This window comes from Coregonus lavaretus (genome assembly GCF_964263955.1).
Source record: "Coregonus lavaretus genome assembly, chromosome: 10".
NCBI lineage: Eukaryota > Metazoa > Chordata > Actinopteri > Salmoniformes > Salmonidae > Coregonus > Coregonus lavaretus.
This window is the reverse complement of record NC_139997.1, coordinates 29,765,380-29,904,450: the sequence shown is the minus strand read 5'-3', so window position 1 is coordinate 29,904,450 and position 139,071 is coordinate 29,765,380. Positions and strand designations below refer to the sequence as shown.

The following is a 139,071-nucleotide window of genomic DNA, read 5'->3' as shown; positions in this document are numbered from 1 at the left end:
TCCCAGCTGCCATGAGATCATTGACAAGATCCTCCCGTGTCATTCTGGGCTGATTCCTCACCGTTCTCATGATCATTGCAACTCCACGAGGTGAGATCTTCCATGGAGCCCCAGGCCGAGGTAGATTGACAGTTATTTTGTGTTTCTTCCATTTGCGAATAATCGCACCAACTGTTGTCACCTTCTCACCAAGCTGCTTGGCGATGGTCTTGTAGCCCATTCCAGCCTTGTGTAGGTCTACAATCTTGTCCCTGACATCCTTGGAGAGCTCTTTGGTCTTGGCCATGGTGGAGAGTTTGGAATCTGATTGATTGATTGCTTCTGTGGACAGGTGTCTTTTATACAGGTAACAAGCTAAGATTAGAAGCACTCCCTTTAAGAGTGTGCTCCTAATCTCAGCTCGTTACCTGTATAAAAGACACCTGGGAGCCAGAAATCTTTCTGATTGAGAGGGGGTCAAATACTTATTTCCCTCATTAAAATGCAAATCAATTAATAACATTTTTGACATGCGTTTTTCTGGATTTTGTCGTTGTTATTCTGTCTCTCACTGTTCAAATAAACCTACCATTAAAATTATAGACTGATCATTTCTTTGTCAGTGGGCAAACGTACAAAATCAGCAGGGGATCAAATACTTTTTTCCCTCACTGTATTTCAGTTTTTTATTTGTAATAGATTAGCAAACATTTCTAAAAACCTGTTTTTGCTTTGTCATTATAGGGTATTGTGTGTAAATTGATGAGGGGCAAAAACGTTTAAATCAATTTTAGAATAAGGCTGTAACGTAACTAAATGTGGAAAAAAATCAAGGGGTCTGAATACTTTCCGAATGCACTGTATTTGAGCAATTACATTAACTTTTGATAATTAAGTCTATTTAAAACCAAATACTTTTAGACTTTTACTGAAGTAGTATTTTACTGGGTGACTTTCACTTTTACTTGTATCTTGACAATTGGGTACTTTTTCCACCACTGGCCCTCATTGCAGCATTTATCAGCAATAAATACATTTATGTTCACTGAGTTTATTGGTTATGAGATGTTCTCTAGGCTATTTCATTAATTTCTTTCCAAATTATTTACTTCTGACAATAGTAATGTACCGGTAGGCCATTTCTAAGCAATAATCAAATCCTATCTCAAGTTATGATAATAAGAAACTCAAGGACAATGCAGATTTAGGAAATTATATATGTTCTATTAGTCTAATTTAATAATACTGTAATAAATTCACAATTTATTGGCCATGGTTGGTTAGTTGGAACCACAAAGAAAACAATCGCAACAACAAACAAAACAAATTCAACAACGTGCAAAAGTTTAGTTGAGATTTGTCGTCTTAAATTGAGACGAGTCCCTGTCCTCACTGGACCTTCCGTCTCTTAAGACTCTCTTCGGACTCTGAATTTCCCAGGCCACTAGCTGATTATGGCAACTGCTTGGCCTCTGACCGCAAGGCACTACAGAGGGTAGTGCGTACGGCCCAGTACATCACTGGGGCAAAGCTCCCTGCCATCCAGGACCTCTATACCAGGCGGTGTCAGAGGAAGGCCCTCAAAATTGTCAAAGACTCCAGCCACCCTAGTCATAGACTGTTCTCTCTGCTACCGCACGGCAAGCGGTACCGGAGTGCCAAGTCTAGGTCCAAAAGACTTCTCAACAGCTTCTACCCCCAAGCCATAAGACTCCTGAACAGCTAATCATGGCTACCCGGACTATTTGCACTGCCCCCCCACCCCATCCTTTTTACGCTGCTGCTACTCTGTTAAGTAAGTATTTATGCATAGTCACTTTAACTCTACCCACATGTACAGTGGGGAAAAAAAGTATTTAGTCAGCCACCAATTGTGCAATTTCTCCCACTTAAAAAGATGAGAGAGGCCTGTAATTTTCATCATAGGTACACGTCAACTATGACAGACAAAATGAGAAAAAAAAATCCAGAAAATCACATTGTAGGATTTTTTATTAATTTATTGGCATATGATGGTGGAAAATAAGTATTTGGTCAATAACAAAAGTTTCTCAATACTTTGTTATATACCCTTTGTTGGCAATGACACAGGTCAAACGTTTTCTGTAAGTCTTCACAAGGTTTTCACACACTGTTGCTGGTATTTTGGCCCATTCCTCCATGCAGATCTCCTCTAGAGCAGTGATGTTTTGGGGCTGTCGCTGGGCAACACAGACTTTCAACTCCCTCCAAAGATTTTCTATGGGGTTGAGATCTGGAGACTGGCTAGGCCACTCCAGGACCTTGAAATGCTTCTTACGAAGCCACTCCTTCGTTGCCCGGGCGGTGTGTTTGGGATCATTGTCATGCTGAAAGACCCAGCCACGTTTCATCTTCAATGCCCTTGCTGATGGAAGGAGGGTTTCACTCAAAATCTCACGATACATGGCCCCATTCATTCTTTCCTTTACACGGATCAGTCGTCCTGGTCCCTTTGCAGAAAAACAGCCCCAAAGCATGATGTTTCCAACCCCATGCTTCACAGTAGGTATGGTGTTCTTTGGATGCAACTCAGCATTCTTTGTCCTCCAAACATGACGAGTTGAGTTTTTACCAAAAAGTTATATTTTGGTTTCATCTGACCATATGACATTCTCCCAATCCTCTTCTGGATCATCCAAATGCACTTCAGACGGGCCTGGACATGTACTGGCTTAAGCAGGGGGACACGTCTCGCACTGCAGGATTTGAGTCCCTGGCGGCGTAGTGTGTTACTGATGGTTGGCTTTGTTACTTTGGTCCCAGCTCTCTGCAGGTCATTCACTAGGTCCCCCCGTGTGGTTCTGGGATTTTTGCTCACCGTTCTTGTGATCATTTTGACCCCACGGGGTGAGATCTTGCGTGGAGCCCCAGATCGAGGGAGATTATCAGTGGTCTTGTATGTCTTCCATTTCCTAATAATTGCTCCCACAGTTGATTTCTTCAAACCAAGCTGCTTACCTATTGCAGATTCAGTCTTCCCAGCCTGGTGCAGGTCTACAATTTTGTTTTTGGTGTCCTTTGACAGCTCTTTGGTCTTGGCCATTGTGAAGTTTGGAGTGTGACTGTTTGAGGTTGTGGACAGGTGTATTTTATACTGATAACAAGTTCAAACAGGTGCCATTAATACAGGTAACGAGTGGAGGACAGAGGAGCCTCTGAAAGAAGAAGTTACAGGTCTGTGAGAGCCAGAAATCTTGCTTGTTTGTAGGTGACCAAATACTTATTTTCCACCATAATTTGCAAATAAATTCATTAAAAATCCTACAATGGGATTTTCTGGATTTTTTTTCCTCAATTTGTCTGTCATAGTTGACGTGTACCTATGATGAAAATTACAGGCCTCTCTCATCTTTTTAAGTGGGAGAACTTGCACAATTGGTGGCTGACTAAATACTTTTTTTCCCCACTGTACATATTACCTCAACTACCTCAACTAGCCGGTGCCCCCGCACATTGACTCTGCAACGGTACCCCCCTGTATATATAGCCTCCCTACTGTCACTTTATTTTACTGTATATATAGCCTCCCTACTGTCACTTTATTTTACTTCTGCTGTTTTTTTCTCAACACTTTTTTTGTTGTTGTTTTATTCTTACTTTTTTTGTTTAAAATAAATGCACTGTTGGTTAAGGGCTGTAAGTAAGCATTTCACTGTAATGTCTGCACCTGTTGTATTCGGCGCATGTGACCAATACAATTTGATTTGATTTGATTTGATTTGATTCCCATCCCAAGTCTTCTTAAGGGAGACCGAAAGTACACTTGGGACTAGCACACTGGGGATGCCACTGTCCTCCTCATACTTCATATTTTTCTTCAGAGGGTTGCCCTCTAGCTGGCAGCAGCTTGAGCTCATTGAAGGGCTGGACTCCCTGTTCCTCTTAGGCACTGCATCGCAGTGCTAGCTGTGCCACTAGAGATCCTGGTTCGAATCCAGGCTCTGTCGTAGCTGGCCGCGACCGGGAGACCCATGGGGCGGCGCACAATTGGCCCAGCGTCGTACAGGGTAGGGGAGGGAATGGTCGGCAGGGATGTAGAGCATGGCGTTTGAAACAGCAGGGTTGTGGGTTAGATTCCCACGGGGGGTATGAAAAATAAAAAAATTATGTATGCACTCACTAACTGTAAGTCGCTCTGGATAAGAGCGTCTGCTAAATGACTAAAAAAATAAAAAAAATTAAAAAATTAAAAAAAGGAAAATGGCAGAGTCCTTTGATGCTCTCTTCCTCTTTGAGGGTGTGTCCTCTAGCTGAACGCCTCCCGGGCTAGAAGTGTCAGATCTGTGGCTGTCCTATGGCAGCCCCTTGGCACTACAGAGACATAAAATAGAACAGTACTTTATTGTCCATCTTACGAAGCACATTTAAATGTAGTTAAATACATCAATAGAAAACGTATTTTAACGGCTACCTTCACTGGTTTAGCTACTGAGATCGTCCTCTGATCTCTTTCTCTTAGAGGATGTGCCCTTGCCGGGACTCTCGCTGGTCAGGGACCTGCCTGTGTGAGACCCTGCTTGCCATGATTCCATGCTCATCCTCTCACAGATGACCTTTGGTGGCACAACCACAGGGGAGAGCTGGATATAGTCAGGCCCACTGGTGTTCTTAGGAATGGAGCTCTGGAGGATAGCATGATGCTCGCCCGCCATGACCTCCCACAGGGGCCCTAGTGAGCCTGTTCCAGCTCAGCCCTCTGGGTAAGGGAATCGTTCCTGGCCACCTTGGCTCCATGGTCTTGCCCACCATGAGGAGTAGTGGTGGCTATTCAGCATGATAAATGTCCATTGGGGTGGGGGCAGGGTACAGTGCCTTCAGAAAGTATTCATACCCCTTGACTTATTCCACATTTTGTGTTACAGCCTGAATTCAAAATTGTAAAACCAACCATCTACACACAATAGCCCATAATGACAAAGTGAAGACATGTTTTAGATATTTTTGCAAATGTATTGAAAATGAAATAAAGAAATATCTCATTTACATAAGTATTCACACCCCTGAGTCAATACTTTGTAGAAGCATCTTTGGTAGCGAGTAGAGCTGTGAGTCTTTAAGGGTAAGGCACTAAGAGCTTTCCACACCGGGATTGTGCAATATTTGCATATTATTATTGTCAAAATTCTTCAAGCTCTGTCAAATTGGTTGTTGATCATTGGTAGACAACCATTTTCAGGTCTTGCCATTGTCACGGATTTAGCCGAGGCTGCTCCTCCTCCTTGCTCGGGCAGGCTTCGACGTTCGTCGTCCCCGGAGTACTAGCTGCCACCGATCTAGGTTTCAGCAATCATCTAGATTGGTGTGCTTTGTGTACACCTGTTTCCCATTAGTGTTGATGGTTTCCCTTTAATACCCCTGTCTGTCATTCGTTTGTTGTGTGTGATTGTTCTCCGTTTGTTTTCGGCAGGACTGTGTATTGCGATATTTGTTCCTCCCTGTTTTGGAGGTTTTGTTGTTTTGTACTTTTCATTACGTTTATTAGTAAAGTACATCTGCCAGTCTCTCGGTGTCCTGCGCTTGACTTCGTTCACCGCATACACGTTTATCCTGACAGAATCACACACCTCACATGGAGTCAGCAGGAGCGGCGGTGCCAGCTGGATCAGTGGAGGAACGCGTTGAACAACAAGCGGCCATGATCCAGGCCCTCGGCACCGCCATGGAACGGGTGGTGAGCACTATGGAGCGATGGGAAAGAGGGGGTCTGCCTACACCTCCTCCTACGATACCACCACCATCGGCAGTTTGCGCTGGACTTCCGGACGCTGGCTGCCAACGCGGGATGGAATGAGAGGGCCCTCATCGACCACTACCAATGTAGCCTGAGGGAGGACGTGCGTCGGGAATTGGCCTGCAGGGACACCAACATCAGCTTCGACCAACTGGTGGACATGTCTATTCGCCTGGATACCCTGTTGGCTACCCGCGGACGTCCGGATTCAGGGCCGTCCATTCCATCCCCCAGCACTTCCGAGCCGACCCCTATGGAGCTCGGAGGTGCTGGTGTTAGGGAGACCAGGAGAGTGGCCAGGAGGGAGGCCGTCCCCTGCACCAACTGTGGCCGCAGAGGACACACTGCTGGTCGGTGCTGGGGAGGGTCTCCTGGGATTCGAGGCGGTAGGCAGCGCACTGATGAGTCATTCCAGGTGAGTAGGCACCCAACTCACCCAGAGCTCTCTGGTGCGCATATGTGTATTACTGTTATGTTTTTCGAGGTCTCTTCCCAGCATAAGGCGCTAGTAGATTCAGGCGCAGCTGGGAATTTTATAGATCGCCAGTTCACCTATAAGTTAGGGATTCCTATTGTACCCGTTGATGTGCCCTTCCCCATCCATGCCTTAGATAGCTGTCCTTTGGGGTCAGGATTGATTAGGGAAGTCACAGCACCTCTCAAGATGAAAACGCAGGAGGGCCATGAGGAGTTAATTAGTCTGTATTTGATGGATTCTCCTGCGTTTCCCGTGGTGTTGGGACTCCCCTGGTTAATGTCACATGACCCCAACATTTCATGGCAGCAGAGGGCTCTCAAGGGATGGTCTGATCAGTGTTTCGGGCAGTGTGTAGGTGTTTCCGTAGGGGCAACGACGGTGGAAAGTCCGAACCAAATTCCCCCCATGCACATTCCACCTGAATATGCCGATTTGGCGCTCGCCTTCAGTAAAAAGAAGGCGACTCAATTACCACCTCATCGACAGGGGGATTGTGCGATAGACCTCCAAGTAGGCGCTGCGCTTCCTCGTAGTCATGTGTATCCTCTGTCTCAGGAGGAGACGGCGGCTATGGAGACATATGTCGCCGAATCTCTGGGACAGGGATACATACGGCCATCCACTTCCCCTGTGTCATCGAGTTTCTTTTTTGTGAAGAAGAAGGATGGGGGTTTATGCCCGTGTATTGATTACCGTGGTCTCAATCAGATCACAATCAAGTACAGCTATCCTCTCCCTGTCACACCCTGGCTCTGGGACTCATTATGTTGAGCCAGGGTGTGTTCATTTCTATGTGTGTATTTCTATGTTGGTGTTCATTCTAGTTTGTTGTATTCTATGTTTGCCTGAGTGACTCCCAATCAGAGGCAACGAGTGTCAGCTGGTGGTTGGTTGTCTCTGATTGGGAGCCATATTTAAACTGTATGTTTTTCCCTTTTGGGTTTGTGGGTTTTTGTTCCGTGTTCGGTCATTGATACCGTTGGACGTCACGAGTCGTTTCTTGTTTTGTGTTTAAACTTTAACTAATTAAAGTATGTTTGTTCATCTCGACCTTGACAGAAAAACCCACCCGCCAATGACCAAGCAGCGTGTCCAGGGGCAGCTCTTGGGCTGGACATGGGAGGAAGCGCCGGGAGAAGAGACGGTGGAGGCGCGCCGTTGAGAGGAGCTACGGCGTGATCAGGGTCGTCGTCGGACGGTCGTGAGGCAAGCCCAGAAAATTTTTAGGGGGGGGCACACGGCATGGACGACGGGGCTGACGGAGGAGAAAAGGGGGCGGATCCAGAAGGCCACCAGGCCAGGGGTACACCGCCCTGTACGTCCTGTGCGGATGCCTCACACAGAGTGTGTGAGGGTAGGCATTCAGCCAGGACGGGTGGTGGCCGCTCTTCACTCCAGGCCTTCTATCCGTCTCCACAGCCCGGTTCGGCCTGTCCCTGCTCCACGCACCAAGCCTACGGTGTGCGTCGCCAGCCCAGTCCGGCCTGTCCCTGCTCCACGCACCAAGCCTACGGTGTGCGTCGACAGCCCAGCCCGGCCTGTCCCTGCTCCACGCACCAAGCCTACGGTGTGCGTCGCCAGCCCAGTCCGGCCTGTCCCTGCTCCACGCACCAAGCCTACGGTGTGCGTCGACAGCCCAGCCCGGCCTGTCCCTGCTCCACGCACCAAGCCTACGGTGTGCGTCGACAGCCCAGCCCGGCCTGTCCCTGCTCCACGCACCAAGCCTACGGTGTGCGTCGCCAGCCCAGTCCGGCCTGTCCCTGCTCCACGCACCAAGCCTACGGTGTGCGTCGACAGCCCAGCCCGGCCTGTCCCTGCTCCACGCACCAAGCCTACGGTGTGCGTCGACAGCCCAGCCCGGCCTGTCCCTGCTCCACGCACCAAGCCTACGGTGTGCGTCGACAGCCCAGCCCGGCCTGTCCCTGCTCCACGCACTAAACCTACGGTGCGCGTCGCCAGCCCGGTCCGGCCTGTTCCTGCCACCCGCACCAAGTCTACGGTGCGCGTCGCCAGCCCGACCCGGCCTGTTCCTGCCACTCGCACCAAACCTACGGTGCGCGTCGCCAGCCCGGTCCGGCCTGTTCCTGCCACCCGCACCAAGTCTACGGTGCGCGTCGCCAGCCCGACCCGGCCTGTTCCTGCCACTCGCACCAAACCTACGGTGCGCGTCGCCAGCCCGGTCCGGCCTGTTCCTGCCACTCACACTAAGCCAGGGGTGCGAGAAGTCAACCTGGTAAGGCCCGTCCCTCTTCCACGCACCAAGCCAGGGGTGCGAGTCGTCAGCCTGGTAAGGCCCGTTCCTCCTCCACGCACAAAGCCAGGGGTGCGCGTTGTCAGCCTGGTAAGGCCCGTCCCTCCTCCACGCACCAAGCCAGGGGTGCGAGTCGTCAGCCTGGTAAGGCCCGTTCCTCCTCCATGCACCAAGCCAGGGGTGCGAGTCGACAGCCTGGTAAGGATCGCTCCTGTTAAGTCCAGTCCTGCTCCAGCCGGCGGGGCCAGACTGGACCAGGGGCACTATGGGGGGTGTATTGGAGGGTGGTGGTCAAGGCCGGAGCCAGAACCGCCGCCGAGGAGGTATGCCCGCCCAGCCCTCCCCTGGTTTGTTTAGTTGAGGCGCGGTCGCAGTCCGCGCCTTTAGGGGGGGGTACTGTCACACCCTGGCTCTGGGACTCATTATGTTGAGCCAGGGTGTGTTCATTTCTATGTGTGTATTTCTATGTTGGTGTTCATTCTAGTTTGTTGTATTCTATGTTTGCCTGAGTGACTCCCAATCAGAGGCAACGAGTGTCAGCTGTTGGCTGGTTGTCTCTGATTGGGAGCCATATTTAAACTGTATGTTTTTCCCTTTTGGGTTTGTGGGTTTTTGTTCCGTGTTCGGTCATTGATACCGTTGGACGTCACGAGTCGTTTCTTGTTTTGTGTTTAAACTTTAACTAATTAAAGTATGTTTGTTCATCACGCTGCGCCTTGGTCTGTTCCATATGACGATCGTGACACTCCCTCTGATTGCTAGTATGACGGAGTCATTACACGGGGCGCGATTCTTCACAAAATTGGTCCTCAGGAGCGCGTACAACCTGGTGCGCATTAGGGAGGGAGATGAGTGTAAGACAGCATTTAGTACAACCTCGGGTCACTATGAGTACCTTGTCATGCGATACGGTTTAATGAATGCTCCTTCAGTATTCCAATCGTTTGTGGACGAGATTTTCCGGGACTTGCATGGACAGGGTGTAGTGGTGTATATTGATGACATTCTAATATACTCCGCTACACGCGCCGAGCATGTGTCCCTGGTGCGTCGGGTGCTTGGTAGACTGTTGGAGCATGACCTGTATGTGAAGGCTGAGAAGTGTCTGTTCTTCCAGGAGTCCATTTCCTTCCTGGGGCATCGGTTGTCCGCGTCAGGGGTGGAGATGGAGATTGACCGCGTTTCAGCCGTGCGTAATTGGCAGACTCCCACCACGGTGAAGGAAGTGCAGCGGTTTTTGGGTTTTGCCAATTACTACCGGTGGTTTATCCGGGGCTTTGGACAGGTAGCAGCTCCCATCACCTCCCTGATAAAGGGGGGTCCGGCGCGTCTGCAGTGGTCGGCTGAGGCGGACAGGGCGTTTAGACATCTGAAGGACCTGTTTACCTCGGCTCCGGTGCTGGCACATCCGGATCCCTCTTTGGCGTTCCATGTCGAGGTGGATGCGTCCGAGGCTGGGATTGGTGCTGTACTATCTCAGCGCTCGGGTACGCCACCAAAACTCTGCCCCTGTGCCTTCTTCTCTAAGAAGCTCAGTCCGGCGGAGCGTAATTATGACGTGGGGGACAGGGAGCTGTTGGCTGTAGTCCAAGCCCTGAAGGTGTGGAGACATTGGCTTGAGGGGGTGTTACGCACGCCTCTCGGAAGAGGGAACGCAACGCCCTGCTACAACTCAACTCTCTGTGGTTTGAAAGAGGTATGGGACTGTAGCTATGAGTAAGGATGACAAAAGGCAGAGAATACCGTTAACAGGGAATTTATTCCTTCGCACGGTAAGTTTGGGGAAAAGGGGCTGGACGGAACCAAAGCAAAGAAAGTAAATATCAAAGCCCCCTCTCCTACCTTACCTGCCTACCCACTACTTACTGAACTAGCACCACCTGGTGCACTAATCAAAATACAAGGGATGGTCCGCCCAGGTCTTTCCTAGTGTGCATAGACAGTCAACTTCTACGGGTAATGTATGCCCGCGGGCCTCTTGCCTAAGCACTCCCTAGGTGCCTTCCCCTTCCCCCCTTGGGAACAAATGAAACAAAAATAGCATAAACTGGTTCACAACAAAAACCTGAGAAAAAACTAACTCAGGACATTATAGAAAACTCTGAGCCACAAACTAACACAAAACATTATAATTGGTTCTCAGAGCAACAACAACACAGTACATACCAACTCTTAGCATATAACCAACATGCTGTAACACTCAGCAATTCTGGTTCCCCTTTTTCCCTCTGAGCAACAGAACTGGGGCTTATATAGCTTCAGAAGGAGTTGGTAATTGGAGACAGCTGCGTCCTGACGAGGGCGCAGTGTCAGCTCTCCAATCATCAATGTTTTGACCAATCAGCTGCTTGTTGGGGAATTTCAGGAACCCATTTCCTGAAATACATACATGAAAATACACAACCTACAACACAGAAACTGGGGAACGTAACAGGGGGCTAACCACCCTTTTCTCATTTTGACTGACCATCGTAACCTGGAGTACATCCGGGCAGCGAGGAGGCTAAACCCTCGCCAGGCAAGGTGGGCCATGTTCTTTACCAGATTTGTATTTAAACTCACCTATAGACCAGGGTCACAGAACACTAAGGCGGACGCCCTGTCCCGACTGTATGACACAGAGGAGAGGTCCATTGAGCCCACTCCCATACTTCCGGAGTCTTGTCTGGTGGCACCGGTGGTGTGGGAGGTTGATGCGGACATCGAGCGGGCGTTACGTACCGATCCTACTCCCCCACAATGTCCAGAGGATCGGAAGTACGTGCCGCTCGAGGTTCGTGTTTACACACGTCTTCCGGCACTACGGGGTGCCTGAGGATATAGTGTCTAATCGGGGTCCCCAGTTCACCTCCAGAGTCTGGAAGGCGTTTATGGAACGTCTGGGGGTCTCGATTAGCCTTACCTCAGGTTTACACCCCGAGAGTAATGGGCAGGTGGAAAGAGTTAACCAGGATGTGGGTAGGTTTCTGAGGTCCTATTGCCAGGACCGGCAGGGGGAGTGGTCGGTATATATCCCCTGGGCGGAGATAGCTCAAAACTCACTCTGTCACTCCTCCACTAACCTTACGCCTTTTCAGTGTGTGCTGGGTTATCAGCCGGTTCTGGCACCTTGGCATCAGAGCCAGATCGAAGCCCCTGCGGTGGACGAGTGGTTTCGGCGCTCGGAGGAGACATGGAACGCTGCGCATGTCCATCTGCAATGGGCCATCAGGCGGCAGAAGGCGAGCGCCGATCGCCACCGTAGTGAGGCTCCGGTGTATGCACCGGGAGATCGGGTCTGGCTCTCGACCCGAAACCTGCCCCTTCGCCTGCCCTGCCGGAAGCTGGGTCGGCGGTTTGTGGGGCCATTTAAAGTCCTGAGGAGACTGAACGAGGTATGCTATAGATTACAACTGCCAATTAATTACCGCATTAACCCCTCGTTCCATGTGTCTCTCCTCAGGCCGGTGGTAGCTGGTCCACTCCAGGAGAGTGAGGTACGAGAGGTTCCTCCGCCCCCATTGGACATCGAGGGGGCTCCGGCGTACTCAGTCCGTTCCACCTTGGATTCGAGGCGTCGGATGGGGGGCCTGCAGTATCTCGTGGAGTGGGAGGGGTACGGTCCGGAGGAACGGTACTGGGTCCCTAGGAGGGACATCCTAGACCCCTCCATGCTGAGGGATTTCCACCGGAGTCATCCGACTCGCCCTGCTCCGCGTCCTCCTGGCCGTCCCCGAGGCCGGGGTCGGCGCACGGCTGGAGCCGCGAGTCAAAGGGGGGGTACCGTCACGGATTTAGCCAAGGCTGCTCCTCCTCCTTGCTCGGGCAGGCTTCGGTGTTCGTCGTCCCCGGAGTACTAGCTGCCACCGATCTAGGTTTCAGCAATCATCTAGATTGGTCTGCTTTGTGTACACCTGTTTCCCATTAATACCCCTGTCTGTCATTCGTTTGTTGTGTGTGATTGTTCTCCGTTTGTTTTCGGCAGGACTGTGTATTGCGATATTTGTTCCTTCCTGTTTTGGAGGTTTTGTTGTTTTGTACTTTTCATTACGTTTATTAGTTAAGTACATCTGCCAGTCTCTCGGTGTCCTGCGCTTGACTTCGTTCACCGCATACACGTTTATCCTGACAGCCATAGATTTTCATGTAGATTTAAGTCAAAACTGTAACTCAGCCATTCAGGAACATTCACTGTCTTCTTGGCAAGCAACTCCAGTATATATTTGGCCTTGTGTTTTAGGTTGTTGTTCTGCTGAAAGGTGAATTAATCTCCCTGTTTCTGGTGGAAAGCAGAATGAAGCAGGTTTTCCTCTAGGATTTTGCCTGTGCTTAGCTCCATTCCATGAATTGTTAATCCTGAAAAACTCCCCAGTCCTTAACAATTACAAGTACACCCATAACATGATGCAGAGAACACTATGCTTGAAAATATGGAGAGTGGTACTCAGTAATGTGTTGTATTGGATTTGCTCCAAACATAACACTTTGTATTCAGGACAAAAAGTGAATTGCTTTGCCACATAAAAAAAAAAAATAATACTTTAGTGCCTTGCTGCAATCAGGATGCATGTTCTAGAATATTTTTATTCTATACAGGCTTCCTTCTTTTCACTCTGTCAATTAGGTTAATATTGTGGAGTAATTACAATATTGTTGATCCATCCTCAATTTTCTCCTATCACAGCCATTCAACTCTGTAACTGTTTTAAAGTCACCATTGGCCTCATGGTGAAATCTCTGAGCTCCTTTCTCTCCGGCAACTGAGTTAGGAAGGACACCTGTATCTTTGTAGTGACTGGGTGTATTGATACACCATCCAAAGTGTAATTAACAACTTCACCATGCTCAAAGGGATATTCAATATCTGCTTTTTTATTTTTTTACCCATCTACTAATAGGTGCCCTTCTTTGCGAGGCATTGGAAAACCTTTCTGGTCTTTGTGGTTGAATCTGTGTTTGAAATTCACTGCTCGACTGAGGGACCTTACAGATAATTCTATGTGTGGGGTACAGAGATGAGGTAGTCATTCAGTCATGTTAAACACTATTCTTGCACACAGAGTGAGTCCATGCAACTTATTATGTGACTTGTTAAGCACATTTTTACTCCTGAAATTATTTAGGATTGCCATAACAAAGGGGTTGAATACTTATTGACTCAAGACATTTCAGCTTTTCATTTTTTATTCATTTGTAAAACAATTCTAAAAACATAATTCCACTTTGACATTATGGGGTATGGTGTATAGGTTGGCCAGTGACACAAAATCTCAATTTAATCAATTTTAAATTCAGGCTGTAACACAACAAAATGTGGAAAAAGTCAAGGGGTGTGAATACTTTCTGAAAGCACTGTAAATCCCCAGCATGTTCCTGATTATCTTCTTGGCCTTCCTGCAACACCTGGTGTTGTAGTTGTCCTGGAGGGCAGGCAGTGTGCACCCAATGGTGTGTTCGGCTGAGCGTACCATCCTCTGTAGTGCCTTGCAGTCAGCGGCGGTGGAGTTGCTGTACCAGGCTGTGATGCAGCCCGACAGTATGCTCTCGATGGTGCTCCTGTAGAACACTGTGAGGGCCCTCGGGGACAGGCCAAAGTTTTTCCGCCTCCTGAGGTTAAAGTCTCTGTCGTGCCTTCTTCACCATGGTGTCCGTGTGGTTTGACCATTTCAGCTCCTCTGAGATGTGTACGCCAAGGAACGTTTTTGACCGTCTTCACGGCGGCCTCGTTGATGAGGATGGGGGCGTGCCCAGCCTGGTTCCTTCTGAAGTCCACAATCAGCTCCTTTGTTTTGCTGACATTGAGGGGGAGGTTGTTTACCTGGCACCACACCGTTGTTGGTAATCAGGCCTACTACTGTTGTGTCGTCAGCGAACTTGATGATGGAGTTGGAACTGCATTCCTCTTGTCCAGGTGGGTGAGGGCAGTCTGCAGTGCCATGGCGATTGAGTCGTCCGTGGATCTGTCGGGGCGGTGTGTCGGGGAGGGAGGAGGTGATGTGGTCTTTGACTAGCCTCTCAAAGCACTTCATGATGATGGAAATGAGTGCTATGGGTCGGTAGTCGTTCAGTTCAGTTACTTTCCCTTTCTTGGGCACAGGGATGATAGTGGACATCTTGAAGCAGGTGGGGATAACGGCCTGAGCTAGAGAGAGATTGAAAATGTCAGAAAACACAACAGCTAGCTGGTCTGCACATGCTCTGAGGGTGCGGCTAGGGAGCCGTCTGGGCCGGCAGCCTTGTGAGGGTTAACTGTTCAGAAATGGCACTTAGCAGATTAAAAAAGTTACCTGAATTTGAAGATTTTAAAATAAATCTTGCTCTCTGCTGTCGCTCTCTAGTTTTGTGTGCATGTGTATGTGTGGCTTTATGTACAGTTGAAGTCGGAAGTTTGCATACACTTAGGTTGGAGTCATTAAAACTCGTTTTTCAACCTCTTCACAAATTTCTTGTTAACAAACTATTGTTTTGGCAAGTTGGTTAGGACATCTACTTTGTGCATGACACAAGTCATTTTTCCAACAATTGTTTACAGACAGATTATTTCACTTATAATTCACTGTATCACAATTCCAGTGGGTCAGAAGTTTACATACACTAAGTTGACTGTGCCTTTAAACAGCTTGGAAAATTCCAGAAAATGATGTCATGCTTTAGAAGCTTTTGATAGGCTAATTGACATCATTTGAGTCAATTGGAGGTGTACCTGTGGGTGTATTTCAAGGCCTACCTTCAAACTCAGTGCCTCTTTGCTTGACATCATGGGAAAATCAAAAGAAATCAGCCAAGACCTCAGAAAAAGAATTGTAGACCTCCACAAGTCTGGTTCATCCTTGGGAGCAATTTCCAAACGCCTGAAGGTACCACGTTCATTTGTATAAACAATAGTACGCAAGTATAAACACCATGGGACCACGCAGCCGTCATACCACTCAGGAAGGAGACGCGTTCTGTCTCCTAGAGATGAACGTACTTTGGTGCGAAAAGTGCAAATCAATCCCAGAACAACAGCAAAGGACCTTGTGAAGATGCTGGAGGAAACAGGTACAAAAGTATCTATATCCACAGTAAAATGAGTCCTATATCGACATAACCTGAAAGGCCGCTCAGCAAGGAAGAAGCCACTGCTCCAAAACCACCATAAAAAAGCCAGACTACGGTTTGCAACTGCACATGGGGACAAAGATCATACTTTTTTGAGAAATGTCCTCTGGTCTGATGAAACAAAAATAGAACTGTTTGGCCATAATGAGCATCGATATGTTTGGAGGAAAAAGTGGGATGCTTGCAAGCCGAAGAACACCATCCCAACCGTGAAGCACGGGGGGTGGCAGCATCATGCTGTGGGGGTGCTTTGCTGCAGGAGGGACTGGTGCACTTCACAAAATATATGGCATAATGAGGAAGGAAAATTATGTGGATATATTGAAGCAACATCTCAAGACATCAGTCAGGAAGTTAAAGCTTGGTCGCAAAAGGGTCTTCCAAATGGACAATGACCCCAAGCATACTTCCAAAGTTGTGGCAAAATGGCTTAAGCCCTGACCTCAATCCTATTGAACATTTGTGGGCAGAACTGAAAAAGCGTGTGCGAGCAAGGAGGCCTACAAACCTGACTCAGTTACACCAGCTCTGTCAGGAGGAATGGGCCAAAATTCACCCAACATATTGTGGAAAGCTTGTGGAAGGCTACCCGAAACGTTTGACCCAAGTTAAACAATTTAAAGGCAATGCGACCAAATACTAATTGAGTAAATGTAAACTTCTGACCCCACTGGGAATGTGATGAAAGAAATAAAAGCTGAAAGAAATCATTCTCTCTACTATTATTCTGACATTTCACATTCTTAAAATAAAGTGGTGATCCTAACTGACCTAAGACAGGGAATTTGTACTAGGATTAAATGTCAGGGATTGTGAAAAACTGAGTTTAAATGTATTTGGCTAAGGCCTATGTAAACTTCCGACTTACATTTACATTTACGTCATTTAGCAGACGCTCTTATCCAGAGCGACTTACAAATTGGTGCATTCACCTTATAGCCAGTGGGATAACCACTTTACAATATGTTTTTATTTTTTTACTTTTTTTAATCAACACAACTCTGAGTATCTCCAAACGTTAATGCAAATATTGTCATGTTTTTCACTTGTATTTTAACTTGAATGTTTTGTCTATTTATCAATGCAATATCCATGTATTTCAGTTTCTATGACTGCCATATGAATATGATAAACAACTTTAACGTGTCTGTCTGTCTTTGTCTGTTTTAGGGGAACTGAATGATTTACTAGATACTTTCTCTCCATATTCCTCCTTTGCTGAATGAAATATTAGCCATGTTTACATGCACAGGAATAATTCGATATTAAACTGATTATGGCAGTAGGCAGATTATGCAATAGTCATGTAAACACTTTACTCTTTTAATCTTAATCAATGTAAGGTCAAAATGTAGGTAAACACGCCGATTAAAACACCTGGTTTTCTGAGCAATCTTTCGAATTATGTGTATTTGACCGGTAGCGCGAGCCTCCTTCTTTAACGCGAGTAGGGAACAATTTAACATTGCTTTTTACTTGATATGTCTGAACTCAGAATCAAATATAGTTCCCAAAAATAACATGGTCGCTGTAACGTTTATTTTAATTGGCGATTTTCTGCATTTATCAGAGTGCCATAGGTAGCCTGATTTCAGATGTGTCCATGTAAACTAAATTATTAGGGAAATCTTTCTTCTTGCAAAGCATGTAAACGTTTTAATATAACTATTATATTAATCGGACTATCTACAATAATCGCATTATTGTGTGCGTGTAACCGTACTGATTCACTTATGAAACTTTGGCTCCCCTCGGTGGCAAAATAATGCTACATCCAAGTTGTGTGACGAGGGTTTACTGTTTTGCTATAGTTACTTTGTGAGGACGTCACTACCTAGGCTTCCAGTTGGTGACATATTTTCATGCGAATATTCTAAAATCCACATGAATAAAATATGCACATTTTCCCAACAGAGATGTATTTCCGTCAAATTAACTTGTTGCGGATACAAGTCTGTGCGTGATGACATTGTGCACATAAAAATTTATTTTGGGTTTAAATTCCCATGTACCCAATAAAAAAAGAGTTAAATGGGTTTCCATTGCATTTTCAACTCTACTGATGGTTTTGTCACAAAAAATGTTACGTTATATAGTGAATGTGCCTACTCTGGTATTGGCAGGTGTGCTCTAGCAAACAGCTCGCAGATACATTGCGGGTAGACATGAGCGAATATTTAAATTTGTCAAACAGCAGCCAAGTATCGATCATCATGTCACCAGAATAAGTCCATTGATATTTATTGGAAAGGAGCGTCAAGCTCATCACCTTGCACTTTCACCATCCTGTGAAGTTTATTGTATTTATTTAATCTGTTTCCACTTCACAATGACAGCACTTACAGTTGAGCAGGCAGCTCTAGCAGGGCAGAAATTTGACAAACTGACATGTTGGAAAGGTGGCATCCTATGATGGTGCCATGTTGAAAGTCACTGAGCTCTTCAATAAGGCCATTCTACTGCCAATGTTTGTCTATGGAGATTGCATGGCTGTGTGCTCGATTTTATGCACCTGTCAGCAACGGGTGTGGCTGAAATAGCCGAATCCACTAATTTGAAGGGGTGTCCACATACTTTTGTATATATAGTGTATTTAACTTTCATTCAAATGAGATGGACAATAAAGTACTAATCTATTTTATGCTGAACATAAATATAAACGCAACATGCAACAATTTCAATGATTTTACTAAGTTACAGTTCATATAAGGAAATCAGTCAACTGAAATACATTAATTACGCTCTAATCTATGGATTTCACATGACTGGGAATACAGATATGCATCTGTTGGTCAGATACCTTTAAAAAAAAGGTAGGGGCGTGGATCAGAAAACCAGTCGGTATCTGGTGTGACCACCATTTGCCTCATGCAGCGCGGCATTTCCTTCGCATAGAGTTGATCAGGCTGTTGATTGTTGCCTGTGGAATGTTGTCTCACTCCTCTTCAATGGCTGTGCGAAGTTGCTGGATATTGGCGGGAACTGGAACAGGCTGTCTGTCGTACACGTCGATCCAGAGCATCCCAAACATGCTTAATGGGTGACATGTCTGGTGAGTATGCAGGCCATGGAAGAGCTGGGACATTTTCAGCTTCCAGGAATCGTGTACTGATCCTTGCTGAAACATGAGGTGATGGCGGCAGATGAATCTCACGACAATGGGCCTTAGGATCTCGTCACGGTATCTCTGTGCATTCAAATTGCCATCGATAAAATGTAATTGTGTTCATTGTCTGTAGCTTATACCTGCCCATACCATAACCTCAGCAAACCGCTCGCCCACACGATGCCATACATGTGGTCTGCGGTTGAGAGGCCGGTTGGACGTACTGCCAAATTCTTTTAAATGATGTTGAAGGCGGCTTATGGTAGAGAATTGAACATTACATTTTCTGGCAACAGCTCTAGTGGACAGCATGCCAATTGCACTCACCCTCAAAACGTGAGACATCTGTGGCATTGTGTTGTGTAACCAACTGCACATTTTAGAGTGGCCTTTTATTTTCCCCAGCACAAGGTGCACCTGTGTAATGATCATGCTGTTCAATCAGCTTCTTGATATGCCACACCTGTCAGGTGGATGGATGATCTTGGCAAAGGAGAAATGCTCACTAACAGGGATGTAAACAAATGTGTGCCCAAAATTTGAGCGAAATAAGCTTTTTGTGTGTATGGATCATTTCTGGGATCTTTTATTTCAGCTCATGAAACATGGGACCAACACTTTACATGTTGTGTTTATATTTTTGCATTGTGAACAGTAGTGCCAAGGGGCTGCCATAGGACAGCCACAGAATTGGCCACTTCTCAATTGGCCAGTAGTCACACCCTCAAAGAGGAAGAGAGCATCAGATGAGTCTGCCAGTTTCCTCACCTCTATGGTCACCTGTAAGAGGAGCAGGGAGTCCAGCCCTTCAAGAAGCCCAGGCTGCTGCCAGCTAGAGGGCGACCCTCTGAAGAAAAATATAAATTATGAGGACAGTGGCATTCCCAATGTGCTAGTCCCAAGTGTACTTTCGGTCTCTCGGAAGAGGTCCTGGGATGGAAATCAGCCAGTGGCCCAGGAAACTCAAGAGTCCGAATAAAAATTGACAGAGGGTCCAGTGAGGACAGTGACTCAAATATAGTCGACCAATCTCTACTAAACTTGTGCATTTGTTTTGTTTGTAGTTACAATTATGTTTTGTGTGGTTCCAAATGCAACCAACCCTGGCCCACATATGGTGAATTTATTAACGTATTATGAAATTACTTAATGAAATTGGAAATATTATTTCCATTATCTGCATGTGCTTGTTTCTTCTAATTTGAGATGGGATTTGATTATTGCTACATAAAACTGTAAGTCGCTCTGGATAAGAGCATCTGCTAAATGACTCAAATGTAAAATGTTTATCCCCCAAAACTATAGAACAAATAATTCAAATATAGAAACATTTATTTTACAATTTCAGCAAAAAATATTATACAATTCCAATTTATTTGTACACAGTGTGTTAAAACACCTAAATACATTTTTACAGTCATTATGTCAGTAGAAAAAAAATATTGGATATTCATGATACAAAATGTATACTTCCCTACAAATAGAAATTGCACACACGTACATAGCATTGTGTGAATGACCAACAATGGTCTAACACCTTACAAACTTTTATTTAAAAAAAGAAGTATTGTCTTCACATTTTAGCTGAATATTTAATTCTAACACAAGATCATGAAAAAATTGCACTGTATAAAATGTAGTTTAAAACCACAATTACATTTTTTTAAACCACTTCCAACCCAAGTTATAAATCATGACATAATCAAAATAAAATGCCATTTACATGTGCAATGGACAGGGTCAATGTACTGCAAATATCCTTGTTCCACAAACTGAACAGTCTGCTAAGTATTCAATTAACTGCCATGGATTTGGGGGAGTCTTACCACATTTGCAAGATTATTATTCGTCCAAAGGTACAACAACCCTGTTTATTCCCTCAGACACAAACATAGCATTACTATATAAACGTCAATTCTTTAAAGTAAACATGTTTCAACCCATCATTCTGGCATTGGCAGTGCAGTCCTGGACTGACTGGTGGAGCATTTTAAGAGAACATAGATCAATGCATCACAAGAGAAAAAGCATAAATCAAAATGGGTTTTTTAAAGTTTCCCTCAATGGACATGGTCTCATTTTTTTTATAACCTCAGTGCTGGTTTGATTGAATTCCAACCTTAGTTCTATTATGGTAATTTAAACCATGTCAAGTTATTTTGCTACTTACACTAATAATATTAGTGTAAAAGAAGGGACAATTCATCAACTTAATTTATAATTCTAGTACAGATCTAATTCTTCTGTTATCATAATTGTGAAATCTATTTAGCTGGAATAGCCAGAAATTCAATATTTTGGATTGCAAAAATAACACGCAAAACTAAAAGGATAAATAACCAAAAACATAAACAAGAAAACAGTTTTTTAAAGGACATTGAACAAGTTTACTTAGATTTGTCCATTTTGTAAAGCTTTGGTCTTCCATACATGCTGCTTACTTGCCTGGGTAAAACTATGAACATTTCTAGAAAGTGAAATCAAAGAAAGTGAGCAATTTTGGATTCCCCAGCCAGTCCTACATTTCAGTTTAATAAGAAGGAACACATTCAACATTATTACATTACTTTGCAATAAAGATGCTTCATAAGTAAAGTTGCCCAAAGCCTGATCGTGCAGCATCTCATACCAATGTGCCACGTGGATCTTCCCTTATGGAACTTCTCCAACTTTTCTCCACAACACATGGAAGGAACACTGTTATTTTAGTTTAAACTCTGCTGGCCAACAGTTAAAATCTACAACACATACTAGTGTACTCAAATTCCATCAGATAAAATAGTTAACAAAATAGTATTTATGCCAATTTGATTGATATCGATTTCCGAAAAGGCTAGGAAGATGGTTAGATTAAGGAAAGGTGTGATCTTTGCATCATGCATATTACATGCACCCTGCTTTGGTATTATTTCAGAGGAGAAGAGGGAAACAAAAACTAAACTACACAGCAGGCAATGTAAGCAGTCTTTCTGAACAACATCCAAGTCAAATCATTGCATTAGATATAGGAAATATATTCATTGGCTAAACTAAGACGAAAAACGTATAAAGAAAACATGAAACGCTGAGAAAGTAATAACGCGACAAAACCTAAACAAAAACAACAAGAACAGGAAATCAATATTAATGAATGCTTGCATGTCCTATTGGGTTTTGATAACAACATGGCATGATGGTGACATATCATAAACATAAAGAGGGTCTTTGCAGGGAAGCTGTTCACTTTTAAAGGCAGGAGAACACATAGTTGTTTGATAGTCTCTTCAGCTATTCACTATCATTACAAATACATTAGTGTTGTAGAAACCCATCCATGGTTAAGAGCCAGTGTCACCTCAGATGGCCTCTCTCTCCACCATCTCAGTCAGTCTGAGACAGTGTAGGAGTTGGAGGACTTGAATAGGGCACCAGGCCAGGCCAAGTCAGACCGTATACTTCTGCTCTCATCCAGCAAGGCACTAAGATTTTCATTCAAGTTTATCATTGCAAGTGCTTAATGCATTTAAAACACCTATAATACCCATCACCAACCCCTCCCCCTGGGCAAACCAGTCTAGAGACACTCCTGATGAGTTTGGGAAGCCACCATGGCCTGTCTACGGTCTCGGTGCTGCTGACCTCAGTGTGTTTTTCTGCCACACGGTTCAGTGTTTTCGTAATGAGGTCGTTCCAGAGACTGCCTGGGTTCATCCCAGAGGGCAGATGGAGCCTCTGTTCAGCGGATGGGACAGAAAGAAACTGCCGACAGTAGTTAGAGCCCTTACAGTTCCCTCTCTGGACAAATCACATGGAAGAGATCCATCATTGGCATCAAATCACAGCCCTTTGAATAGATAGAGTGCTGAGACAAAGTGCTGCTACTATAGTATTATTCATTCAGATCTAAAAATTAACTTCTAAAATATGCAGGGTTTTTCTTTCCCCTCTACATTTGGACAGAGTTTGCCCAACTCCACTTTTGATCAAAGCAATAGAGAGGAAACCAAGAATGAGAAACTGCTAGCCAAGTGAGCATAGCAAGAAAACAAAACCAAGAATCAACACGGTGCTTTGCAAGGTGCTTTGCAGAGTGGTTGGTTCTGGCTGGCTTTACCCAAGTGTCAGTCTGGGTTTGGTTCAGTGGGAGTCTCAGGGGGGGCTGTCAGAGCAGGGGCTCCAAATGAAGAGAATGGAAAGAGAGTGACTGAGTAAGAGGCTCACTCAAGAAGGGTGATGGAGATGGACGTATGGGCAGAGACACCTGGGAGATGCACGGAGAAGTAGAGCGGAGCGTGAATAAGGAAGTGAGATGGGCCACCGCCAGAATGGCCATGCCGTGACAGACCTAATCCCCCTGACGCAGGAAGTCCCCGTCACCACAGAGAGAGCCTCTCAGGCGCCATCCTTTCTCCATCTCCCAATAACTGATGTGTCTAGACTGGCTTGCCAATGCTAAACCCCCCCTTTCACTTCTTTTCCCCCCAGACCCCTTTAGAGAAACAACAGCACACTTCTGTCTTAGTAAAACAACACAGTCCCTGGGTGAGTGGTATTCAGGTTCAGTCTCAGTGCTGACCCCTACTGGTCTCAGTTGTTACTGCGGTTGAACGTCTCCAGCACCGTGGTGTTGGTCTTCTCAAACACCCACTGCTGGCTGGGGACGCTGGGGTCACACGTGTTCATAAACACCTTTCTCTCTGTGGGGTTGCTGTCGATACAGCTGTTACTGATGTGGTGATATAAACTTTTATCCTACAGAGATGGAGGGAGAGAAAAGAGGCGAGAGAGATGGTAATGATTATTTAATTACAGTGCATTTAACTGAAAATATTTTCAAAAATAGGTAATTTTATAAATACATACTTATTAGCCTGCATGGAAAACTAGGAGTCATTTTGTTCTAACAGGGTACACCAAGCTTAAACAGGTGAAAGTCGTTTTCTATCTAGGCGAATACTGCATTATCAATGTGTAGCAGCCTGTGGCATTTTATCAAAAGGAGAAGGAAATACAAAGGATCAAAAATACATCTTGAAGCTTGTTCGGCTTTAACAAAAAAGTGCACCACAAGCAACTCACAAACTTGTCTTTTTACTTGGAAAAAGAGGGTGTGTGTGGGTGAATGAGAAAGAGAGATCTTACCTTCCTGTAGCGCCACAGCTGGTTGCCCTTCATGCCGTGGCAGTCGTACAGGGTGACGGGGCTGTTGTGGGAGATGGCATCAAAACACACCTTCTTAGTGTGCATGGGGTCCCCCACGCGGATGTCCTCCCTCCAGCCAAACGTGAACACCTGGAGGGGGCAGAGACAACTTGGATCAGAAAACCTCAGGAGAGGGGCCCCCACTTCTAGCTCTCCTCTTGGAGCAAGTGTCACTCCTGATCCTGGGAGACCCACAGGGCAGGCATTTGTTCTAGCCCAGTACTAACATCTGATTTAACTCATCATGCCTTTGAGGTGTGTTAATAATAAGCTGGAACAAAAGCCTGCACACCGTGTGAGTCTTCAGAACTAGGGTTGAAGAGAACCGCCCTGGGAGTTCCAACATCGGTCAAAATAGTTGTTTGGAAGGGGCTCCTCTGCTGTAATATTCAAAAGGCCCCGGCTTGGACTGTAGCCAGACAGAGTTCTTTGATTTGCACTGATGCAGTTTGTCGTCCCAGCATTGAATACAAATTGCAACCATGACAGAGATTAAACTACAACAGCTCTTTAAATTACTGTAATTAAACTGTCAAAGCACAGAGTCAGAGCAGGCAACTTAGAAAATAAAGAGAAAACATGGCCATCCATCAACATTCGGTTATGAGCTCTTCTAAAAATTATTTTGGATGACAAGGGGAACAAATGGGACTACATTAGAACAGAAGAGATAATGAAGTGTGCATGTGTGTGTGTGTGTGAGAGAATGGCACCAGTGTGTGTGTGTGGGGGTTGGTTCTTCTATCCTTGTGGGGACCTAAAATCCACAAAAGTCCCCACAAGGATAGTAAAATAAGGAAAATTCTCCCTCGTGGGGACATTTCCCACGTCCCTATGAGGACGAAAGCTACATTAAGCTTAGGGGTTAGGTTTAGGGTTTGGGTTACGGTTAGGGAAAGTAGGATTTTGAATGGAAATGTTTACTTCCCCACGAGAAAAGAAAAACATAACGCGTGTGTGTGTGTGTTGGTAGTACTTATGAAGGCAGAAAGCTGTCTGTACACAGTACAAAATGAAGTTAAGTGTATGCAAAACTAGAGGAAAACTAGTACGTGTCACAGCAGACAGGTGTCTGAATTTAGTGGTGTGTACTAAGCTCCTCACCTGTCCATGGCTCCACCCGGCCTCGCCCCGCCCCTTAAGACATGTCTCCAGGCGGATGGGAGACCCAGACGAAAAGTGTTTGTTCTCCATGCACATGTCACTGCCTAAGTTGCGCAGCTAAAACACACAGAAGCAGACAAACCGGTTAACAGAGAAAGACAGAAATGCCCAGTCATCATTCAATACTAGTCAGTGTATTAACCACTGACTAGGGCTCTGTCTGGATCTCTCAGCTCTAACTGTCAGCTCTCCTCTTTAGTGAAAAAGTGTGATGATGATGATGATGAGTAATGATGAAGAGGAGGCTGTGACAGGAGCTTGGCCCTCTGACGGCTGATGTGACGAAGTGACACAGTGACACCGGGCTGTCACAGGCCAGACACTGTCTCTCCCTTTCTCTTCTAACTTTCTCTCCATCTACCGTCTCGCTTGCGCTTCTCTCCATCTCCTAACTTTTTATCTTTCTAGCTGTCGGTCTCTCGCTCTAAAGAAACTAGTAAATGAATGTGTACCTCTCCCCAGGCGGCAGCAGGGGGCTCCACAGGTGGGTAGTGCTTGGGCAGGTCCCAGGCCACCTCTGTCATGAACCACTTGAAGCTCTTACAGTTGAGGCTACTCCTCAGGTCCTTCTGCACAGTCATGTCTCCTGCTGACAGGTGCCTGTACTCTGGCCTCCGCTGGTAGATATACTCTGCATACTCATCCATCCACACCTCCGCCACTCGCTTTAGGTTCTGTACAGGGACCAAGGGAGAAGAGAATGGGTTAAAACACTGTTGCTCCACCATGACTGTAGGAGAGGGATGGATGCCAACAGTCCTCTGGGGTCTCGTTGACTGCTGGATGGCTGAACAAAAATATACTGAACAAAAATATAAGCGCAACATGCAACAATTTCAACGATTTTACTGTTACAGTTCATATAAGGAAATCATTCAATTGAAATAAATTCATTATGCCCTAATCTATGGATTTCACGACTGGACAGGGGTGCAGCCATGGATGGGCCTGGGAGGGCATAGGCCCACCCACTTGGGAGCCAGGTCCAACCATTGGGGAGTCAGGCCCAGCCAATCAGAATGAGTTGTTCCCCACAAAATGGCTTTATTAGACAGAAATACTCCTCTGTTTCATCAGCTGTCCAGGTGGCTGGTCTCAGACGATCCTGTAGGTGAAGAAGCCGGATGTGGAGGTCCTGGGCTGGCATGGTTACACATGGTCTGCCGTTGTGGGGCCGGTTGGAAGTACTGCCAAATTCTCTAAAATGATGTTGGAGTTGGCTTATGGTAGAGAAATGAACATTAGATTCTCTGGCAACAGCTCTGGTGGACGTTCCTGCAGTCAGCATGCCAATTGCACGCTCCATCAAAACGTGAGACATCTGTGGCATTGTGTTGTGTGACAAAACTGCACATGTTAGAGAGGCCTTTTATTGTCCCCAGCACAAGGTGCACCTGTGTAATGATCATGCTGTTTATTCAGCTTCTTGATATGCCACACCTGTCAGGTGGATGGATTATCTTGGCAAAGGAGAAATGCTCACTAACATGGATGTAAACAAATTTGTGCACAACATTTGAGGGAATACAGCATTTTGTGCGTATGGAACATTTCTGAGATCTTTTATTTCAGCTCATGAAACATGGGACCAACACTTTACATGTTGCGTTTTATATTTTTGTTCAGTATAATACCTCATTAATTTCAGTCAAGGACAGGTTGAGGAGGGGTTTGGGGGATGTGCCTGTGGGGTAGAGTTGGGCGATATGGAAAATAATAAATTGCCTGAATTGATGAGATAACAATAAATAGAATGATACGTTTCTAGCATTAATGTGCACCACAGTTTAAAATGATCATTTAAACTACTACTTCTAGTTTGATCGTTGTAGCCATCAATTGTCCCATTAACAATCACCAATATTGCGTAAAGTGATGGGTGTCGATCATTTTCGGTTTATAGTCCCAACTCTACTGTGGGGTGGTGCTAATGATTGGGGGGGGGGGGGGGGGGGGGTCTAGGAAAGGCAGCTGCAGTCAAGTTTTGTGGGAGCAAAAAAAAAGAAACAGCGCCGCAGGCCAGCAATTAATGCCTCCTCTGTGACTCTGAATTCCACCCTTTCTCGGAGCTCCACTTCAAAAAGGAACAAGGGAAACCAGGATGATGCTGAACACAAAGTTGTGCTTAATAGGCACTTTCTATTTTAGGTCCAATATTCACCCCACGATCATTCACAGTTTTCATTCTTTCGGCATCATGTTATTGAAAATCAATCAATATGAATGTACGTATTATGTATGCATTTTAACTATTGCAGAGGCGGCCTTGTCTAACTGGAGGCCTTTTCTAAGGTGCTTGTGTCTTTGTTGGTGCATCTCCTTTCTGAAGAAATACATGTTTAACTATTGACCCCAATCCAGTCATTAACATTCCTCCCTCAGACAAAACAGGCCTTCTTCATCTGAGAACACAAGCCAAAAAGTAACCCCAAAAAACAGGCCAATAGTTTTCAATTACACATCCGACCAAGCCAAACATGGTTTGGGCAGGGATCAGCATACATAATGGATGGTTTCAGTTGCATTCCAAAGGTTTCGAAAGAATGTGGAAATACACTATATATACATACACAAAAGTATATGGACACCCCTTCCAATGAGTGTTTTTGGCCATTTCAGCCATACCCATTGCTGACAGGTGTATAAAATCAAGCACACAGCCATGCAATCTCCATAGACAAACATTGGCAGTAAAATGGCCATTCAACGTGGCACCGTCATAGGATTCCACCTTTCCAACAAGTCAGTTTGTCAAATTTCTTCCCTGCTAGAGCTGCCCCGGTCAACTGTAAGGGCTGTTTAGTGGAGGAGGAATAATGGTCTGGGGCTGTTTTTCATGGTTTGGGCTAGGCCCCTTAGTTCCAGTAAAGGGAAATCTGAACACTACAGCGTACAACATTCTAGACGATTCTGTGCTTCCAACTTTGTGGCAACAGTTGGGGAAGGCCCTTTCCTGTTTCAGCATGACAATTCCCCCGTGCACAAAGCGAGCTCCATACAGAAATGGTTTGTCGAGATCGATGTGGAAGAACTTGACTGGCCTGCACAGAGCCCTGACCTTAACCCCATCGAACACCTCTGGGATGAATTGGAACGCCGACTACGAGCCAGGCCTAATCGCCCAAAATCAGTGTCCGACTTCACTAATGCTATTGTGGCTGAATGGAAGCACGTCCCAGCAGCAATGTTCTAACATCTAGTGGAAAGCCTTCCCAGAAGAGTGGAGGCTGTTATAGGCGCAAAGGGGGGACCAACTCAATATTAATGCCTATGATTTTGGAATGAGATGTTCGACGAGCAGGTGTCCACATACCTTTGGTCATGTAGTGTATAACAAAGCATAGAAGGTATCTAAAAATTCCGTACCTGCAAACCTGTTTAAAGCGTCTTTACAGCGTATTCCTCATCAAGGTCAGTTATCTAACTTAGTGCACAAAATGCATTTGTTAAGAGTCTCTGTTATTTCCGAATGCTCAAGTTGTTAAAACACAGCGCGAGGCGGGTGCGTGATGAGTTTAAATCAATTCACCACCAGAAAGAAAGAGGAATTTCTCACTCGTTCATTCCCACTCCGGGCCTGACTGTGGAACAAAGTCAACATTCACTTCAAACACTCCACAGCATTCCTGATGTGTGTGACGAGAGTGGGTGGGTTTGTGGCTGCAATATAAAGGTGTGTGTTGCTGAGGATACAACTATTGCAGAGAAACTCAGCAGAGGAGATGAATGCTCTCTTTACTAGACACTTAAAATAACAAATTCTGCAATATAGGTTCCACATACTGTGGCATTTTTATCTTTGTAGATCCCTTCTAAAGAGGAGAATAGAGAGGGAAAGGTGGGTCTAGGAACCAATCCAACACAACACTCACCCTGGCCAGGCTGACACCGCCGGGGACCTTGTAGGGAACATACTTCCTGTAGATGTGACCCACCCTGGAGCATGGGATGTCCTCCATTCGCCCGCCACACATCCACACCTGAGGGGGAAGAGAAAGACCGACAGAGAGAGCAAGCAGAGGGTAGAAAGAGAGAAAGAGGTTTAACACAGACAGCTGTGTGGGGGTCAGGGCATCACTGCTGTGTTAGTTTGTGTCTCCCCTGTGTCTGCGTGTACCCATAGCATGCAGCTGTGAATCTGTGAACAGTGCGAGGACATGAGAGGCTGACAGGTACTAGGCGAGCAGGGAGGGATAAAAGAGAGAGTGGTTCCAGAGGGAGGGATTGGAGGGAAGATAGATAAAGGTAGCAGGAAAGGAGGGAGGCAGGAGGTACGATTAGCGATACAGTGATGTCATCACCATACTGACAGAGAGTGAGACTATTACAAATGCCTCCTGGGGCTCTTTGGACCAACACATCAATTATGAGCAGGCCTGGCTAAGATTGAAGGAAACTCTGACAAGCCAGAAAATGTGTATAGAAACATGTATAGTTGAAGTATAAGACTGCATGATGCTGAACGCAGGACTGAAATGTCACTGTGTGAATGTGACATACTTCAGGTTGATACTTCTGAGTTAGGTGAAAGCTTTGAGCCACAGGCCAAAACAAGTCTACTGTAAACGTTGTGTGCTGCAGGCCTGAAGGGGACGAGAGGCTGTCGGAGGCACCATCACGTGGTAGCTCCTCATACTGATTTGTAATCCTCCATGTGTGTGTGCTTCAAAAGCATGCTCACTAAACTGAGAAAGAAAGACAAAAATGAGGAGCATTTCTGTCTGTAATAAAGCCCTTTTGTGGGGAATAACTCATTCTGATTAGCTAGGCCTGGCTGGGGGTCGGCCTGGCTCCCTGGTGGGTGGGCCTATGCCCTGCCAGACCCACCCATGGCTGCACCCCTGCCCAATCATGTGAAATCCGTAAATTAGGGCCTAATGACTATTTCTATTGACTGATTTCCTTCTATGAACTGTAACTCAATAAAATCTTTGAAATTGTTGCAGGTTACATTTATATTTTTGTTCAATATAAATATTTGAAAGAAAGTAACATTTCCATTAGTTTATGTAAGGTATATGTAAAAACATGAAACAAACTATGACACAAAAAGCATGTGCGTTGAAACACAGCAAAAGCACAGTGGAAAAATATATGGCAGCTAGAAATCAAAACTGGATGGTCTTCAGAGATAGATGGGAGGGGTTGAGGGTAGCTGAAGGCTGTGACTAAAAACAAACTAAGATAACTAATGTAAAATTGACTGTCAGTGAAATGTATGTAGTATGTATAAGCTGGAATGGAAGCATAAGTATTGTTGTACATTAGTTTATTCCAATTAGGGGAGGGGTGGTAGGGTTAGGGGAAAATAATAAAGGAAAATAAATATATATACAGTGGCATGCGAAAGTATTCACCCCCCTTGGCATTTGTCCTATTTTGTTGCCTTACAACCTGGAATTAAAATAGATTTTTGGGGGGTTTGTATCATTTGATTTACACAACATGCCTACCACTTTGAAGATGCAAAATATTTTTTATTGTGAAACAAAAAATAAATAAGACAAAAAATAAATAAAACTTGAGCGTGCATAACTATTCATCCCCCCAAAGTCAATACTTTGTAGAGCCACCTTTTGCAGCAATTACAGCTGCAAGTCTGTTGGGGTATGTGTCTATAAACTTGGCAAATCTAGCCACTGGGATTTTTGCCCATTCTTTAAGGCAAAACTGCTCCAGTTCCTTCAAGTTGGATGGGTTCCGCTGGTGTACAGCAATCTTTAAGTCATGCCACAGATTCTCAATTGGATTGAGGTCTGGGCTTTGACTAGGCTATTCCAAGACTTTTAAATGTTTCCCCTTAAACCACTCGAGTGTTGCTTTAGCAGTATGCTTAGGGTCATTGTCCTGCTGGAAGGTGAACCTCCGTCCCAGTCTCAAATCTATGGAAGACTGAAACAGGTTTCCCTCAAGAATTTCCCTGTATTTAGCGCCATCATTCCTTCAATTCTGACCAGTTTCCCAGTCCCTGCAGATGAAAGACATCCCCACAGCATGATGCTGCCACCACCATCCTTCACTGTGGGGATGGTGTTCTCTTCTCGGGGTGATGAGATGTCATGGCTTTAGAAGCTTCTGATAAGCTAATTGACATCATTTGAGTCAATTGGAGGTGTACCAGTGGATGTATCTCAAGGCCTACCTTCAAACTCAGTGTCTCTTTGCATGACATCATGGGAAAATCAAAAGAAATCAGCCAAGACCTCAGGAAAAAATTGTAGACCTCCACAAGTCTGGTCCATTCTTGTGAGCAATTTCCAAACGCCTGAAGGTACCACGTTCATCTGTACAAACAATAGTACGCAAGTATAAACACCATGGGACCACGCAGCCGTCATAACGCTCAGGAAGGAGACGCGTTCTGTCTCCTAGAGATGAACGTACTTTGGTTGCGAAAAGTGCAAATCAATCCCGGAACAACAGCAAAGGACCTTGTGAAGATGCTGGAGGAAACAGGTACAAAAGTATCTATATCCACAGTAAAACGAGTCCTATATCGACATAACCTGAAAGGCCACTCAGCAAGGAAGAAGCCACTGCTCCAAAACCACCATAAAAAAGCCGGACTACGGTTTGCAACTGCACATGGGGACAAAGATCGTACTTTTTGGGGAAATGTCCTCTGGTCTGATGAAACAAAAATATAACTGTTTGGCCAAAATGACCATTGTTATGATTGGAGGAAAAAGGGGATGTCTTGCAAGCCGAAGAACACCATCCCAACCGTGAAGCACGGGGGTGGCAGCATCATGCTGTGGGGGTGCTTTGCTGCAGGAGGGACTGGTGCACTTCACAAAATAGATGGCATCATGAGGAAGGAAAATTATGTGGATATATTGAAGCAACATCTGAAGACATCAGTCAGGATGTTAAAGCTTGGTCGCAAATGGGTGTTCCAAATGGACAATGACCCCTAGTATATTTCCAAAGTTGTGGCAAAATGGCTTAAGGACAACAAAGTCAAGGTATTGGGAGTGGCCATCACAAAGCCCTGGCATCAGTCCTATAGAAAATTTGTGGGCAGAACTGAAAAGGCGTGTGCGAGCAAGGAGGCCTACAAACCTGACTCAGTTACACCAGCTTTGTCAGGAGGAATGGGCCAAAATTCACCCAACTTATTGTGGGAAGCTTGTGGAAGGCTACCCGAAACGTTTGAATCTAGTTTAAATTGTTTAAGGCAATGATACCAAACACTTATTGAGTGTATGTCAACTTCTGACCCATTGGGAATGTGATGAAAGAAATAAAAGCTTAAATAAATCATTCTCTCTACTATTATTCTGACATTTCACATTCTCAAAATAAAGTGGTGATCCTAACTGACCTAAAACGGAATATTTACTAGGATTAAATGTCATGAACTGTGAAAAACATATTTGGCTAAGGTGTATGTAAACTTCCGACTTCAACTGTATGTTAGCACAGCTGAAAACTGTTGTGCTGATTAAAGAAGCAATAAAACGGACCTTCCTGAGACTAGTTGAGTATCTGGAGCATCAGCAATTGTGGGTTTCTCTACAGGCTCAAAATGGCCAGAAACAAATAACTTTCTTCTGAAGCTCGTCAATCTATTCTTGTTCTGAGAAATGAAGGCTATTCCATGCGAGAAATTGCCAAGAAACTGAAGATCTCGTACAACGCTGTGTACTACTCCCTTCACAGAACAGCGCAAACTGGCTCTAACCAGAATAGAAAGAGGAGTGGGAGGCCCCAGTGCACAACTGAGCAAGAGGACAAATACATTAGTGTCTAGTTTGAGAAACAAGATGCCTCACAGGTCCTCAACTGGCAGCTTCGTTAAATAGTACCCGCAAAACACCAGTCTCAACGTCAACAGTGAAGAGGCGACTCCGGGATGCTGACCTTCTAGGCAGAGTTGCAAAGAAAAAGCCATATCTCAGACTGCCCATCTTCATCTTTTCTTTTTATTGGCCAGTCTGAGATTTGGCTTTTTCTTTGCAACTCTGCCTAGAAATCTGTTTCCAGCTACAATAGCCATTTACAACATTAATAATGTCTACACTGTATTTCTGATCAATTTGATGTTATTATAATGGACAAATTTTTTTGCTTTTCTTTCGAAAACAAGGACATTTCTAAGTGACCCCAAACTTTTGAACGGTAGTGTATACATATATATATATATATATATATATATATACATACAAAAGCTATATGAGGTATTGGAAATGATACAGACAATTACATTGATAGAAGCCACAATCTATCTGCAATATTAAAGCTGATCTACCTCCTAAAAAAACAAAACAGCAAAAGCTTATTTTTATAACGACCAAATAAATAAAAATAAACAAACCGTGAAGTGAGCGGGTACTGGAGCAGGCGAGAAGGCCTACGCTCCAGCCTTTGGGAAACTCGCTCTGCGCTCCAGTCAAATTGGGCACACTCCGCTCCTCGCTCCACTCGCATAGTCAGGTCTGTACTCCCGAAGTTGTTGACTGTTTTTGTGCTTACCAGTTAAGCTAGCAGTTCTTAGATGTTTGCAGCCAATGGCTAGCAGTTTCTTACTGCCGATAAAAACAGATGATTGCCATAATTTTTTCGAGTCATTACTGAATAACTTAATGTAACAAATCAAACATTAAACCTCGTAAACAATTCATGGTAATGCATGGTAACCTCAACAATTCATTTAGACCCGGCGTCTATTTGAAACAGGCACTTTTTTGCTGAAATGTGTGCCATTGCCCGGCTATTAAAAAGGGACAGCCGGCTATTTGAGACTGTGTTTAATTGAAGTTTTAGGGTATATGTGATTGTATACAAATGTAAGAAAGGTTTGAAGTGATTATGTTTTAGTCAAATGTTATATCTGTTTGGGCTTCTTGCGGTCAATTTGCAGGTCTACAAATTATTTATAATTATGTTTCGGCCTCCTGACCATCAGCTGAATCTAGTTGATGATCCCTGCATTAGGGGAATACAACATATCTGACCCTATAACAGAGGTTAGGGGTAACTTCATCCTACTCCTATCGCATTAGCATCCATGGCAGGGTCACTCTGTCTGACCTCTGAACCCTGTGCCCTCCCTGACCACCGCGCTCCACTTGGAATGTTATGTCTTCTCTAAAAACATGTATATTTAATGAGAAAGTGGGATCAAAAGTTCTAGCAAAGTGCTGTCAGTGGATTAGTGTGCAGCGCTGCTAATCCCTCTACCTCTACTGACGACCTCTAAAACCACTGAAGTACGGAGCAGGGTGGGCAGTCTACAATAGAGAAGACACTACAGCCAATGACAGTTACCAAAGCAGCACTCCACAATCACTTTCTCTCTGCCCACAGTGGGGCCTAACATTTGCATTTGTCAACTGAGGGGTGGATCTTGGCAAATGTGAAGTGCTATTTAGAGTTATTTAAAGTTTGTGGTTACATTTACATTAAAATAATAATAATAATTTAGCAGACACTCTTATCCAGAGACTTACATTTCTGCATTCACCTTAAGATAGCTAAGTGAGACAACATATCATAATCGTAGCAAGTACATTTTCCCTCAACAAAGTGTTTATCAGCAAAATCAGTGCTAGTAGGCCAGGACAAGTGCATGGCACTCCAGCTCCACTGTAGAACCCACAACCCTGGCGTTGCAAGCGCATGCTCTACCAACTGAGCCACACGGGACCAACTTATTATGAAGCCCCTTATTATGAAGTGTTACAGTAGTACTAGGGTTGGAACAAAAGCCTGCACACCCTGTGTATCTCCAGGACTAGAAATCCAAGAACACAACAGTAAGTCAATAAGGTAATCTTCCCAAAATCAACAAAGCAGTCTTTGCGTCCAGTGTCATTTACCAAGAAAGAGATCTCGTACTGCTCTCCTCCCCAGATCTCCAGTCCCGTGTCATATCCTTCACTGGCTGTATTACCAAAGTATCATCTGGCAGCAATGAAGAGAATATTCTCTTGTCTCTGCCATGGTTTTATTATCCTTTTATATCAGTTTATCTCTGCATTCCAACAGTGGAGTCACAGCATTACATTTGTAAAAGGTTACAGAATGATCTGAGTGAATTTTGGGCCGCTTTGAACATTTTGGTCTCCGTCCTATTCCCAGACCAGGCCTGAGATCTGTCAAGAGTCTAGACGGCGAATCAACCTCTTTAATTTGACAAGAGGAAGGATGAGAGGATGGGTTTTGCTGCACCCTCTCCAAACTTTCTCCCAGGGTTTCATGTTCTAATGCAGTCTTTAGCCAAGTAGAGGAGTGCCACTTCGACTTTCTGCAGACTTTATGTACACCGGCAGTACCAGTGAGCTGAATATAAGTGAGTCTGCAAGAACCTTGTTGTTTTAAAACCACAATTCAATTTTTTTAAACACTTTAGCTCCAAAAGGGGAAGAGGAGGGCTGGGGTTTGGAGACAATGGGGAGACTCGTGCTTTACATGCGTGCGAGTCCACATAATAAATGGCTATCCTATAGAATAATTCACAGTGAAGCAGAACTCTAAAGCATAATCTAATATGGTTTCTGAGTTTGATGGATGTAGGAGCTCTTGGAGAAGCAGAGCAGATTTGGACCAAAATGATTGAAATATGAGGTGAAATCTAAATGCCAACTTCCATCGTTGCCTTAGAGCTCATTAGTTAATGGGCTTCTGATTAAACTAGGCAGCGGTGGCTTCAGCTTGTTGGTGGTGAGATTTGGTGTTCTTCAACCCTGGTCCTGGAGAACTACGGGGTGAGTAAGCCTTTGTTCCAGTCCAGTACACCTGACTCAACTTATACATTTGTCATTTAGCAGACACTCTTATCCAGAGCAACTTACAGTAGTGAGTGCATACATTTTTGTACTTGTCCCTGGTGGTACTCGAACCCACAACCCTGGCGTTGCAAGCGCATGCTCTACCAACTGAGCCACACGGGACCAACTTATTATGAAGCCCCTTATTATGAAGTGTTACAGTAGTACTAGGGTTGGAACAAAAGCCTGCACACCCTGTGTATCTCCAGGACTAAAAATCCAAGAACACAACTGTAAGTCAATAAGGTAATCTTCCCAAAATCAACAAAGCTGTCTTTGCGTCCAGTGTCATTTTACCTTGAAAGAGATCTCGTACTGCTCTCCTCCCCAGATCTCCAGTCCTGTGTCATATCCTCCCAACTCCCAGAACCACTTCCTGTCCACGGCGAAGAGTCCACCAGCCATCACAGGAGACCTCAAGGACAGAAGGGGAGTATACAATGCCAATACCTGTCACACTCATACCCCAACATGATGACACTGTCCTTTAAATCAATCACTGGCTTCAAACCAACCAAAAGGACAGGAAGATATTCATACCAATCAAAAGTGTGTAAATCAGTTAGGAAAGGTGACGCAATGGCAGGCCCGCGGTTTACAACAGTCTTTATAGACCGTTTGTGCCAGACGAAGGCTTTATAACGCAACTAGACTCATCAATTTGAGAGTTAAGTGCAGGCGGCTCAGCTCAGGGGTTCTCTGAACAACACAGAAACAATGAAACCATCAACGCCACGGCATAATAGGCGTCATACTCAACGCATAATTACATTTACATTTTAGTCATTTAGCAGACGCTCTTATCCAGAGCGACTTACAGTTAGTGAGTGCATACATTATTTTTTATACCCCCGTGGGAATCGAACCCACAACCCTGGCGTTGCAAACGCCATGCTCTACCAACTGAGCTACATCCCTGCCGGCCATTCCCTCCCCTACCCTGGACAACACTGGGCCAATTGTGCGCCGCCCCATGGGTCTCCCGGTCGCGGCCGGCATCGACAGAGCCTGGATTCGAACCAGGATCTCTAGTGGCACAGCTAGCACTGCAATGCAGTGCCTTAGACCACTGCGCCACTCGGGAGGCGCAGTGGTCTATGGCAAACACACAATGGCAAACACATAATGGCACTCCAGCTCCACTGTAGGATCACTTCCCTCAAGTGGCTCTGAATTAAAATAAAGGCCTAAGTCTTGTTGTGAATCCCAAGGATGTAAATTGAGTGCACAAAACAGACTGACCAGGTGAATCCTGGTGAAAGCTATGATCCCTTATTGATGTCACAATCCACTTCAATCAGTGCAGATGAAGGGGAGGAGACAGGTTAAATAAGGATTTTTAAGCCTTGAGACAATTGAGACACGGATTATGTATGTGTGCCATTCAGAGGGTGAATGGGCAAGACAAAATATTGAAGTGCCTTTGAACGGGGTATGGTAGTAGGTGCCAGGCGCACCGGTTTGAGTGTGTCAAGAACGGCAATGCTGCAGGGCTTTTCACGCTCAACCGTAGTCATTTGTTCCTCTGTGATTTGATGAGTCTTCACTCTCAGGCCATTCAAACTTATCTGACAGGTTCTAATAAATCAGAGTTGCAGACGGGTAATGATGAATGTAGTGTTTATCGACGGCCCGTAAAGGCAGACAGGATTTGGACCGGATTTGGGGGGGACCCTGAATGACATCCTTATTACTGGAGAGGTGTCCCTGACCGGAAGGGCTGTCAGAGGGAGACAATGAGACAATTAAATAGGCAGGGTGTCCGAATGAGACACACTACAGTCTCCACTACGCTCGCTGCCGTCTCACATTACAGGCCCTCCCAACAGAACAGGCCCTGGCAACACACACACTTCCCGCATGAACGCCACGGGCTGTCATGGAAGTCAGTGGCCCCCTTCAACTCTAAATTGGAGGCAGAGATGAACCCTCTCTGGATTGATATTGGAGGGTGGAGAAAAGTTTGACATTTCACTCTGACTCATGAGAGAGAGCCGGACAGGCAGGAAGACAGGCAGGCACACATCTGGTTCCTAAGCCTCTCCGTTAGGATGATCAATTAAGGAAACAGGGCAGACAGTGGGAGGCTGGGAGCTCAGAGCACTCCGGGGCTTCCCAAGCATTAGGAAAAATCCTGAAGTAGCTAGAATGGTAACAGCCAAGTTCTGTTTGTTTTTTTATCTTCCAAGGGCAAATGGTTTGAGTCTGGCATGCTGAAGTACTTCTGTTTTGGGGCATTCAAAAGGCAGAAGTCTTTGGCAGTCAACAGCCATGAACCCACAGGCTGCACCGCACAGATAAGGAAGGAAGGTAACAGCGGAGACCATGTAAAGCACTTATCAAAAGAGGACTGCTCTTCTGACGTTACTCCCTCACTGGCACCACGTCGTTCGTATTCCACCCCTCCCTCCATCCCTCAGATTTTCATCATGCTATCCTGTGTCGCTCCATAAGAATTAGAATCGCATTTAATCGCCCATGAATATTCAGTCACAATTTAGTTTGAATTAGAATTGCAAAGCTGATATTCCCAATTTCAGTCTACTGACCTCTAAGGGAGCACTCACATACGCATGGAGCCCAGGGAAGCCTTGCCTCATCTTGCAATGAAAGAGGAGGGGAGCATATTGTCTACCAGGCCAGTAGCCATGGAGCATAGAGCTCGGAGGGATTTAGAGGCCTTCACACCAGCATGGACTTTTGCCCTCCAAAATGTTCCCTGTCACTGCATCTAACACACGTCTCACTTCTGCACTGGCAATCACACAGAAAATGAATGGACACAAACTGGAATATGATCATTGTACATGTGCTGATTTGCTGGGCCCTGATGTGTTGTCTGGTCCAGTAATACTCACTCGAAGGGTTCGCTAGAGTCCTCTTTTGCCAGCTCAGAGGGGATGGGGATGCGTTTGTAGTACATCTCCCAGTCAAACGCTCCTCGCATGGCGTCACCCGCCTGTGTCTCATAGCCAAAGTTGTCATGGTCGATCACGTCGATCATCGGACAGACGATGGACTTCCTGTTTGTGGCGATACGGTCTGAGAGAGCGAGAGAGAAAGAGGTACACGGCCAAAGTCAAACATCAGTGTAACCGTGAAATGTCCCTCCTTTGGACAAGGTAATGGGCACATTGTACAGATCAGTAATTATATTCATCTACCACAGAATGACCAGAAAGCAAAGCAATGCTCAGTGTGTTCTAACAGGATGACTCACCCAGCAGCGGGGGCAGCCAGTTGACGTTGGCTTCACAGTGCGAGTCGAGGAAAGTGATGACCTCTCCCTTGGCGGCGGCCGCCCCCAGCAGACGTGTCCTGATGAGCCCCTCCCTCTTCTTGGTGCGCAAGATCCTCACCTTGGGCATCCGCACCATGTACTCCTCCAGAGACGCCTTAAGGTGCTCTAAAAGGGAGAGAGACAGGAGAGAGGGGAGTTACAACACACACAGAACATGCATTCAGACACATATATGTACACACTGCATCGCTCTAGTAAGGACTCCAGGAGCTCTGGACAGACCCACTCACACAAAATATCAGACAAACACACGCACACACATACGAACAAACATATTTTTTTCAGGTGCTTTGTGGACAAGGAGAGATTAACATGTGCATGGAGAGTGGTTTATGAGGAACGGTACGCATAAAGACATGGCCACAGAAGACCTTAGAATACTGCAGTGAGTGCTTACAAAAGCATGCTTCCATACTTGAATATGAATAAAAAGTCCACAGGCATAACAGAAATGGACGGCTGCTTCAACAAACGTCCCAGGGCTCTACGTTGACATTTTTTACAAGCCTAAATTGAAAAATGCAGGAGCACATACAGAAATGTAGGAGCACAATGAAAAATATTCTAGGTATTAATCCAGGGGTGGGCAAACCTTTTGGCTCAAGGGCCACATTGAGTTTTTGAAACCAAGTGAAGGCTGGTAACCCTAATGAACTTATCCTCTGCAGCAGAGGTAAATCTGGGTCTTCCATTCTTGTGGCGGTCCTCATGAGAGCCAGTTTCATCATAGCGCTTGATGGTTTTTGCGACTGCACTTGAAGAAACTTTCAAAGTTCTTGAAAAGTTCCGTATTGACTGACCTTCATGTCTTAAAGTAATGATGGACTGTTGTTTCTCTTTGCTTATTTGAGCTGTTCTTGCCATAATATGGACTTGGTCTTTTACCAAATAGGGCTATCTTTTGTATACCCCCCTACCTTGTCACAACACAACTGATTGGCTCAAACGCATTAAGGTGGTAAGAAATTCCACAAATTAACTTTTAAGAAGGCACACCTGTTAATTGAAATGCATTCCAGGTGACTACCTCATGAAGCTGGTTGAGAGAATGCCACGAGTGTGCAAAGCTGTCATCAAGGCAAGGGGTGGCTATTTGAAGAATCTCAAATATAAAATATATTTTGATTTGTTTAACACTTTTTTTGGTTACTACATGATTCCATGTGTTGTTTCATAGTTTTGTTGTCTTCACTATTATTCTACAATGTCGAAAATAGTAAAAAAATCAAACACAGTCACAATATGCAAACTTAAAAATAGAAGACATGCAAAATGTAACAGCAGATGTGTAAAGAAAACTATTCAAAAATTTGAGTGAAACATATGGTAAGAGCAGTTTAATTTGGAATGGTCTGTTTTTGAAAGCATATTAACCTCTACGGGATCGGTGTCCCATATACAGGACGGTTGAGCTCACGTGCGCTAATGTGATTAGCATGACTGTTGTAAGTACCATAAAACTTTCCAGGACATAGACATGTCTTATATGGGCAGCAAGCTTAAATTCTTGTTAATCTAACTGCACTGTCCAATTTACAGTAGCTATTACAGTGAAAAAATACCATGCTATTGTTTGAGGAGAGTGCACAACAACAACAAACTTATCACGGCAACTGGTTTGATTCATTCACCTCTGAAGGTAAATATTGTACTTATATTCAGTAATCTTGCTCTGATTTGTCATCCTAAGGGTAGTTATGTTTGATAAAATCAATTTTTTTATATTCAAAATGTAGGAACGGTTCTACAGTTTGAACCCCTGCTGTCCATCTAGATGTGTGAAAGTTCGTGTATAAGCTAATGATCCATCATGTATGACATTACTGGGAGTGTGTAAACTTACATTTTGTATTACCATATCATTTTGTATGTTCTCTATAGTTATGTACTTGAAAATGTATAAATTGACAAACTCGGCACATTTGGGCAGACTTGATACAAAATAGTCCAATATTGCAATGCTTCACTGGATCAATCTGAAACTTTGCACACACACTGCTGCCATCTAGTGGCCAAAACGCAAATTGCTCCTAAATGGCAATATATTGTGGCCTTTCGCTTGCATTTCAAAGATGATGGAACAAAACAAATAGAAAACGCATGTTGTTTTGTTTGTATTATCTTTTACCAGATCTAATGTGTTATATTCTCCTACATTAATTTCACATTTCCACAAACGTCAAAGTGTTTCCTTTCAAATGGTATCAAGAATATGCATATCCTTGCTTCAGGTCCTGAGCTACAGGCAGTTAGATGTCATTTTAGGCGAAAATTGAAAAAAAGGGTCCGATCCTTAAGAGGTTTAAGGAACAATTCTCATCTCCACTGTGAGCCATATTTACAGTTATCCAATCACCTCAGCCCAAATCTGACTGATTAGTTATTACCTGCATTGTTGGTTAAGGGCTTGTAAGCATTTCACTGTAAATTGGATTTGATTTGATTTTGATTTGTATCCAAGTGCATTGTTGGATAATTCTCACTGCATAACCATCACCATGAAAAAGCATAATCTTTGCCTACCCCAGTCACGGTTATTTGAGTCTTAAATGTGAACAAAGGGTCTGGTCACCTCTCTTGGTAAGGGCATCAAAGTCTGGGGTCATCTTTGATTTAGAGATTCTCAGAACAGCTGACAAGTGGTCATTTGTTAAATTTGACCTGTGACGGGATTTGTTGTAATTCATGACTGAGAAAGTTTGTTCACACACATATGTGGACCCGAATAAAACAAGCATCCTTTGGGCGTGCTTTGTAATGTTTGGAAACTTTGTTTCATTCAGTGAGCCATAGAACTGGTCTATTGTTGCTGTTTTGTACTTCTCCTTCAAAGCACTGTCACATTGGATGTCGATGCGCTCCAATTGTGTATCTGGTGGTGCTTTCTCACTGTCGAAAGACAGGGCATGATACAAACTCCAGCTCAGTCTCAATCTTGGTGAAGTCTGAGAAGCGGTGGGAAAACTCAGCATGCAGATCGATACTGCTACTGTATGTCTCAATGCGGCACTGCGATGTGGGCACAATTTCCCTGCAGTTTCACATTTAGATCGTTCAGATGCCCCAATATGTCCACACCGAAAGCAAAGTCGCCTAGCCAGTCCGTGTCTTTCAATTCGGAGAAGTCATCAGCTTTACCAACCGTATCAAGGAACATACCCATCTCCCCTCTCAGTTCCCACATACAGCGACATACTTTTCCCAGGCTTAGCCAGCGCACATTTGAATGGTACAACAAGTCCTGGTGCTCTGCCTCTGTGTCATTGAGCAGCTGAATGAACTGACGATGGTTAAGCCCCCTTGCCCATATAAAGTTGACAAGTTTTACATCCACTTTGACAAAATGTTCCAGCTTTAGCATGCTTGCTTGAAAAATGACAATTGAGATTATATTCCTTAAAAACTGCTACACTTTCTTGGCATATCAGACATACCGCCTTATGTCCGATATTAGTAAAAAAGTATTTTTCTGTCCATTCTTCTTTAAACACACGACATTCAGAGTCCACTTCTCATTTTCGCAGCACTCATTTTTCACTTCAAAAGTCATCAAGCAATAAAGTGGCTATGATGACTGAGCGCATTCTGAATCTGACTGTAGGCCCAAATACAGAGTGCGCTGCCAGGCTACAGCGCCATCTATTGGAGGTTGTTTGTATATCATGGATTGAGTAATTTTAGGCCAAAAATCGTAACTCAAATATAATAATATTTAATACATAAAAAAAAATATTTCGCAGGCCGGATTGAAGTGCCCGGCGGGCCGGACATACTTTGCCGCCCCCTATATTAATCCATTACAGTCTAAGCCCTGTCTAAGCCGGGGGAGGGGCTTCTACCAAGGATCATTTTGCTATTTGATTTAGAATTTTGAAGTATCAAAAGAAAAGAAAATAACAAATATTTGATGAAACATTTATTTTACTTCTTTTGATACTTCAAAATTCTAAAATCAAATAGCAAAATGATCCTTGGTAGAAGCCATGTAGAAAACATTATATATATATATATATATATATATATATATATATATATATGTTTTCTACATGTATTTAACCCCTTATTTTTGGCACTAAACAGTCGAAGCCAGGGGGGGGGGGGGGTACCTTCAGATGAGTCTTGAGGCCTGTGGCGTCCTAGAGCAGAACAACTGACGTCTGTGTTCGTGAGAGTCTATTAGTGTTTAGCCCAAACTGTTCTGATGCTACAGACAGAAGTTGGCAGATCGACTGTACCAACTTCAGACGAGTCCCAAGAGACTTGTGGGAGTCGTAGAGCAAAATGGAGAACACCATTATGTTCGTGAGTGTCATCTTTCCATAGACAATTAACGACATATTGGCAATGTTATAAGAACAAGAGGACGGGTTAAAATTGTGACAAAAGGTATTTAAGCATTCCTTTATAAATGTAATTCATAGCGTAAATAATAGCCTAAAAAAAAACTCTCATAGAAGAAAAATAATGAGTTATTGGTAGCTGTGTTTTTTCAACACATTTCTCCCAATCTCAAATCTATTTTCAGAGCAGTAGCAACGCCGCTTAAAAAAAGAGATCAATCCAGCCTAAATGGAGTTTATAAATCTTTAGGCCTGACGTCAAGTTAGTTGTGACAAGTCAATAAAAAATAAAAAATCCCATCCCCTATTCACGTATCCATTTACCTTTTTATTTAAAGGTAAGTTAAATGTAGGCCTACATACAGTTCACAGAGAACATTCTCTTTTAGAATAACAACCAGGACATTCTGACTGGATAATATAACATGACGTATATGGACTTGGTTGTTCTCCGTTCGCCTCATGGTTCAAGGTCAGTGTGTAACAGAAAGACATTAACACCATCTATAAGTGCCACCGAATGAACTCGACACTGATTACATCAAATTCACACGAAGTCCCTCAAATAATGGATTAAGGCGATTGCGGGCAAATTTCCATCAAACCTCTCCTGCCCCACCTCACACTAACCATCACCTCCCTCTTCCAGCCACGGAGGAGAGCCCCATATCCTGTCTCTTCATTATACTCGAGCAAGCCAGTAATGAAATCCATCCGATTCTCCTACTCTCCCTCATTCCCGCTCTCTCAGAAGTGCCCAGATGCAGACACATTACTGAGTTATTCCTTCTGACACCACAGTAAAACTTACAGGGTGAAAGCTAAAAGTTGTGTTTTACATACAGTGGGTATCATAAGTATTCACTCCCTTTGGATTTTTTCACATTTTGTTGCGTTACAAAGTTGGATTGAAATAGATTTAATTGCGATTTTTTTGTCATTGTTCTACACAAAATACTCCATAATGTCAAAGTGAAGAGCAAATTCTACAAATGTATAAAAAATGTATTACTAAAATATAGTTGTTGCATAACTATTCACCCCCTTTGTTTAGGCAAGACTAAATTAGTTCAGTATCCTAGTATCCTGATGGCTAATGTCCAATCGCTGGAAAATCAACTTTGTGAACTCAGAGCAAGGCTTCAATCGCAGAGGGACATCAGGGAATGATGTGTGTTTGTTTTTACTGAGACGTGGCTTATGGACAATACACTCAAATCTGCTATTCAACCAGACGGCTTCTGCATATTCCGAATGCATCGAACATCGGGAGGGGTATGTTTCCTCATAAACAATTTCTGGTGTACCGAAGTTGAAAACATCGGGAGCTCCTGTTCACCCGACTTGTTCACCTGCCCCCACTTCGGCCAATCAGATCACGTCTCTGTTCCTACTCCGACTACCAGCAGCAACTCAAGAGGGAGCCACCACACAGAGAATAGTGTGGCACTGGACAGAGGAGGCAGACTCAATGCTGCAGGATTGTTTTGAGAATACCGATTGGAATATGTTCAAATATTGAGGAATATACATAGTCAGTCACAGTCTTCATTAGGAAATGTGTTGATGTTGTACCCACAATAACAATCCGGACATACCCAAACCAAAAACCCTGGATGAATGGAGATATCCGTACAATGCTGAGAGCCTGTACTGCAGCATTCAATGTCAGCAGAACGAACCCCGATGACTCGGTGGCGCGTACAAGGCAAGCAGGTACGAGCTCCGCAAATCCATTAGGGGCACTAAAAGACAATACAGACTCAAACTTGAATTGATGTTCGACAACTCAGTCTCGTCACGTGGTAATGACTACAGACTATCACAGACTACAAAGGCAAATCCAGCTGTGCGGTGCCAACCGAAGCCTACCTCGCAGACGAGCTTAACACATGCTATGCTCGAGTCGAGGAAGACAATACCGAGCCATCCAGGAAGACGCTTGCTGTGCTTTCGCTCGCCGAGGCGTACATGAGGAAAACTCACAAAAGAGTGAATACTCACAAAGCCGCCAGGCCAGATGGCATCCCTGGCCGTGTCCTCAGTGTGTGTGCTACATTTACATTTCAGTCATTTAGCAGACGCTCTTATCCAGAGCGACTTACATGAGCAATTAGGGTTAAGTGCCTTGCTTAAGGGCACATCGACAGATTTTTCACCTAGTCGGCTCAGGGATTAGAACCAGCGACCTTTCGGTTATTGGCACAACGCTCTTACCCACTAAGCTACCTGCCGCCCCCAGCCTGCCAGCTAACCAGCTGGCAGGCGTCTTCTCGGACATCTTCAACCTGTCCCTGTCCCATGCTGTAGTTCCCACCTGCTTTAAGGAGACCACCATCGTCCCAGTGCCCAAGAAAAACAAGGTGACATACCCAAATGACTATCGCCCCGTAGCGCTCACCTCTGTCATCATGAAGGTCTTCGAGAGGCTGGTCATGGCCCACATAAAGGCCAGCATGCCAGGCACACTGGACCCACTTCAATTTGCCTACTACTCCAACAGATCCATGGAAGATGCCATTTCCACCGCTATTCACACGGCCGTAAAACATCCGGACAAGAGGAACTATTATGTAAGAATGCTGTTCATCGACTACAGTTCAGCATTCAACACTATTGTTCCCTCTTAGCTCGACACCAAGCTCAGAGCCCTGGGTCTGGACACCACCCTCTGCAACTGGATCCTGGACTTCCTGACGGGCAGACCACAGGCTGTGAGGATTGGCAACACCACCTCCTCCACACTGACTCTTAACACAGGGACCCCCCTGGGGTGTGTCCTCAGTCCTCTACTGTACGTCCTGTTCACCCACGACTGCGTGGCTTTGCGCGACACCAACATCAAGTTTGCTGATGACACCATGGTTGTAGGCCTGATAACCAACAACATCGAGTCAGTCTATAGGGAGGAGATAAGTGAACTGGCATTGTGCTTTCATGACAACAACCTCTCCCTCAACGTCAGCAAAACAAAGGAGTTGATTGTGAACTTCAGGAAGTAGAGGAGGGAACATGCCCCGATACACATACAGGACTGCAGTAGAGAGAGTCACAAGTTTTAAGTTCCTCGGCGTCCACATCACCGAGGACCTGTCAAGGACCAACACCACCACTCTTGTATATAAGGCGCAACAGCATCTCTACTTCCTAAGGCGGCTGAAGAAATTCGGCATGCTGCCCCGGGGCCTCTCCAAATACCGCTGCACCATCGAGAGCATCCTGACCGGTTGCATCACGGCCTGGTACGGGAATTGCTCCATCCACAAATGCAAGGCCCTCCAGCAGGTGGTGAAGACAGCCCAATACATCACTGGGACCGTACTCCCACCCATCCAGGACATCTACTCGAAACGGTGCCTGAGGAAGGCACAAAGCATCAAAGACCCCACACACACCTGCCACAAGCTGTTCTCTCCCTTACCATCGGGCAGACGGTATCGGAGCATGAGGTCTGATAGAAACTGTCTCTGAGCCTGTTGGTATCTACAAGCCATCAGACTGCTGAACACTTGAACTGGACTGACAACCTGCTCTGAATCTCACTCACGCATGCCCTCATAAACATTTATGCTTCACACACATACACACACACAGCTACCAGACTCTTATTATACTGCTCAATTTATACACTTGCCCCCCAACCCCCTTCCCCAATACACATGTAAATATTGGACTATAAATTGTGTGTCTTCCTATATTATACTTAAGCTAAAATGTATTATTCTATTGCCATAAATGTTATGTTCATATTCTTATCTTTTATTATTGATGTTGAATTGTCTTGAAGGAATCTGCAAGTAAGCATTTCATTGGATGATGGATACCATGCGTATCCCGTAAATACGACTAATAAAACTTGAAACTTCCGTCTCTATATCTACCCTTTATTTCTTGGAATACTGGGTGTATGGCAGGTTCATTGCCTTTATAAGTTGTTTTACTACACACATTCTTACCTGAGAGGGATCTTGAGTCATTTCGTTTTGTAAAGTGTTTATATATAGACTTAAGTTCAATGAGGCTGCTCATATAAAGGGTTCGCCCAGGTCCTGTTGATTGTGAATAGAAGTTAACTGTAATCACTAGGGCTGATCCCATTTAGTCGACTGGTCGATTGTTTGATCGACAGGCTTTTGGTCAACCAAGATTTCTTTAGTCGAGCAGTCGCAAATACATGTTTTAATTTTTTATGGTGCACAAGACACCTGTCTGATTCACGCCTGTCTCAATGGACTAATCCATTGCGGAGGCCAGAGGGATGGCGCAGTCCATCACTAAGACATATTATTATATACAAATAATGGTGCAACACTAATAAGGAGAACGCGGTTCTGAAACATACAGTAATCTTCAGTGCGCCTATGAATTGGCGCCTTTCTCTATGTTGCTATGTGCATAATAGCAAAGTTAACCAGCATATTGGTGTTGAGAACAATGTGGCGGAGGCAGCAGAACATTTTGGAACAACCCCAACTTAAATTAGGTCTATAATCAATAGCCTAACTATTAAAATGTGCCTGGCTTTATAAGTCATCCACATACACTACCGGTCAAAAGTTTTAGAACACCTACTCATTCATATTTTAAAAAAATTCCACATTGTAGAATAATAGCGAAGACATCAAAACTATGAAATAACACACCTGGAATCATGTAGTAACCAAAAAAGTCTTAAACAAATCAAAAGATCCTGCTTCTGTTGCCTGTTTGAGTGTTTGTTTAATAGGCTACTGATTTGCTGTAATAAAGGCTTTACAATTTTTTTGGTTAGAACAGCCTCTGGTATTACGTATAATCTATTTAGTGTTGTTTACACTGTTCCAAACGGGCAGATTATTATAATTTTTTACAGCACCCATGTCGTCCAAAAAGTATTACTTTTGACTCATCTGTCCATAGAACATTCTTCCAAGAGTCTTGATGATCACCCAGGTGCTTTCAGATGCTTTTTTGGCAAACTTCAGTCAACGTTTTGGACAAGATGGGCCCCATTACAGTGGGGAAAAAAAGTATTTAGTCAGCCACCAATTTTTTTCCAAAAAATCATATTGTAGGATTTTTAATGAATTAATTTGCATATTATGGTGGAAAATAAGTATTTGGTCACCTACAAACAAGCAAGATTTCTGGCTCTCACAGACCTGTAACTTCTTCTTTAAGAGGCTCCTCTGTCCTTCACTCGTTACCTGTATTAATGGCACCTGTTTGAACTTGTTATCAGTATAAAAGACACCTGTCCACAACCTCAAACAGTCACACTCCAAACTCCACTATGGCCAAGACCAAAGAGCTGTCAAAGGACACCAGAAACAAAATTGTAGACCTGCACCAGGCTGGGAAGACTGAATCTGCAATAGGTAAGCAGCTTGGTTTGAAGAAATCAACTGTGGGAGCAATTATTAGGGAATGGAAGACATACAAGACCACTGATAATCTCCCTCGATCTGGGGCTCCACGCAAGATCTCACCCTGTGGGGTCAAAATGATCACAAGAACGGTGAGCAAAAATCCCAGAACCACACGGGGGGACCTAGTGAATGAGAATGCAGAGAGCTGGGACCAAAGTAACAAAGCCTACCATCAGTAACACACTACGCCGCCAGGGACTCAAATCCTGCAGTGCCAGACGTGTCCCCCTGCTTAAGCCAGTACATGTCCAGGCCCGTCTGAAGTTTGCTAGAGTGCATTTGGATGATCCAGAAGAGGATTGGGAGAATGTCATATGGTCAGATGAAACCGAAATATAACTTTTTGGCAAAAACTCAACTCGTCGTGTTTGGAGGACAAAGAATGCTGAGTTGCATCCAAAGAACACCATACCTACTGTGAAGCATGGGGGTGGAAACATCATGCTTTGGGGCTCTTTTTCTGCAAAGGGACCAGGACGACTGATCCGTGTAAAGGAAAGAATGAATGGGGCCATGTATCATGAGATTTTGAGTGAAATCCTCCTTCCATCAGCAAGGGCATTGAAGATGAAACGTGGCTGGGTCTTTCAGCATGACAATGATCCCAAACACACCGCCCGGGCAACGAAGGAGTGGCTTCGTAAGAAGCATTTCAAGGTCCTGGAGTGGCCTAGCCAGTCTCCAGATCTCAACCCCATAGAAAATATTTGGAGGGAGTTGAAAGTCCGCGTTGCCCAGCGACAGCCCCAAAACATCACTGCTCTAGAGGAGATCTGCATGGAGGAATGGGCCAAAATACCAGCAACAGTGTGTGAAAACCTTGTGAAGACTTACAGAAAACATTTGACCTGTGTCATTGCCAACAAAGGGGGTATATAACAAAGTATTGAGAAACTTTTGTTATTGACCAAATACTTATTTATTTTCCACCATAACTTGCAAATAAATTCATTAAAAATCCTACAATGTGATTTTCAGGATTTTTTTTTCTCATTTTGTCTGTCATAGTTGACATGTACCTATGATGAAAATTACAGGCCTCTCTCATCTTTTTAAGTGGGAGAACTTGCACAATTGGTGGCTGACTAAATACTTTTTTCCCCCACTGTATGTCTGGCATCAAACTGCATTCCACAGTAAGAACCTCATACCAACCAACGGTCAAGGATGTTGGTGGTATTGTGATGGTTTGGGGATGCTTCGCTGCCTAAGGACCTGGACGACTTGCCTTAATAGAAGGAACCATGAATTATGCTCTGTATCAGATAATTCTACAGGAGAATGACAGGCCATCTGTCTGTGAACTGAAGCTTAAGCGCAGCTGGGTCATGCAGCAAGACAATGATCCAAAACACACAATCAAGTCTACATGAAAATGATTAAAAAGCACCACATTTTACATTTTGGAATGGCCAGACCTAATCCCAATTGAGATGTGGCAGGACTGAAACGAGCAGTTCATGCTTGAAAACCCACAAATGTCGCTGAGTTAAAGCAGTTCTGCATGCAAGACTGGGCCAAAATTCCCCCACAGCGATGTAAGAGACTGATCAACAACTACAGGAAGCATTTGTTTGCAGTCATTGCAGCTAAAGGTGGCACAACCAGTTATTGAGTGTCAGGGGGGAAATTACTTTTTCACACAGGGGAATTGGGTGTTGCATAACTTTGTTAATTAAATAAATAAAATAGGTATATATATTTCTTTGTTATTTGTAAACTCAGGTTCCCTTTATCTAATATTAGGTTTTGGTTGAAGATCTGATAACATTCAGTATAAAAAGATATGCAAAAATAGAGAAAATCAGAAAGGGGGAAAATACTTTTTCACAGCACACAGATGTGACTTCCCCTTTCTCCCCTTAGCAACCAGTAAACATTCGCCCGCTTCGAGTTTCTATTTCACTTCCTCCACATCCATTTTGCTGTCACGTGTTACGGTGTTCTGAGTTTGTTATAACCAATTCATTGATTTGATTATGAGATTGCATTTCGCGACACCCGCAATAACATCTGCTAAACACGTGTATGTGACAAATTAAATTTGATTTGATAGGCTATAGGTCAGGCCCTATTGGTCACATGCATGCGATGCTGACATGTTTCACGTAAAGAGAGCAAGGGTTGAGGGAATAGGGAATGTTTTTCCTAAACAAATGAGGGATTTCAGTAACAGAACTTTTCAGACAGAGAAACAAGTAAGAAACTAAATGGCTGAAATGATGTTGCAGCTTCAGCAGGGACAGCGCAATAAACACTTGCTGTGCTGTGGTGCCTTTTCGCTGCAGCAGGGAGGAGAGAGAGAGACAACGTGCGCCAGTCACACAGGCACTTGCTGTAAAACAGCGTGGCCATCGAGCTCCCACAAGTCATTTGTGTGTCTTAATTATTTAATCAAACAGTGCATTTAAAGCATCAAACAAGCTCAGTGCATATAGTTGATTTTATTCAAAACACATAGGGTGTGTCTATAAGGAAAAATACTTGTTCTTCAATTTCGAACAATCGATTGGTCGAAAGAACAGACGACTCTGTCAACCAATATTTTTTTGTCAGTGATAGCCCTAGGAATCACTCAGTGTGTACGGAACACTCCTCACCTTTCATTCAATGGCCTTGCCTTGCGCCGTGTACAATATAAACACAAAGCAAGAGGCCCCTTTAACAGACAACCTTTTACAGCAGGACACAATGGCTGAGCTTAACAAAGGAGGGAATGAGAGAGACCTCCACTGCTCACCACCAAACTGCCCACAATCAGGTGAACGTCATTTTAACTGTCAGCGCTAAAGCAAGATGCATTCAAACGCAGAGGTAGCAGCAGTTGGGACAAATGATCATGCATCACATTAGGCATGTGTCGGCCGTCAGGCTGGAATTGGAAGAAGTGCCCCCGAATCATTTCTAATAGAAAAGTAATACAATGTAAAGAATTGCAGAGGGGAAGGCAATGCCCGGGGGACCATTTCCATGCCTCGCCGCTGCCTGATAAATGGACCGGCCAAACAGAACAATCTCATTAGGACCCTGTGGAACAAAACGAGCCTCTCTCCAAAAAATTACTGGCCATTAACAAAATATAACCTGGGCTGCTCCTCCCAGACACTAGGCAAAAGGGGCCATGCGTTACAAATGGGAGTTTGTCACTGGCCTCCCCTCCCTGGCAGCCACAAATTGGATTCTGAAGATCGGGGGAAAAGCAATGACCCTTTCAAAACTTTTTCTAAAGCTGTTGCTGGGCTACTAAAAGTGGCTCACAAAATGTGCTTAACCCTCCTTCTGATTTCTCACTGGTCGGGGCTTGTCTTTTTGGCTGCCGAATGCTCTGGGGGGCTAGACCTGATCCAAAGTGACAGCTGGGCCACTAGAAAATATTTCCTGAATGGTCCAATGGCTACCAACCTGAGGCCAGGTCTCTCAGTATGTCTCTCCCTCTCGTTTCGCTACCTTTTCCTCCCTCCCTCCCTCAGTCTCTTTCTCCATCTCTCTCTCTCCACCTCTCTCGCCATCTCTCATTCTTTCACTGTCACTCATTCTCTCTCGCGCTCTCTCTCTTTTACCTCCCCCGCACTCTCTTTGTCGGGATGTGTTGTGGCTAGTGAGGAGACTGTCCACTGTCGGCTCTTTAGGGAACATGCACTGACCAAATTAAAAACCATCTCCCTGGGTCACAGTATCAAAAAAAAAAAATCTAAATCACAAATATCCTCAAGTTCCCATCTGTTACACAACCCCCACGATCAGCCAGTGAAATGCCTTGGCTCTGGTAGAAAAACACAGCAACAACAGATAAAGGTCAGGGAGAAAGAATAACACCATATGGTGGGCAAAGCAACATCTAACAGTTAGAGGTCAACACTCAATTCTCCACTACATTTACATTTGGTTTAGCTACCTACTAGGCTGTTATAATATTCCAGATTGAGCTCTGCTTTGACATTGGAACAAGGGCTATGGGGGTTGCTTAACTCAGGAAGGCAAGGGCTCAGGGTAGGTCCCCCATATGCACCAGTAATAAATCACAGGTAATGAATTGACCATTATGAGATTTTGGCTAATTCCGACTGAAGCACGCTGACAGGAAATTTACATCATGGTCCCCTGGACGTCCCGTGATTAAACAGCGAACATTTGCATTGTGGAGTGACTGCGAGGTAAAAGGTTATGGCGTCAAATTATGACTGGTTAATTTCACCTGCATAAATTATCCCGACGACTCATCCGGTTTACTTAAACAGGGAAGGCAATTAATCAGTGGAATGAGCAGCACCCCGCTCGGCAAACACATTAGTCTTTATTAAATGTGGGACAAGGGAGATGATTGGGGCTGTGACATCATCAACGGGAATCATTTTACGGTACAGAAGAGGCATTTACAACCAGGCGCCTCAAATACATTTCTGCTTGGGGGAACTTTAGACCTAATTGAATGAAAACCACAAGAGAGAAGTGAGTCACGCAAGCAGCAGCAACTATGTAAGGCTCCAAACGGCAAAACATTCACATTGATTAATATATTGCTAATTAAGTTTCTTTCTATTGGTTTCTTTCAGCATATCAAAGGTCGGTAATGTAATGTCAAGTCTATAAAAGGACCCCTTGATTCAAGTGTAGCCTTAGCTACAACAGTCACACACAACCTTGATATGCCAGATGCATTTATGTTGTGCACTTAAACAGACCTACCCTTTTAAAAATAACTTTTCAATACACAGAAGCAATGTGCATTGTGTGCTGATGACCGTTTTCCTTACCTAACAAATAGCAATAAAAAGGTCAAGTGACAAAATCAGTAAACACTCTTACCAGTAACTTAAAGGAAAAATTCACCCAAAACCACAAATTCCTATAATTTACAGTGTTAAATAACACTGAGAATTCTTTTTGTGAACAAATGTTTAATTTTGTCCTTATAATAAGGTTGGTAGCAATATGTGAAAATCGTTGTGGAAATCTGTTGCAGCTCAAATCGACAACTAAACCCACAATGCAATGCTCTCGCTATGGGCTGGCTGGCTGGCTAGCTAAGTAGCTAGCTAGCAAACGTACTACACACAATAATAACAAAGTCAATATCAGCATGTGAAGTAGCTAGTTAGCTGTAAAATCAACTAAACAAACTGCACTATCAATTTAGGAGTCTACAATCTCACCATGTTCAACCAGCAGATCGATGTGCCTCGCAGAGTGGAATCTGACATTCGCAACAGCACCATGCAATGCACCCTGGACTGAAGAGGCAGACAAATAGGAGAAATGTGGTGGACCCTCTTAAATTACACATTTCTCGAGGTAGGAATACGGCAAAAAATATAATCAATGGCTAATTCGAGAGAAGACAACTTCCTGCGTTATGACATTGGGCAGTATTGAAATGACATGTATGAGAAGACATTTTCGCGATCTAAAAGACGTATTCCTATTAACTTCCAGTGTAGTGAGAGCAGCTTTATTGCAATGCTATGTCATACCGGGCACATTTCTGCCTGCTTGAACAGCAACAGCTCAGACACCCATGAAAACATCAGATGACCCCGGGAATCGATAGAACATCACTCAGAGACGCACAAAAACAATATAACATTTAAAATGGGTGAATCTTTCATTTAAAAGTAGTTACTAAGTTCATGACCATGAAGCATAAACTAACAAAAACAAATCTAGTAGTTCCATTAACTCAGAGTACAGGTACTCCAGTGAGTTTGCAGTGTAAAGTGTTCGGATTTAATTTGCTGCGTTATGGAGTCTCGGAATAGGAGAGACCGAGGGATGGTACAGTACATTCGTGGACACATGATCAGTAGCAGAGACAACCTCTGGTCCCACAGCCATGTCGTCCTAATGCACTTTTTTATTCATTTAGCCACCAATTACAGTGGAGGCAATAAGGCCCAGGGAGGACCTGTCTGAGGTGGTGGATTCATTCCCAGACGCTTGGCAGCACACCAAAGACTGCAGCGGGGCCCGGGAATTTATTCCTCAGGCAAAATATTCAAGTGCCCTTGTGAACTTCATAGGGATGGGCATGAGCAATCGAGTACTCGAACGGACGTCAAAGCTCGATTAAAAAAATTGTCTTGAAGACAACCATAATTTGCTTTGACTCTAGTGTTCCATTTGTACATGTGCATTTGCATGGCACAACAAAAAAAGAAACCAAGCCAAGCATCACACAGTTCTTCTCCCTAAATTCCATTTCCCCTCCGTGTCTCATTCACTCAATTGCATTAGGACCGCTCCGTACATACATATACACACACACACACACACACACACGTGCTGAGTGAGCACATAAGCTTCCATTAGGCCTACAGAAATAAATGCCTATAAAAACATCTCTAACTGATACACAAGCTACATTCTTTGCAAATTCAAAATGGACTGGTTGATTGAAGTAGGGAAATATGTGTTCCAACAACAAGCTGCGGTTTTGGAATAATTGTGTCCCATCTACTTTGTGCCTAGGCTACTTTGCAAACTGCTAATGCCATTTAGAATTGGTTAGCCTAGGCTATAACCCCCCTAAACATAGACAGGTCCTACACTGAAAATACACAAAAACACTAGTTTGATAAAGACAAAGAGCACATTTTCATTAGAATCATTAAGCCTAGGCCTACTCACTAAACAGATGTGGCCATGCAGTGTACAATGTGGAATTGTTAATCCATTAAATAAATTCACAAGAACAGGCAGAGTAAACTAAATCGAACGTCTGTATATCGAAAAGACAGGTTTTGTTTTGTATACTTGACAAAATTGTATTTCAACTCGCCAAATTGAGCCCCGTTTCAAATTATCACTCTTTGAGAATAACTCTTCCAGCCGCGAGATGCGAATCACTTCGCAATGGCATCTTTTTTCATTTTGAAAAAATATATTTTATTCTGTTATATGACATGTTATTTTACTATAAAATAGGTATCTTGACTGTGATAAGGGCTAGGGAAATAAGCGTCTTGTCTGCTAAATTAACAAAGCAAGGATATGTAATTGGCTTCTACAAGCAAGCGCCACTACCGAGGTTACTGCCTTTTGGAAGATTGTTTTCCATAATGTAACCAGTTGATATTACGGTTTCAATAAATGAATCTTAAATGGCACTTGCCTTTTGATTGACTTCGGAAAGTATTCAGATCCCTTCACTTTTTCCACATTTTGTTACATTACAGCCTTATTCTAAAATGGATTAAATAAACAAAAATGTCCTCATTCTACACTACCGGTCAAAAGATTTAGAACACCTACTCATTCAAGGGTTTTTCTTTATTTTTACTATTTTCTACATTGTAGAATAATAGTGAAGACATCAAAACTATGAAATAACACATATGGAATCATGTAGGTCATCTGATGCAGTGTGCAAAGCTGTCATCAAGGCAAAGGGTGGCAATTTGAAGAATCTCAAATCTATTTTGATTTGTTTAACACCTTTTTGGTTACTACATTATTCTATATGTGTTATTTCATAGTTTTGATGTCTTCACTATTATTCTCAATGTAGAAAATAGTAAAAATAAAGAAAAACCCTTGATTGAGTAGGTGTTCTAAAACTTTTGACCGGTAGTGTACACACAATACCCCATAATGACAAAGGGAAAACAGGTTTTTAGAAATGTTTGCAAATTCATTTTTTTAAATAAAAATAAATACCATATTTACATAAGTATTCAGACCCTTTGCTATGAGACTTGAAATTGAGCTCAGGTGCATCATGTTTCCATTGATCATCATTGAGGTGTTACAACTTGGAGTCCACCAGTGGTAAATTAAATTGACGGACATGATTTGGAAAGGCACTCAACTGTCTATATAAGGTCCCACAGTTGACAGTGCGTGTATATGGGGCAATTTAGAAATTAGGATTTGTTATCTGTAATGGTTATGATAAATTAGGCATTGTCATGCACTGTTGGCATAGGCCTATAGGTAAATGCGCAAATGTATTTCCAGTGCGGGCCTTGTTATAAAAAAGTTTATCATGGAGTACTCGAACAGCCAAGAAATGTCCAATGCCCATCCCTAGAACTTCATCACACTCCCCTCTCCGTTAGCATGCTGCAATGATTTGAAGGATTTTGTGTGTGGCTACCATTAAAAGTTATATAAAGATGATGGGCTTGGGAGAGTATGAAAAGCTTCCTATATTCTGTCCAAAGGAATTGGATGACCCCTGTACTGAGGGAAATACACCAGGAGTAAACAGGTAGTGGGGTATGATAAGATATTTTACTGATGAGCACTGACTGCACACAGACGTACAATAAATTATAGAAAACGGGCTGATAACTGATGAGCTGCATTTCTAACTGGAATGGTTAAACGGCAAATGGTTGCATAGGAACCAAAACACTTCCTGGCCCTGTTACCCTTCACAGTCGGCCACTTTTGCAATGTCGCTAACATCGGTTTATTCATTCACACATACATTCCTACATTTTCAGTCTCACGCATGGCTAAAACGTCTGAGGAGCTCCACAACTCTGAGCCTCTGAAGCTGCAAAGTACCAAAGTTTTGAATCTCCGCTAGCGCTCAGAGATCAAACCAGTTGAGATAATCAAATCCCTGTTGTTTGTTCATTTTCTAAATATAATTTCCTGCTAAGAGAAAAATGTGTCTATGAAATATTCATGAGCCCATACTCTGAGCGGAGTAGTGGGGAAGATGGTTGCGTTCTAGTGAATTATATCATTTATTTGTTTAGCAGAGATCTGCCTCCCTTCTTCCAGGGCAACTTAACCTCCTTAGCGCTTTAAAAAAAAAACACCCCTTTTCCATCCAAACTCATTACGAAGTCAGAGTTTTTAAACTGGGGCATTTGAGGCAAAGTACTTTGCTGTAGGGGTAGGACAGCTGTTCCCCTCCAAAGAGTGAACAGTGAAGCCAACATCCTTAGGGTCACCAGCGGGCTGCTCTAACCACTCGGCTGGTCCTCTGATTGAAGCCTCCCTCTACCCAGAACTGCTCCCATTAGCAGAACAACAGGAAACGGGCCTTCTGCTCCCCAGGGTAGGGCTATTAAAATAGAATAAAAAAACATATCTTTGTCTCGCTCACCCTCTCTCTCACTCGCTCGCTCTTTATGCAAGGAGCATAATGGTTAGTTAGAATGATAACAATGCCCCCATTAAGCCAATCTAACGCCTCAACACTTATTTCTACCATTACAGATGTTAATGAGCCACGGTGAATGAGCCTTGCCCCAAAATAAACTCTAATTAAAAGACAAAGAATAACCGCTTAGTGAAAACATGCTCACGCCATCGACTAAATATGACCTGCATGCGTAAACACAGCAGCCGAGGCTAGCAGCCCCCTGAAAGAGCTCTTCAAAAATACAAAGGGGCTAATAAATAACCCAACGGTAAAAAGCCTTCATTCCTTCACACAACTTGAGATTAATTAGATAATATGTGGTTAACTGCTTTAAAGACACAACTGTCCGTAAAATGGCAGCAATGAATACGGCTTCACTCCATCTAGCAAACAGGTGTCTATGAACGTCCACCATCACCTCCCTTGCAACGCTTGGGCCAGACAAACAGTGACCTTGTATAGGTTAGATAGGGTAGAAAAAGAGGGAACAATAGAGGGTATAGGGAAGAATAGAGGGAAAAGGCAAGGATATAGAGAAGGAATAGAGAAGGATAGAAGGTGTAGCTATAGGTAAGGTACAGCTACTGTGCATTGAGTGTGGGATGTACACTACCGGTCAAAAGTTTTAGAACACCTACTCATTCAAGGGTTTTTCTATATTTTTTAATATTTTCTACATTGTAGAATAATAGTGAAGACATCAAAACTATGAAATAACACATTTGGAATCATGTAGTAACCAAAAAAGCATTAAACAAAATCAAAATATGTTATTACTTTTATTTTGGCTGCAATATCTGAGGCTGGTAACTTATCCTCTGCAGCAGAGGTAACTCTGGGTCTTCCATTCCTGTGGCGGTCCTCATGAGAGCCAGTTTCATCATAGCGCTTGATGGTTTTTGCGACAGCACTTGAAGAAACATTCAAAGTTCTTGAAATGTTACGGATTGACTGACCTTCATGTCTTAAAGTAATGATGGACTGTCGTTTCTCTTTGCTTATTTGAGCTGTTCTTGCCATAATATGGACTTGGTCTTTACCAAATAGGGCTATCTTCTATATACCCCCCCCTACCTTGTCACAACACAACTGATTGGCTCAAACGCATTAAGAAATAAAGAAATTCCACAAATTAACTTTTAAGAAGGCACACCTGTTAATTGAAATGCATTCCAGGTGACTACCTCATGAAGCTGGTTGAGAGAATGCCAAGAGTGTGCAAAGCTTTCATCAAGGCAAACGGTGGCTTTTTGAAGAATCTCTGGATAAGAGCGTCTGCTAAATGACGTAAATGTAAATATAAAATACATTTAGATTTGTTTAACACGTTTTTGGTTACTACATGATTCCATGTGTGTTATTTCATCATTTTGATGTCTTCACTATTATTCTACAATGTAGTAGGTGTTCTAAAACTTTTGACCGGTAGTGTACATCCCATCTACAGTATGTGCTGGGGAAAATTCAATTACATCCAAATGAAGAGTGAGACAATTCCCCCCCCATGTGAGAGACTAAGCCTGATAATTAGCCGAAGCAAGGAGGCATGAGGCAGGCATCAGACAGACAGGCGAAGTGGTTTTAATAACGCTGGGTGGCAAGAGCTGGGCTGCCCATCTTCAGGGCATCTGCTCACAACATCACCACAGTGTGATTAATGCACACAGCCTGGCCTGATTATCACTCATCACAAAGCATGGCAGTGCACTGCCAATTAGCCCTCTGTTCTCTCCATCACCTCTCTGGTCTCCCTCTCTCGCTCTATACACAGAGTGTACAAAACATTAAGGACACCTTCCTAATATTGCAGTTGGTCTTTTTTCAACTCTCAAATTAAATCACTCTCCATTTCTCTCTTGAATTCTCTCCATCGGTTTGCAAAGTTTCTCACTCCGTCTCTTCTCTCCCCTCCATTTATCTCTCCATCTCTTCCTCCCTCTATTTGACAGATTTCACAGGGAGTGATAAAACAGTTCAAAGTGCCTCCACCCCTACTGCCAGCTGTCTCTGGTAGAGAGGGCACACAAACATTATAAAACCTCCCCGTAATTCACTGTTGCTTAATGATGATTAAAAATAGGAGCCGCCGGGGTTTAAGTCATCAGACGACACAGCAGCAGTCGTGTTGCATCAGGGGAGAGAAACATGTTGAGAACAACACAGCAGCAGTGGTGTTGCATTGGGAGAGAGTAACAAGTTCAGAACGACACCCAAGCCTTATTTGGGGTTGGATATGACTGATGGTGACACAGCTACGACAACAGGGTGTTGACAGAACGGAGGCCACAGAGCATTATGGAGGCCATCTCAGGGGCCATCTTCCCAGACATGTATGTGTTAGTGCAGGTCGGACAGTGTTTCTACCGACTGCCTAAACACACTGTCTGCGGAGCAGGGAGATGGAAGGCAGATAGATGCTACTAGACTGTGTACACCGCTGTGGATTAGACAGGGAGTTTAGATGTAATGTACTATTAGACAACGCAGAAGGGAATGTCTTGTACCGTCTTAGCCACAACAACCCTGCTATTACTGCTAGATAATCTCCTGAATTACTTCTCATACTTTAGATTGTTTCTAGCTAGCCTCCATACTTCCTTCTGCCAAATCAATACTTCAGCAAGTACCTTTTTTGAAGGTCAGTAAATATTTTGGAAATAACATTTTGGGTTGAATTTGTTGTTTTTATCTCAATGTAATTTTGCAGGGAACACCTGTAGAAATATCATCCTGCAGTTCTAAGACCGAAAGCTACAACTAGGGTATCAGGTGCTCTGGCTCCGTTCACATAAAGCAATGACAAGTGATTGAGTGCCAGTAGAGGGGAGAAAGGGAGCGAAAGAGGCTCAAAAGTGAGGACGATGAAAGGAAGAGAGGTGCATGTGACAGGGTGGGGGACGGGTGAGGACGGGTAGGGGGACGGGGGGTCTGATGCATTGCAGCCGTTCACTCAATTGATCCCATCAGGGGCCCGAGAGTGAGCGAGTAATTGGACAATCAATCTGCCAATGACAAGCCTCCATCACAGAGCGCCACTCGGTGCACGCAGCAGTTTCGCCGCAGTCCCGCCTAGACGAATGGGGCTGTCACAAACCCCCATGATGGAAACACCTGGTGCCGCGTTGTCAAACACTCCCCAATAAAATAAAGCCCCATTTAGACAGAGGGCCATTTTTAGTGGCATTGCAAGTCCCGGTATGAGCTCACGTTGTGGAACTAAAGCCCCATGTCACAGACTGGTTATGGATCTGGTGTGGCGTTTATAGGGGGAGATGGAACAATCTTAACGGATTAAATAAATTAGGGTGAAATCTCCATGAAAATGGCTAGTGGTAGAGGGCCAGATGGCGGCATCAGTCAAACAGCTGCGTGACAGCATCCATCATGGGAGAATATAGTGTGGCAGCCTGGTGGCAGGGACGGATTACCGAACGGGCACGATTCCCGGGGCCCCTGACCTCCAGAGGGTCCCCAACCACAAAATAAACACTTGGAGGTCATGGGGCCCCCAGATTGCACATGAACACGTCATAAGCAATGGCAAAATGTGTAGAATTGCAGGAAATTAGCTTTAAAACTGCAAAATCGTCTCTGCCTCACCATAAAATGTATAGAATAGCATTATAAAACTGCAAGTTTCCCTCTGCTCAAGGGAAAAATGTGTTGAAATGCAGGAAGTTAGCAATCCCCCCCCGCAATCCCCCCCCCCCCCCAAAAAAAAAAAATGGTTTCCAATTACTATTTTTTGGGGGGGGGGGGGGCCTGGAGTTAGGTGCCTAGGGGCCCCAAATGCAGTAGTCTGCCCTGCCTGGTGGCTATGTCAACCTGGAGAAAAAGCCAAGCCCACCTTTCTGACAGGAGCTGCGGGGGATGACGACAAGTGGAGCAACAGTTTAAAATGTGTATAATTGTGAGAGAAAGTAAAACCCTGAGCGCTATCTGAGCCATGAAGCGTAGATTAAGGAGCTTTGCGAATCTGATCCCTACAAAAGCAGATGATGATGCAATATGGGACAGTTGAACAGCTGATCGACCTCACACAGAAAGATTTTGGGCAGAGCCCTTAGCGTTGTCTGTCATCCTCTCTGTATGGCCCCAACAACCCACTAGACAACATACTGCATAGGCTCTGACAGGCAGAACAACCTCCTGTGCTGAGCGCTGTCCTGTCTGCACCGTGAAATCACTTGTGCTCAGTGACCAACGCTGCTTGACAACGGTGGGCACGGAGCTCAAGCACAGGGCTCTAATGCCAGGTTGTCAGGGACCAAAGGCCCTGGGTGGCAGAGACAGACAGACAGGAGAGAGAGGGGAGATGAGCCTGATAGAGAGAGGGAGAAGTGGGATGAGAGGGGACTGTGTGGACTACTTGTTTCCACAACATGCAATCGGAATGAAGAGCATGCTAGGCTGTGTCATACTAGTGTGAGAAAATAAGTCAATACAGTGCATTTGGAAAGTATTCAGACCACCTGACTTTTTCCACTTTGTTACCTTACAGCTAGGGGTGGGCGATATGAACAAACATTCATATCACAATATTTTCCACTGTCCGGATGATAACGATATAATATCACGATATACTGTAAAACAATGTTTTAACATTTTATGAGCCCTTCAAAGTTAATAAATGACTAAATATTGCTTTTAACCTTATAGAAACAGAAAGGGGGCATTGCACATTTTTTAAATTATTATTTGTTTTACTTCTGTGGTAAACCTGTGCAAACATGAAACATAAACAAAGGCGTATGAGTTAAATAAATATTTAAGTGCAGTCTTTTTTCAGCATAACACCAGTCATTATGAATTCAAGTTGTAAACCTTTTCAAATTAACTTCAAACATTAACCAGACAGTCTGTATGTTTCTCAGTTCCGCATGTAACAATTCACTGCCTCCCTCTTCACAAGTTCCGTGCCAGGAACACCAGCCTATTGACAGTTTCTGGCTTCAAAGTTGCCCTGTGGCATGTGACCACATTGCCCCCAGTGCTAAATGCTCTCCCAGAGGGCGAACTTGTGGCAGGGATGCATAAGTATTTCTTTGTCAGACAACTCAATTGTGGGAAGTTGGATGCATGAACTCGCCACCACTCCAAAGGATCAGCCTCACTGTCTGCTGCCATCCTCAGAGTGTAGCTGTCCAGCTCTTGCTTGATGACCTGTCTCTGGGTTCTTAAGGCAGGTGCCCTACTGGTTTTCTTCCAGGCGGAAGCCACTCTTCAGTAAAAAGGCACATGACAGCCTGCTTGGAGTTTGCCAAAAGGCACCTAAAGGACTCTCAGACCATGAGAAACAAGACTCTCTGGTCTGATGAAACCCAGATGTAACTCTTTGGCCTGAATGCCAAGTGTCACATCTGGAGGAAACCTGGCACCATATCTACGGTGAAGCATGGTGGTGGCAGCATCATGCTGTGGGGATGTTTTTCAGGGGCAGGGACTGGGAGACTAGTCAGGATCGAGGGAAATATGAACAGAGCAAAGTACAGAGAGATCCTTGATGAAAACCTGCTCCATAGCGCTCAGGACCTCAGACTGGAGAGAAGGTTCACCTTCCAACAGGACAACGACCCTAAGCACACAGCCAAGACAACACAGGAGTGGCTTCGGGACAAGTCTCTGAATGTCCTTGAGTGGCCCAGCCAGAGGCCGGACTTGAACCCGATCGAACATCTCTGGAGAGACCTGAAAATAGCTGTGCAGCGACGCTCCCCATCCAACCTGACAAAGCTTGAGAGGATCTGCAGAGAAAAATGGGAGAAACTCCCCAAATACAGGTGTGCCAAGCTTGTAGCGTCATACCCAAGAAGACTTGAGGCTGTAATCGCTGCAAAAGGTGCTTCAACAAAAGTACTGAGTAATGGGTCTTAATACTTATGTAAATGTGATTTAAGTTATTTATTTTTAATACATCTGCAAACATTTCTAAACAACAGTTTTTGCTTTGTCATTATGGGGTATTGTGTGTAGATTGATGAAGGAAAAAACTATTTAATCCATTTTAGAATAAGGCTGTAACGTAACAAAATGTGGAAGAAGTCAAGGGGTCTGAATACTTTCCGAATGCACTGTAAATGTATCACAAAGGCAACAATTGGCATACGAGTAAAAACAAGCAGCTTAAAAGCATCCAAAGTTGACCTGGCTTTGTCTGACAAAGTGCTTAATTTGGCATCTGACGATAATTGCTTTAGTGCACCGCATATTTTAGTGCTGGTGTCCAGCCCCATCTGACGGCCTGTCATCTGTCCCTGATTGCAAAGTCTGTCTGAGCACAGACTTTTCTAAAAGAGAGACTAAAACTGGAGCTGATGAGCCCAGGGTGATTCTCATGTTCTCTGAGACACTGTCATCTCTTAAAAGAGACAACACCCCACCTGAATACCAGCATAATGGGAATAGTAATGGAAGGGAGATTGGAGACATTAAGAACAGGCTGAACGGAATCTGAAAATTAGTCTGGCTGTAAAGTACTCTGCATGGCTCTTCTGAGATGTTGATGATGATGGTAAATGAAGGGGAACTATCTGTGTTCCTACAGCAGGCACAGTGAGTAGATGTACAGGCCTCTTCTTACACAAAAGGAAAAAACTGATAAACTATAAATAATGAACAGGTTTGTTGATCACAGCAACTTGCTGATTTGTACCTCGGAGGCCCATGTTGTTCAAAGACCTCTTCATTTGAACCACTCAGACAAATACTGTACATCAATTCCATATGCACCTACCGTGCACTGACGAATAATTTGGTATTGACGAATAATTTGGTATTGCCAATGTCATGTGAAAATGCAATGCATCATCATCATCATGAATCCTGTGATCCTACATTTTCTTAAATTCACTGAAAGACAGATGGTTTAGTCGGTCTGGAACACAGAGAGCAGAACATATTCATGAGTTTATGCTCTCTACACTATGCTCAAATTGAAGGTGTTGTGATGGGGCGAGGGAAACGGTTCGATACGGAAAACATAGGCTGAATGGAAGTTATACTGAAAAGTCCAACAACAAAAAACGGACTTTGCAGTGACTTACTGAAGTGGAAGAGAAAATGTTGGTTGAATAATACAAAATGAAGCTGACAGGTAAAAAGACGAATACAAATGATCAAACATTGCTTATGATACAAAAGCCTGAAAACATATAGCAGATGACGCAGCAGTTTGTTGTGTACTGATATGTACACTAGGGTATAATTACCATAGCTACCGGGAGGTTTGTTAATGATTACAAACACCTATCTACCATGTTTCATCAATATTATTACATTGTTTTCCATATTTCCTATGACCAGCAAAAGCCCATTGTAACCAAACCATGGCTAATCACCACCAAATTACTAAAATCGGGTGGTTTCACTTGGTGGTGGGAGGAGGCGTAGAGAGAATGCCGTGGCCTCACTGCTGCAAATGAGTCACCCAGGGCTGGCACAGGACCTGGATGGATTATAGGCCATTTTTTGTTTTTAAAGAGGACCGAATATGAATCAGACCCTGGACAGCATTGGCATAACCATTTGTTCATTTTCCCTGAGCAAATATGACTCGTCCACAGCTCTGTGCCAGAAGGACCTATACAGTACGGTGTGCGTGGTCCAGCAGCACTGTAGGCTCTATGCAACCCCACACTAAAGTCTCTAGTATGTGACCTATAGCATTTACCATCTTTGTACTTTGCAATGCAGTGTGTAGATCACATGATGGCCTGACGTATTCTGCTCCCCTATAACAAAGACATGCTTAATAGTCTATCTTCTATTTAGCCAGAGTGCATTATTAAATATTCTGGGAGAAAGTGTGGGCAGGAATTTATACACCTCCTATTCATTATGTAACAGTTCAGAGTCGTGCATTGACTCCATAGTTCAAACTGATTAAACCATGTTTGGGAATACAAACCACACAGACTGTAGGATTCTTCTTAAACAGGCCTACTCAAATACTAGTCTTCAATGTCCAGTCAGCAGTACTGCTGGTTTTAATCCTTCCACATGTAACCAGAGGCTGATTCAGGTGCTTCGTCCCCTCAATGACATAAAAAAAAAGATCTGTATAAGATTTCCAGTAATTAGTGGCCTGTGTGTTCCAGCGGTTAGAGCCGCTGACTGACCCCGGCACACGTTTAATATGCGAGTCAGCATGGGTTTGAATCCTCCTCCTACCTTTCCCATCTTGTCTCAACTGTCCCTATATGTAAAAAAGATATACTGTATATAAAAATATTTCTAGTAATTTCAATGAAAACGGTAATGGTTTTGAAGAACATTACTTATAAAAACTAAAAAAAGAGGACCAGTGACTTGTCCAACGTCATTCCATCGTTTGCTCCTACCTTAAAGGCACTGAACAATTATTTCCTTAAGCGGTGACGGAGATGGAAAACACATCCGTCAATGAGGCTGGGGTGTCAGAGGCTGCAGGAGCTAATTAAAGATTAATTAAACACTGCGTGGTGAAGGCTGGGCTGAGAGGGGCTGGGAAGAGAGCTCAGCTGCTGACGGAGGCTCTAGAGCTGCAGTCTGGGTTTGGGCCTCGTTAATAAATGACCGCGGGACAGCCCTCAGCAAACACGCTGGTAAACAAATGAGTCACTTGTACACTGAGGGAACATTAAAAAAAAAAAAAATTGTGTGTGTGTATCCAGTTGAGATTCCTTGCATGCCAGTGCCAGTTAGTAAGTCAGCGCAGTGTGTTCCTGTGTGTGTGGGTGTAGATCCATGCATGTCTCAGCGTACCTTTGTCGCTGAAGTCGTCCACCAGTATGACCTCAGCAATGAGCTCAGGGGGGGAGCGGTTGAGCACGCTGTGTACAGTCCTGAGCAGGGACGACCAGCCCTCGTTGTGGAACGGTATGATGATGCTGGTGTTGGGCAACTTCTCTGCATACAGCTTCTGTTTACAGCTAAACACACAAACAGGCAACTAAATAAATAAGGCAACAACAGCAACTGCCAAAAAGTGAATAGAGAGACTACAAAGCAGAACTGGTGTTCATAGTTCCTCAGAGTATGATTGCTGATCTAGGATCAAATCAAAGTTTATTGGTTGCTTACACAGATTTGCAGATGTTAATCGCAGATGCAGCGAAATGCTTGTGTTTCTAGCTCCAAAAGTGCAGTAATATCCAGCAATACAAATCAACACACACATAATCCCCCTAAATGTAAAGAAATAAAAAAACATCAGAACGAGCAATGTTATTAAATAAATAAATACTGGTGTGTATAGACAGTATGTGAATAGAAAATATGTACAGAAGTAGTTATATAGGATGAGCCATGACTAGAATACAGTATATACATATAAAGTGTGTAAAACCTGTATGCAACATTATTAAAGTGACCAGTGTTCAATGACTATGTACATAGGGCAGCATAATTTAAGGTGCAGGGTAGAGTACCGGGTGGTAGCCGGCTAGTAACAGTGACTAAGGTTCAGGGCAGGGTACTGGGCGAAGGCAGGCTAGTGTTGACAGTTTAACAGTCTGATGGCCTGGAGATAGAGGCTGTTTATCAGTCTTTTGGTCCCAGCTTTGATGCACCTGTACTGTCTCCATCTTCTAGATGGTAGCGGGGTGAACAGGCCATGGCTAGGGTGGCTGAGGTCCTTGATGATCTTCTTGGCCTTCCTGTGACACTGGGTGCTGTAGACGTCCTGGAGGGCAGGCAGTATGTCGCCGGTGATGCATTGGGCTGACGGTGCAATTGCCATACCAGGCGCTGTTAGGCTTTCTTCACCACATCGTCTGTGTGAAGGGACCATTTCAGGTGTTCAATGATGTGCACGCCAAGGAACTTGAAGCTTTTGACCCACTCCATTGCGGCCCGTTGCTGTAGATGGGGACGTGCTCTCTCGGCTGTCTCCTGAAGTCCACAATCAGCTCCTTCGTTTTGTTGACGTTGAGGGAGAGGTTACTTTCCTGGCACCACTCCGCCAGGGCTCTCACCTCTTCCCTGTAGGCCGTCTCATCATTGTTGGTAATCAGGCCTACCACTGTTGTGTCGTCAGCAAACTTGATGATTGACTTGGAGACGTGCGTGAACAGGGAGGACAGGAGGAGGCTGAGCACGTGTTGTTGCCTACCTTCACAACTTGGGGTTCGGCCCGTCAGGAAGTCCCGAACCCGGTTGCACAGGGAGGGGTTCACACCCAGGGCCCCGAGCATCAGTGACGAGCTTGAAGGGCACTATGGTGTTGAAGGCTGATCTGTAGTCAATGAACAGCATTCTGACATAGGTATTTCTCGTCCAGGTGATAGCCTTATGTGACAGGTTAAAGGACATATTCATAGCCTGTTATACACTAAAAAGTATTAGTAAGTTCATGGTATGTAAGGATCTTAAAATATCTAAGGTTAAAAAGATCATGCATCCAGTACTAGTTCATAGAGATTGATAAAATTCATAAATGTGTTAAAATCCGTCAAGTGTAAAAGGGTAAATATTGTAAGAGGAATGTGTAAACGTTATATTGACTACTTTACTTTGTGGTGCCTAATTTAAGGGTAAAAGTGTTAATCTGTGATCTACTAAATGCTCTTAATCTATGAGCCTGAGATCGATTGCTCTGGTCTCCACCCAACTTTCTGGGGAAATCGCAGTCTTTTTTCCTCATTATACTAAAGTTTTCAGTGAGGAAACAACTGCATCACTCTCGTGATTATTTCTCCCCTTTTTCAGGTACGTTATTGATATAAAACGAGTTAATCTGAATGTAATAACTTGCTAACATGTCAAGAGAGTTTAAGGTATGTGTTAGTAACATCTTGAGTAAGTTAGAGTTAAGTTGAAGAGAGTTATTAGGTGCGTGTGTGAGTGAAATCTGCTTGGTTGCAGCGAAGATTAGCTTCGTACTGAGAGTAGCTGCCATTTTATGCTAATTGTGAATGAACATGTGCGCTGTTAATAATATATTTGGGGTTATTTGTATAATGTGTTTCGAATACTTTGTTGACATGGTTGATAAATGTAGTTATGGGTTACTGAGCTAAAGCTACTTTGTGTTTGACAGTTATATTGAAACATTTGTATATGTTTTAGTGAATTACAGTTTATGCTGTTGTGACTTGAATAAGCTTTGTACCCTACAAAACTCTGGTTCCTGTAGATCTGTTGTTCTGTAAAATGTGGTATTTTTGTAAAAGCATTATACTAAAGTTTTCAGTGAGGAAACAACTGCATCACTCTCGTGATTATTTCTCCCCTTTTTCAGGGGCGTAACACTTACGGAGGTCATAGCTGGTCTGTTTGTACACGTCCATGTTCCTAGCTTTCAGTTTTGCGCGAATGCTGCCATCTATCCACGGCTTTGTTTGGATAAGTTCTAATCGTCACAGTGGGAACATCTTCTATGCACTTCCTGACGAACCCAGTCAATGAGTCTGTGTATGTCGATTCTATTCTCAGAGGCGACCCAGAACATTTCCCAGTCCACAAAACAATGTTGAAGCATAGATTCCGATTGGTCAGACCAACGTTGAACAGTCCTTACCACGGGTGCTTCCTGTTGAAGTTTCTGCCTATGGGTGGGGAGGAGCAGAATGGAGGCGTGATCTGATTTGCCAAATGGAGGGCGGGGGAGGGCCTTGTATCCATCCCAGAAGTGAGAGTAGCAATGATCCAGGGCCCATAATGTGCGTGTAGCACAAGAGATGTGTTTATAGAATTTCGGTAGTGTTCCTCAGATTTCCTTTATTGAAGTCGCCAGCTACAATAAATGCGGTCTCAAGATATGCGGTTTCCAGTTTGCCCATAGTCCAGTGTAGTTCCTTGAGAGCTGTTACGGTGTCGGCTTAGGGGGTGGAATATACACAGCAGTGATGATGACAGAAGAAAATTCTCTCAATAGTTAAGTTGGTCGGCATTTGATGGTGAGGTATTCCAGATTGGGAGAACAAAAGGACTTGAGTTCCTGCACGTTAACACAATCACACCATGAGTTGTTAATCATGAAACAAACCCTTCCGCCTTTATTTTTCCAAGGGAGTTCTTTCTTCCTGTGCACGCAATGGATGGAGAACCCATCTGGCTAAATGTACAGGGATAATATATCCGGAAAGAGCCATGACAGCGTAAAACAGATAATGTTACAGTCCCTGATGTCTCTCTGGAAGGAGATCCTCGCCCTAAACTCATTTACTTTATTGTCCAGGGACTGAAAACGGGCGAGTAATATTTGGAAGCGGTGAATGGTATACACACTGCCTGAGTCGGACTATGGCCCCGCTTCTTCCTCTTCTCCGGCGTCTGCGTTTTAGTGCAGATGAATAGCGCTGCTTTGGGAAGTTCAAACAAAGGATCCAGGTCAAGAAAGTTGAATTTCTGCTTTAATTTCTGGTGAGTGACCACCAATCTAATATCCAAAAGTTATTTTCGGCTGTAGATACATTTCAGTTTTTACGTTTGGTGAGGCTGCCTTCAGGCGTGCTAGAGGATCTGAGGGCCTCAGAAACTGTAGACATTTTTAAGAAAAAGCTTAAAAACACAATTTTAGCCATGGTTTTACTAAGGGTGATTTTAGTAATACTATCAATTTTATTTATTTTGTTCCATTCTACAGTGAACTAAAATATAAGACGCAACAACTTCAAAGATTTTAATAAATTCATTACGCCCTAATCTATGTATTTCACATGACAGGGAACATAGATATGCATCTGTTGGTCACATAACTTTTTTTTAAGGTAGGGCCGTGGATAGGGCTGTGGCGGTCATGAAATTTTGTCAGCCGGTGATTGTCAAACAAATAACTGCCGGTCTCACGGTAATTTACCATTAATTAAAATAAACACATTTAGCATCTCCTGTCTTCCACGCATAGCCTACAAGCCACTGATGCAGACCTTTGGAACATCTACATTTTAAAATGTCTAATAAATCCATGTAATATAGCCAACACCATCACAAAAAAAAACATTATTTATTTTAGACAGGTCTAAAGAAACATGATATGAAGAAAATGTAGTCTATTTCAGAAGAACAGAACAGCATACTCTGAGTTGTCCTTATGTTAGGCCCTGATCTGGCTATGCCATATGGCTGTGGTCTACACTAGTTAATTTAGCAGACAAGATTTGCTTAGAATTCCATGGTATTATTTTATAGTATGAAGAATACAATTGAACATAGCTGAATGAAATAGAATCGATATTATTTTCTCCAAACGATTTGAGAGAGTGCGCATTTCTGTGTTGAGCAGTTAAAGAAAACAGGTACTATATGCTTAACTTAGAGTTATTTATGTAATTTTAGTTGTGATACAAATGATGGGCTATATGTTTTGATTTTTAATACATTCTAAGGCTGCATGATGCGACTAATGATGATTTGGAAAAAGTCGCTTGAAAAGGCATAAGCTTTGCTTCGCTTTTTGCGCAGGCTGTACACACTTCATCAGTCTCGCATTCACAATTTGACAAGCACTTGCTAATGCCTCGAATTTCCTGGCGGCATCCCCTGTGTGTGGCCATAATGCCCCCTAAAAATATCCATGCCTTTTGCGGCCAGTGGCTGTTGTGCCCTTGGGCTGAATATAATAATTATAATTCAATCTATCCCCATAGTACAAAAAAAGTTGACCTATTCTATTCAGTGCGAGAAAAAAATATTCCAAACATAGTCTGGGACAGTTGTGGGATGGGATAGATTCCAAATGAATACCACTAGCATCAAAAAAACGTTTTTAAGCAATGAGGTTGACACAACAGATCAGAACGTTTAGCTTAAAATGTTGATAAACTATTAGTGTCACATTCGTTGAATGACGGGACAGACCAAGGCGCAGCGTGATATGCATACATGTTTATTTTCACTGAATAAACACCACGACAAAACAAGAAACGAAACGTGAAGTCCAAGGTAGCACACACAACATACCTTACACGGAACAAGATCCCACAACTACAGTGCCAATAGGCTGCTTAAGTATGGTCCCCAATCAGAGACAATGAGCGACAGCTGCCTCTGATTGGGAACCACACCGGCCAACATAGATCCACACATACTAGAATATACAACATAGAAAACGCACAACAAAGAATATACACACCCTGACTCAACATTTAAGCGTCCCCTGAGTCAGGGCGTGACAGTATCCCCCCCCCCCCCCAAAGGTGCGGACTCCGACCGCACAACATAAACATAACAGGGTAGGGGACGGGTGGGCATTCCGCCTCGGAGGAGGATCCGGCTCAGAGGAGGATCCGGCTCAGAGGCGGATCCGGCTCGGGGCGTGACGACCTCTCACTCTCCGCCTCCCTGTTGCGCCCCTGGTCTGGTCTGGACCTCGGCGCGCTACTTCCCCTCTCCTTCCTCCCACGATACGCCAGGCCCTGTCTGGACCCTGGTGTGGGAGACCCCGAACCTGGAGAGGGGCTGACGTTATGGTCTGGACTGGAGCCTTTGACCGGAGCTGGACTGGACCCCGGTGGAGCGGACTGCTCTGGCTCCGGAGTGGAGCAGCTGACCGGAGCTGGATCAGGCACCGGTGGAGCGGACTGCTCTGGCTCCGGAGTGGAACAGCTGACCGGCACTGGATCAGGCACCGGTGGAGCGGACTGCTCTGGCTCCGGAGTGGAGCAGCTGACCGGTGCCGGACCAGGCCCCGGTGGAACGGGCACGGGCCGTGCCAGACAGGACAAACGCACCACTGGCTTGGTGCGAGGGACAGGAACGGGCCGGGCTGGCGACGCGCACCACTGGCTTGGTGCGAGGAGCAGGAACAGGCCGAGCCGGACTGGCGACGCGCACCACTGGCTTGGTGCGAGGGACAGGAACGGGCCGGGCTGGCGACGCGCACCACTGGCTTGGTGCGAGAAGCAGGAACAGGCCGAGCCGGACTGGCGACGCGCACCACTGGCTTGGTGCGAGGAGCAGGAACGGGCCGGGCCGGGCTGGCGACGCGCACCACTGGCTTGGTGCGATGAGCAGGAACGGGCCGGACCGGACTGCGAAGGCGGACTGGAGGGGAGAGCTGGCACAACCCGTCCTGGCTGGCTGCCCACTTTCGCACTACACGTGCGGGGCGCTGGCACAGGACGCACTGGGCTGTGCACGCGCACTGGCGATACAGCTCGTAGAACTGGTGCAGGATATGCGGGACCGAGGAGGCGTACTGGAGACCAGGAGCGTTGAGCCGGCACACCCCGTCCTGGCTGGATGCCCATCTTCGCACGGCACGTGCGTGGTGCAAGCACAGGACGTACAGGACTGTGCCGGCGCACTGGCGACACAGTACGTAGCTCCGCATAACACGGAGCTTGCCCAGTCATACGCCTTCTCGCGTGAGTGCGGGGAGTTGGCTCTGCTCTAACCCTAGGCTCCGCCAACCACCCCGTGTGCCCCCCCAAAAAATTTTCTTGGGGCTGTCTCTTGGGCTTCCTCCTCGACCGGCCTCCTCCGTGTTGCCGTTGCTCCTCTCCTGCCTGGGCATCTACCTTAGCCCATGGTCCTTTCCCCACAAATATCTCTTCCCATGACCACAACTTGCCCACCTGTGACATGGCCCTTCGCTCCGCCTGGGCACGCTGCTTGGTCCTCGTTTGGTGGGATCTTCTGTCACGTTCGTTGAATGACGGGACAGACCAAGGCGCAGCGTGATATGCATACATGTTTATTTTCACTGAATAAACACCACGACAAAACAAGAAACGAAACGTGAAGTCCAAGGTAGCACACACAACATACCTTACACGGAACAAGATCCCACAACTAGACTGGGGACCATACTTAAGCAGCCTATTGGCACAATCAGCGACAACGAGCGACAGCTGCCTCTGATTGGGAAACACACCGGCCAACATAGATCCACATATACTAGAATATACAACATAGAAAACGCACAACAAAGAATATACACACCCTGACTCAACATTTAAGCGTCCCCTGAGTCAGGGCGTGACAATTAGGTTATTTCTTTAAAATTATAAGCGCAGCAATGCGCACAGTAGGCTATAAGCGCAAATGTTACATTAGTGGGAAAACACCATTCTCAAAAGTGACTGCAAATGCGATTACGCATGCTATGCTTTTATTATGGTGAAAATTATCTTCCCCAAACTTGAAACTCACATGCTGCGTATGTATGCCAGTTAGGCTCTAAACCTGTTGTAAAGCTGAATAATGTGCTTAAATTTGAATAAGTTATTTGGCCACTTTAGTTGCGATCAAAACATATAGGCCTATGCGCTAGGCTACATGAGGTGCGCGACTATGATTTGAAAAAGTCACAAGAAAAAAGTCATGTGTTTGTCTTACTGCACACAAGCTGGGCATCATTCACAAGTGATAGGCTAATATTGTCACCCATCAGACTATTGATTTAATCTTGTCTTTACATATACTAAATAATATACAGTACCTGTCAAAAGTTTGGACACACCTACTCATTCAAGGGTTTTTATTTATTTTTTACTATTTTCTACATTGTAGAATAGTGAAGACATCAAAACTATGAAATAACACGTCATGTAGTAACCAAAAAAGTGTTTAATAAATCAAAATATATTTTATATTTGAAATTCTTCAAAATAGCCACCCTTTGCCTTGATGACAGTTTTGCACACTCACGGCATTGATGTCAGAGTGATTAGAGGGACAATAGAGTGCTGAGTACCAGGCAGTTAGCACGTTTTGTAGGCTACTAATGACTATCAGCAGCATCAGAGCTGGGAAAAGCCTAATTACCGTGACTAAAATGGTGACGTGGAATTCGACTGCCATCATGACTCGTGACCGCCGGTGTGGCGGTAATATGGTCACCATAACAGCCCTAGGTGTGGATCAGAAAACCAGTCAGTATCTGGTGTGACCACCATTTGCCTCATGCAGCGCAACACATCTCCTTCGCTTAGAGTTGATCAGGCTATTGACTGTGGCCTGTGGAAGGTTGTCCCACTCCTCTTCAATGACTGTGCGAAGTTGCTGGTAATTGGAGGGAACTGGAACACGCTGCCGTACACGTCGATCCTGAACATCCCAAACATGCTCAATGGGTGATACGTCTGGTGAGTATGCAGGCCATGGAAGAACTGGGACATTTTCAGCTTCCAGGAATTGTGTACAGATCCTTGCGACATGGGGCTGTGCATTATGCCGAAACATGAGGTGATGGCTGCGGATGAACGGCATGACAATGGACCTCAGGATCTCATCACGGTATCTCTGTGCATTCAAATTTCCATCGATAGACTGCAATTGTGTTCATTGTTCGTAGCTTATGCCTGCCTGCCATACCATAACCCCACTGCCACCATGGGACACACTGTTCACAACGATGACATCAGCAAAAACGCTTGCCCACATGACGCCATACACGCTGTCTGCCATCTGCCCGGTACAGTTGAAACCAGGATTCATCTGTGAAGAGCCCACTATGCCAGTGGCCATCGAAAATCAGCATTTGCCCACTGAAGTCGGTTACGACGCCGAACTGCAGTCAAGACCCTGGTGAGGACAACAAGCACGCTGATCAGCTTCCCTGAGACGGTTTCTGACAGTTTGTTCAGATATTCTTCGGTTGTGCAAACCCAGTTTTAATCAGCTGTCCGGGTGGCTGGTCTTAGACGATCCCGCAGGTGAAGAAGCCGGATGTGGAGGTCCTGGGCTGGGGTGGTTACGCGTGGTCTGCGGGTGTGAGGCCGGTTGGACGTACTGCCAAATTCTCTAAAACGACATTGAGGCGGCTTATGGTACAGAAATTAACATTCAATTATCTGGCAACAGCTCTGGTGGACATTCCTGCAGTCAGCATGCCAATTGCACGCTCCCTCAAACTTGAGACATTTGTGGCATTGTGTTGTGTGACAAAACTGCACATTTTAGATTGGCCTTTTATTGCCCCCCAGCACAATGTGCACCTGTGCAATGATCATGCAGTTTAATCAGCTTCTTGATATGCCACACCTGTCAGGTGGATTGATTATTTTGGCAAAGGAGAAATGCTCATTAACAGGGATGTAAACAAATTTGTGCGCAAAATTTGAGATAATCTTTTTGTGCGTATGGAAAATTACTGGGATCTTTTATTTCACTTTACATGTTGTGTTCATATTTTTGTTCAGTATATATAGTATATCTTATTTATATTTTGTATTTTTATGCAATAGCCTCTCGTCCATTTTTTATTTTACTATTGTTTTACCATTTTAATTGGAGTCTTAATTTTATTCTTGTCTATTTAAATTGTATATGGTATAGAAAGTGTTTTTATCTTTCTCAAATTGTATTATTCTATTTGCTAAGCACTTTGAAATAAAGTTTATTTTGATCTGATTTAAGATCATAATGAACAACATATGGACAGATGGGAACTGATCCTAGATCAGCATTCCTACTCAGATGCTTTATGACCGACATACTTTAGTATTATGATGTAGGCCTAGTATTCATGACCCATAATTGTCACCAGACGCCATGATACACAGTAAGCGTATTACGATATTATATCATATGATTCCTACTGTATATTGAAGTAATCATAGCAGATAATGAAAGAGCTTTGATGGGGCAGAATGAGCACCGCCACTCCCTGGTTCATGAGTGCTAGAGCAGAGCACTAGCCCAAATCTAATTTGTCGTAAAACATAGGAGACAACTGAGACAGACTGTGTTGCTCAAACCAATTTCCAACCCACCCACATTTCCTGGCATTGTATTACACCCTGTGGAATTATGTGGCTTCCTTCATTGGAATTCTGTCGCAGCGCAAACATCAACAAATCGAAAGTGTCAAGATCAGATATCCGCTCCACGCCTCTGGCGGTGACAACATGCCAATCACCAGGCGGCTGCGGGCCTCCAGGGCAGATACCGATTGGGTATAGAAGAGCAGATGTGGCCGGCTGATTGGTCTAACTGACACAGAATGACAGGGCCTGTGACAGCCGGGTGTCACTTCAGCCGTTGGAAGGCCAAGCTTCTGCAACAGCCTCCTCTTCATCATCCCTCACTTTTTCACTTGGACAGACAGAGCTGAGAGAGAGCGAAAGAGCGAGAGAGAACTAATTACTCCCTAACCAGACTACGCAGGCACCTTAGCTGTGCTACAAAGGATTAAGCGAGGGAGTAGAAAAGAGAAGAAAAAGAAAGGAAAAGGGAGACGCCAGCCACAGAGTCCGGAAGAGTGACAGTGACGGCGGGCCAGCAGCAAGCTGATGCTTCTTTACATGTTATTAAACAAATTAGGCAGATCAGAGGGAGTTAAGGGACCTATGGCAGTCTCTATGGGGGTGCCACAGGGTTCAATTCTTGGGCCGACTCTTTTCTCTGTGTATATCAATGATGTCGCTCTTGCTGCTGGTGGCTCTCAGATCCACCTCTACGCAGACGACACCATTTTGTATACATCTGGCCCTTCATTGGACACTGTGTTAACAAGCCTCCAAACGAGCTTCAATGTCATACAACACTCCTTCAGTAGCCTCCAACTGCTCTTAAACACTAGTAAAACGAAATGCATGCTCTTCAATCGAACGCTGCTGGCACCCGCCCACCCGACTAGAATCACTACTCTCGACGGGTCTGACCTAGAGTATGTGGACAACTACAAATACCTAGGTGTCTGGTTAGACTGTAAACTCTCCTTCCAGACTCACATTAAGAATCTTCAATCCAAAGTTAAATCTAGAATCGGCTTCCTATTTCGCAACAAAGCCTCCTTCACTCATGCTGCCAAACATGCCCTCATAAAACTGACTATCCTACCGATCCTTGACTTTGGCGATGTAATTTACAAAATAGCCTCCAACACTCTACTCAGCAAATTGGATGTAGTCTATCACAGTGCCATCTGTTTTGTCACCAAAGCCCCATATACTACCCACCACTGTGACCTGTACGCTCTTGTTGGCTGGTCCTCACTACATATTCGTCGCCAAACCCACTGGCTCCAGGCCATCTATAAATCACTGCTAGGCAAATCCCCGCCTTATCTTAGCTCATTGGTCTCCATAGCAACACCCACCCGTAGTATGCGCTCCAGCAGGTATAACTCACTGGTCATCCCCAAAGCCAACACCTCCTTTGGCCGCCATTCCTTCCAGTTCTCTGCTGCCAATGACTGGAACGAATTGCAAAAATCTCTGAAGCTGGAGACTCTTATCTCCCTCACTAACTTTAAGCATCAGTTGTCAGAGCACCTTACCGATCACTGCACCTGTACACAGCCCATCTGAAATTAGCCCACCCAACTACCTCATCCCCATATTGTTATTTATTTTGCTCATTTGCACCCCAGTATCTCTATTTGCACATCATCTCTTGCACATCTATCATTCCAGTGTTAATACTAATTGTAATTATTTTGCACTATAGCCTATTTATTACCTTACCTCCATAACTTGCTACATTTGCACACACTGTATATATATTTTTCTGTATTTTTGACTTTGTTTTGTTTTACCCCATATGTAACTCTGTGTTGTTGTTTTTATCGCACTGCTTTGCTTTATCTTGGCCAGGTCGCAGTTGTAAATGAGAACTTGTTCTCAACTGTCTTACCTGGTTAAATAAAGGTGAAAAAAAAGGGACCCATGCAGCCAACCTGTGCTTTCCATGGCTGTTGGAACATAAATTGGCTGCTCCAAGGGAGACTGCTAGAGACTGTTAGAGCACTGAGCAGGCAGCAGCCTGTTCCTCAGAGGCTCTACTAACTGAACAGAAGATAGGGGAAATGTATCCAGAGGAAATCAGAAGAACCTGAATACTAAGACCCAGACGTCTTCATACAACACCCTGGAACAGCTTAGGGAACATGCTATTCTCTACTGGCAGTGCCAATTCATTATACAGTGCATTTTGAACTTATTCAGACCCCTGGACTTTTCCCACATTTTGTTACGTTGCAGCCTCATTCAAAAATTGATAAATTATTTTTTATTCTCATCAATCTACACACAATACCCCATAATGACATTTTTGCAAAGTATTCAGACACTTTGCTATGAGACTCGAAATTGAGCTCAGGTGCATCCTGTTTCCATTAATCATCCTTGAGATGTTTCTCCCACTTGATTGGAGTCTACCTGTGGTAAATTTGATTGATTGGACATGATTTGGAAAGGCACACACCTGTCTATATAAGGTCCCACAGTTGACAGTGCATGTCAGAGCAAAAACCAAGCCATGAGGTCAAAGGAATTGACCGTAGAGCTCCGAGACAGGATTGTGTCGAGGCACAGATCTGGGGAAGGGTACCAAAAAATGTCTGCAGCATTGAAGGTCCCCAAGAACACAGTGGCCTCCATCATTCTTAAATGGAAGAGGTTTGGAACCACCAAGACTCTCCCTAGAGCTGGCCGCCCGGCCAAACTGAGCAATCGGGAGAGAAGGGTCTTTGTCATGATGGTGACCAAGAACCCAACAGTTACTCTGACAGAGCTACAGAGTTCCTCTGTGGAGATGGGAGAACCTTCCAGAAGGACAACCATCTCTGCAGCACTCCACCAATCAGGCCTTTATGGTAGAGTGGCCAGACGGAAGCAACTCCTCAGTAAAAGGCACATGACCCCCCGCTTGGAATTTGCCAAAAGGCACCTACAGGACTCTCAGACCATGAGAAACAAGATTCTCTGGTCTGATGAAACCAAGAATGAACTCTTTGGCCTGAATGCCAAGCGTCTCGTCTGGAGGAAACCTGGCACCATCCCTACGGTGAGCGCTCAGGACCTCAGACTGGGGTGAAGGTTCACCTTCCACAGGACAACAACCCTAAGCACACAGCCAAGACAACGCAGGAGTGGCTTCGGGACAAGTCTCTGAATGTCCTTGAGTGGCCCAGCCAGAGGCCAGACTTGAACCCGATCGAACATCTCTGGAGACCTGAAAATAGCTGTGCAGCGACGCTCCCCATCCAACCTGACAGAGCTTGAGAGGATCTGCATAGAAGAATGGGAGAAAATCCGCAAATACAGGTGTGCCAAGCTTGTAGCGTCATACCCAATAAGACTCAAGGCTGTAATTGCTGCCAAAGGTGCTTCAACAAAGTACTGAGTAAAGGGTAAAATATGATTTCATTTTTATTTATTTTTCATAAATGTGCAAACTAAAAACCTGTTTTTGCTTTGTCATTATGGGGTATTGTGTGTAGATTGATGAGGGGAAAAAACAATGTAATCCATTTTAGAATAAGGCTGTAACGTAACAAAATGTGGAAAAAGTCAAGTGGTCCGAATACTTTCCCAAATGCACTGTATATACAGTTACAGGACCAAGGACCGCGATATGCAACTTTTCAGGGAAGTCAGGAACCAATATACAATCAGTTAGGAAAGCAAAGGCTAGCTTTTTCAAACAGAAATTTGCATCCTGTAGCACTAACTCCAAAAAGTTTTGGGACACTAAAGTCCATGGAGAATAAGAGCATCTCCTCCCAGCTACCCACTGCACTGAGGCTAGGAAACACTGTCACCACCGATAAATCTACGATAATCGAGAATTTTAATAAGCATTTTGCTACGGCTGGCCATGCTTTCCACCTGGCTACCCCTACCCTGGCCACCAGCTCTGCACCCTCCGCTGCAACTTGCCCATGCCCCCCCCGCTTTAACTTCACCCAAATTCAGATAGCTGATGTCCTGAAAGAGCTGCACAATTTGGACCCCTACAAATCAGCTGGGCTAGACAATCTGGACCCTTTATTTCTAAAATTAGCAGCCGAAATTGTCGCAACCCCTATTACTAGCCTGTTCAACCTCTCTTTCGTATCGTCTGAGATCCCCAGAGATTGGAAAGCTGCCGCGGTCATCCTCCTCTTCAAAGGGGGTGATGCTCTAGATCCAAACTGTTACAGACATATATCTATCCTGCCCTGCCTTTCGAAAGTATTTGAAAGCCAAGTTAACAAACAGATCACCGACCATTTCGAATCCCACCGTACCTTCTCCGCTATGCAATCTGGTTTCCAAGCTGGTCATGGGTGCACCTCAGCCACGCTCAAGGTCCTAAACTATATAATAACGCGATCAATAAAAGACAGTACTGTGTAGCCGTCTTCATCGACCTGGCCAAGGCTTTTGACTCTGTCAATCACCGCATTCTTAATGACAGACTAAATAGACTTGGTTTCTCAAATGACTGCCTCGCCTGGTTCACCTACTACTTCTCAGATAGAGTTCAATGATTCAAATCGGAGGGCCTGTTGTCTGGACCTCTGGCAGTCTATGGGGGTGCCACAGGGTTCAATTCTCGGGCCGACTCTATTCTCTGTGTATATCAATGATGTCGCTCTTGCTGCTGGTGACTCTCAGATCCACCTCTACGCAGACGACACCATTTTGTATACATCTGGCCCTTCATTGGACACTGTTAACAAACCTCCAAACGAGCTTCAATGCCATACAACACTCCTTCCGTGGCCTCCAACTGCTACTAAGCGCTAGTAAAACCAAATTCATGCATCTTCAATCGAACGCTGCTTGCACCCGCCCGACTAGAATCACTACTCTCGGCGGGTCTGATTTAGAATATGTGGACAACTACAAATACCTAGGTGTCTGGTTAGACCGTAAACTCTCCTTCTAGACTCACATTATATAGATTTTCCAGACACACTGTATATAGATTTTCTATTGTGTTATTGACTGTACGTTTTGTTTATTGTTTTTAATCACACTGCTTTGCTTTATCTTGGCCAGGTCGCAGTTGTAAATGAGAACTTGTTCTCAACTAGCTTCCCTGGTTAAATAAAGGTTAAATAAAAAAAATTAAAAATGTGCCTACATTTAAAGTGAAGTCCGGAACTTTTGTATAATTTCAAGAAGTACTTTTTTAAGTGGTGCTTATGAGCCAAAACCGGTCCCCGTTTTTGTGTACTATGTCATCCAATTTGTATGATATGTTACGAATCCAACTCAAACAATGTTAGGAATTTGTTGTGCTTAAGATCCCCAGACTGCATCTTTAACTGCTCACATCGACGTCAGCTGATTCAGGTGTATACAGAAAGGGGCCAAAAGATGTGGTGGTGGTTCATATTTTATAACATGTTGTAATGATACACAGCAACAAGATAAGTGGAAGGAAATTGTGACTCATTTCAGGAAACTAGGCAAATGTCGCGCCTCACTTCTTCACAGGAGAGGGATTTGAACGTGAACATTTTTATCAAAATGTGTTTTTGCCTTCTGGAACATGTGAACTTTCATGTGTCTTAATAACAAACTTGTATGCCATCTGTAAATACGAATAAATTGTTAAATTACGAGCCTAGTTGGTTTAGCCACGGAAAAAGACCGGAACCTTCCCTCTAGCCATGATTGGCTGAGATAATGGTTGGGCTGGTCATGCCGAGAGAGGAGTTCCGATTGGTCTGCCATGTAAGCAAGCTTCTGTCTATAACAAAGGGCTGCTCAGTATGTGTTGGTAATCCTTTAACACAGTTTTTTTTAAAGATATCACAAATAACTACAAAAGTGTTGCTCTCCACTTTCTGGAGAGTTTTGAAATCAGTAGAAGCAGAGTATGATAGCTAAGAAGATGGAGAAAATTCTGGGAGGTGATTGCAAATATGCGGAGGGAGTCGAAAAGAGAACATACAGAAGACTGTTGTATAAAACACCTGTCTACGGATGACATCTTCAAACTAAGGGCAACCATGGCATCCGTGACAGAGGGAGAAGCGTTCATCCATGTATACAGGTAAGAGTCTAGCTAGCAACATTTTCAGATATTATACGTTTCTAATTCTGTCAGAAAGTCATTTTCATTGCAGGTTGGGTTTATTGGTGTTAAAATACACCAGTTATGCTATTTTGGACCACCAGGCTTCTGATGTCATGCATGTGAATCCTTAAAAAGATGGGTGGGGCTTAAGCGGGAGTGAACAAGCTGAATGGGTGTAGACAAAGAGCAGCTCTCCAGTACATGTACAAAAACATTCAAGGCCCATTATATCAGAAGTGGGGTTACAAGTTGATCAATTTTCAAAGCGGAATTACTTTCCCATTGTTCTTCAACTGTAGTGTATGATATACAATTTTCTAGCTCCAAGTCACTAGTTTTATCCCATGTAAAAAAACACAATTTCAAATTTTGCCACAAGACCGAATCGAGCCGGTCGGTCACAATTGATTCCCCACTGAAAGCATAGCTGGGGAATAGAAGGTCAGAGTATTGGTTAGGGTTTTGTAACTGTCCTCATAGACATAGAACACTCGTAGAACACACTCAGATATACAGTATCTCACGAAAGTGAGTACACCCCTCACATTTTTGTAAATATTTGAGTATATCTTTTCATGTGACAACACTGAAGAAATGACACTTTGCTACAATGTTAATTAGTGAGTGTACAGCTTGTATAACAGTGTAAATTTGCTGTCCCCTCAAAATAACTCAACACACAGCCATTAATGTCTAAACCGCTGGCAACAAAAGTGAGTACACCCCTAAGTGAAAATGTCCAAATTGGGCCCAAAGTGTCAATATTTTGTGGCCACCATCATTTTCCAGCACTGCCTTAACCCTCTTGGGCATGGAGTTCACCAGAGCTTCACAGGTTGCCACTGGAGTCCTCTTCCACTCCTCCATGACGACATCACGGAGCTGGTGGATGTTAGAGACGTTGCACTCCTCCACCTTCCGTTTGAGGATGCCCCACAGATGCTCAATAGGGTTTAGGTCTGGACACATGCTTGGCCAGTCCATCACCTTTACCCTCAGCTTCTTTAGCAAGGCAGTGGTCGTCTTGGAGGTGTGTTTGGGGTCGTTATCATGTTGGAATACTGCCTTGCGGCCCAGTCTCCGAAGGGAGGGGATCATGCTCTGCTTCAGTATGTCACAGTACATGTTGGCATTCATGGCTCCCTCAATGAACTGTAGCTCCCCAGTGCCGGCAGCACTCATGCAGCCCCAGACCATGACACTCCCACCACCATGCTTGACTGTAGGCAAGACACACTTGTCTTTGTACTCCTCACCTGGTTGCCGCCACACACGCTTGACACCATCTGAACCAAATAAGTGTATCTTGGTCTCATCAGACCACAGGACATGGTTCCAGTAATCCATGTCCTTAGTCTGCTTGTCTTCAGCAAACTGTTTGCGGGCTTTCTTGTGCATCATCTTTAGAAGAGGCTTCCTTCTGGGACGACTGCCATGCAGACCAATTTGATGCCGTGTGCGGTGTATGGTCTGAGCACTGACAGGCTGACCCCCACCCCTTCAACCTCTGCAGCAATGCTGGTAGCACTCATACGTCTATTTCCCAAAGACAACCTCTGGATATGACGCTGAGCACGTGCACTCAACTTCTTTGGTCGACCATGGCGAGGCCTGTTCTGAGTGGAACCTGTCCTGTTAAACCGCTGTATGGTCTTGGCCACCGTGCTGCAGCTCAGTTTCAGGGTCTTGGCAATCTTCTTATAGCCCAGGCCATCTATTTAGAGCAACAATTCTTTTTTTCAGATCCTCAGAGAGTTCTTTGCCATGAGGTGCCATGTTGAACTTCCAGTGACCAGTATGAGGGAGTGTGAGAGCGATGACACCAAATTTAACACACCTGCTCCCCATTCACACCTGAGACCTTGTAACACTAACGAGTCACATGACACCGGGGAGGGAAAATGGCTAATTGGGCCCAATTTGGACATTTTCACTTAGGGGTGTACTCACTTTTGTTGCCAGCGGTTTAGACAGTAATGGCTGTGTGTTGAGTTATTTTGAGGGGACAGCAAATTTACACTGTTATACAAGCTGTACACTCACTACTTTACATTGTAGCAAAGTGTCATTTCTTCAGTGTTGTCACATAAAAAGTTATACTCAAATATTTACAAAAATGTGAGGGGTGTACTCACTTTTGTGAGATACTGTAGATGCAAAATAATTTGAAGGGTCTAAACTGAAAAGATTGTCACTGTGAACAACGCAAAGAGGAATGGAAGGTTGGACTCCTGCTGCGTTGTGAAGGTAAAGGCAACTCAAGGTCCCAATTGACAGCTCCTTTCTTTGTAAAGGACATGAAGAGAAAAATGACAGAGTTTGGAGAGGAGAGAGAGTAAGTAGGGAAGAGGTGCATAGTCAGACAAGTATGTCCTCTGGGAAAAAACTGTGCTCATGTGTCAGAGATAGACCAGTTTTCCCACTATTTAGTATAAGCAGAGGATCCATGGCACCGACACAACAGTGATTTGAAAGAAAGCTAAATGCATGATTAAAGCTAAAGCATTGTCCCATTGGCTTATAAGGAAAGTAGCTACATCTTCAAATAGGAATGAAATACAAATGACAATGCTATTAGGAGAAAAACACCTTCCACCTAATGCTCACAGGTATTTTACTTATGCATCATCAGGAGCATGTGAAACAAATATACTTATCCTTTGGGAGGAATGTGTTTGTTGACAAGTGGTGTAATTTAAAAGAGAGACAGACACACACTCACTTTGGGTGCCGGATGTCTGCGACAGAGCGATTGAGGGAGATCCTATCGCTGACGTAGATGTTGAACCCATTCTCCCTGTAGGCCTGGTCCACCCGGTCAGCGTCGGTCAGCGGAAAGGGCTTCCCTTGCTCGCCGTTACCTACACACACACACACACACACACACACACACACACACACAGAGAGAGAACAGAACAGACATGAGTGTAACAATGCTGTCTGAGGAAGACTTGGGACAAAATGCCTTGCGCCATCCATCTGCTTTTCTCTCTGACAGACCGTGAAAGTATCTGGACTTAACGTCAGGTAAAATATCGTCAGTCTGAAGTACAGTACCTGCTGAATGAACCATAAGGAACTTGGATATGTCTTGCAGTCTGTCGAGCACATCAGTTTTAATGGCTTTGTGCTACAATCACACTTCGAAAAACTCATGTTCCTACACGCATAGAAATGTATTGTGAGGAATCATTTGTTATCGTAGTATACTAGTCTTGGGCTTCAAACCTCAAACTAAAAGGGAATATGGGGGAGGGACTTCCTGAAGTTCTATCCTACCAGAGCGAGCAGCGTCTCTCCTGATTGCCTCGTAGTCGTGCCAGTCTTTCCTCCGCACGCCGTCCCGCCCCAGCTGGGCATTATTCCGGGGCCTGATGTTCAATCCCTGCCAAAACACACAGCAACAGAGGGTCACACATCAGGACATACACCCACACAGAAGGTATCACACACATACAGAGGGTAAAATGCACACACACATACCGACACACACACGGGAACAGAGGGTCGCACATCAGGACATCTAACCAACCAGCAACCCTTCTGCCAGAGCCTGTAAGGTTTGATGCTCAAGTAGCTAAAATATCATCACATTCTGAGAGCATACCAGAAATATAACCATATGGGGAAAAACAGTTGTCCATTACCCAACTGCAGAAAACCTTGCAAAAACACAACCATTAGCCTACTGATTGTCAATATTAAGGCTGAGAATTGACGTTCCAAACATATTGTTCACTACAGTGCATTTGGAAAGTATTCAGACCCCTTCACTTTTTCCACATTGTTACGTTACAACCTTATTCTAAAATGGATTAAATACATTTTCCCCTCATCAATCTACACACAATACCCAATAATGACAAAGCCAAAAATGGTTTTTATAAAAAAAATTCATATGTATTACAAATACAAAACTGAAATACCTTATTTACATAAGTATTCAGACCCTTTGCCCTGAGACTCGAAACTGACCTCAGGTGCATCCTGTTTCCATTGATCATCCTTGAGATGTTTCTACAACTTGATTGTGGAGTCCACCTGTGGTAAATTCAATTGATTGGACATGATTTGAAAAGGCACACACCTGTCTATATAAGGTCCCACAGTTGACAGTGCATGTCAGATCAAAAACCAAGCCATGAGGTCGAAGGAATTGTCCGTAGAGCTCCGAGACAGGATTGTATAGAGGCACAGATCTGGGGAAGGGTACCAAAAAATGTCTGCAGCATTGAAGGTCCAAGAACACAGTGGCCTCCATCATTCTTCAATGGAATAAGTTTGGAACAACCAAGACTCTAACTAGAGCTGGCATCCCGGCCAAACTAAGCAATCGGGGAGAAGGGCCTTGGTCAGGGAGGTGACCAAGAACCCGATGGTCACTCTGACAGAGCTCTAGAGTTCCTCTGTGGAGATGGGAGAACCTTCCAGAAGGACAACCATCTCTGCAGCACTCCACCGATCAGGCCTTTATGGTAGAGTGGCCAGACGGAAGCCACTCCTCAGTAAAAAAAGGCACATGACAGCCCGCTTGGAGTTTGCCAAAAGGCACCTAAGACTCTCAGACCATGAGAAACAAGATTATCTGGTTGATGAAACCAAGATTGAACTCTTTGGCCTGAATGCCAAGTGTCACGTCTGGAGGAGACCAGGCACCGCTCATCACCTGGCCAATACCATCCCTACGGTGAAGCATAGTGGTGGCAGCATCATGCTGTGGGGACTGGGAGACTAGTCAGGATTGAGGGAAAGATGAACGGAGCAAAGTAAAGAGAGATCCTTGATGAAAACCTGCTCCAGAGCGCTCAGAACCTCAGACTGGGGCGAAGGTTCACCTTCCACAGGACAATGACCCTAAGCACACAGCCAAGACAACGAAGGAGTGGCTTCGGGACAAGTCTCTGAATGTGGAAAAAGTGAAGGGGTCTGAATACTTTCCGAATGCACTGTATATGTCTGCTGCAGGGGAACAAGAGAGAGCCATGAAAAAAATAGTGTTGATCAGTCATGGAAATAAGTGCTGAAAACGTGTTGGCTCACCATTTAAAAAGAAGATGGAGAACAAGCTTTAGGACAAAAAAACTGCGTTTTAGAGCAGTTTTCACTAACATTAAGCACCTAGCAACTCGATACTTGGGAGTCAATATAATATCGTCAAAATACTCTACTATATCCACCCCCCCCCCCCCCATCACTAGTCATTATGGGCTTTTTTTAAAAGCCTCAAGCACAGATGCCCATGCTTGATTGATTTGAATAAACCCCATTCTCCTTACACTCGATTTGAGCAAAAATGGCATCAGTTATAATTAAAAGCAACGTAAACTCCTTCAAGGGCTCCTAATTTGCTGCTACGCTGGTCACCGTTTCTCAGAGGCTGTTCTTATGACAGCAGAAATGGAAAAGAGGAAGGAAGGAACACAAGTATTAAGAAACTAATTTGTCTTAAACACATTATCCTAGCTGTGTATTGGGCCTGTTCTGATGACAGGCTGGGACGGGGTAAGAGTGAGGTCTTGATCACGCACGCGCACAAACGGCTCAGACACTCAATAGCTGCACACACTGGTCTTTCAATGCGATAAGAGGTGCTTCACATGAGGCCGCACAATATCAGTCTCGGGGGGGGGGGGGGGGGGGGCACACATTGGGTGTCAGATAGGATGTCCATCGGCTATGAGGTGAGAGAGCAGTGAGAGGTTTGAGTGCTACAAAGTTTAAACAATGGAAATTCCATTTCACACGTGACACCTCTGAGAATATCAATCCAAAGGCTTGCGCACACACTTTTCTACTCCTTTGAAAAATGATCAGGGAAAAAAACGATTTAATACATTTTAGAATAAGGCTGTGACCTAACAAAATGTGGAAAAAGTAAAGGGTTCTGAATACTTTCCGAAGGCACTGTATACATTTGTATTTTTAATACATTGTAAGGCTGCATGATGCGACTAATGATGATTTGAAAAAAGTCGCTTGAAAAGGCATGAGCTCTGCTTTGTTTTTTTTGCACCGGCTGTACACACTTTATCAGTCTCTCATTCACAATTTGACAAGCAGTTGATAATGCCTCAAATTTCCAAGCAGCATCCCCTTTGTCTGGCTGTAATGCACCCTAAGAACATCCATGCCTTTTGCAGCCAGTGACCATTGTGCTAAATATAATAATTATAATTCCATTCTCCCTGAGTGCTGCGTGCTCTGAAGCACCTTCTCACTCACATGGCTCTCCATCACGTGATTGGGTCTTTCTCACAAGCTACAAGTGAAGACTGACACATCGGGGACGCAACTGCGCGCGTCCTTATCCAATTCCAAGGTGCATATTAGCTTAAACTATTAGACCACTTCTTCACATTATAATAAAAGCATTACATGCATAATCGCAATGCGCACACAGCAGTAGGCTATAAGCATGAATGTTCCATTAGCGGGAAAACACCATAATCATAAGTAACCGCAAATGCGATTATGCATGTAATGATTTTATTATAAAGGTGCATTTTTATGGTGAAAATTATCTTCCCCAAACTTGAAACTCACACGCTGCTTATGTATGCCAGTTAGTCTCTATACCCCTTGTAAAGCAGATAATGCGCTTAATTTTAAGAAGTTATTTGGTCAATTTAGATGTGATACAAACCTTATCAAAACATATAGGCCTATGGGCTAGGCTACATGAGGTGTGCGACTATGATTCAAAAAAGTCGCAAAAAAAGGCTGTTTCTTGCCTTATGCTGGGTATCATTCACAAGTGATAGGCTAATAGTCACCCATCAGACTATTCTTGATTTAATCTAGTCTTTATATTTACTAAATAATATGTGAGATTTTGTATTTTATTTTGAATTGACCATTATCATGTCTCAAAATGGGCAGGGGAAAAAATACGTCATCTATGCACTTAAATAGCGAATGGAGGACGCTTTTCCCATGGTTAATTTTCATGCCAGCCAGCTAGACTATAATCCTGTTGTAAAGAGAAGCAATGTGCTTAATATTAGGAAAGTTGAGAAATAAATACAGTAGGCCTAGCCTATAGAAAGCTGATGGGATCCTCTTTTTAATAGAGGCCATCTTCTCACGCAATTGCATAACCTATAGAAATGTTGCGCAACATCAGCTCATGGGCTCTCATGAAGTGTTTGATTAGATTTGACTACATTTGCATTGATGTCAGAGTGATTAGACGGACAATAGATTTCTGAGTACGAGGCAGTTCGCAAGTTTGGTAGGCTACTTATGACCATCAGCAGCATCAGAGCTTGGAAAAGCCTAATTACCGTGACTAAACGGTCACGTGGAATTTGACTGCCTTCATGACTCGTGACCGTCGGTGTGGCGGTAATACGGTCACCGCAACAGCCCTAGGTGTTCCTAATGTTTTGTACACTCAGCCTAATGTTACAGGGTTAGGTCTACATTATATCTTGCTCTGAATGTCTCACTGTGCATCTGCCGATCCTGCTGCCGCTGTATGTTGAGATTTACTTTATCCTTACAGACACACAAAGCAAGTAGAGAAATTCATCTCTGACAGACAGGTAACCTTATTATTCACCAGCTTAGACTCGCTGCCACACTTCCTGTACTGAGCCAGGAGCCGAGATCAAGCCTCAGTTCAAGAGAGCCGCTCTCAAAATGTCACGGCGAGAGCCTTTCCCCTCTGCACTGACGAGGACCGACGAGTCCATCTGTGCAGATCCTGCTAAGAGGAAGCGAGATTGTGCCGCCCCATTTCCTTTTGATTAAAATTTCAACACACGGAGCTATGATATTCCACTGGGGCTTTGCTGCTCTAACAAGACCTTGGGAAACAAGACAAGGAGCTTCGGAAAACTTTTCACTGTGTGTGTGTGTGTGTGTGTTTCTAGTGACAGAAGAGAAATGAGAAGAGAGAGCGAGTGGGGGGGATAGACAGATGAACAGGGCGAGAAAGAGAGAGGGGATAGGGAATAACAGAGCTGAAAGGAGCGATAAGATCGAAGGAGATAGAAGGAGAGCGAGAGAGAGAATGGTTGGCCCTTGTATTAGTGATGGGGGGAGGGACATCGATACAGTTGCATATCGCAATATTTTTGGATGACATTATTATATCAATACTTTGACTCAAAGTATCAACTTGTAAAAAATTCAAAATTAATTGGCTGTAGCTGCACCAAAACTCCAGTATTTTTCATCCTATAGCTTATCACAGTCTTTTAAAAAATAGTGAGCTAACATGTTATCGGCACTTTTATTTCCATTACTTAGTCCCGTGTGGCTCAGTTGGTAGAGCATGGCGCTTGCAATGCCAGGGTTGTGGGTTCGATTCCCACGGGACCAGTATGAAAAATTTATGCACTCACTAACTAAGTCGCTCTGGATAAGAGCGTCTGCTAAATGACTAAAAATGTAAAAGAATGTTATCAAAACTCTTTTTCTCATGCTCTCTCATCTCTCTGAAGCAGACATACAGTGAGGGAAAAAAGTATTTGATCCCCTGCTGATGTTGTACGTTTGCCCACTGACAAAGAAATGATCAGTCTATAATTTTAATGGTAGGTTTATTTGAACAGTGAGAGACAGAATAACAACAAAGAAATCCAGAAAAACGCATGTAAAAAGTATTTGACCCCCTCTCAATCAGAAAGATTTCTGGCTCCCAGGTGTCTTTTATACAGGTAACGAGCTGAGATTAGGAGCACACTCTTCAAGGGAGTGCTCCTAATCTCAGCTTGTTACCTGTATAAAAGACACCTGTCCACAGAAGCAATCAATCAATCAGATTCCAAACTCTCCAAATGGCCAAGACCAAAGAGCTCTCCAAGGATGTCAGCGACAAGATTGTACACCTACACAAGGCTGGAATGGGCTACAAGACCATCGGCAAGCAGCTTGGTGAGAAGGTGATAACAGTTGGTGCGATTATTCGCAAATGGAAGAAACACAAAATAACTGTCAATCTCCCTCGGCCTGGGGCTCCATGCAAGATCTCACCTCGTGGAGTTGCAATGATCATGAGAACGGTGAGGAATCAGCCCAGAACTACACGGGAGGATCTTGTCAATGATCTCAAGGCAGCTGGGACCATAGTCACCAAGAAAACAATTGGTAACACACTACGCCGTGAAGGACTGAAATCCTGCAGCGCCTGCAAGGTCCCCCTGCTCAAGAAAGTACATACAGTGGGGAGAACAAGTATTTGATACACTGCCGACTTTGCAGGTTTTCCTACTTACAAAGCATGTAGAGGTCTGTAATTTTTATCATAGGTACACTTCATCTGTGAGAGACAAAAATCCAGAAAATCACATTGTATGATTTAAGTAATTATTTGGCATTTTATTTATCAGAAAAGCAGAACTTAATATTTGGTACAGAAACCTTTGTTTGCAATTACAGAGATCATACGTTTCCTGTAGGTCTTGACCAGGTTTGCACACACTGCAGCAGGGATTTTGGCCCACTCCTCCATACAGACCTTCTCCAGATCCTTCAGGTTTCGGGGCTGTCGCTGGGCAATACGGACTTTCAGCTCCCTCCAAAGATTTTCTATTGGGTTCAGGTCTGGAGTCTGGCTTGGCCACTCCAGGACCTTGAGATGCTTCTTACGGAGCCACTCCTTAGTTGCCCTGGCTGTGTGTTTCGGGTCGTTGTCATGCTGGAAGACCCAGCCACGACCCATCTTCAATGCTCTTACTGAGGGAAGGAGGTTGTTGGCCAAGATCTCGCGATACATGGCTCCCCTCAATACGGTCCAGTCGTCCTGTCCCCTTTGCAGAAAAGCATCCCCAAAGAATGATGTTTCCACCTCCATGCTTCACGGTTGGGATGGTGTTCTTGGGGTTGTACTCATCCTTCTTCTTCCTCCAAACACGGCGAGTGGAGTTTAGACTAAAAAGCTCTATTTTTGTCTCATCAGACCACATGACCTTCTCCCATTCCTCCTCTGGATCATCCAGATGGTCATTGGCAAACTTCAGACGGGCCTGGACATGCGCTGGCTTGAGCAGGGGGACCTTGCGTGCGCTGCAGGATTTTAATCCATGACGGCGTAGTGTGTTACTAATGGTTTTCTTTGAGACTGTGGTCCCAGCTCTCTTCAGGTCATTGACCAGGTCCTGCCGTGTAGTTCTGGGCTGATCACTCACCTTCCTTATGATCATTGATGCCCCACAAGGTGAGATCTTGCATGGAGCCCCAGACCGAGGATGATTGACCGTCATCTTGAACTTCTTCCATTTTCTAATAATTGAGCCAACAGTTATTGCCTTCTCACCAAGCTGCTTGCCTATTGTCCTGTAGCCCATCCCAGCCTTGTGCAGGTCTACAATTTTATCCCTGATGTCCTTACACAGCTCTCTGGTCTTGGCCATTGTGGAGAGGTTGGAGTCTGTTTGATTGAGTGTGTGGACAGGTGTCTTTTATGCAGGTAACGAGTTCAAACAGGTGCAGTTAATACAGGTAATGAGTGGAGAACAGGAGGGCTTCTTAAAGAAAAACTAACAGGTCTGTGAGAGCCGGAATTCTTACTGGTTGGTAGGTGATCAAATACTTATGTCATGCAATAAAATGCAAATTAATTACTTAAAAATCATACAATGTGATTTTCTGGATTTTTGTTTTAGATTCCGTCTCTCACAGTTGAAGTGTACCTATGATAAAAATTACAGACCTCTACATGCTTTGTAAGTAGGAAAACCTGCAAAATCGGCAGTGTATCAAATACTTGTTCTCCCCACTGTATACAGGCCCGTCTGAAGTTTGCCAATGAACATCTGAAGTGTTGTGGTCAGATGAGACCAAAATGGAGCTCTTTGGCATCAACTCAACTCGCCGTGTTTGGAGGAGGAGGAATGCTGCCTATGACCCCAAGAACACCATCCCCACCGTCAAACATGGAGGTGGAAACATTATACTTTGGGGGTGTTTTTCTGCTAAGGGGACAGGACAACTTCACCGCATCAAAGGGACGATGGACGGGGCCATGTACCGTCAAATCTTGGGTGAGAACCTCCTTCCCTCAGCCAGGGCATTGAAAATGGGTCGTGGATGGGTATTCCAGCATGACAATGACCCAAAACACACGGCCAAGGCAACAAAGGAGTGGCTCAAGAAGAAGCACATTAAGGTCCTGGAGTGGCCTAGCCAGTCTCCAGACCTTAATCCCATAGAAAATCTGTGGAGGGAGCTGAAGGTTCGAGCTTCCAAACGTCAGCCTTGAAACCTTAATGACTTGGAGAAGATCTGCAAAGAGGAGTGGGACAAAATCCCTCCTGAGATGTGTGCAAACCTGGTGGCCAACTACAAGAAACGTCTGACCTCTGGGTTTTACCACCAAGTACTAAGTCATGTTTTGCAGAGGGGTCAAATACTTATTTCCCTCATTCAAATGCAAATCAATTAATAAAATTTTTGACATGCGTTTTTCTGGATTTTGTTGTTGTTATTCTGTCTCTCACTGTTCAAATAAACCTACCATTAAAATGATAGACTGATCATGTCTTTGTCAGTGGGCAAACGTACAAAATCAGCAGGGGATCAAATACTTTTTTCCCTCACTGTATAGTGAGCAATATGTTGGGAACATCAAATCACAATATCGTATCGCAATACATATAGAATCGTGAGAATAGCAATACATATTGTATCGGCACCTAAGTATCGTGATTATATCGTATCATGAGGTCCCTTGCAATTCCCAGCTCTACCTCCTATACCATCTTAAGGCATCTGCATGCTTCCCATCCAAAACAGTTTGTGCATATATTATGACAACATTTTGTCCCGTTTTTGTTTCGGCTGTTCATGCACAGAATTTTATTTTGAGGCAAGGTTAGTTAGTAGCCCAAGTCCACGCCCCTTTGTCTGTGATTGGTCAACAGTAGGGATTCTACAAATAACTGTTTGTCATTCAACGAGAGACTAATCGTTTTCCCCAAAGAAAATTTATCACTTGATAAATACTGCAAACATCTTAGTTAGGACAGATTTCTTGAGTTACCTTAGATTAATTAGGACTATTGTGAAACGGTCTACAGCGTCTCAAGATGGACAAACAGTGCTATTGCTGCTTTTTTCTTGTTTTTCAAGCAAAGGTATTTTAAGGACTAGAGCACTAGAGCTGGGACGATAAACCGAAAATGCTACACCAACCATACCGATCACTTATAGCAGGCATTTTGCTGATATCGTTCATTATAATAAGTAGCCTATACTAGAGAAATTAAGTTTGAAATGAAATAGGTTGCAAATATGGGTGATTGTTAATGGGACAATTGATGGCTACAACCATCAAACTATTAGTAGTAGTTTAAAGGATAAAAAAAACAACATACAAATCAATTCTGACAATTTATCACGATACACATTTTTGTCCCTATCACCCAGCTCTATCAAGAACACTCGTTTTGGCTAGGCACCCCCCGAACCGAAGCATGCTGACGCCTTTACTCAGTGTCAGCTGAACAAGACAAGAGCTCCACTGTGGACCTCCAAGAAGAAAAACATGCCAGCAATGGCATATTAATATCCAGAAAAGCTGTTGTAACTAAAGTCAGGGAAATTAAACCAAACATTACATTAACCCAATAACAGTAGTCGGATCCTCTTTTTTCACAGATACATTAGCATTAGTCATACTACCATCAGTGCCTTGGCCCAGATTTACTGTACAAACACATAACAAACATCATTTCCACCGCTGATCAGAGTGATACCCACTACCTTAATAACTCAACACCATCAGAAGGCTCCACGCGGGCAGAAACTAATTTCACCAGGGGCTCTTTTCCGCTCCATCAGTATTCAGGGCACAACACAAACACACTAATAGGACAACGCTCAGACGCATCTCTTGTTTGTCTCGCGGATGCACTCAGTCTTTTTAAGTGACGGCTCACGATGCATCTGCAATCAGCACAAATTTGGCAGAGGTGAAAAAATATCATCCCATTTTAACCAAATTAGTGATCATTAATTAACTTCAATGTACTCTCTTAAATCAGGTCTACTGAGCTGATGGCTGTTCCTTGTAAAATGTCTGTGTGAAAGGGCGGAAATATGTACACTACCGTTCAAAAGTTTGGGGTCACTTAGAAATGTCCTTGTTTTTGAAAGAAAAGCAAATGTTTTGTCCATTAAAATAACATCAAATTGATCAGAAATACAGTGTAGACATTGTTAATGTTGTAAATGGCTATTGTAGCTGGAAACGGCTGATTTTTAATAGAATATCTACATAGGCGTACAGAGGCCCATTATCAGCAACCATCAGTCCTGTGTTCCAATGGCACGTTGTGTTTGCTAATCCAAGTTTATCATTTTAAAAGGCTAATTGATCATTAGAAAACCCTTTTGCAATTATGTTAGCACAGCTGGAAACTGTTGTGCTGATTAAAGAAGCAATAAAACTGGCCTTCTTGAGACTAGTTGAGTATCTGGAGCATCAGCAATTGTGGGTTCGATTACAGGATCAAAATGGCCAGAAATAAATAACTTTCTTCTGAAACTCGTCAGTCTATTCTTGTTCTGAGAAATGAAGGCTATTCCATGCGAGAAATTGCCAAGAAACTGAAGATCTCATACAACGCTGTGTACTACTCCCTTCACAGAACAGCACAAACTGGCTCTAACCAGAATAGAAAGGAGTGGGAGGCCCTGGTGCACAACTGAGCAAGAGGACAAATACATGAGTGTCTAGTTTGAGAAACAGGCACCTCACAGGTCCTCAACTGGCAGCTTCATTAAATAGTACCCACAAAACACCAGTCTCAACGTCAACAGTGAAGAGGCGACTCTGGGATGCTGACCTTCTAGGCAGAGTTGCAAAGAAAAAGCCATATCTCAGAATGGCCAATAAAAAGAAAAGATTAAGATGGGCAGTCTGAGATATTTGTTTACATTTTTTAGTGATTTAGCAGACGCTCTTATCCAGAGTGACTTACAGTTAGTGAGTGCATACATATTTATTTTTATTTTGAGAATCAAACCCACAACCCTGCCGTTGCAAACGCCATGCTCTACCAACGGTCGCGGCCGGCTATGACAGAGCCTGGATTCGAACCAGGATCTCAAGTGGCACAGCTAGCACTGCGATGCAGTGCCTTAGACCACTGCGCCACTCGGGATACCTTATAAATACTGCACCAAACATATAAGCCAGATATGGCTTTTTCTTTGCAACTCTGCCTAGAAGCTTAGCATCCCGGAGTCATTTTGAGCCTGTAATCGAACCCACAATTGCTGATGCTCCAGATACTCAACTAGTCTCAATAAGGCCAGTTTTATTGCTTCTTTAAATCGGCACGACAGTTTTCAGCTGTGCTAACATAATTGCAAAAGGGTTTTCGAATGATCAATTAGCCTTTTAAAAATGATACATTTGGATTAGCATACACAACGTGCCATTGGAACACAGGACTGATGGTTGCTGATAATGGGCCTCAGTACGCCTATGTAGATATTCCATTAAAAAGCAGCCATTTCCAGCAACAATAGCCATTTTCAACATTAACAATGTCTACACTGTATTTCTGATCAATTTGATGTTATTTTAATGGACAAAACATTTATAAGTGACCCCAAACTTTTCAACGGTAGTGTGTGTGTCGACTGCACCCGGTCATGAATGAGAAATTGGTAAGGCAGAAGCAGCGATTACCTATAACTTGCAACAAGCAAATAACACTTGAGGGCTGAAATAACGAACAAAACAAATGGCTGGTCAGTCAGTCAGACAGACGGACAGAAGGCTTCGTGGCATGACATGGTGTGGTACGGCTGGATGCCAGAGACTGCTCTCTGGATGAGCGTCAGAGAGCTGGTCCCAGTGACCTCAGCCAGGTCTGTAAATGGAGGGATTTGAAGATTATGGACAGCCCTCTCTGAATCACGATCACTCTCTAAACTCATTTCCATCCAGCTCTGGTCCATCGTTAATCTCACAAACACCAGATTATGTATGGCATTGAGGAGGGCTAGGATTGATGTTGCTCCTCCTCTGCTTGGGTTCTCATTACACAACTCAAACGTTCAGAGTTCCAGATTTTGGATGTCCGACACGGTCTAGCCTAATACACACATGCCAATGCAGACGCACACACTTTAGCTCTGTGTTTTCTTTGGTTATCCTGCTTCTTGTGGTTACTATATCAGATAATGTGATGCTTGGCATGGGACTACCGTTACTGGCTTTCCTACCGATGTCCAGATGTCCAAACAAACGCATGACCCAGAAGGATGAGGACTAAGCCTTGAGCTAAGCTAAGGGAGTAGACATCTATGGAGAGTACAGAACTGTGTTCAGATGGACCACTGTAGTCTTTTATAAAATGTGCAAAACTGCAGAAGACATCAAATGGACAACAGACGTGGTCACTTAACTGAATAATTCTCTACATCTAATGCCTGTCAAACAAAGCTACTGCCCAACCAACTCCTGTTTGTTTGAGACACCTTCATGATTGGCAAAGCAAGTCCCCCAGAAGAGAGCTTTCTCCTCAGCCCAAAATGGGTTTGGGCCTTGGGGTCATGGGTCTTTACCCTGAGTTCAAGGTATTGTACACACATCCACGATTCCACAACATATCAATGCCACTGTATGTGTGTATGTTCTGTCAATTCGTACTAAACGAATGCACATCTAGCAGATGAAGGGTAAAAGTCTAGAGAAGACCTGCAGTGGTGTAAACGTTGCAAACATTTTCTGTGAGAATCTGAACAGTGTGTTGGAATTGGTCTTCATCCGGAGTTCTGAAGAACAGAATGTTGAAGGACACCACAAACGATGTGTCAATCACGATTCAAAAACAAGTACAGGAAATATGCCTCAGGTTTTAGGACTTTTCATACATCAAAACTGGGTTCTGTCCTCATTTAGTGGACATGAATACATGCCCTGACATTAAGCATGAGCTTGCACAATGGAACTAAAAGCTATTTAGCAACCGTGAATGGAAATTCAATCATTATGCAGAGGCTTTCAAGGCAATAAGGACTTTTGTTGCGTTCGGGCCCTGCATGCAAGGACGATGGGTAGGTAGGTATCTGGTATAAAACGATTGCCTATCCTTGAGTTGGAATCAAATCTATTATGTAGGGGAAGAATCAGGCTAGCATCCCAATTTATTTGTATTTATTTTTGTACTTATGGCCGATATATTGATTGACGATATATATACAGTGGGGGGAAAAAGTATTTAGTCAGCCACCAATTGTGCAAGTTCTCCCACTTAAAAAGATGAGAGAGGCCTGTAATTTTCATCATAGGTACACGTCAACTATGACAGACAAATTGAGAGAAAAAAATCCAGAAAATCACATTGTAGGATTTTTAATGAATTTATTTGCAAATTATGGTGGAAAATAAGTATTTGGTCACCTACAAACAAGCAAGATTTCTGGCTCTCACAGACCTGTAACTTCTTCTTTAAGAGGCTCCTCTCTCATCCACTCGTTACCTGTATTAATGGCACCTGTTTGAACTTGTTATCAGTATAAAAGACACCTGTCCACAACCTCAAACAGTCACACTCCAAACTCCACTATGGCCAAGATCAAAGAGCTGTCAAAGGACACCAGAAACAAAATTGTAGACCTGCACCAGGTTGGGAAGACTGAATCTGCAATAGGTAAGCAGCTTGGTTTGAAGAAATCAACTGTGGGAGCAATTATTAGGAAATGGAAGACATACAAGACCACTGATAATCTCCCTCGATCTGGGGCTCCACGCAAGATCTCACCCCGTGGGGTCAAAATGATCACAAGAACGGTGAGCAAAAATCCCAGAACCACACGGGGGGACCTAGTGAATGACCTGCAGAGAGCTGGGACCAAAGTAACAAAGCCTACCATCAGTAACACACTACGCCGCCAGGGACTCAAATCCTGCAGTGCCAGACGTGTCCCCCTGCTTAAGCCAGTACATGTCCAGGCCCGTCTGAAGTTTGCTAGAGTGCATTTGGATGATCCAGAAGAGGATTGGGAGAATGTCATATGGTCAGATGAAACAAAAATAGAACTTTTTGGTAAAAACTCAACTCGTCGTGTTTGGAGGACAAAGAATGCTGAGTTGCATCCAAAGAACACCATACCTACTGTGAAGCATGGGGGTGGAAACATCATGCTTTGGAGCAGTTTTTCTGCAAAGGGACCAGGACGACTGATCCGTGTAAAGGAAAGAATGAATGGGGCCATGTATCGTGAGATTGAGTGAAAACCTCCTTCCATCAGCAAGGGCATTGAAGATGAAACGTGGCTGGGTCTTTCAGCATGACAATGATCCCAAACACACCGCCCGGGCAACGAAGGAGTGGCTTCAAGGTCCTGGAGTGGCCTAGCCAGTCTCCAGATCTCAACCCCATAGAAAATCTTTGGAGGGAGTTGAAAGTCTGTGTTGCCCAGCGACAGCCCCAAAACATCACTGCTCTAGAAGAGATCTGCATGGAGGAATGGGCCAAAATACCAGCAACAGTGTGTGAAAACCTTGTGAAGACTTACAGAAAACGTTTGACCTGTGTCATTGCCAACAAAGGGTATATAACAAAGTATTGAGAAACTTTTGTTATTGACCAAATACTTATTTTCCACCATAATTTGCAAATAAATTCATAAAAGATCCTACAATGTGATTTTCTGGATTTTTTTTCTTCTCATTTTGTCTGTCATAGTTGATGTGTACCTATGATGAAAATTACAGGCCTCTCTCATCTTTTTAAGTGGGAGAACTTGCACAATTGGTGGCTGACTAAATACTTTTTTTCCCCACTGTATCTATATATATTTTTTAATGTTGTCTCTAAATAAGCTTCGTTGTACAATTAAAAAAAGGTCCAATACACTTCATTTCAAACAGACAGCAATAATCTAATGAATTCAGCATTTGTGAAGTTACACCTAGGCTAAATATAAGCCTTCCACAACCATAAGACCCACTAATAATTTAATTATATCAAAATAGTTTAAACCTGCTTTTTTGTAATAATCACTGATCTGGCTTTTAAGTCTATGAAAATGCCCAAGTCAATTGAAAAACTAAGTTATTTCTACTGTACTTATGCAGGTTCCAATTCCTTGTACCTCACATACAGGTTTAACAACATGTTTTTTTTATCCCTACAGTTTTATTCAGCTTCACACTGACAGCTACACCTGCAGTCAGCCTCATCCTGGCCCTGACCAGATCAGAATGTCTCTCTCCTCTCAACTCTCTTCTCCCATCTCTGCTGCAATCAACTGCCCAGCCCGGCTGACTCACAGACAGCACAGCAGGACCTGGGCTCTGTGCAAACGGTTGCCTGTTACGATCATTTGACCGCCAGCTTTGCTCCTGTACACACATGCAGAACAATAAAAACAGATAAGTGAACCATCAACCCTACCACACAGCTGTCCCCCTCATATCGTCTCCTCCTAAGGATATCCTGAAATGACATTATCTGGCAACCAGCCTCTCCACCATCTCTATCATACGAAGGAGGCCACTTCAGAATGGGACAATCGGAGTATGGGGAGAGAATGGACTTCCAGCATTGTCATTCAATAGAAATATTGACCAGCTATAACCTCTGAACTTCGATCCTGTGCTGACCAGAAGTCTCGTCAATGTCTTGCTACACAATTAGGCCTATGTTTTCCATGACCATAGACTTGGAGAACAAGTATTTTTCTAGGTCTGGTCATTAGCCCAATGAAAACTGGAAGGCCTAATCATCCTCTGTCCAGACCACCATGCAGGAAATAATTTCAATGTGAGAGACATGGTGCAGTCAGTGTCTAGGGCACAGCCATAACTTAGAGCTCTGCTGGCACGATCAGAGTATTCCCTGGCACCACCCCAATCCCATTGGACAGAAGTGCTGTTTAAATAAGCTTCTTATTATCATCATCATGTCTGGAGGAGAGGCAGAAGGTTAATAAAAGTAGAGAAATATGGTAGAACATTAACTGCTGAGGCAAGGTAATACCAGCTCTAAGTGCAGTCAGTATTCCCCTACCCAGTACCCACTGTGCCCTGTCATTTCACAGCTTCCTTCCTGCACATCAAAACCAGGATCTATCTAAAAAGCCATTTCGGTCCACTCTCCTCCAGGGAATCAGTGTCTCAATGGGGCTTATTCCTCCTGACGTCCCCCTCCTAATGGACCATCACAGGTTTGCCACCGCCGTGCAGGGAAGGCCAGCCTACAGTAGGTCACACATACTGGCGCAATCAACGAGCAGTTTGGTTAAGAGGAAATCAATGGGCGGATCGCTAGGCAGGAGAGTTTTTATGACTCTGCAGGAAAGCAGTGTTTGTCTCTGAAACGGTGGAAGGGAAATGAACACTGAGTATTTGTGGACAGAAATCATAATGCATGAATGAGTTTGAAATTCTTTATGTTGAAGCACTGATTTGTTTGATTAATACTAAAAGTAGTGCTTTCAAAAATGTTGCCACCTTCGAACTCATCCAGCAACTGCACAATTTCATACATTGACTATTTTCCTCATTAACATGACTGACATCTACTGGCTGTGTGAAATATAATAGGAAAAACAGAAATGTGTGAAATAAGATTCAGAACACAGCTTTGCTGCCCGCCGGTAGTTTGCAGAGAAGCCGTGGTCTAGTGGAGCAAGAAATGCAGCAATTCTGACAAAGACAGCATCTCAATCTGTTCTGAACTGCTGGTTCAGTGTCTGAAAGTGCTTGAAGAATAGGACTGCCTCTGTTCAAATCCTTCCTCTGAAGTGCTGGAAGAAGACATAATTTGCCTCTATGATTTCGGAGTATGTGAGAAAAGTCAAAAGCTGAATCCCAAATCACTCCCTTCTCCTCGCTCCTCCATTTGCGTCCATGCACACTTCCGCCATATGCACAAGTGTCCCAAAGCTGGGGGAGTGAAAATTAAAGGGTGTAGGGTAGGCTTGGCCGGTATACCGTATACTGGGGTATTTGGAAATAGCCATGGGATGGTTTTTCAATACCGTCAAAACTATTTCTTTGAAGTTTTTCAATAAATTGTTATATTTGTAGCTACTTTTTAAGTAAACACTTGCAGTCAACTTGCATTAGGAGATAAAGCACGTTCTTCATTTCACCCATCACATTATTTTACATTATGAAGCTTATAGTTCCACAGAACAGTTGAGCCAGTCATGTGTTTGTTAGTAAATAGCATAATGGGTAATTTCCTCCAGCATCTCCACAAGGTCCTTTGCTGTTGTGCTGGGATTGATTTGCACTTTTCGCACCAAAGTACGTTAATCTTGTGTAGCTCAGTTGGTAGAGCATGGCGCTTGCAACGCCAGGGTTGTGGGTTTGATTCCCACAGGGGGCAGTATAAAAAATAATTATATATATATATATATATATATATATATATATATATATATATATATATATATATATATATATATATATATACACACACACACACAGTGAGGGAAAAAAGTATTTGATCCCCTGCTGATTTTGTACGTTTGCCCACTGACAAAGACATGATCAGTCTATAATTTTAATGGTAGGTTTATTTGAACAGTGAGAGACAGAATAACAACAAAAAAATCCAGAAAAACGTATGTCAAAAATGTTATAAATGTATTTGCATTTTAATGAGGGAAATAAGTATTTGTCCCTTCCGCAAAACATGACTTAGTACTTGGTGGCAAAACCCTTGTTGGCAATCACAGAGGTCAGATGTTTCTTGTAGTTGGCCACCAGGTTTGCACACATCTCAGGAGGGATTTTGTCCCACACCTCTTTGCAGATCTTCTCCAAGTCATTAAGGTTTCGAGGCTGACATTTGGCAACTCGAACCTTCAGCTCCCTCCACAGATTTTCTATGGGATTAAGGTCTGGAGACTGGCTAGGCCACTCCAGGACCTTAATGTGCTTCTTCTTGAGCCACTCCTTTGTTGCCTTGGCCATGTGTTTTAGGTCATTGTCATGCTGGAATACCCATCCACGACCCATTTCCAATGCCCTGGCTGAGGGAAGGAGGTTCTCACCCAAGATTTGACGGTACATGATGCGGTACATGATGCGGTGAAGTTGTCCTGTCCCCTTAGCAGAAAAACATCCCCAAAGCATAATGTTTCCACCTCCATGTTTGACGGTGGGGATGGTGTTCTTGGGGTCAAAGGCAGTATTCCTCCTCCTCCAAACACGGCGAGTTGAGTTGATGCCAAAGAGCTCCATTTTGGTCTCATCTAACCACAACACTTTCACCCAGTTCTCCTCTGAGTCATTCAGATGTTCATTGGCAAATTTCAGACGGTCCTGTATATGTGCTTTCTTGAGCAGGGGGACCTTGCGGGCGCTGCAGGATTTCAGTCCTTCATGGCGTAGTGTGTTACCAATTGTTTCTTGGTGATTATGGTCCCAGCTGCCTTGAGATCATTGACAAGATCCTCCTGTGTAGTTCTGGGCTGATTCCTCACCGTTCTCATGATCATTGCAACTCCACGAGGTGAGATCTTGCATGGCGCCCCAGGCCGAGGGAGATTGACAGTTCTTTTGTGTTTCTTCCATTTGCCTATAATCGCACCAACTGTTGTCACTTTCTCACCATGCTGCTTGGCAATGGTCTTGTAGCCCATTCCAGCCTTGTGTAGGTCTACAATCTTGTCCCTGACATCCTTGGAGAGCTCTTTGGTCTTGGCCATGGTGGAGAGTTTGGAATCTGATTGATTGATTGCTTCTGTGGACAGGTGTCTTTTACACAGGTAACAAGATGAGATTAGGAACACTCCCTTTAAGAGTGTGCTCCTAATCTCAGCTCGTTACCTGTATAAAAGACACCTGGGTGCCAGAAAGCTTTCTGATTGAGAGGGGGTCAAATACTTATTTCCCTCATTAAAATGCAAATCAATTTATAACATTTTTGACATGCGTTATTCTGGATTTTTGTTTTGTTATTCTGTCTCTCACTGTTCAAATAAACCTACCATTAAAATTATAGACTGATCATTTCTTTGTCAGTGGGAAAACGTACAAAATCAGCAGGGGATCAAATACTTTTTTTCCTCACTGTATATATATATATATGCACTCATTAACTGTCTGTCTGGATAAGAGCGTCTGCTAAATAACAAAAAAATTAAAATACTAAAAAGTCTAAAAATTACACACACAAAATATTTAAAAGGGGGAAAATATAAATAATTTTTAAAAGGAAGGCGTCTCCTTCCTGAGCGGTATGATGGCTGCGTGGTCCCATGGTGTTTATAATTGCGTATTATTGTTTGTACAGATGAATGTGGTACCTTCAGGCGTTTGGAAATTGCTCCCAAGGATGAACCAGACTTGTGGAGGTCTACAATTTTTTTTCTGAGGTCTTGGCTGATTTCTTTTGATTTACCCATGATGTCAAGCAAAGAGGCACTGAGTTTGAAGGTAGGCCTTGAAATATATCCACAGGTACACCTCCAATTGACTCAAATTATGTCAATTAGCCTATCAGAAGCTTCTAAAGCCATGACATCATTTTCTGGAATTTTCCAAGCTGTTTATAAGGCACAGTCAACTTAGTGTATGTAAACTTCTGACCCACTGGAATTGTGATACAGTGAATAATAAGTGAAATAATCTGTCTGTAAACAATTGTTGGAAAAATTACTTGTGTCATGCACAAAGTAGATGTCCTAACCGACTTGCCAAAACTATAGTTTGTTAACAAGACATTTGTGGAGTGGTTGAAAAACGAGTTTTAATGACTCCAACCTAAGTGTATGTAAACTTCCGACTTCAACTGTGTATATATACACACACACACACACACACACACACACACACACACACGTCAAAAGTTTGGACACACCTACTCATTCAAGGGTTTTTCTTTATTTTGATTATTTTCTACATTGTAGAATAATAATGAAGACATCAAAACTATGAAATAACACATATGGAATCATGTAGTAACCGAAAAAGTGTTGAACAAATCCAAATATATTTTATACTTGAAATTATTCAAATAGCCACCCTTTGCCTTGATGATAGCATTGCACACTTGGCATTCTCTCAACCAGCTTCATGAGGTAGTCACCTGGAATGCATTTCAATTAACAGGTGTGCCTTCTTAAAAGGTTAATTTGTGGAATTTCTTTCCTTCTTAATGCGTTTGAGCCAATCAGTTGTGTTGTGACAAGGTAGGGGTGGTACACAGAAGATTGCCCTATTTGGTAAAAGACCAAATCCATATTATGGCAAGAACAGCTCAAATAAGCAAAGAGAAATGACAGTCCATCATTACTTTAAAAGACATTTCAGGTCAGTCAATCCGGAACATTTCAAGAACTTTGAAAGTTTCTTCAAGTGCTGTCGCAAAAACCATCAAGCGCTATGATGAAACTGGCTCTCATGAGGACCGCCACAGGAAAGGAAGACCCAGAGTTACCTCTGCTGCAGAGGATAAGTTCATTCGAGTTAAATGCACCTCAGATTGCAGCCCAAATAAATGCTTCAGAGTTCAAGTAACAGACATCTCAACATCAACTGTTCAGAGGAAACTGTGAATCAGGCCTTCATGGTTGAATTGCTGCAAAGAAACCACTACTAAAGGACACCAATAAGAAGAAGAGACTTGCTTGGCCCAAGCAATGGACATTAGACCGGTGGAAATCTGTCCTTTGGTCTGAGTCCAAATTTGAGATTTCTGGTTCCAACTGCCGTGTCTTTGTGAGACGCAGAGTAGGTGAAGCATGGAGGAGGTGGTGTGAGGGTGCTTTGCTGGTGACACTGTCAGTGATTTATTTAGAATTCAAGGCACACTTAACCAGCATGGCTTCCACAGCATTACGCCATCCCATCTGGTTTGCGCTTAGTGGGACTATCATTTGTTTTTCAATAGGACAATGACCCCAAAAACACCTCCAGGCTGTGTAAGGGCAATTTGACCAAGAAGGAGAGTGATGAGTGCTGCATCAGATGACCTGGCCTCCACAATCACCCAACCTCAACCCAATTGAGATGGTTTGGGATGAGTTGGACCACAGAGTGAAGGAAAAGCAGCCAACAAGTGCTCTGCATATGTGGGAACTCCTTCAAGACTGTTTGAAAAGCATTCCAGGTGACTACCTCATGAAACTGGTTGAGAGAATGCAAAGCTGCCATCAAGGCAAAGGGTGGCAACTTTGAAGAATCTCAAATATTTTGATTTGTTTAATACTTTTTTGGTTACTACATGATTCCACAATGTAGAAAATAGTCAAATCAAGAAAAACCCTTGAATGAGTAGGTGTCCAAACTTTTGACTGGTACTGTATCTGGATGATTTAGAAAGCCAGGCATATTTAACAGTTAGGCTATTGATTATAGACCTAATTAAGTAGGGGTTTCCTCTCCCCTCACTTTTCTTAAACAATTAAGGCCAGGGCCGTTTTCTCGTATCCTAACTCCGCTGCTGCCTCTGCCGCAGTGTTCTCAACCCCATGCTGGTTAACTTTGCCATTATGCACATAGCAACATGGTCTAGGAAAAGGCGCCTATTCAACCGCGCACTGATGTGTTTCAGAACCGCGGACAGCGACCACTATCCAACGCGGGAGAATACGCATGTTATAAAATAATATAATTGTTATTTTTGTTGCACCATAATATAACCATATACAATTTCAGTAGTACATGTCTTAGACTGATGAACTGTGCCATCCCAACGGCCTCCACAATGGATCAGTCCACTCACAGGCGCGAAACATACAGGCGTCTTACACACTATCCACCAAACAATCAACCAGTCGACTAAATGGGGTCAGCCTACCCAGTTGAGTTTGTCACGTCCTCTGCATCCATTTTGCTGTTATGTGTTATGGTGTTCAGAGTTTGTTATAAACAATTTATTGACGTGATTATGATATTCTATAGGTCAGGTGCATGCGATGCATACGTGTAACGTAAGGAGAGCAAGGGTTGAACAAGTGAGGGATTTCGGTAACGTAACTTTTCAGTCAGAAATGGCTGTAATTATGTTGACTCTTTAGCAACATGGTCTATACACACTGATGTTCTGTGGTGGTCGCTGCAGCAAGGAGGAGAGGCAACAGGTGCTAGTCACACAGAACTCGCTGTCTTTTTTACAGCGCAGCAAATCTGAGCAAGGCCCGGCACAATCAAATCAATTGTCAGACTCCCTCTAGTAATTTGTGTGTCTTAATTATTTCATCACACAGTTCACTTAAAGCATAAGACAAGCACAGTGCCTATACTTGATTGGATTAAAACACAGAATGTGTCTATGAAAAAAAACAAATTGATTGGTCAAAAGAACAGATGACCAATTTTATTTAGCCGGGGTCAGCCCTACAGAAAATACATTAGTGCAATACAGTGCCTTACAAAAGTATTCGTCCCCCTTGGCGTTGGTCCTATTTTGTTGCATTACAACCTGTCATTTAAATGGATTTTTATTTGGATTTCATGTAATGGACATACACAAAATAGTCAAAATTGGTGAAGTGAAATGAAAGAAATAACTTTTCAAAAAAGTATAAAAAATAAATAACGGAAAAGTGGTGCGTGCATATGTATTCACCCCCTTTGCTATGAAGCCCCTAAATAAGATCTGGTGCAACCAATTACCTTCAGAAGTCACATAATTAGTTAAATGAAGTCCACCTGTGTGCAATCTAAGTGTCACATGATCTGTCACATGATCTCAGTATATATATATATATATATATATATACATACATACACACACACATATATACATATACACACACACATATATAGTGAGGGAAAAAAGTATTTGATCCCCTGATGAATTTGTACGTTTGCCCACTCACAAATAAATGATCAGTCTATAATTTTAATGGTAGGTTTATTTGAACAGTGAGAGACAGAATAACAACAAAGAAATCAAGAAAAACCACTCCAGGACCTTAATGTGCTTCTTCTTGAGCCACTCCTTTGTTGCCTTGGCCGTGTGTTTTGGGTCATTGTCATGCTGGAATACCCATCCACGACCCATTTTCAATGCCCTGGCTGAGGGAAGGAGGTTCTCACCCAAGATTTGACGGTACATGGCCCCGTCCATCGTCCCTTTGATGCGGTGAAGTTGTCCTGTCCCCTTAGCAGAAAAACACCCCCAAAAAATAAATGTTTCCACATCCATGTTTGACAGTGGGGATGGTGTTCTTGGGGTCATAGGCAGCATTCCTCCTCCTCCAAACACGACGTGTTGAGTTGATGCCAAAGAGCTCCATTTTGGTCTCATCTGACCACAATACTTTCACCCAGTTCTCCTCTGAATCATTCAGATGTTCATTGGCAAACTTCAGACGGGCATGTATATGTGCTTTCTTGAGCAGGGGGACCTTGCGGGCGCTGCAGGATTTCAGTCCTTCACGGCGTAGTGTGTTACCAATTGTTTTCTTGGTGACTATGGTCCCAGCTGCCTTGAGATCATTGACAAGATCCTCCCGTGTAGTTCTGGGCTGATTCCTCACCGTTCTCATGATCATTGCAACTCCACGAGGTGAGCTCTTGCATGGAGCCCCAGGCCGAGGGAGATTGACAGTTATTTTGTGTTTCTTCCATTTGTGAATAATCACACCAACTGTTGTCACCTTCTCACCAAGCTGCTTTTTTTTTTTTTCTGGGGGATGGATCAGCTTAATATTGCAGATAGATTGTATCTTCTATCAATGTAATTGTCTGCATCACTTCCAATCCCCCATGTTTTTTATATATATACTCCCCTTTATTACTTTTCAACCCCGCCATCCTTTCCCTACTTGGAGTAAATTAGTGAACAACAATGCCCAGGCCTCTACTTCCGGTCTATACTTACTATCTACACCTTATGGACACAGTTAATTTTACAATAATTCTATTATATATATATATATATATATATATATTTTTTTTTTTTTCTTTTTGCTCCTGAACTTCTTCTACTCTCAACCTCTCCGATCATTTTCATGATGTCCATCCGGTTTGCTTCTATATGCCATATCTTTCTAACTGTGCTCTTTCCCAAAACCTCCCAACATACAACCTATATACTTATTATGGACACAGTATGCTTACATTATTAGCTATCTTTGTTATTATTTGTTGTTATTTGTTATTAGTCCCATCCTTCAACTCTATTCAATACCTCCCATCTATCTCTTAACACCATCCATATAGGATTTCCATTTGCCATATACATTTCAACCGTACTGTGATGTTTTACAAAAGTTCTGAACCTTTCTATTCTCATTGCTTCTACAGATTGTGAATTATTCACCAAGCTACTTGGCGATGGTCTTGTAGCCCATTCCAGCCTTGTGTAGGTCTACAATCTTGTCCCTGACATCCTTGGAGAACTCTTTGGTCTTGGCCATGGTGGAGAGTTTGGAATCTGATTGATTGATTGCTTCTGTCGACAGGTGTCTTTTATACAGGTAACAAGCTGAGATTAGGAGCACTCCCTTTAAGAGTGTGCTCCTAATCTCAGCTCGTTACCTGTATAAAAGACACCTGGGAGCCAGAAATCTTTCTGATTGAGATTGGGTCAAATACTTATTTCCCTCATTAAAATGCAAATTGATTTATAACATTTAGGACATGCGTGTTTCTGGATTTTTTTTTTGTTATTCTGTCTCTCACTGTTCAAATAAACCTACCATTAAAATTAAAGACTGATCATTTCTTTGTCAGTGGGCAAACGTACAAAATCAGCAGGGGATCAAATACTTTTTTCCCTCACTGTATGTGTGTATATATATATATATATATACACACACACACACACACACACACACACACACACACACACACACACATACATACACACACATTTACATACATACATACACACACAGTGGGGAGAACAAGTATTTGATACACTGCCGATTTTGCAGGTTTTCCTACTTACAAAGCATGTAGAGGTCTGTAATTTTGCATGACATAAGTATTTGATACATCAGAAAAGCAGAACTTAATATTTGGTACAGAAACCTTTGTTTGCAATTACAGAGATCATACGTTTCCTGTAGGTCTTGACCAGGTTTGCACACACTGCAGCAGGGATTTTGGCCCACTCCTCCATACAGACCTTCTCCAGATCCTTCAGGTTTCGGGGCTGTCGCTGGGCAATACGGACTTTCAGCTCCCTCCAAAGATTTTCTATTGGGTTCAGGTCTGGAGTCTGGCTTGGCCACTCCAGGACCTTGAGATGCTTCTTACGGAGCCACTCCTTAGTTGCCCTGGCAGTGTGTTTCGGGTCGTCATGCTGGAAGACCCAGCCACGACCCATCTTCAATGCTCTTACTGAGGGAAGGTTGTTGTTGGCCAAGATCTCGCGATACATGGCCCCATCCATTCTTCCCTCAATACGGTGCAGTCATCCTGTCCCCTTTGCAGAAAAGCATCCCCAAAGAATGATGTTTCCACCTCCATGCTTCACGGTTGGGATGGTGTTCTTGGGGTTGTACTCATCCTTCTTCTTCCTCCAAACACGGCGAGTGGATCAGACCACATGACCTTCTCCCATTCCTCCTCTGGATCATCCAGATGGTCATTGGCAAACTTCAGACGGGCATGGACATGCGCTGGCTTGAGCAGGGGGACCTTGCGTGCGCTGCAGGATTTTAATCCATGACGGCGTAGTGTGTTACTAATGGTTTTCTTTGAGACTGTAGTCCCAGCTCTCTTCAGGTCATTGACCAGGTCCTGCCGTGTAGTTCTGGGCTGGATTTTTGTTTTAGATTCCATCTTTCACAGTTGAAGTGTACCTATGACAAAAATGACAGACCTCTACATGCTTTGTAAGTAGGAAAACCTGCAAAATCGGCAGTGTATCAAATACTTGTTCTCCCCACTGTATGTGTATGTGTGTTTGTGTGTTATATATATATATATACACACACACACACACACCTGTTCTGAAAGGCCCCAGAGTCTGCAACACCACTAAGGAAGGGGCACCACCAAGCAAGCGGCACCATCAAGACCAAGGAGCTCTCCAAACAGGTCAGGGACAAACTTGTGGAGAAGTACAGATCAGGGTTGGGTTATAAAAAAATATCCGAAACTTTGAACATCCCACGGAGCACCATTATATCCATTATTAAAAAATGGAAGGAATATGGCACCACAACAAACCTGCCAAGAGAGGGCCGCCCACCAAAACTCACGGACCAGGCAAGGAGGGCATTAATCAGAGAGGCAACAAAGCTCCACAGCGGAGATTGGAGTATCTGTCCATAAGACCACTTTAAGCCGTACACTCCACAGAGCTGGGCTTTTATGGAGGGTGGCCAGAAAAAAAGCCATTGCTTAAAGAAAAAAATAAGCAAACACATTTGGTGTTCGCCAAAAGGCATGTGGGAGACTCCCCAAACATATGGAAGAAGGTACTCTGGTCAGATGAGACTAAAATTGAACTTTTTGGCCATCAAGGAAAACGCTATGTCTGGCGCAAACCCAACACATCTCATCACCCCGAGAACACCATCCCCACAGTGAAGCATGGTGGTGGCAGCATCATGCTGTGGGGATGTTTTTCATCGGCAGGGACTGGGAAACTGATCAGAATTGAAGGAATGATAGATGGTGCTAAATACAGGGAAATTCATGAGGGAAACCTGTTTCAGTCTTCCAGAGATTTCAGACTGGGATGGAGGTTCACCTTCCAGCAGGACAATGACCCTAAGCATACTGCTAAAGCAACACTTGAGTGGTTTAAGGGGAAACATTTAAATGTCTTGGAATGGCCTAGTCAAAGCCCAGACCTCAATCCAATTGAGCTTCATTTTCATGAACAGAAGTGGAACGCTATTTGGTTGGCAGTCACACATGTCAATGGGTTTTTTGCAAAAACGATGCATGGCCATCAAATTTCTAATGTTTAGCATAGAAAGAATGTAGCCAGCTACATTTCCTAATGTTTTGCTTAATATCATCTTGAATTTTACCGGAGAAAATTAGGCTGGCTACTCCAAGAAAATTAGCTACACAGTCAGTCAGTGCACAGTCTGCTGATAGATGATAATTCACGAACGGCCATTCTGAGTGGAGAAGATGCAACTGAAGCACAAAATTAGTCACCCAGCAGAAATTACAATAAGAAGCATTTTAGATCTGCATTTACAAAACGCAGCATGTTCTTTTTTTCCCCTGCATGAAAAATGAAGAATGCTGTGTTAACGCGACTCTTAAGTTTAACTTGCAAGTTATCGAAGTAAATTACTAAATTAATAAGGTCACGGGGCTTCATATTGTGTAAGCTTTCTGCTGTGTTTGAGAAGTCAAAGCCCTTTGGATGAGTTAGCCACTGCTATCTTTTGATTTCCTTGCATTTTTCTCCTCTACATTCTCGGCCTGTCCGCTCTTCCCCCTGTCTGCTCCTCCCAGTCTGCTCCAAGCAGAGCAGGCAGGCCCGTTGCTCTAGCGACTCCAGACAGACACAGCGTGTACACATGCTGCTTCAGAGCAGACAAGCATGCATCAAAACTTTGTTCATTTGCACAATGTCTCTCATTCACGTTTGCTTGTAAATGTCCAAACTCACCAAAAATGACATTCGGTAGCGCCTATGTAGCAGGTAGCCTAGTCGTTAAGCGCGTTGGGCCAGTAACTGAAAGGTCGCTGTTTGAATCCCTGAACCAACTAGGTGAAAAATCTGTCGACGTGCCCTTGAGCAAGGCAATTAACCCTAATTGCCCCTGTAAGTCGCTCTGGATAAGAGCATCTGCTAAATGACTGAAATGTATGTATACATTTATGAGCTGGATTGCCTGTCTTTGCAATTCGTTTATTTTCTTTTGCGCTCGTTAGCATATTTAGCTAGCAGCTTCCATGGAAAATATTACTTTTGCTAATTTTGTTAGCATTCTGGTAACAGATGCCCAATGGTATTTTGCGTTCTTTGGTGCCCCCTTGTGTACTAAACCGGTCATACCGTAAATCCCAGAATAAGAGGTCTGTACGACAACATGAAAATCTGGAAACCGTCCAACTCTAGTGTAGGGGCTAATTAGACCCTCCGATAGTCACGTTGGCCAAGCCAGCAAGGCTAAAGGCTCCAAAGCGAAGTGCTATCCCGACACGCACCGCGATATGTGTTTGGAGTTTGCGCAATTTGATACAAAAAGACTTGACACATGTAACAGATGAAATACCTCCCAAATTAAATGTTTAACTGTTACTGAGGTTTATATCTTGTAAAACAACAGGGGGGTTGTACATTTCAATTTCATGCTCGTTTTATTATTTAAAGCTGCCATATGTAATTTTTTGGGCGGACCCGACCAAACTGACATCGAAATGTGAGTTATAGATCTGTCATACTCATTAAAAGCAAGTCTAAGAAGTGGAAGATCTCTTCTATGCGTCCCGTTTTTAAGTGTAGTTTTTGCGATTTTGTACACCACCTTCAAAAGTTGAAAATACAATAATTTTGTTTATTGAAAATATATTTCACAGCGGTTTAGATGGTACAATGATTCCCTAAACTATTCAGCTCCCCTTCACCACATTTTGTTATTATTACAGCCTTCTTCTAAAATGTATTAAATCATTTTTTCCCCCCTCAATCTACACACAATACCAAATAATAAAAATTAAGCGAAAACAGGTTTAGATTTGTGCAAATTTATTTAAAAAAAATTGAAATACCTTATTTCCATAAGTATTCAGACCCTTTACTATGAGACTCGAAATTGACCTCCGGTGCATCCTGTTTCCATTGATCATTCTTGAGATATTTCTACAACTTGGAGTCCACCTGTGGTAACTTCAATTGCTTGGACATGATTTGGAAAGGCACACACCTGTCTATTTATAGGTCCCACAGTTGACAGAGCAAAAACCAAGCCATGGAGGTCGAAGGAACTGTCAGCAGCGCTCCGAGACAGGATTGTGTCGAGGTACAGATCTGGGGAAGGGTACCAAAATAATTTCTGCAGCACTTAAGGTCTCAGAGAACACAGTGGCTTCCATCATTCTTAAATGCAAGAAGTTTGGAACCACCAAGACTCTAACTAGAGCTAGCCGCCCGGCCAAACTGAGCAATCGGGGGAGAAGGGCCTTGGTCAGGAGGTGACCAAGAACCCGATGGTCACTCTGACAGAGCTCTAGAGTTCCTCTGTGGAGATGGGAGAACCTTCCAGAAGGACTTCCATCTCTGCAGCACTCCACCAAAATCAGGCTTTTATGGTAGAGTGGCCAGACGGAAGCCACTCCTCAGTAACAGGCACATGACAGCCCGCTTGGAGTTTCCCAAAAGGCACCTAACGCCTCTCAGACCATGTGAAACAAGATCCTCTGGTCTGATGAAACCAAGATTGAACTCGTTGGACTGAATGCCAAGCATCACGTCTAAAGGAAACCAGACACCGCTCATCACCTGGCCAATACCATCCCTACAGTGAAGCATGGTGGTGGCAGCATCATGCTGTGGGGATGTTTTTCAGCGGCAGGGACTGGGAGACTAGTCAGAATCGAGGGAAAGATGAACGGAGCAAAGTACAGAGAGATCCTTGATGAAAACCTTCTGCAGAGCGCTCAGGAGCTCAGACTGTGGCGAAGGTTCACCTTCTAACATGACAACGTCCCTAAGCAAGCAGCCAAGGCAACGCAGGAGTGGCTTTGGGACAAGTCTCTGAATAGCCTTGAGTGGCCCAGCCAGAGGCTGGACTCGAACCTGATCGAACATCTCTGGAGAGACCTGAAAATAGCTGTGCAGCGACGCTCCCCATCCAACCTGACAGAGCTTGAGAGGATCTGCAGAGAAGAATGGGAGAAACTCCCCAAACACAGGTGTGCCAAGCTTGTAGCGTCATACCCAAGAAGACTCGAGGCTCTAAACGCTGCCAAAGGTGCTTCAACAAAGTACTGAGTAAGGATCTGAATACTTATGTAAATGTAATAGTTATTTGTTGTTAGTACATTTGCAAAAATGTCTAAAAACATGGTTTTGCTTTGTCATTATGGGGTATGGTGTGTAGATTGATGAGAAAAAAAAACAATTTAATCAATTTTAGAATAAGTCTAAAGTAACAAAATGCAGAAAAAGTGAAGGGGTCTGAATACTTTCCGAATGCACCGATTGCTTGTTTTGTCACAAACTGAAATTAGGCAAACTATTAGAATTTTAGCTACCAGGAAATGGCAGAGCAATTTCTACATATTGCACCATTAAAAGTGAAACATGAATTGCATCATTCAAGTCACAAGTGTGTCCCGATGTTGATGGGTTTATTGATCCCCTTGCCACTGTCTGGAAGTCACCCTCAGAGTTGTCAGCAACACGTGACACTGTCGAGCCCTCCAAGCAAGTTGGTAGGGGCGAGGGAGTGGTCTTCCCCTACCATATTAATATATGTAGCCTTAGCAATAAGGTTCAGATAACATTCATATAGCATTCTGTAGCAATACGCCATCCCATCTGGTTTGCGCTTAGTGGGACTAATATTTGTTTTTCAACAGGACAATGACCCAACACACTTCCAGGCTGTGTAAGGGCTATTTGACCAAGAAGGAGAATGATGTGGCGCTGCATCAGATGACCTGGCCTCCACAATCACCTGACCTCAACCCAATTGAGATGGTTTGGGATGAGTTGGACCGCAGGGTGAAGGAAAAGCAGCCAACAAGTGCTCAGCATTCCAGGTGAAGCTGGTTGAGAGAATGCCAAGCATGCGCAAAGCTGTCATCAAGGCAAAGGGTGGCTATTTGAAGAATATCAAATATATTTTGATTTGTTTAGCACTTTTTTGGATACTACATGATTCCATATGTGTTATTTCATAGTTTTGATGTCTTCACTATTATTATACAATGTAGAAAATAGTACAAATAAAGAAAAATCCTGGAATGAGTAGGTGTGTCCAACCTTTGACTGCCAGCTTTTAGCAAACTGTTGGGAAAAAATTGTGTTTGACCAAACACAATGCTACTTCTCTGTAAACAAACGAACAGACTTTCAGCATGCGTATAGAGAAGGGCACTCAACATGTACTGCACTGACACAAATGACTGATAAATAAATTGATAAGATGATTGTGGGAGCTGTACTGTTAGATTTCAGTGCAGCCTTTGACATTATTGACCATAACCTATTGTTGAGAAACCTTATGGCTTTTCAACCTCTGCCATATCATGGATTCAGAGCTATCTAATATAACTGAGGGTATTATTTAATGGAAGCTTCTCTAATGTCAAACATGTGGTGTACTGCAGGGCAGCTCTCTGGGCCCTCTACTCTTTTCTATTTTTACCAATGACCTGCCACTGGCATTAAACAAAGCATGTGTGTCACTGAAACCCATAACAAAGAGTTGCAGTCTGTTTTGGAATGGGTGACCAGTAATAAACTGGTCCTGAACCAATGGAGGCTGCAGAGGGGAGGACAGCTCATAATAATGGCTGGAACAGAGCAAATGGAATGGCATCAAACCATGTGTTTGATGTATTTGATACCATTCCACTTATTATGCTCCAGCCATTACCACGAGCCCGTCCTCCCCAATTAAGGTGCCACCAACCTCCTTAACACCTCTAAAACTAAGAGCATTGTATTTGGTACAAATCATTCCCTAAGTACTAGACCCCACCTAAATCTTTAATGAATGGTGTGGCTGTCAAACAAGTTGAGGAGACTAAATTATGTGTTGTTACCTTAGATTGTAAACTGTCATGGTCAAAACATATAGATTCAAATGGTTGTAAAGACGGGGAGAGGTCTGTCCACAAAAGAGATGCTCTTCTTTGTGAAGACCACAATCCACAAAGCAAGTCCTGCAGGCTCTAGTTTGATCTTATCTTGATTAGTGCCGCAAAGAAAGACCTAGACCTAGACCTGCAGCTGGCTCAGAACAGTGGCATGTCTTGCTCTTCACTGTAATCAGAGCGCTACTATTAATACTATGCATGCCAGTCTCTCTTGGCTAAGAGTTGAGGAAAGACTGACTGCGTCACTTCTTGTTTTTATAAGAAACATTAACCTCTACGGGATAGGTGTCCTGTATACGGGATGGTTGAGCTAACGTGCGCTAATGTGATTAGCATGACTGTTGTAAGTAACAGCAAACTTTCCAGGACATAGACATGTCTTATATGGGCAGAAAGCTTACATTCTTGTTAATCTAACTACACTGTCCAATTTACAGTAGCTATTAGTGAAAAAAATACCATGCTATTGTTTGAAGAGAGTGCACAACAAAAAATGTATCACGGCAACTGGTTTGATACATTCACCTCTGAAGGTAAATAATGTACTTAAATTCAGTAATCTTGCTCGGATTTGTCATCTTAATGGTCCCAGAGATAAAATGTAGCATAGTTTTGTTTGATAAAATCCATTTTTATATTCAAATGTAGGAACTGGGTTCTACAGGCCCCATGTAGCTCAGTTGGTAGAGCATGGCGCTTGCAACGCCAGGGTTGTGGGTTCGATTCCCACGGGGGGCCAGTATGAAAATGTATGCACTCACTAACTAAGTCGCTCTGGATAAGAGCGTCTGCTAAATGACTAAAATGTAAATGTACAGTTTGAACCCATGCTGTCTCTGGCTCCACACCCAACCCACCCGGCCATCTAGATGTGTGAAAGTTAGTGCATAAGCTAATGATCCATCATGTATGACATTCCTGGGATTGGGTAAATTTACAAAAATGATATGGTAATATAAAACGTATGTTCTCTATAGTTATGTACTTGAAAATGTATCAATTGACCAATTCGGCACATTTGGGCAGACTTGATACAAAATAGTCCAGTATTGCAATGGTTCACTGGATCAAATCTGAAACTTTGCACACACACTGCTGCCATCTAGTGGCCAAAATCGTGCCTAAACTACAATATTATATTGTGGCCTCTCTTGCATTTCAAAGATGATAAAAAAAAAAAGTTTAAAAAAAGTAAAACGCATGTTTTCTTTGTTTGTATTATCTTTTACCAGATCTAATGTGTTATATTCTCCTACATTAATTTCACATTTCCACAAACTTCAAAGTGTTTACTCTCATGCATATCCTTGCTTCAGGTCCTGAGCTACAGGCAGTTAGATTTGGGTATGTCATTTTAGGCAAAAATTGAAAAAAAGGGTCCGATCCTTAAGAGGTTAATGTGTTGGAAATTCCAAATTGTTTGCATAGTCATACACACAACCTTACCCCACCAGACATGCCACCAGGGGTCTTTTCACAGTCCCCAGGTCCAGAACAAATTCAAGGAAACAGTACAGTATTATACAGAGCCATGAGTGCATGGAACTCCCTTCCACATTATATAACGCAAGTAAACAGCAAACCTGGTTTCAAACAAATTAAGAAACACCTCACGGCACAACGCCTCTCCTTCCTGTATCAGTACTTCTCTTGGTGTGTAGGAAAGCAAATCAAAAGACCACCATGTGGATCAGGCTAGAGGGCTGCGTAGGGCCCTATAAAATCTGTTGAATCTTTTGCCTGATTCCGTTTAGTCACCCCCCGTTTGTTTTTGCCATTTAGTTTTTCCAGGTTTCTGTTTTCCCATTTTTATACACCACATCAGGAACCCACTTGAGGTCTGGGAAAAATGTAAGAAGTTTGTATTTGTGGGTGTAGTTACCCTTTAATGCAAGTGTGCACTAGAGGTTGACATGGGAACAGGACTCCCGCAGGTCTTGCGGGTCCCACGGGATTCTGGCAGGAATGGGAGTGAAGTTCTAGAGTCACATTAGGGACAGGATCAACAGTCTACAGGAACGGGCAGTACAGAAATAGTTATAAACAATAGTTTTTTGGCCGTAAATGTGACATGTGGAGCATTTCATAAAAACAACAACTGTGTAGGCTAAGCCTAATACAGTTTACTTAATATTTATTTTAAAAAGGTAATTTCCGCCCTCCCCCTTCTGTCGGCTCACTCACGCCGGTTGCTGCCAATCACTAGGCTACCTCAGATGCCAACCTACGTCATAAAGCCTTGAAGAAATTGTAATATCTTGTTGCAGCCATGGATCCATCACTCACATTAGAGCCAAGGAAAGAGATGTTTTAGCTAAATTTGATGGAGTTTAATCAAATAGCCCAATTGTTTGTGTATTTAACTAAACCCATGCCATCCAAGGTGAGGAGTGAAATAAAAATAGATTGACTTATGCAGTACTGCCGCTCAGGTTTACTTTTTTTATGTTAATGTACGCACAAAAAGCTTCTCAAATTTTGCGCACAAATTTGTTTAGATCCCTGTTAGTGAGCATTTCTCCTTTGCCAAGATAATCCATCCATCTGACAGATGTGGCATATCAAGAAGCTGATTAAACAGCATGATCATTACACAGGTGCACCTTGTGCTGGGGACAATAAAAGGCCACTTTACAATGTGCAGTTGTGTCACAGAACACAATGCCACAGATGTCTCACGTTTTGAGGGAGCGTGCATTTGGCATGCTGACTGCAGGAATGTCCACCGGAGCTGTTGCCAGAGAATATAATGTTCATTTCGCCATTTTAGAGAATTTGGCACTACGACCAACCGGCATCACAACCGCAGACCACGTGTAACCACGCCAGCCCAGTGGGTGGGCCTGGCTCCCCAGTGGGTGGGCCTATGCCCTCCCAGGCCCACCCATAGCTGCTACACTGCCCAGTCATGTGAAATCCATAGATCAGGGCCTAATGATTTTTTTTCAATTGACCGATTTCCTTATTTGAACTTTAAAGTAGTAAATCTTTTAAATTGTTGCATGTTGCGTTTATATTTTTGTTCAGTATACATTTTGGTCATTTAGAATACGCCCTTATCCAGAGTGAATTGTGCCTACAGTCAGTGCATTTAACTAGGTAGACAACCACATCACAGTCGCATAATGCATTACTGAAATTATTTTCAATACTTCCTAAAACAAACACAATAGCCTACATATTTCTGCGCGCAAAAATGAGCACGGGACAGGATGGGAGTGATTTTTTTATCAGGAAGGCACAGGAAAGTTCCAGGGTTGCGGGATCAGGACAGAAGAGGGAAAAAAATTGACAGGACAGAAATTGATTTTCACTCCCGTGTCAACCTCTAGTGTGCACCAGCAAGAGACTGTTGTTTGGTTATTGATGTTTCTGTATCGCTCATGAGATTGCAGAGTTTGCTAAACAAAATGGCCACTGGATCGATGCAAATAATCATGATATTCTACCACGTAGGCTACTTTGTGGTTAACATTTAATTGAGAAGGTTTTTGGGAAAGCCTTTCCATCTCTACCAGAATGTTATCATTAGCATAAAAATCGCTAATGGCTACACAAAGTGCAGACATAAGCCTACGCACACACCGCACAGACAAACAGACAGGGGCATGCAGTTTCAGAAAGTTGCAGGAAAATACAAATCACTGATACATTTTTTTCAGGTAATATGATTACCTTGGGCAAATAATGAATTTTCCACAAAGAAAATTAATATTGTTGATTTCCGTCTTTAATGTCTGTATTCCGTCTGCAACGCGGATTTTATAGTGCCCCATCTTCATGGGACTGATTTCATCATCCCGCATGCTCCCGCTGCTTTTACCTACTGCTCCCGCTGACTTCTTGTCCCACCTGCTCCCTCAAGAACTGGTCCTGAATCCGACTGAAGTCCTGCAATCTTATTTTATGTGTATGTGACACAGCTCGCTTTGCAGCCCCAGTCCCAGCAAGAATTAGGTTAAAATACCAGATATTCTCACCTGGCCCAATATATTAAGCTATCGGCATTATTGGGCTATATCAGCCAATAGGGTAGACGTAGTTTGAAAGAGTACAGTCGGGGCGAAATATAGGAGTGGACACTTACTTGACTTCAGTTAAATTTTGCATAACTTTTAGGTGCAGGACGATTTGCAAGCAGAGTAAAATACAGTCAATGTCGGAGTCTAAACTATAGCCTATCATATTTAGGAAGTTAAAGTCAACTGTGCTGTGCTTCTCAGCCCATATAGTCTATTCTACAGGCTATTTAATTGAGACCACACATACGCCCACTTGATCTTGCACGCCCAACAAAAGAGAAATTAGACTACTTTACATGAGCACCCCTCCTTTCCTTTGTTTGCTGAAGCGCAAAGGCCCACCTGAACATGTGCTGTGATTTGTTGATTCAACTCATTACAATAAATATATATATTTTTTAATTATATTATTTGCAGTGGTTGCAACTATTGAGCAGCAGTGGGCCACCGCTAAATGAATAGGGGAAACACTGACAATACCAGGCAGCCATTGTGAGTTTACCAGGGTTAGAGGTTCCAAGTCCATTTTATTCATTCTATGTGTGCTGTTGCAGCAGGGAGGGGGGCATTGCCTAGGTAACCAAAGACTCTTTGCTACAACACCTTGCTTGTTTCAGCAAGGAGCAACAAAGTTTCATCACGCTGTTAAGAGTCCATGTTACCGCAGAAATGGACTCAACCACAGGAATGTCCGGCCGTACCGTCTTCAGTCAGCTGTTCGTTCCACACACACACACACACACACACACACACACAAAAAGGATTACGGTTAAGACAGTTATTTTATTTTAAATGATGGTCTTCATCCATACCCGTCGGTTACATGATTATACGGTAATTGTGCCAGCACTAAACTCAAGTCTCACTGCTGAGGAGTGAATCAGAGCAGGCCTACTTCAACAAGAACCAAACATCACTGATATTGAACGGTTGAGAAAATATATCGTATCAGCTGAGAAATTCCCTTAGTGCATCCTTACAGATACACATCAAGATGACTAGGGATGTTGGTGGTTCCTTGTCTGACAACACATGCAGTATATGCAGTACAAGAGACAAACGTGATAGAGCAACACCAGACACCGCATAAAAAGTAACTCTACAATGATACAAAACCAACATCACCACAACATTCACTGCCTTAATTTCTTTATTTTACCAGGCAAGTTGACTGAGAACACATTCTTCATCATCATAACCCATGGCTGCACATTTCCTGCACCTGCCTCTCATTTGGCCCCTTGTTCTTAACAGGGCTGAGGAGCTCCCCGAGAGGCATACAGAGCAGGCAGCAGCACGTGCACAGCCTCCGCCAGCAGCGGTCAACGCTCGCCTTGTCTGGGAAACGAGGGGAGGAAAATGCTTTACAACAAAGTGAACAAACATCTCTGCCTTTACTCCCGAGGTATTTTCCTCCCCGCCATAATGTGGAATGTATGAGCCTTTAACGAGTGACTCCGCTCTCACTGCATCCAACTTGCTCCCTCCAATCTTCTAATCTTCCAAGGGCTTAACACATTCAAAACAAAATCAAATTTCCGATTCTCTTAATGTACCGCCTGAGGTTGCTGTATTAACATTTTACCTCGGCTGACATCAACTTCTAAAGGTTGCAGGGTGTCGTCTTTACTGTGCCAGTGTCTGTGCATAGGATAATTAGGCTAATGAATCCTAATACAGTTTAAACTGTCTATTTTCCACACCTCTCATATAGGCTAGTTTTTCTATAATCTCCCTGGTTCAAAGTTGCATTCTCTCAGAAGAAGCACTGCTCTATTCAACAGGGATGCAAACTGGTGAGGGGCCAAAAAGGAGTTGAAATGTGCATATACTTTTCATATTTTCAGAGAATAACAAGTACATATTTGAACAATCTCAATACTCTGGAAACATGTTTATTGTAGGCTGGCATTGCTTAATTGATCGAGTGGGTCGAATTTAATCCAGATAAGTGTATTGTGCCATATTACAATGTGTTGCTGTACACATAGGTCTATTTGTTTGGCAAGACAGTTGTGCATGGCTGCATCTCAGTCTGCGTTTTGGTTATTTGGATCTCCATTCACCTTTTGTTTACTGCGTTTGTTTACTGTTAATGTAACTAGCCAAAAATGTGTCATGCCTTTATCGAGCTGATATTTTGTTTACTAGGCCTACTTGGTACCGCTGTTTTGTTCTGTTTGCATTCATTTGTTTGCATTCGCAGTTGTGTCAGTATTCTAACCCAAACTGTAATTCAGTATTTTTGTTGTATGCATGAAAAACTTAGCTACTACTTTCAGCATTTAGTTTGCATTATCTTGGTAAGACAGCTGTAATAGGTGAATTACCCTATCAATCTTGTAGCCTATATTCATTACCAAAACGGCCTTGCTTTAGTCACTTCAAAAGCACTCAATGGTCTCAGAGTCTCGGCATTTGAACTTTATGTTTGTGGTATAGCGTGATATAGGCAGAATTAAATATAATTCCAATGCAAGAACCCCCAACAATTGTGCCCCCTCACTGACTTCAACTGCCCCCTTAGTCACTTTATCCTGGCGCTGGGTCTGGAGAAAAGCAGCCCAGTAGACTAATGGCTGGTTAGGGGATGCGGCTGGCTGCTCACAGTTGTCACACGTGATATTGGATGAAGCATTCTGAGATGACATATCTGACATCATGCTCTGAACTCTGATATTCTATTTGTAGGATGCATTCTGTGTTTAGTCATTAATTTCGATATGAGAAACATACACCATTATTCATTGGTGGGCGGTAATGTTAGCTTGCCCGCTTAGATGCTAACGTAGCTAGCTAACGGTAATGACTGTGTGTAATAATTTGTCCTACTCAAACATACAGTTGAAGTCGGAAGTTCACATACACTTAGGTTGGAGTCATTAAAACTTGTTTTTCAACCACTCCACAAATTTCTTGTTAACAAACTATAGTTTTGGCAAGTCGGTTAGGACATCTACTTTGTGCATGACACAAGTAATTTTTCCAACAATTGTTTACAGACAGATTATTTCACTTATTATTCACTGTATCACAATTCCAGTGGGTCAGAAGTTTACATACACTAAGATGACTGTGCCTTATAAACAGCTTGGAAAATTCCAGAAAATGATGTCATGGCTTTAGAAGCTTCTGATAGGCTAATTGACATAATTTGAGTCAATTGGATGTGTACCTGAGGATGTATTTCAAGGCCTACCTTCAACTCAGTGCCTCTTTGCTTGACATCATGGGAAAATCAAAAGAAATCAGCCAAGACCTCAGAAAAAAAATTGTAGACCTCCACAAGTCTGGTTCATCCTTGGGAGCAATTTCCAAACGTCTGAAGGTAACAAGTTCATCTGTACAAACAATAGTACGCAAGTATAAACACCATGGGACCACGCAGCCGTCATACCGCTCAGGAAGGAGACGCGTTCTGTCTCCTAGAGATGAACGTACTTCGGTGCGAAAAGTGCATATCAATCCCAGAACAGCAAAGGACCTTGTGAAGATGTTGGAGGAAACAGGTACAAAAGTATCTATATCCACAGTAAAACGAGTCCTACAGTGAGGAAAAAAATTATTTGATCCCCTGCTGATTTTGTACGTTTGCCCACTGACAAAGACATGATCAGTCTATAATTTTAATGGTAGGTTTATTTGAACAGTGAGAGACAGAATAACAACAACAAAATCCAGAAAAACGCATGTCAAAAATGTTATAAATTGATTTGCATTTAAAAAAAAGGGGGAAATAAGTATTTGACCCCTCTGCAAAACATGACTTAGTACTTGGTGGCAAAACCCTTGTTGGCAATCAGAGGACAAACGTTTCTTGTAGTTGGCCACCAGGTTTGCACACATCTCAGGAGGGATTTTGTCCCACTCCTCTTTGCAGATCTTCTCCAAGTCATTAAGGTTTCGAGGTTGACGTTTGGCAACTCGAACCTTCAGCTCCCTCCACAGATTTCCTATGGGATTAAGGTCTGGAGACTGGCTAGGCCACTCCAGGACCTTAATGTGCTTCTTGAGCCACTCCTTTGTTGCCTTGGCCGTGTGTTTTGGGTCATTGTCATGCTGGAATACCCATACACGACCCATTTTCAATGCCCTGGCTGAGGGAAGGAGGTTCTCACCCAAGATTTGACGGTACATGGCCCCGTACATCGTCCCTTTGATGCGGTGAAGTTGTCCTGTCCCCTTAGCAGAAAAACACCCCCAAAGCATAATGTTTCCACCTCCATGTTTGACGGTGGGGATGGTGTTCTTGGGGTCATAGGCAGCATTCCTCCTCCTCCAAACACGGCGAGTTGAGTTGATGCCAAAGAGCTCGATTTTGGTCTCATCTGACCACAACACTTTCACCCAGTTCTCCTCTGAATCATTCAGATGTTCATTGGCAAACTTCAGACCGGCCTGTATATGTGCTTTCTTGAGCAGGGGGACCTTGCGGGCGCTGCAGGATTTCAGTCCTTCACGGCGTAGTGTGTTACCAATTGTTTTTTTGGTGACTATGGTCCCAGCTGCCTTGAGATCATTGACAAGATCCTCCCGTGTAGTTCTGGGCTGATTCCTCACCGTTCTCATGATCATTGCAATTAACTCCAAGCAAATGCTCAACGTACTCTTTGAACCCAGGTCTGCTCTGAAGTGCTCTTTGTGGGGAAGGTTGAGGGGGAAAAAAGTAAAGAAGAAGCACCTAAATGCCACTGAGGCTCTGAGGCTGTAATCCGAAGAATGCCTGTGGGATGGAGAGAGATTGAGAGCGAGAGAGAGAAAGAGAGAGGGAGCGTTATGCGGTGCAGAGACCGAACTAGGATGCATCACAAACACGAGCTAGGTTAATTGAGTTAATATTTTCGAGTGAAAGAGGGGGATAAGACAGCTGAAGAAAAATAATATAGCTACATTACAAATTGGATTGCTGCTTTTCTCTATAATAGGACCTAGGCCTCGCCTATGCTTTTTACTCACATATTAAGTGTTTTGAGTAGACATAAATACAGTTAGTTAGGCCTTTTCTGTGATAAATTAGCCTGTGATTATCACTCAAGTTGAAGACTAAAAGAGAGCAGATTCCATACCACCATCGGACATTAATCATAGTACATTATTCAGAGCTGAGTCACACTCTTGTGTAAGGAAGGAAAGGAGTGTACGCAGCTTCACTCCAGGGCATATCCATTTACTGTGCTGCTCACTAGCGTGTTGTTAGTGGATGCGTTCTGTGCTTGGCTGCAGGCAGCAGCGCTCCAGAGGGAATACAACAGTGATGGGACTGTCATGGTGGCAGTGTGCACTGTAATCTGGCAACACCTTACATTGTAGTGGCTATACCATGCAGAGGATGTTTATGATAGAGTAGCCTGTGGTAGTGTCACAAATGACACCCTATTCCCTGTATATAGTGCGCTATTCTTTAACCCAGATCTGCTGTCCCTCAGGCCAGTGCTGCTGGTGACAGGGTAACAGCTTCCTAGTGCTGCTTGTCCCTGGGCCCAGATGCTTGGAGTGACTGAGAGAGGGACGCATGCTTGACACCCGGCAGCTCGGTGTCAGGTGCTGAAATAACCTGTCACATGATGAGGCTGAGGAGGTATGGGGGCACGCTGGTCTACTGGAGTAGGTGGGTCTTCAACTCTTCAGCCACAGTGATGTAGGCTACATATAGTACCCAGTATTTTAAAAGACAGCCCTTACCAGCAGTCATATTGCAGAACCATAAGAACATGACATAAGACTTGCCATGATTTCCCTATGCCAGATCTCTATTACATAGGCCTAGCCTGAGCTACTTTATCTGTGGTAGTCATGAATGCAATTCTGTGCGAGACAAATGAACATGTTTGGACATCATATTAATCTCATGGTAAGTTATGATTAATGTAGCTTGAGCTAATTGACTTCAGTAAAAATACAACATGCCAGCCAGCCTGGCTACGTTGCGTTGCCTCCCAGGCCTGCCGTTATTTATAGTAAACCTCTGCTCCTATCTGTAGCTTCCTGTGCTCTGTGTCAGTCAGCAGGTAGGATGAAATCCCACCATACTGGTTAGCCTGCCCCAGTGAGTGAGTTACAACACCTGGCGGTAGGCCGTGCTGCCTCTGTCATTAGCCTACTCCACCCCCACCGTGTTAGCAGTGTGTCCTCAGTGTGTCACAGCCATTGACAATATCAATGGGTTGTTACTTTCCAACCAAAGACTACTTTTTATACTTATTATTTACCATACTTTGTTTAATTTACCTTAATTCTTGCACAGAATCCAGCCTAGCTGACAAGATGCAATTTTCCAGATGTTTTCCACTTTTCTCTCTCTGGCCTCCATTGATTTAGTTACCCTAATTTTGGCTATCCTACAAGGGTAAAAACTCCAATAACTTTTGAATAGATTATGATAGAGACATGAGGTTTGGACTGTTGGTTTTCTTAGAGGATTTAAATTGTATAAAATTTGTTCAAAGCTTCTATAGCTATGCCTTGACAGTGTAATAGGTGTATTTAGTGGGCTTAATCTGACTGAGCATATAGTGACTAACGAAAAGCTAGGGATGTTGTTTTATAGCCTAATCTTGATTATCCCCAGGGAGAAAGGCAATAAAAGCCTACTCCCTCCCCAACCTTTGGACCCTTCTGTGGGTGGCTGCTCTTGGATTGTGCTCAGTGGCGGTAACAGGTTAAAGTTCTCAGTCACGGCGACAGATTTCTGTCATGGATTCTGGAGAGGTCGTTTTTGAGATCAGTGTAGATCCGCAATAAGAAATCTCTGGAGGGATGGGAGATGACATGGCCTAATACAGAAGCATGTCTGGTCTACGAAATATATTCCCAAATAAATGTATGTTACGCTGTGTGCACTGAACTGACATGCATGATTGTTGCTGACACTCCGATGTTCAGATGAAGGGAATGAAATAGTCTATAATGCGCACTACAGCAGTGCTCAACTCAGACAGCGGTGTGTAGCGTACTGTAGCTGCTGGCAAAGTTGCCAGAAGATACCGACCCTACCATTACGCTTCTTTACACTGATCTGCTCTGAGGTCAATCATGGTTACATTAAGACACCGTGGAGCCTGCGCGAGATATGGGTTGGAAAACTTACATCAATGCAGAGATGGGATATGCCACTGTACTCCAAATTTTACCTTTATCCACACTGCTCCATCGAGAAGATTGAAATACTTATAGTTTTTTCGGAAAACTGCCCTTTTCGTGGCTACTGGTAGCTACTGTAGCATGACGAAAAGGGCAGTTTGTTATTTTACCAAGACAAATATTATTATTCATGTTCTGAATTGTTCAGTGGGGTCTTTCTCTAACATATTATTAACATTATATCCAAAAAGTCGGATTTTGTAACCTAATACAATACATCCGATAATAAGCACCGAGCTCGTCTGACAAGGCAGGGAAGGTTTCTCGTAACAACTTTTGAAGGTTTAAAATTGTGGTCATCATCTTCAAAGTTGTTTCTGCAGGTCGCAAAAAGCAAAATTAGCATGACACGAGCTGAATTAAATGTAAAAGGCTTTGAAAATAAAAAGCTTGGTATACGCTCAGTGCTCCATTGACATTTCAGAGATATGCTTATTTTTGTGAGAAATCTTTGAAAAAGAACGGATATACAATTAATATGAAAAGTGTATACTAAAATACACTTCACTGAGTGTACAAAACATTAGGAATACCTACCTTTTCCATTAAATAGACTGAACAGGTGAATCTAGGTGAAAGCTATGATCACTTATTGATGTCACCTGTTAAATCCACTTCAATCAGTGTAGATGAAGGGGAGGAGACAGGTTAAAGAAGGATTTTTAAGCCTTGAAACGTGTGCCATTAAGAGGGTGAATTGGCAAGACAAAAGATTGAATTCCCTTTGAACAGGGTATGGTAACTGTGCCAGGCGCACCGGTTTGAGTGTGTCAAGAACTACAATGCTGCTGGACTTTTCACGCTCAACAGTTTCCCGTGTGTATCAAGACTGGTCCACCACCCAAAGGACATCCAGCCATCTTGACACAACTGTGGGAAGCATTGGAGTCAAAATGGGTCAGCATCCCTGTGGAACGCTTGACACCTTGCAGTCCATGCCCCGACGAGTTGGTAGCCATTTGACACCTTGCAGTCCATGCCCCGATGCAGGTAGCCATTTGATTAGCTATTTAGCAGTTTTGTTTAGCAGTCTAATGGCTTGGGGGTAGAAGCTTTTCACGATCCTTTTGGTTCCAGACTTGGTGCACTGGTACCGCTTGCCATGCGGTAGCAGAGAGAACAGTCTATGGCTTGGGTGGCTGGAGTCTGACATTTTTTGGGCACTTCCTCTGACACCGCCTGGTATAGTGGTCCTGGATGGCAGGGAGCTCGGCTCCAGTGATGTACTGGGTCATACTCACCACCCTCTGTATTTTATTTTATTTATTTAACTAGACAAGTCAGTTAAGAACAAATTCTTATTTACCAAATTTCCCAGTCAGTCTGTTGCGTGGAGTGTGTGATGACACAGCCGCCAGAGAAGGTAACGTTAGTGAGCAAACAGTGGGAGAATCTCAATTGCATACTCCTCGCATCCTCTCTACTCAAAACCCATTGGATGAGAAAGCCAGAGGTCCCTCCCCTCTGACCTCCTGGGTTTTGAGAAGGAGGCGAGGAGAGGACGAAGGGAGTATGCAATTGAGATTCTCCCAGGGAAGATCTGTTCACGCCGCTCTTTTATAGCTCAATGGGTGATACACTGCGTCTGCTCACTTTGTCAGACCCATCCCACCCCAAACGTTTTTTTTTTTTACAGATCTACATGATTGTGTGGATGACCTATTTTGAGATCAAAACGGCGAATATTGGCAAAATGGCAAGTTTGCATCCCTGTCGTGCGATCCAGACTGTTAGTTTGGGTAGGCCTAAATTCTATTTCATCCTTGTTCACGGCACTTGAATTCCAACATCCTGCTAATGTAACCCAAGGTTACTGAAGCCTTGAAATAATAGCATTAAACTTTTCCCCCCTCACTCATATTTCAGGAGAGTCAAATCGAGAATATTTTCACAGAACCAGAGGCTAAACTCTTACTCAACCTTAATGTAATAAAATGTCACATCAGGACAAAGAGAAAAGGCCTCCAGGTCAACTAGACTCACTTTACTAAACCCAACACATGAGAAGAAGGGGGTCACAAAAAGTTCTGATTTGCATCACTGTCATTGTGAGGCGTAACTTACTACCACAGAATCTGAAGTACAGCAGAGCAGACGTACGGCCTATAGCCTGGGTACCAGACGAATAATATTACTACACAGATCATACACAACATTAGCTAGCAAGCCAGCCAGCTAATACGCTTTAACTTGAAATGAAAACGACTGACAAAATTAGAAATGTGTAATATCTGAAAATGTAGCTAGCTAGACTATTTTACCCGTATACATGGATGAACGCTTCTCCCTCTGTCACGGTGCTCTTAGTTTGAAGATGTAATCCGGAGACAGGTGTTTAATACAATAGCCTTCTATGTGTTCTCTTTTCGACTCCCTCTGCATTTTTGCAATCAAACACCAGAATTTTCTGGGCATTCCACTGATTTCAAAACTCAGTACTCCAGAAAGTGGAGAACAACACTTTTGCACTTCTACTACGTGATATCTTTCAAAAAAGTTGCATTAGAAAGGATTACCTACACATACTGACCAGCTCATGTTATAGATAGAAGCATGCTACATGGCAGACCAATCCAAACTCCTCTCTCGGCATGTCCAGCCCATCCATTATCTCAGCCAATCATGGCTAGCGGGAAGGTACTGTCTTTTTCCATGGCTAAACCAACTAGGCTCGTAATTTAACCATTTTATTGGTATTTACAGATGTCATACAAGTTTGTTATTAAGGCACATGAAAATTCACATGTTCCAGAAGGCATTTCAACACAACAGTACATTAATTGTTTTGGAATTAATAACATACAGGACTAAATGCATGTCTATAAGACAGTCTCCCTCAAACTACACATATTTGATTAGTAGAAACCCTACTGAGTATTTTCCACCCCACTGTAGCGGAAAAAGGTAGAAAAGTATCCCATGTACAGTCTATTACTGTGTTTTGCATTGGGGGCTATGGAGGGGGTGGAGAACGGATTTGGTTAGTAGAGACCTAGCCCTTGATCATGATTCTCAGTTCCATTATATTACACATAAGAGTCATTGGACAAAGGCGTCTTCTGTACGGGGGTGTTTTGTTAAGAGTCCTGACGCTCGGTCTGAACATTAACCCGCATCGCTTGCAGTACAGTTTTGGAAGCATAAGGACCGTATCGGCGAGAAATAATTTTCTAAAACCAAAAGTTTAAATTGATACACACCTTTATAGTGTTAGTGTTCCCACACGGCCATATCTCCATGTTACTTTGCATGTTTATGGAAGACAGAGGGACCACCTGTGCTAATTAACTATATAGCATGCTCCGAACACCTGTGTGTAAAGGAAGAAGTCCACCAGAATGTGGTCACTGAAAAATACTGTCGGCTGCAACTGTGATAAAGCCGGTTAAAACCGTATACAGTAAGTGTATATTTTGCCTTTGTGAAATTATTTTGATGTGATATGAAAGTAAAAAGGGCTTTATGTTTCTATATCGCAATTGAGAATCGATTCACGTTTAGATGGAGTATTTGGCTGCCAGAACCAGTCTACCTCTGAAAATAACATACAAGGTCCTTGGACCTTAAGGACTAATGGTAAGCTCCTTAAAAGTACATGTTGGGCTAGTAGAGACCATACTGAGTATTTCCTACCCCACTTTAACTGAGACAGGTAGAAACATTCTCTCTACAGCACAATATTTTCAACATACCAGTGCTAACATTGTATTTTTTCATTATTAGTTTTAAAACCATATATATATTTTTTTATTTTTTTCTTCAAAAAATTACGTTTTGCCTTTTCTTGAGGGCATAATAAGTGCCCATTGATTAACATTCAATATCTTTTGAATGACTTATCCGCAATGAAATGTGGGCTTTAATTTTGAAGGTTTCCTCATTACATGACATCATTTGTGCAGCTAGTAGAATACTAGTAAAAAATAGCCAGCAGACCCACGCAGAAACATATTCTTTCAAAACAGCATCTTTATGATGGGTCTTAGCAACCAGTGTGAACAACTGTCTGCTGCAAATCACAACTTCCTTTCATATAACTAACGTTAGATGTGTTACAACGCCTATTTCCAGACTTTGCTACGTGGCCTTTTCACCATCCACCAGCGTAGCTACCTGGCATTATCCTCCCACATTCTTCTGAAAAGCTCGACTTTGGCGACAACATGCCCCATTTCCTAAAGAAGTGATGTATTGATAAAGTAGCGTAACTATTTAACTAGCAAACTAGCTAATGGCATTGTAAAGGAGGTGACAATCAGTGTCACACGTAGCAAAAACACATAAAGAAGTCATATAGAAACTTGCTAGCCAATTGACAATTTAAGAGCCTGCTGCCAAAAAGCCTCACATTGTCAAGTTAGCAAAATGTTTAGCAAGCTAGCTAACGTTAGACAGTTAACGTTACGTCGCACAATTGCAGACATTTTACATGCGTCCAACTAGCTAGCTACGTCCATTACTGACATGATCGGACAGTCAGTGACACCAAGTCAAGAAGTGTTTTCACTTGCAGCGCGAGCTAGGCAAACCGTGTACTAGCCAACCTTACCTGTATTTGAGGGATGCCACCCGGTCCCTCCACTATTTCTGGCGAGTTCTCAAAGACTCGGTCTCGATACAATGACCACAGACCAACGTTCGGCAGGAAAAGAAGAGCCGCTATAAGCAACCCTGCGAACTGAAGTAGTCGTTTTTCTTTCCGCCTCATCTCTCCAGAAGAAATGCGAGAAAAGCTGTCGACAGTGTACTCCCAAGCAGCTCCTTCCCGGTGGAGACAACTTTCACAAATTCACTCTGATCAAACGAATGATGTAGCTTTTTGAGCTGCGGGCACTTCCGCTAGGGGGAGTGAATCAATATCCTGGTTGGGGAGCACAAGACGGAAGGAGACTTTTGCGGTCTTCTTTGTAGTGAAAAATGACGAGATTCGCTAAAAACACACCACTTCAATACAGCTACGAGTGGAAGTTACTTTTTCGTTGCAGGTTATGATAATTAATGTAGCAGGTTAGGATAATTAAGTTAAAGACATGCTTCGGAACGTTGGCGACTAGTAACAAAGATGGTCTATTATATTGACAAGATAGTCAAGTGACCGCACTAACAATGGAAATACATGTCCTCAAATATGGAAGGCAGACGGGAGGAGGCGAGATCAGGTGGGACCATTCTAGCCAATGAGAGGGCAGATACGCATGATAACAACAGACCATAGAGATAGATGGGAGACTCTTTGACAGCATGAGCATTCTTCTTTGCTGATTGCTCCCAACTCATAGGAATCCCCACCCAGTTGACTACATGATATCACTGCTTCCGAGTGGCGCAGTGGTATAAGGCACTGCATCGCAGTGCTAGCTGTGCCACTAGAGATCCTGGTTCGAATCCAGGCTCAGTCATGGGCGGCGCGCAATTGGCCCAGCGTCGTCCAGGGTAGGGGAGGGAATGGCCGGCAGGGATGTAGCTCAGTTGGTAGAGCATGGCGTTTGCAACCCCAGGGTTGTGGGTTTGATTCCCACGTGGGGCCAGTATAAAAAAAATTAATAAATAATAATGTATGCACTCACTAACTGTAAGTCGCTCTGGATAAGAGCGTCTGCTAAATGACTAAAATGTAAATGTAATGAGTCCTCTATCTATCTCTATGACAACAGGCACAACTCCAATATAAAATATTTTTTTCAAAGTTGCCATGCATCCACTTATATCAGTGCATTTGTAACAACCTAACCATTACGACACGTCTTATTGATCAAATAAGCCTCACATAGCATATTAGCAATTACATTATTTGTTGACCAAATTCGACACTCTCATTGAACTCTACAAAAATTCATAACTTCGTGGGCTTATTTTCGTGGACATTTTGGCCTAAGTAAAACCTCTGCTTCCCCTCTTCCTCCCTGCTAGTAAGTTGGGAAAGGGTTAGCGAAAATGCTCTCCTAACCTGCTACATAAAGTCATTTCTGGTAGTAGCTGTATCAAAGTGGCTTGTTTTTAGGGAGTCCCAATAATCAATATTTGAATTCCAACCAAACCATAACTGTGCAACAACACAATGTTTTATATTAAATCACCTACAGACCTGCAGAAATAAAAATGAAAGTTACTCTGGCCCCTTTATGACATTAAAGTGGAAGTCTTCACAAAGTTGCTTAAAGGGATATTGGCAATGAAGCCCATTGTCTACTTCCCCAGAGTCCGATAAACTTGTGGATACCATTTTTATGTATCTGTGTCCAGAATGAAGGAAGTTCAAGGTAGTTTTGAGATCAATGCTAACTAGCATTAGCGTAATGACTGGAATTTTACAGGAATAGAATACAGGAATCGGGATGGAACCAAAATTATTTTCCAATCGTTTCATTCTGAGCAGAACAATATTTTTGGTTTTCTGTTCCACTGTTCCGACCAGCAAAATACACTTCTGAACCGGTTTGAACCCCAAAAAAGTAACGGTTTATATCGTTCCTTTCTGATCCGTTTTAAACCTCAGAAATCAACATTAAATTACTTTACCAATCAGTGCGGATAGAGTAGCTTGCTGTCTCTGGATCAAGTGATTGTTTTCATTCCAACGGTGGTGTAGGATGGAAGTTGCTCTTAGATGCAGAGTAGCCACATTTTGCGAGCATGAAGAGGCCAGAGAAAGCCAGACAAGTAAATTGGGCTAAGGAACAGAAGTTGGGTATTGGAGAAAGGCCATCAGTGTGTGTTCTACAAACAATGCAGTGGATGAAGGCCCGGCATGAGCGTGGTGAATGTATATACGTGGTTATGGACAGCAAGGAAGAAGAAGAAGAGCCGAGTGCAGAGGGAAGATGTGTGTTGAGGAAGAAGGGTGCCAAGTACAAATCGTACTATGCTGTCTCTGATGGCTCAGAAATTTAACCTGACGAGAGTGAGGATGAATTACCTGCGGTGGCAGGTGTGGTGAAGACCTCAGAGTCCAAGCCTCACCCTGATGGTCATGCAAATGATGATTTTGGCCCAGTGGGAGTGACATTTTTGGAGAAAGCGGATCCCTGCCTTTTGGCTGACCCATATGTAGTCTCAGGCTGGGTAGAACATTATTTGGGTACTGTTAAATCTGTGAAGGTAGCTCGAAGTGGACTTGTGATAATTTTCTGTGTTTGGGACACATGGGACAAAGGAATGTGTAGTATCGGTGGAAAAAACTGTGTGTGTCAATTGTGGGGGTGCCCATGTTGCTGGGGAACAGAAGTGCCCGGTGCAAAAGAGGCAGGTTGAGGTTTCCAGGGTCAAAGTAGTGGAATGGGATGGGGGTTATTTTTTTATACAAATTTTATGAAATAGTTGTATACTGTATAGGTGTAGGGTTAGTTGGTGATGCAATTTTTTCCTTTCCCCCTTTTTATTTTTGTATCACAAAATGTAACGTGATCGACCACACACTCCCGCACAGTAGGTGGCGGCATGCACAAACAAAATGTGCGAATGCCATGATACCAAACAAGAAGAAAAAGAGTAGCTCGCTATGGAGCGGGCTGTAGTTGTTTACATGCATTGGAAAGACAAGTGTAGGGCGCAAGATGTAACTGACATTTTGCGGGTGGCGAGAGAGCCAGAGGGTGGAGGAAGAGGCTTGGCTTGAAGCGCTGGGCATCTTATGATATGCATTATCTGAAATATGCCCACAGAATTATACCTACGGATGGAGCGGCATCTAGGAAGGAACTTTGAATGTCTTTGAACTTTGAAAAGTTGGCTTAACGTTGGACCAGAGCTAACAAGCTTGTGTGTGCAAAGCGGCACCAGAATTAAAATAAAAACACGTCTTACCTTTTTGTAGTTAATAAATCCAATTTGAAATGTGATAACTATAGTATCCTTAACTAGCATTGAAAAAGTTAATCCATTCTTCTCTAATAAAAAATCTCTCTCCCTAATTACTGAATCACGCTTGTAACGTCAATAGGTAGCCTAAGCTTTGGAGGAGAAGGGGCAGGTAGCCTACACACGTACACACACTGGCAGAGATTCTGTTCTGTTCCCTGAACCGGTTCCAACCCCTGACAAGAATAGACTTCCAGTAATTCCAGTCTAATGCTAATTAGCAATTGCGCTAATGCTAGTTGACAACGTCCTTCAACGAGGTGGAGTCCTGTTGAAATTGAACCAAAGAGAAAACCAAACGGCGCTCATCTCCGTTCTATTGGCAAATGTCCAGTCACTCGAGAATAAGCTGGATGAGCTTCGTTCAAGAGTCTCCTATCAGAGAGACCTGAAAAGCTGCAATATTATATGTCTTACTGAAACGTGGCTGGATGATGACACTATGAACATCGTAGAAGTCGAAAGGAGGTGGAGTGTGTATTTTCATAAACAACAACTGCTTTTCTGCTTCAAGTGTGAATGAAATCTCAAGCTTTTGCTCACCTGATATACTGTAGAATACCTCATGGTAAGCTGCAGACCCTTTTATCTACCAAGAGAGTTCTCATCCATAATTATCATGACTGTCTACATCCCTCCACCAGCCAACACCACTCTGGCACTCAACAAACTATATGGGGCTATGAACAAACAAAAAACCGATCACCCGAGGCAGCGTTTCTGGTGGGCGGAGACTTTAATGCGGGGAGACTTAAACCGTCCTACCTCACTTCTACCAACATGTCTCCTGTGCCACTAGGGTCACTAAAACTTTTGACCACTTTTATTCTACCCACAGAAACACATACAAGGCCCTCCCTCATCCTCCCTTCGGCAAATCTGACCATGACTCAATTCTCCTGCTTCCTGTTTACAAACAAAAGCTCAAACAGGAAGTACCAGTGATGCGCTAAATACGTAAGTGGTTGGATAAAGCAGACGCGAGGCTACAAGACTGTTTTGCTAGTACAGAATAGGATATGTTCCGGGATTCATCCGATAGCATTGAGGACTTTACCACAACAGTCACAGGCTTCATCAATAAGTGCATAGACAATGTTGTCCCTACAGTGACTATAAGAACATATCCAAACCAAAAACCATGGATTACAGGCAATATCCGCGCTGAGCTAAAGGACACGGACATGGACAAAATAGCCCGCTACGACCTCTGATGAGACATCAAACATGCAAAAGGACAATATAGGAGGAAGGTGAAATCCTATTACACTGGCTATGACGCTCGTCGTATGTGGCAGGGATACGATGCTCGTCGTATGTGGCTGGGGTTGCAGACGATAACGGATTACAAAGAGAAACCCAGCCATGAGTTGCACAGTGTTGCAAAACTCCCAAACGTGCTAAATGCCTTTTAATGCTCGCTTCAAGGAATATAACACTGTGCCTTGCGTGGAAGCCCTGTTTTTACGGATGACTGTGATTTTGCGCTCCATGGCCGATGTCTTCACAGACATTTCCAATCTCTCCTTGTCCCAGTCTGTAATCCCAACATGTTTCAAACTGACCACCATTGTCCATGTTCCCAAGAGCTTCAAGGTAATCTGCCTAAATGACTATCGCCCTGTAGCACTCACATCTGTAATTATGAAGTGCTTTGAAAGGCTGGTCATGACACACATCAACACCATCATCCCCCACACCCTAGACACATTCCAATTCGCATACCGCCCCAACAGATACACAGATGAAGCATTCTCACTTCACACTGCCCTCTCCCACCTGGAAAAGAGGGGAAATAATTATGTGAGAATGCTGTTCATAGACTACAGCTCAGCGTTCACCACCATAGTCCCCTCCAAGCTCATCACCAAGCTAGGGACCCTAGGACTGAACTCCTCCCTCTGCAACTTGATCCTGGACTTCCTGACGGGCCGGCCCCAGGTGGTGAGGGTAGGCAACAACACCTCCGCCACGCTGAACCTCAACATGGCGGCCCCTCAGGGGTGTGCGCTTAGTCCCCTCCTGTATTCCCTGTTCACCCACAACTGCATGGCCACGCACAACTCCAACACCATCATAAAGTTTGCTGACGACACTACGGTGGTAGGCCTGATCACCACTGGTGAGGAGTCAGAATACAGTGAGGAGGTCGGAGACTTAGCAGTGTGGTGCCAGGAAACAACCTCTCCCTCAACGTCAGTAAGACCAAGGAGCTGATCGTGGACTATAGGAGAAAGAGGGGAGAGCACGCCCCCATCCACATCGACAGGGCTGTTGTGGAGCGGCGGGTCGAGAGCTTCAAGTTCCTTGGCGTCCACATCATTAAGGACTTAACATGGTCCACACACAAAGTCATGAAGAGGGCACGGCAGCGCCTCTCCCACCTCAGGAGGCTGAAAAGATTTGGCATGATCCCTCAGAACCCCCAAAAGTTCTACAGCTGCACCATCGAGAGCATCTTGACTGGCTACATAACCGCTTAGTATGGCAAATGCACCCCAATTGACCGCAAACGCTACATAATGTGGTGCGGACAACCCAGTACATCACTGGGGCCAAGCTCCCTGCCATCCAGGACCTCTATAATAGGCGTGTCAGAGGAAGGCCCGAAAAATTGCCAAAGGCTGTTCACTCTACTACCATCCGGCAAATGGTACAGAAGCATTGGCTCTCGGATAAACAGGCTCCGAGACAGCTTTTACCCCCAAGCCATAAGACTGCTAAATAGCCAGACTGCTAAAGAGTCAATTTATGGTACCCAAACTATCTGCACTGACTCTATCTTGCACTGACCCTACTCACACTCACTAGACTATATATACACACCGTATACACACTCACTCACACACAAAC

The 139,071-nt window shown here is 43.7% G+C and overlaps 1 protein-coding gene across 1 annotated transcript; it reads right to left on the bottom strand.

Annotated features, from left to right (window-relative positions):
- Positions 1-20,001: 20,001 nt before the first annotated feature.
- Positions 20,002-133,177, bottom strand: LOC311136407 (polypeptide N-acetylgalactosaminyltransferase 10-like). The gene is made up of 12 exons (XM_084170525.1): positions 132,911-133,177; positions 85,852-85,957; positions 85,295-85,433; positions 66,652-66,818; positions 38,984-39,169; positions 38,622-38,805; positions 36,061-36,178; positions 28,864-28,971; positions 25,444-25,665; positions 24,932-25,048; positions 23,768-23,917; positions 20,002-23,377 (listed from the first exon to the last, which is right to left on the bottom strand). The coding sequence occupies exons 1-12, from the start codon at positions 133,067-133,069 to the stop codon at positions 23,213-23,215; spliced, it is 1,821 nt and encodes a 606-aa protein (XP_084026651.1). The 5' UTR covers positions 133,070-133,177; the 3' UTR covers positions 20,002-23,212.
- Positions 133,178-139,071: the final 5,894 nt, after the last annotated feature.

Coding starts and splice junctions, on each gene's coding strand:
- LOC311136407 (XM_084170525.1), bottom strand. CDS start 133,069: ATGAGGCGGAAAGAAAAACGACTACTTCAGTTCGCAGGGTTGCTTATA. Junction 36,179..38,621: donor GACTCTAGCGAACCCTTCGA/GTGAGTATTACT, acceptor TCTGTCCTTGAG/GTCTCCTGTGATGGCTGGTG. Junction 23,918..24,931: donor CCGGGTGGAGCCATGGACAG/GTGAGGAGCTTA, acceptor TGCCCCCTCCAG/GTGTTCACGTTTGGCTGGAG.